At 45.9% G+C, this 144,179-nt stretch overlaps 2 protein-coding genes across 4 annotated transcripts; one reads left to right on the top strand and one right to left on the bottom strand.

Moving 5' to 3' along the window:
- Positions 1-45,322: 45,322 nt before the first annotated feature.
- Positions 45,323-109,532, top strand: CXADR (CXADR Ig-like cell adhesion molecule). Of its 3 annotated transcripts, none has more exons than XM_069760892.1 (8): positions 45,343-45,529; positions 79,009-79,175; positions 86,362-86,560; positions 88,614-88,769; positions 89,197-89,319; positions 89,645-89,783; positions 90,814-91,012; positions 105,169-109,532. In XM_069760892.1, exons 1-8 carry the CDS (start codon positions 45,487-45,489, stop codon positions 105,190-105,192), a joined length of 1,050 nt encoding a protein of 349 aa, XP_069616993.1. In that variant the 5' UTR covers positions 45,343-45,486; the 3' UTR covers positions 105,193-109,532. The 3 variants fall into 3 exon arrangements, 2 of the variants coding, with proteins under 2 accessions (XP_069616992.1, XP_069616993.1); XR_011319763.1 differs by lacking the exon at positions 105,169-109,532 and adding an exon at positions 93,599-95,482 and having other exon boundaries at positions 45,365-45,529; positions 90,814-93,559; XM_069760891.1 differs by lacking the exon at positions 105,169-109,532 and having other exon boundaries at positions 45,323-45,529; positions 90,814-95,482.
- Positions 109,533-117,192: 7,660 nt separating this feature from the next.
- Positions 117,193-140,113, bottom strand: BTG3 (BTG anti-proliferation factor 3). The gene is made up of 5 exons (XM_069760889.1): positions 139,989-140,113; positions 122,969-123,203; positions 122,101-122,238; positions 118,026-118,269; positions 117,193-117,836 (listed from the first exon to the last, which is right to left on the bottom strand). The coding sequence occupies exons 2-5, from the start codon at positions 123,139-123,141 to the stop codon at positions 117,612-117,614; spliced, it is 780 nt and encodes a 259-aa protein (XP_069616990.1). The 5' UTR covers positions 123,142-123,203; positions 139,989-140,113; the 3' UTR covers positions 117,193-117,611.
- Positions 140,114-144,179: the final 4,066 nt, after the last annotated feature.

Raw genomic sequence — 144,179 nt, 5'->3', positions numbered from 1 at the left:
TCTCCCTGGATGTAGATAGCAGAGAAAAATTGATGTAAGGTTGCAAGGCAAGGCATAGTCCAGATGGTGGTTAAGCAGCTCCAAACAAGTTCCAAAGAAATTCAAGCTGTCCTGCAGGCTCATTGTCAGCTTGAACTAGCCATCAACATTTGAATTAAATTAAACATCATGTCAGGAGATCCAGGAGGGTCCCACTGCTGACACAGAGACTTGAAAAGCTAGACTGCAGTTTGCTAAAATGTACGTGAGTAAGCCAAAATTCTTCTGGGAAAGCATCTTGTGGACAAATGAGACCAAGATAGAGCTTTATGGTAAAGCACATCATTTTACTTTTTACTGAAAATGGATTGAGGCCTACAAAGAAAAGAACACAGTACCTACAGTCAAATATGGTGGAGGTTCAAAGATGGTTTGGCATTGCTTCTCTGACTCTGGCACTGGGTGCCTTTACTGTGTGCCAAGCATCATGAAATCTGAAGACTACCAAAGATTTTGGGTCACAATGTAGTGCCCAGTGTCAGAAAGCTGGGTTTGCATCCTAGGTCATGGGTCTTCCAGTCGGACAATGACCTCAAACATGCTTCAAGAAGCATCCAGAAACAAAGCGCTGGAGAGTTCTGAAGTGGCCAGCAATGAGTCCAGATCCAAATCCCATTGAACACCTGTGGAGAGATCTTAAAGTTGATGTTGAGAAAAGGCGCCTTCAAATATAGGAGACCTGGAGCAGTTTGCAAAAGAGGAGTGATCCAAAATTCCAGTTGAGTGGTATAAGAAGCTTGTGGATGGTTACAGGAGGTGATTGACTGCAGTTATTTATTCCAAAGGGTGTGCAACCAAATATTAAGTTGAAGGTGCCAACAATTTTCTCCGGACCATTTTTGGGGTCGGGTGTAATTGTAATTTTATGGAATACATTCTATACTTTCTGGAACAATTTCAAGGGTGCCAACACTTTCATCCATGACTGTATATAGATGCATTAGACTGTTCTGTATATACTTCATGACTGTTCTGTATCCTGTAGATCTCTCTGGCTGCAGAGACTGGAAGGTCCAAAATAACACAATATACAAGAAAATCCCGCCAACATCAGAAAGCCCCCCAGCCCCCACCTTGTACCAGGGACTTCAAGAGCCCTGTTATCTGAGGAATGCAGACAGATTAGGCAGGGCACAGACCAGCACACAGAGACCACCAGGGACACAAGGATTTCACTCCACATTTAACCCCCACATCCACTTTAACCTGTAACCTGATGGAATGTGTTAATAGAGATGTGATACAAGTATTGGGGCGGGATCACTTCTCTTCTGAGCATAGATTTGGTTTGGATGATTATAGATATTTGGCTTAGCCTTATTCAGCTTTGGTGAACTTGCAAAATGGTATCAATCGTCCTTTATAATGTGGACAAGCAATAAACATGCAAAAATTATAATCAAACAACAACTGCAATAGTAAAAGAAAAGAGAGGAGCCATTGTAAGAGTTTGTAATCTAACCATATATCTGTCATTTCAAGACACTTTCCAGAATTAGCTGTTACGTGTATATGAAGAAGAACACTATTTCTCATTATTATGCGACTTAAGTCCTGCGATTCTCACTAGTTCTGCCCTCTGGAGGTTCTAACTCTAATTTTCAGGTGGGTGATGACTAGCTGCTATGATATCTCCCATAAACAGCACATGCAGACATGAGGGATTCCTGCTCTTCCACCTCTATGTTGAATGTATTTACAAGCAGGATATTGTACAGTAGTACTGAGCAGTGAAGCTGTGAATCCAGCTCTAAAGTGAGATAAACACTTACTAGGAAGAAGCACCATGATCTTTATCTCTCTCACTCCCTTCTATCCTCTCTTTCTCTCTCCTTTATATATTCTTTACATGATATGTTATAAAGGGTCTCATAATAATCGAACACTGCTGGAGAGAAGATATGAATGGCGGCTTCAGCACCACGTGGGGGGGACAGCGCTTACAGTAGCGCTGTCTCCTGCACGGCACACGGACTGCACACGGACAGCGTCCGTGTGCGGTATGTGTTTTACACGGACCCATTGACTTTAATGGGTCCGTGTAATCCGTGCGCTCCCACGAACACTGACATGTCTCCGTGTTTTGCACACGGACACACGGTCCGTGAAAACACGCTGACATGTGCAGAGACACTTTGATTTCAATGTGTCTACGTGAGTCAGTGTCTCCGGTACGTGAGTAAACTGTCACCTCACGTACCGGAGCCACTGACGTGTGAAACCGGTCTAATAGAATTAATTTGATGAGCAGGCCTTGATACGCCCCCATTCTGCCCAGCTGCGCCCACTATGTTGGAGTTTGGCAGAAATGATGCAGGGATGCCATAAGTCTCAAAATTTTAGCACAGCCTCAGTTTGCTCACAAACGTTGTGACTTTTCAAAGCTTTTTACCCTAAAGTTCTGGTGTAAAAGTTTTGATGATTCAGGCCCTATATATGTAAATAATTTTTTTGTGCAAGAAAGACAAATGCTTTCTATGAGTGATACCTTTATTTGCTAACCAGAATTATTATGTTTGCAAGCTGTCGGAACTCTGAGGCCCCTTCATCGGGCAATTTTACAAATGAATGACTAGCTGAAGAGCAAAACATTTTAAAAGATGTTACAACATGACATTCATCTATGGGAGGATGGGGTGCGGCACCTTAAAGGTAAGCCCAGGTAATAAATCAGATTATTTTGTTACAGATTGAAAGGTAATAGGGGTTGTTAATACTCGGGAGTTTAGGGATCTCCAGTTTTGGTCGGCTAAGAAGGGCCGTCCTGAGGCATTAGACGATCATGATCAGTTGTTTTTTGCCTAAAGGTACCGTCACACTTAGCGACGCTGCAGCGATACCGACAACGATCCAGATCGCTGCAGCGTCGCTGTTTGGTCGCTGGAGAGCTGTCACACAGACAGCTCTCCAGCGACCAACGATCCCGAGGTCCCCGGTAACCAGGGTAAACATCGGGTAACTAAGCGCAGGGCCGCGCTTAGTAACCCGATGTTTACCCTGGTTACCAGCGTAAAAAAACAAACAGTACATACTTACATTCAGCTGTCTGTCCCTTGCCGTCTGGTTCCTGCACTGACTGCTGGCCGTAAAGTGAAAGTGAAAGCACAGCACAGCGGTGAGTCACACAGCGGTGACTCACCGCTGTGGCTGTGCTCTGCTTTCACTTTACGGCCAGCAGTCAGTGCAGGAACCAGACGGCAAGGGACAGACAGCTGAATGTAAGTATGTACTGTTTGTTTTTTTACGCTGGTAACCAGGGTAAACATCGGGTTACTAAGCGCGGCCCTGCGCTTAGTTACCCGATGTTTACCCTGGTTACCAGTGAAGACATCGCTGAATCGGTGTCACACACGCCGATTCAGCGATGTCTACGGGGAGTCCAGCGACGAAATAAAGTTCTGGACTTTCTTCCCCGACCAGCGATCTCCCAGCAGGGGCCTGATCGCTGCTGCCTGTCACACTGGACGATATCGCTAGCGAGGACGCTGCAACGTCACGGATCGCTAGCGATATCGTCTAGTGTGACAGTACCTTTATTGTCAGTAACCTGTTTACACAGGTCGACTCAGCTTCAAATGCGCATTGAATGATTGGTAATAGATTGTTCATACACATGGGCTCCATTGTTCTCAGCAGCACAGGCCCTGTTTTCAGACAGCGCGCTGCCAAGAAGGATGATCATTTGGGCAGCTCAACACATAATTTCACCTTACGAACGTGCGTCTTCTTAGAAACACTCATTCATGATAATCTTATGGTGTAACTGGCTAGTAAATGACTTCCGATCAGTAAATATTTAGAGATCAGTGGTAGTGTAAAGGCACAAATTAGTCAATCTAACCCATCTTATGGCTGTGGGCTAAACGATGCTTTGGCCAAACGTTCATCTGACCGCCATCTCGGTTGTCTCTCCCATTCACACTAGCGCTCGTTCTGCCCAGTGCTACTGTATAGAGATGGGCGAACCCGAACTGTAAAGCTCAGGGTCCGTACCGAACGCCTACTGTTCGGGCACAGACCCTTAACACAGACTTCACCAGGAAGTCCATGTTACTGTTCGGGTTCTGCACCCCGAACACCGGGTGTTTTTTAGGCTGTCAAGTGAGTGATATGGTTGTTTTTTTTATTTTTGCTGTTTTTACAGGAGACAATGGCTTCAGTGGAATGGGCATTATGAGTATAATTGTGTTTGTTATTTTTAAATAAAAAAAGTAAAGTGTGTTTTTTTTATTTCAAATAAAATACTTTATTCTGGCTATGTTTTTATTTACAATATAACTATAGCATTAGTAATTAATAGGTGTCTTATAGACGCTTCTTCATTACTAAGCCCTGGGCTTGATGTCACCGGACAATACAAAGATGACAACGACCCCACTTGCCACTGCCACAAGGCAAATCTATTAGATGCGCCTTTTCTGGGTAGCTGTGTGCTACTATTTGTAGGCTGGGAAGGCCAATATTCATGGCCCTTTACCACTCTGAGAATAACAACCCCCAGCTGTCTGATTTAGATTGGCTAGTTGTTAAAAATGGGTGAGACCCCACAGTTTTTTAAATTATTTAAATAATTTTAATAAATGGTGTGGGGACCCCTCAATTCTTGATAACCAGCCTTGCTAAAGCTGACAGGTGAAGGCTGCAGCCCACAGCTGTCAGTTTTGCCTGGCTGGTTATCAAAAATACAGGGGAACCCACGCCTTTTTTTTCTAATTATTTATTTAGAGCGCAGTCTCCGGCTGATGAATACTCCCAGCAGCCGCTGCGTGCTCTCGCTGTTATTAACGGCAGCAGGTGTAGGCTGATGGAAATAGTAGTCACATCAGCTGACGTCAGTGACTGGAGGTAAACTTTTTACCTCCAATCACAGCTTCGGGCTCAAGCTGTCAGACAGCGTGCGTGGCTCTCTGACCGGTGGTAATGAGTTTACCGCCAATCCCAGGCAGTGATTGACGGGCTGTTATGCATGTGATAACGTGGCAAACACTAGCTGTTCGGGCCCCCCATTCAAGTGAATGTGGTCCGAGTTTGATTACTGTTCTGTTACCTGAAGCAAACTTTTTTTTAGCAGTTCGTCTGAACCCGCCGAACCCGAACATCCAGGGATTCACCCATCACCACTCCTGTGTTCCCAATGAGAATGTTGCCAACACACAGCTATGTTTGCGGTTTATCTTTGGGAAGACAATCCAAACAGATTGGGCAGACATGCCCAATCAACATCTTCAATGACGATCAGTTGACCAGTGCTCCTTTACACATTAGTGTGGCTGCTATTTCCATCAATTTCAGGGGTTTTGGCTGACATTGGTCTAGTTTGTATGGGGGGGCTGTAGTCTGGTGGTGGTGTGAAGTGTATCCATGTCATAAATCCAGAAGTTAGTAGTATTCCTTTTTGTTAAAGACATGAACGTCCTTATTAGCTTTAATTCCCACATTTTTATCTCTTTGTGGTTCTTAAAATGACTAATATTAAAGGTATAAAAACTGACTAACATGGTTTCTACAATATAGTTGCACACCGTACATACAAGCTGGAGTATTTACTTTGGCATATAAATAAGCATTTAAGATAACAAAGTGCCGCGGTTTATTGTGCTTGGTCGAGAGCACCACTTTACCAAACAATCGTTATGCCTGCATATGCACAATATGGATTGCAATAATACCCCACGATTACGGGTCATATAACAGCACAGTGTCATCTGTACAGAATCATTATTAGGGATCCATATTATTGATGGTCTGTCATCTAGACTGGAACTCATACGATTGATTGCGTGTAGAATGGAGAAGTATGAACAGAATGACGTGAAAAAGTCACCGAGACGGTATCTGTGTAATATAGTTGTCTCTACTTCTTTCCGTACGCTGACAAAACCTAAGATAAAAACAAAATAAGCAAATACCTTGCAGAAAGTGAATCATAATAGTACATGTAAATAACATAGAGGACCCAGTTGACATCATTTTAATCAAAAGAGCATAAAAGTCATCCCATCGCAACAAGGTGTACCCCAACCAGGATTGACCCTAAACCTTTAGGGTCACTATGTGTCAGCAGAGCCCAAAACCTTTACGGTCACTATGTGTCAACCTCACTGTGTGTCAGCAGATTCCAAAACCGATGGGGACAGGGCAGGACCCAGACCCGACTGTTTTGCTCCTGTCCATAAAAATCTATATAGACAAGAGGCACAGCTCCAAAATGGAGAGCCATGCAATTGTATGTACAAAGTACAAAAAACTAGAACAAAACAAAAAAAAAGAGCTAGAACACATGTTGGTATAAGTGCAAAGTACACTAGGTGCACATTCACAGCGAGGTCATTTAACACTGATAAATTGCATATTTTAAATCAGGGGAGAAGGAGGAAGCAGAAAAGCTGAATATGCCAATCACTACATTAATATTGTATCCGTCTGAAAAAAGAAAAATGCTCACTCTTCATATGAAAAAAAACCTAAATAGTAATGCATTCACTTCCCATTTTTGCAGTATGCTTGTTTTATGTATGTATGGCATCTCTTTCTAGTGAGGTGAACAAAGGAGGTTTCCGCTAATTAACTCTTATAATACTGTACCCAATTATAAGGGATCCCATTCCTGGTGTTCGGTGGACAGGAGGCCGCTCATGCGTAGTCTCTCCCCATTGAAGTGAATCAAAGTGAAACCTAGGAGTCATAAAAGTTAATCTTTAAAGAAGCCAGGTAGCATGTAGCATTTCCTTTTAGTTTTGTATTCTTTTTTTTTTAACCCTTAAAGCCCCCATACACATCAGACACCAGTCATCCAATATGATCCCGCTGATATCGGCCGGATCACAATCAGTGTAATGTGTATGGGGCCTTTAGACCTTCGCTTACAGACTATTGCCATTATAACTCCAAAGACATAGTGAGAGGGATTATAGATTATGAGCCCCGATGGGGACAGTGATGATAATGTCCGTAAAGCGCTGTGGAATAAATGGCGCTATGTAAGTAAGAAAATTAAATAAGTAGCACAATGGGACAGATTGATCAAGATTTTACAGTAAAACTGCCTTAGTTGTCCAAAACAACCAATTATGGTCTGTGTTCACATGCAATATTTTTTTCTGCAGCCAAAACCTGCTCTCCTGGTTGTAAAAACGTTGTTCTTTAATGTTTTCTTGGGTGCAGATTACTTGTGTCATTTCTCTACTGTACATGTTTAATAAATTCAGTTTTATCCACCATAAACCGGTTTGCGGCATTTTTATACTTTTTCATTACTTTCTAATGGTGGAAATAAAGCTGCAAAAGCACTGAAATAATTCACATGCTGCAGATTTAAACCGCGCCGTAGCGCTCAAATTCAGTGAGTGCACGAGATTTCTCATAGTTTGGCTGGGATTTGATAATGCTGCTTATTATTTGTGTAAAAAAAGCAGCAAAAAAAATGCAGCAAAAATGCAATGTGTGAAGATAGCCATAGGTTCTAGCTTCTATTTTACCAGGCTTGTTTAAAAAAATTAACCTGAGCTCTGATTGGTTGAGAAGAACCATAAGTCTCATAGCAGAAATTGTGTCCTAGGGCCCGCAGCAGCCAATCAGAGATTAGCTTACATTTCTAAACCAAGTCTGCAAAATTTACAACTTACAATTTAGTAATTTTTCTTCTAATAAAATGTGTTTATTACAATGTGTATCCGCTGTGTCCCGGAGCAGGGGTCTGTGTGTTTTCATATACTATAAAAAGAGTGGTTTATAAACAGCCATGAAATGTGCTGCCGAGTACAGGATAATCGCGGCACGTAGATGTAAAATGTGGACTTCATATCATTACGAAATGTGTGGTATGTGCTACTCCTACAAAGCTGGGAATGGAGGCCGGAGAGCGGAGCGCTGCCGGGAAGGGATCGGATTATTGCACATTTAGCTGCTGACAAAATACTGTATATATTAACCGAAATTCAAAGGGTCCAATAAATCACAGGCGAACCCCATCACCTTATGTACAGCAGCCAGCACAGGTATATAGATGGATAGATAGATAGATAGATAGATAGATGGATGGATGGATGGATGGATGGATGGATGGATGGATGGATGGATGGATGGATGGATGGATGGATGGATGGATGGATGGATGGATAGATAGATAGATAGATAGATAGATAGATAGATAGATAGATAGATAGATGGATAGATAATAGATAGAGATAGATAGATAGATGGATGGATGGATGGATGGATGGATGGATGGATGGATGGATGGATGGATGGATGGATGGATGGATGGATGGATAGATAGATAGATAGATAGATAGATAGATAGATAGATAGATAGATAGATAGATAGATAGATGGATAGATAATAGATAGAGATAGATAGATAGATGGATGGATGGATGGATGGATGGATGGATGGATGGATGGATGGATGGATGGATGGATGGATAGATAGATAGATAGATAGATAGATAGAAGGAATGAGATACATAGATAGAGTTAGATAGATAACAGTTAGACGGACAGATAGATAGATAATACTGTAGATAGACGGACAGATCGATAGATAGATAATAGATAGATAGAGAGATAGATAGAGAGATAGATGATAGATAGATAGAGAGATATATAGATAGATAGATAGATAGATAGATAGATAGATAGATAGATAGATAGATAGATAGATAAACAGATAGAAACCCAGAAAAGATGAGGACACTCAGGTGGTTCCCGGACTACATTGGTGAAGAATTTGTTTTTTTGTCTCTACTTTTGCCAGCAAAGCCAATTGGTTGTAGAGTTCTCCTCTCCTGATTGGCATCAGTGCATGGAGTGGAAGCTACAAGCAGCAGAAGCTAGTAGGTCACCCATATGTACAGTGGCACGTGAAACTCTGTGAACCCTTCAAAATTCTCGCTATTTCTGCATAAAGTTAATCTAAAACTACATCGGATTTTCCCACAAGTTCTAAAAGTAGATAAAGAAAAACAAACCAAATGAGTAAAAAATCTTCAGACTTTGCTACTTTTTTTTACTGTAGAAAATGATCCAACCTCACACATCCCTGAGTGGAAAAAGTGTGTGAACCTTTGCTCTCAGTATTTGGTGTGATTCCCTTGTGCAGCAATAACTCCAGTAATTTTTGACTAATTCTGCACATTGTCTTGGGTGAGTTTTAGTCCACTCCTCCCTACAAAACCTTAACTCTGAAGTTGGTGGGTTTTCTCTCATGAGCTGCTCGCTTCAGGTCCTTCCAGGACATTTCTATAGGACTAAGGTCATAACTTTGACTTAACATCCTGTTGAGCACCTGTCCCATATCCAGTCTTTTCTTCCCTCATCCTGATCCGCAAAACTCTACCGTACTCCACGTCGGGCTTTGCAGATGGCCCTGCATGATCCAATGTGATTATCCGCCAAGGCCTGTATATGGTTTACCAAGACACACCCGTGTCTTGGTAGTAAGTCTCCAGCATTCCTAAGATTTTCAGTTTGTCAGTATACTGCTCCCATTTGCCTGCGGCTTCCAGTAACTATTAACTGTCTGCAGTCTTCAGGATGTCTGCTGTCTGCCTGCGGCTTACAGGAACTCTGCTACCTGCCTGTGGTCTCCAGGAAGTTTCCAGTTTGCTTGCGGCTTCCAGTAACTCTACTACCTGTCTGCAGTCTCCAGGATGTCTTCTGTTTGCCTGCGGCTTGCAGGAACTCTGCTACCTGCCTGTGGTCTCCAGGAAGTTTCCAGTTTGCTTGCGGCCTCCGGTAACTCTACTACCTGTCTGCAGTCTCCAGGATGTCTTCTGTTTGCCTGCGGCTTGCAGGAACTCTGCTACCAGTCTGCGGTCTCCAGGAAGTTTTCTGTCTTCCTGCGACTTCCAGTAACTCTGTGACTTGTCTGCAGTCTCAGGGACATCTTCTGTTTCCAGTACCTTGGCTTTCTGGGTCCTGCGTTCCTCATGCATTTACTACAACATTGCCCGCTGCCCATGTGCCCATCCAGACCTTGGGTTTGGAGGATGCACCGCAACATATGAACCTAGCACATTCTTTTATAGAACATCTTCTGTGCTTTGGGTCGTTTTCTTGAAGCAAGTCCACGTTCTTTTGGATTCAGCTCATGGACAGATGTATTGATGGGATTGTAAAAAAGTATATCAAGTAAAGGCTCATTTAGATGGCCTGATAACTGTTTGTTAACAAGCGACAGTAATTTTTTGTTATTTTTTATTTTTAAATAATTTTTTTTCTACGGACATGTTGGTTCTGAACTGTCAGAGTACCGGAAAAATTGCCTTTTACATAGCACAGTCTTTTTAATTACTACGTCTCCTAACAGAGGCTACTTTAGGGGCCATGGACACAGCTGATGCGTCCCATTAAATTACAAGTATTGTTAGGTCATTCATTCTTTCAAGACAACAGGCCTCTATAAATCTACTCACTTTTAATTGTTTTCTCCTATTGATTCTGCTTTAATTGTCCATTAACGACTGGGATCGGAGCAGGAATCTATTATTCACATTGTTAGCCGCAGAATGATGCTGGGACGCTGAGCCACTTGTCTAGAAGAGGTCTATTCATCAAAGTCGTGAAAGTATGTGAGCAAATCTACATGCAAATTCACAGTATCTGGGGTTTTTTATTCCACTCTTTTTATAGAGAAGCCTCATTACATAAGTGAGGACTGAAGAGAAGTCAGAGATTTTTTTTTTGAAGATGTCATCTTCTCTTGGTGCAAATCCTGTTTTCGCCCTGAAGTTTTATTTTTTATCTAAGTGTGTGTGGTCTACAGAAAGACACCAGCAGAGAAGACACAATACCACACCCACGTGGCTATCAGGGAAAATGGGGCCATATTTCAGGAATGGAAGGGTGCAGGAACAAAAGAAAATCAACACCAGATTCAGGGTAAAAGGATACACACTTATGGCAAGTGACAGGTCCTCTTTAGAGAGGTTGTCCACTACTTGGACTACCCCTTCTTAATCCTCATGTTTCTTCCTTGTCAAATAATAACATCTATACTCACCTTCGGGGCCAGCACTGTTCCAGTGGTGTCGCCACTGGCTCTCTCAGGGATTGCGTGACATTGTGTCATGTGATCCCTGTGGCCAATCAGCGCTGGGCTTAATTCTCCATCCTATGGACGTAATTTAGATCCTCTGGAGCTCAGGAAGCTGCTGTTCTCTCTCAGTTCCTCCAGATTTATGTGATATGTCTGAAGGCAGGGAAAGCGATTGACCTCTGGGATAGCGTGACATAACAATGTTATGCAATCCCCAGGAGAGCCAGCGCCAGCACCGGAGGTGAATATAAATGCTGTAATTTTTACTGGGGAAAAGTATGAGGATTGAGAAGGGGTTGTAGTGGATAACTCCTTTAAGATGAGTTGTGGGTGCTACAGTGTTTCCAGAGCCCTACAAGCCATGGTGGCCACTTGTCACTGATATTCCTATCATGGCAATGAACGGCGGGGCAGCCCTTTATGCACCTTTTCTATGATAATGTTTTCACGTCTGACTTTTTTTTGCTTAGAGACATCCATTCTTGTTATCTGCCTGGCTTCTTATCTATGAAATGACATATTATGCTGCAATGTGGCAATGCTGCATTAAGGGCTTGATCACACGTTGCGTTTTTTTCTCGCGTTCTTCAGTACCAGCCAAGTGACTGAGACTTCTGTAATCTCCTGCAAACATTGCTTAGTTTTTCCTTGCAGATTTGAAAAAGTTTCATATCTGCATAACATCAATTTCTTCAGCATTTTTAAAGCGTTTTTGACCCATTGAAAAAAAAAAAAGGCAGAAAAGCTGTCCGTATTTTACAAAGCGGTTTTCCTGCCAAGAGACCAGTTTTAGGTGCAGAAATAATACCTGCAAATACTGTCCGTAACATGTGCACATACCCCAACATTGCACGTCATATGTTTTCTAATCTCTGCAGCCGGTGAAGAATAACATCCGATACATTGATTTATTGGGCATGGAGGTTAGAACGTGGTGGCTATTGCCAGTCCCTTACTTGCTCATAAGTTAATCATATTTGTAGTTCTACAGCTATGGGTTTCCCTAAATAATCAAATGATTCATATTTATCATTTAGCGCACTTATTAAAAAATTAAAAAGTTATAAGCCCCATATAAGACGATGCTTCCAGATCAGTGAAAAGCTTCTCGCAGGGCAATGTCACTTAGGATAGGGTCGCACCATCCTATTCTCCACATCCTAGAAAACGGTCTGATTATTCTGATCAGACTTTTATAAGAGTTTGATCAAAGTGGCATCAATTTTTCTCGAACATGGAGAGAAAAAAAAATTAAAAGTTTTTCCATTGACTCCATTCTGTTAGTCTATGAAAATCGAGCCGCACTCAGAGGTCATTTGATGTTTTGCACGAACCCATAGACTTGAATTGCCGATTTTGCTTCAACACTTGGATCAAAATCGGAAATGTCGCCGATTTTCTTCTGCGGACCAATTGATCAGAGGAAAAAAAAAAATCGGACATGTGCACGGCCCCATAGAGTATCATAGGTACGAGTGCTGTCCGTGCAAACCATGGATCGCTCTCGTCCAATATTCCGGTCGTGTGCACGAGCCCTTATTGTAATTATTTATTAGAGAAGTATTTCCCAATATGTGGCTCCCGCGCCTCCTTTTGGCCACACACAAAAAGGAGGGTCTCATTAGAGAAGGGTTCATCATAAGACACAACCCGATTAATCAGCAGGTAGAGGTGAAAGAGTTAATGGGGTTGTCTACAACTTAAAAGCTAAAGTGGCCAAAATAACAATGAAATGATCATATACTTACCTCGTGGACCAGCGCCGATCCTCCAAAGACGGCGAGGTTTCACGGGATTGCTGCAGACAATTAGCGGCCATTTATCGGCTGCAGCCTTTTAACATGCTGCTGTGATGGAATACTGACGGTTTCCACCAATAAACGGCAGCTGATTGGCTGCAGAAATCAGCTGTTTTACATGGTGGCTGACATCATAACAGCGCCTGTCCAGGAGGTAAAGATAGGATTTTTTATTTTATTATCGACACCGTAGCTGTTAAGAGAGGGCTGTTCACTAGCAGATAATCCATTTGGGGTGGAAAACCCTCTAGGTGACCAGCGGCCATAAATGTCTTAGGTGGGAATTATTATACTTTAAATTTTTAGTTTTGTCTGGAAAGATAAATATCTTGGTACCGTGTTAGCCAGTGGATAGGAAAATGTCTATGCCTATGTCTAGTCTAGGCCTGATGAAGAGACCTGTGTAGTCTCGAAAGCTTGCAATTTGTTACCATCTTTTCAGTTAGCCATTAAAAGGTACCAACCACTGAGGACTCTCAATTCTAAATAGTTTTGTCTGGAGATTTAAAGATAGATAATTATGGATACTTTTGACTTAGGAAAAATATATTTTACATATGTGACTTCCTTTACGTAAAACAAATTGTCAGTTCCAGTCTGTAATCTTCAGTGCTTCATTCCTAGTTGGACTCCCCGATATGGAGTTTCCTGTCTGATCCAACTTTCAGATTTTTCTCCTGTGGGAGTGATTCTCACAGTAATATAGGCTGGATGTGAGGTCAGTGTGTAGGTAGGGTGCTGCTGTCTTCCATTTCATGGTCAGCACAGCTCCAGTAATGTAAATTTCTCTTCATCTGTTTTCTTCCGTGTCAACAGCTTATTTTCCCTCCCCTCCATGCGCTACTTTCTCACCTCTCCACTGAACATATGTTTACAACCCTAATCCCCTCACAAAAGGTACCTTCACACTGAACAATTTAAGAACGATATCGCTAGCGATCCGTGACGTTGCAGCGTCCTGGATAGCGATATCGTTGTGTTTGACATGCAGCAGCGATCAGGATCCTGCTGTGACATCGTTGGTCGGAGCAGAAAGGCCAGAACTTTATTTCGTCGCTGGATCACCCGCAGACATCGCTGAATCGACGTGTGTGACGCCGATTCAGCGATGTCTTCACTGGTAACCAGGGTAAACATCGGGTTACTAAGCGCAGGGCCGCGCTTAGTAACCCGATGTTTACCCTGGTTACCAGTGTAAATGTAAAAAAAACAAACACTACATACTTACATTCCAGTGTCTGTCGCGTCCCTCGGCGCTATGCTTCCCTGCACAGTCAGCGCCGGCCGGCCGTAAAGCAGATTACAGCGGTGACATCACCGCTGTGCTTTACGGGCAGCCGGCGCTCACAGTCAGTGCAGGGAAGCAGAGCGCCGGGGGACAGACACCGGAATGTACCGTAACTATGTACTGTTTTTTTTTTTACATTTACACTGGTAACCAGGGTAAACATCGGGTTACTAAGCGCGGCCCTGCGCTTAGTAACCCGATGTTTACCCTGGTTACCCGGGGACTTCGGGATCGTTGGTTGCTGGAGAGCTGTCTGTGTGACAGCTCTCCAGCGACCACATAGCGACGCTGCAGCGATCGGCATCGTTGTCTAGATCGCTGCAGCGTCGCTAAATGTGACGGTACCCTAAGACTACATTCACACATTTGTGTAAGAGGTACCATCTATGAGAAATGGACTAATTTTTTTCTCATTTGTCATTCGTGTTGCATCTGACCTTTTTTTGTCCACTGACTCTTAGCAATGGATCAGTTAAAAACGGAAGTAAGTTGGATGGAGCTCTGAAGTACAGCCTGTACTCAAAGTGGCATCAGTTTAACATGAATCCCCATAGAACTTTAATGGCCGAGCCTGGTTTGCAAGGATGATAATAGGACGTGGTGTGAGTCTCACGGACTGGAAACACTGATAATAATAATAATAATAATAATTTTTATTTATATAGCGCCAACATATTCCGCAGCGCTTTACAAATTATAGAGGGGACTTGTACATACAATAGACATTACAGCATAACAGAAATACAGTTCAAAACAGATACCAAGAGGAGTGAGGGCCCTGCTCGTAAGCTTACAAACTATGAGGAAAAGGGGAGACACGAGAGGTGGATACACTCCATTTTAAACCTCATGTGTATAGATGAATAAAGCTGTACGGGTCAGGGTGCTGTCCGAGAAAAAAATGGACAAACCCTAGGCCGTGTCACATGGATACGCGAATGGAGCCTAAGGACTTAATGAGATGTTCGAATTTCTCGTATGAGTGCTCTCCATGGTTTTCACAGAGAGTACTCGTACCTGTCTATGAGGCCATTCACACATACGTGACCAAGGGGTCCACAGAAAATTACAGAGATGTCCGATTTTGGTCCATGCATCGGATCAAAATCAGTAATGCAAGTCTCAGGGTCTGTAAGAAAATCGGACATTATTCAGATAATATCCGAGTGCAGTCGATTTTCACAGACTGTCACATAGTAGAAGGTGGGAAACTTTTCTCCTCCACATGCGAGAAAAACTTACATCAGTTTGGACAAAACTGGGAACCAAGTCTGAACAAAATAATGGGTCCATTTCTCTTATACATGAGAAACTGAAATCTAAATGAGGCCTAAGTCAGAGAGTGGGAAGAGACGAAACGAGGCGAGGGCAAGACGAGAAGAGAAGAGACGAGAAGAGACGAGGAGGGACGAGAGGAGACGAGAGGAGAATAGAAGAGACAAGAAGAGAAAAGACAAGAAGAGAAGAGATGAGAAGAGAAAAGACAAGAAGAGACGAGAGGAGAAGAGACGAGAAGAGACAAAAGACAAGACAAGACGAGAAAAGAAACGAGAAGAGAAGCGAAAAGACGAGAAGAGACGAGAAGAGATGAGAAAAGAGACGAGAAGAGATGAGAAAAGAACGAAAAGGGGCGAGAAGAGACGAGAGAAGAGACGAGAAGAGATGAGATGGGAAGAGACGAGAAAAGAGACGAAAGGAGAGGAGAAGAGACGAGAGGAGAGAAGAGAAGAGACTAGACAAGATGAAAAGGAGAAGAGAAGAGACGAGAAAAGAACGAGAAGAGACAAGAAGAGACGAGAAAAGAGATGAAAAGAGACGAGAGGAGAGAAAAGACAAGAAGAGACGAGACTAGATGAGATGAAAAGAGACAAGAAAAGAAGAGACAAGACGAAAAGAGACGAGAAGAGACAAGAGAAGAGACGAGAAAAGAACGAGACGAGAAAAGACAAGACGAGAAGAGACAAGATGAGAAGAGACTAGACAAGATGACAGGAGAAGAGAAGAGACGAGAAAAGAACGAGAAAAGAGACGAGAAAAGAGATGAAAAGAGACGAGAGGAGAGAAAAGACAAGAAGAGACGAGACTAGACGAGGCGAGATGAAAAGAGACAAGAAGAGAAGAGACAAGATGAAAAGTGACGAGAAGAGACGAGAAAAGAACGAGACGAGAAGAGACGAGAAGAGACAAGAAGAGAAGACGGAACCATCACAAGTGTGATCTCTGATGGATTTGTATATTTTTGCAGACCATTTAGAAAAAGGACTTTGACACTGCAGCATCAAAATGGTAGAACACTTTAAAAAAGTTTCTAAAAAGTTGGTTACAATTGCAAAGAAAGTAAGTAAAGAACAAAAGAATTAAAAAAAATCCTCTGGACTGGTGTACTCTGTATAGCCTGTAAAGATCAGAAGCCAGGAGGGAATTTTTTTCACAGTAACCTGGCAGTATTAAGTGATTCATGCACCCAGCAAAACACATAGGAATGTTAATCAAGACTCACACTAATGTCCACTTAGTATGACTCACTGTGACATAATGGAGGAGTTTCAACTAAGGGACATGGTGTCCAGACATGAAAGATTCTGCATAAAAGAAAAAAGGTTCCAAATGGATGGACAGCACAGTTCTTACAAAGGCTCAGAACAAAGCACCTCATCAGAACAGCAGCTCTTAACACCTCGTCTGATCACGTCACATAATGAAGACAAATGTGCAAAATGCATCTCAGAATCGACAGGATCTAATATAAAACGAACATAATCACACATGCCATAACTATAGGCCCTTTGATACGGATCGATACTCAAGAAAGAGTGTTTGAAAGAAAGATCCATGTAGACAAATCACCGGAAGCCGCTGGCTTGTCTCCATTGAGGCTTGCACCAGTAATAAAAGGCCTGTAACCATGCATTGATCAATTTTCTATACTGTATATCGGTTGATCGGTCCTCAAAATCTGTTATTGTAAATGTGACTTAAAGGGGTAATCTTGGTGAAAAAAAGAAAAAAGTCAAAAAGTCAAGGTTGGATATAGAATTCTAAAAAAAAGACTATACTCACTAGTTCTAATCCCCATCGTTCCAACCAAGGTCACTCTGATGTTAACACCAGGACAGGAAGTGATGACGAACCATTCCAGTTACCTAATAGGTGCAGCCAATCGTAGCATGTTATCATTTCCTGTTCCGCCCGAAAAAACCCTGCACTTTCATGTTGGAGGTTAGAACCGAAGAGTTTAGCTTCTTTTATTATTTTATAACTATTACTTCCTTTAGAAAAATTGATTGTACACAGTTAAGTAAAATCAGCGTTATATACAGTTTTAGTTATTTTGTTATGATAAGCAATAAACTTTATAAACTTTTTTTTAACTTTATTATACTCACTTATACAGCGCCATTAATTCCACAGTGTTTTGCAGATATCATCATCACTGTCCCCGATGGGGCTCACAATCTACATTCCCTATCAGTATGTCTTTGAATGTGGGAGGAAACAAGAGGAAACCCACACAAACACGGGGAGAACATACAAACTCCTTGCAGATGTTGTCCTTGGTGGAATTTTATCCAGGTCTTTCTGATATATTGCTTTTTTTTTTTTACAAATTTAATATTCATAAAGATTATTTCTTATTTACAGTGGGTGAAAAAAGTATTGAACACATCACTAATTTTTTAAGTAAAAATATTTCTAAAGGTGCGATTGACATGAAATTCTCACCAGATGTCGGTAACAACCAGTCCAATCCACATAAAGAACTCATCATAGATGTCCATAAAAGCGCACATTTTTCCTCCAAAAATGTGGAGCAAAATGGGGTGTGCGTCTTTTAGTTCAGATGTACCGGCTCTGGCTCTAGTGGGAGAGCGGCATCGGCGGAGCAGCGGGTCACAGAATCAGGAGCTGGATGCTGCAGCTAACTCCGGTGCCTGCTGCTAAAGAGAGATGAATATTCACTACATTCCACGCCCATGGGAGTGAAAAGCGGTGAATATTCCTTCCCTTTAGTAGCGGCACACGTGACCGCCGGCAGCTGCATGAAGATTCTGGCTGACACTGTGCGCGCTGCTAAAGAGCAATGAATACTCACCGCTCTCCGCGCATGCAATACCGGTGTGCAGAGCAGTGAATTTTCCGGCAGCTGCCCTTCGGCTTGCAAGCAGCACATGATGTCCCTGTCATGTGCTGCTTAGAAGCATTAAGCAGCTGCCGGCATCAGAACAAGATGCTGCGAGGGAGCGCTGGGAAGGTAAGTGTAATGTTTTTGTTTTTTTTATGTTTTCTTATGGGCCATGCATACCGGGATGGAGATGGGGGCACTCATACCAGGTTAACCCCTTTCTGACCTCGGACGGGATAGTACGTCCGAGGTCAGAAGCCCCACTTTGATGCAGGGCTCCGGCGGTGAGCCCGCATCAAAGCCGGGACATGTCAGCTGTTTTGAACAGCTGACATGTGCCCGTAATGGGCGCGAGCAGAATCGCGATCTGCCCGCGCCTATTAACTAGTTAAATGCCGCTGTCAAACGCAGACAGCGGCATTTAACTACCGTATCCGGCCGGGCGGCCGGAAATGACGTCATCGCCGACCCCGTCACATGATCGGAGGTCGGCGATGCTTCTCCATTGTAACCATAGAGGTCCTTGAGACCTCTATGGTTACTGATCGCCGGTGGCTGTGAGCGCCACCCTGTGGTCGGCGCTCACAGCACACCTGTAATTCTGCTACATAGCAGCGAACAGCAGATCGCTGCTATGTAGCAGAGGCGATCGCGTTGTGCCTGCTTCTAGCCTCCGATGGAGGCTATTGAAGCATGGCAAAAGTAAAAAAAAAAAGTAAAAAAAAATGTGAAAAAAATAAAAAAAAATATAAAAGTTTAAATCACCCCCCTTTCGCCCCAATCAAAATAAATCAATTTAAAAAAAATCAAATCTACACATATTTGGTATCGCCGCGCTCAGAATCGCCTGATTTATCAATTAAAAAAAAGCATTAACCTGATCGCTAAACAGCGTAGCGAGAAAAAAATTCAAAACGCCAGAATTACAATTTTTTTGGTCGCCGCGACATTGCATTAAAATGCAATAATGGGCGATCAAAAGAATGTATCTGCACCAAAATGCTATCATTAAAAACGTCATCTCGGCTCGCAAAAAATAAGCCCTCAACCAACCCCAGATCATGAAAAATGGAGACACTACGAGTATCAGAAAAAGGCGCAATTTTCTTTTCTTTTTTTTAGCAAAGTTTGGAATTTTTTTTCACCACTTAGGTAAAAAATAACCTAGTCATGTTAGGTGTCTATGAACTCGTAGTGACCTGGAGAATCATAATGGCAGGTCAGTTTTAGCATTTAGTGAACCTAGCAAAAAAGCCAAAAAAAAAAAACAAGTGTGGGATTGCACTTTTTTTTTGCAATTTCACCGCACTTGGAATATTTTTTCCCATTTTCTAGTACACGACATGCTAAAACCAATGATGTCATTCAAAAGTACAACTCGTCCCGCAAAAAATAAGCCCTCAAATGGCCAAATTGACGGAAAAATAAAAAAGTTATGGCTCTGGGAAGGAGGGGAGTGAAAAACGAACACGGAAAAACGAAAAATCCCAAGGTCATGAAGGGGTTAAGGATGGGGCCCTGCATAGCAGGATAGGGATTGGGGCCAATCATACTAGGACGAGATGTGTACTCTGCATATCAGGATAATGATGGGGCTATGCATACCGGAATAGAGATGAGGGGGCAATGCCTACCAGGCTAGAAATAAGGGTGACATGCATACCAGGATGGGGATGAGGGAGATCATTCCTGTCAGGATAGGGATGAGGGGGCCATGCACACCATGATAGGGATGAGAGAGCCATGCATACCGGAATAGGGATGAGGGGGCAATGCCTACCAGGCTAGAAATAAGGGTGACATGCATACCAGGATGGGGATGAGGGAGATCATTCCTGTCAGGATAGGGATGAGGGGGCCATGCACACCATGATAGGGATGAGAGAGCCATGCATACCGGAATAGGGATGAGGGGGCCATGTTTACCTGGATAGGGGATATTAAGTACAGAATTGTAAAAGCCTAGGTGCATCTTATGGTCCAAAAACTACAGTATCTCCTGACAGGGCAACCTACAAAACAGGAAAGGTTTTTTTGTTTCCCATCAGACACCCTTTAAACTACCTAGAGAAATAAATGTGACTTCGTGGACACAGCACAGCCATCGGACACATTTATTTATTTACTATTTGCACTTTGATCTGTTATATTTTGTGCTATAACCTCATGTTCTGTTTGGCTGCAGTAATACAGAATATCACACAGACATCGGGCTTCTCAGTGATCATTTATCATCTGTGACATCACCAAGTTACAGGTTTTTTTTGTGACAAGGGATTGAACTTTTACTGACCACATCAAATTTGCTGTTTTGGATACAAGAAAACAAATATTATGCTAAATCCTCATATATATTCATGAAATTCTACCTTTAGATAACAGCGGTTGATTCACGGTGACAAGGTTGCATTCTGACTTGACCAGACATTATTTTGACGCACAAAAAATTCTGCCCATTCAATCAATGTCAGCGATCGCATGTCAAGGGGGAGCAGGAAGCAGGGAACAAGTGGGATTTGGGACGAGGACGGCAGAGATTGATGGAGGTATCACTAATTTTCATTTTTTATTACAATTGCTTTATAAAGAGAATCTTTCATCGGGTTTATGCTGCCACATCTGTGGAAGGGTCAGATGCCCTGATTCCAGCGATCTTTCACTAAGCTGCTTGCTGAGCTGCTTTACTGAGCTGCTTGCTGCAGTTTTGATAAAATCAGTGTGTACAATGTGCATAGGCAGAAAGCTACCAATAAGTGCTGGGGTTATGCAGGACTCAAGAATATGGAGCAGTACATGGCACCAGGTTTACTAGTTCTCTAGTCATGATCTGCTGCTGATAAAACACTGATTTTATCAAAACTACAGCAAGCAGTCCAGAAAATCACACATCGCTGGAATCAGGGTCTCTGCTTCTACACCATGCTGATATCAGATTAAAAAGCAAAAACCTGCTGACAGATTCCCCTTCAGCGAGTTTCAATGCGTTTCCTTTTATATAGATACAGTCTCCTGTTTGCACCTAATTCAGAGGGGGCATATCATTGTAGAATTCAAGAACCAGTTAGATACGGTAACTCCGAGAACCAGTTAGATAACTCCAAGAACCAGTTTCTTTATATTTTTATAAGCCACACAATAAAGAACTCTGGTAAACATCAACAGAAATAAAACAACAAAAAAAGTTGGGAGCGATCAGGGCCGGAATTTGTTGTGCAGTGAATTACTAGAGTAACTTTCCATGGGACGGTGATCAATTTTTCCATGAGTGAATGATCAATTTTGTCAACAAATTTTTAATTTACACATGTTGCTTTTCTTTTGCACATTAAAGGGAACCTGTTATCGTGATTTATGATGTTAAAATAAAGGTATGGCCACAATGGCGCTTTTATACTGATTTAATAAATACCTGTAGGGAAGAAATCTGCATCCTGCTTCTTATTTAATTCACGCTAGATGTTTTGGTGCAATATCCTCTTCGTGCATTGGGGTGGGACTGTGTACAGGGTATTTGGCTCTACTGCAGCCCCTGTGGTTTAGTTTTTAAAGTCTGCACTAGCGCCGCCCTTGCCACTGGCAGCGCTTGCGCACATTCTTCTCCAAGTGGCCTTCAGCAAAATGGTGCCAGTGGCGGCACATGCGCAGATTGACAATCCATGGCATTCAGCAAAATGGTGCCGGTGGCGGCACATGTGCAGATTGACAATCCATGGCCTTCATAAAAATGGTGGAGGTGACAGCGCATGCGCAGATTGACAATCCATGGCCTTCACAAAAATGGTGCCGGTGGCAGCACATGCACAGATTGACAATCCATGGCCTTCAGAAAAATGGTGCCAGTGGCGGCACATGTGCAGATTGACAATCCATGGCCTTCATAAAAATGGTGCTGGTGGCAGCGCATGTGCAGATTGACAATCCATGGCCTTCATAAAAATGGTGCTGGTGACAGCGCATGCGCAGATTGACAATCCATGGCCTTCAGCAAAATGGTGCCGTTGGCAGCACATGTGCAGATTGACAATCCATGGCCTTCAGCAAAATGGTGATGGTGGCAGCGCATGCACAGTTTGACAATCCATGGCCTTCAGAAAAATGGTGCATGCGCGGACTGAGATCTCACCTTGCAATTGATCTAATGTATGAATCTGCGCCACCAGCACCATTTTTCTGAAGACCAGTAGGAGATGAGTGTGAGCAAGCACCGCCAATGGCAAAGGTGGCGCCAGCGCGAATTTTAAAAATTTGATGACAGGTTCATGTTAAATCGTGATGAGCAACACAGCAAGAATCAGACACTGGATGCGTGATTACAACCGGGTATATTTCACTCTGAAATCCTGCAGTTTAAAGAAAATATACTTTGAAAAAGACAGCCAAGGATTACGGATGTTATTTTATAAAGCTTCTATGCCAGAAAACTGTTGCAAAACATTTTGAAAAGTCATATATTTTGCACATTGCAGAATTATGCAAAAATTGTGCCCCTTTTGACACTTTCACGCCAGTTTGTAGTAGCTCTGCCAATGGGGGTAAGGTTATGAAGACATGGGACATTACTACACCCACCACTCAAATTTATCAAAAGTGCCAGCGTTACTCTAGTCTTTAACAGGAGTAGCACTTCTGGTGAGGTGCATGGGGGTACATAGCAAAGAAATAGTCCAGCTTCATGACTAGATTCTCATCATTGATGCGAGTGTTATACTAACGTGAATTCACCTGTTATCATGACTTTTCATGTCCTGTGTATGGATTTTATTAACATAAAGAAGAATCTCTTGATGAAGCTGGACTATGTCTTCGCTTATCGCTCATTTGGGCTGCTGCAGAGCCACTGTCCGAGCTCTGAGTGGATGGGGTTAACATCAATGAGGAGCTGGAATCCACATTATTGCAGGGGGAGCATGCAATTGAAAGGATGACGTGTTAAGAAGATGCGCCGTGTTGAGAAGATGCACCGTGTTGAGAAGATGCACCGTGTTGAGAAGATGCACCGTGTTAAGAAGATGCGCTGTGTTGAGAAGATGCACCGTGTTGAAAAGATGTGCCGTATTGAGAAGATGCGCCATGTTGAGAAGATGTGCCGTATTGAGATGTGCCGTGTTGAGAAGATGTGCCGTATTGAGAAGATGCGCTGTGTTGAGAAGATGAGCTGTATTGAGATGTGCCGTGTTGAGAAGATGCACCCTGTTGAGAAGATGCGTCGTGTTGAGAAGATGCACCTTGTTGAGAAGATGTGCCGTGTTGAGAAGGTGCACCGTGTTGAGAAGACGCGCTGTGTTGAGAAGATGTGCCGTGTTGAGAAGATGCACTGTGTTGAGATGTGCCGTGTTGAGAAGATGCACCATGTTGAGAAGATGTGCTGTGTTGAGAATATGTGTCGTGTTGAGAAGATGCGCTGTGTTGAAATGTGCGGTGTTGAGAAGATGCACCGTGTTGAGATGTGCCGTGTTGAGAAGATGCACCATGTTGAGAAGATGTGCTGTGTTGAGAGTATGTGTCCTCTTGAGAAGATGCGCTGAGTTGAGAATATGCGTCGTGTTGAGATGTGCCATGTTGAGAAGATACACCATGTTGAGAAGATGTGCTGTGTTGAGAGTATGTGTCCTCTTGAGAAGATGCGCTGTGTTGAGAATATGCGTCGTGTTGAGATGTGCCATGTTGAGAAGATACACCATGTTGAGAAGATGTGCTGTGTTGAGAGTATGTGTCCTCTTGAGAAGATGCGCTGTGTTGAGAAGATGTGCCGTGTTGAGAAGATGTGCCGTGTTGAGAATATGCACCGTGTTGAGATGTGCCATGTTGAGATGATGCACCATGTTGAGAAGATGTGCTGTGTTGAGAGTATGTGTCCTCTTGAGAAGATGCGCTGTGTTGAAAAGATGTGCCGTGTTGAGATGTGCCGTGTTGAGAATATGCACTGTGTTGAGATGTGCCATGTTGAGACGATGCACCGTGTTGAGAAGATGTGCTGTGTTGAGAATATGTGTCGAGAAGATGCACTATATTGAGAAGATTCGCTGTGTTGAGAAGACGCGCTGTGTTGAGAAGATGTGCTGTGTTGAGAATATGTGTCGTGTTGAGAATATGTGTCGTGTTGAGAAGATGCACTATGTTGAGAAGATGTGCTGTGTTGAGAAGATGTGCTGTGTTGAGATGTTCTGTGTTGAGAAGATGTGCTGTGTTGAGAAGTGTCGTGTTGAGAAGATGTGTCGTTTTGAGAAGATGCACTATGTTGAGAAGATTCGCTGTGTTGAGAAGATGTGCTGTGTTGAGAAGATGTGCCGTTTTGAGAAGATGCACTATGTTGAGAAGATGTGCTGTGTTGAGAATATGTCGTGTTGAGAAGATGCACTATGTTGAGAAGATGTGCTGTGTTGGGAAGATGTGCTGTGTTGGGAAGATGCTGTGTTGGGAAGATGTGTCATGTTGAGAAGATGCACTATGTTGAGAATATTCGCTGTGTTGGGAAGATGTGCTGTGTTGAGAAGATGTTCTGTGTTGAGAAGATGTGTCGTGTTGAGAAGATGTGTCGTTTTGAGATGTGTCGTGTTGAGAAGATGTGTCGTGTTGAGAAGATGTGTCGTGTTGAGAAGATGTGTCGTGTTGAGAAGATGTGTCGTGTTGAGAAGATGTGCTGTATTGAGATGTTCTGTGTTGAGAAGATGTGTTGTGTTGAGAATATGTGTAAATAAACCCGGCACTCAACTTGATGCTAGTAGCTTGGGATTTTATTGTGTAGAACCAACAAAAAACGTTTCAGTCTCACATGACCTTCTTCAGTTACGTGTTTTGAGTAGATAGCCTGTCACTTAGTGAGCATAGTAGGTAGGTCAACTTGGAGTCACTGGTGTGCCAGTGCCCTGCTAGTGGAATAGGCTTAGAGCTTATTGTATCCGGAGCTGGACGCGGTGTCCACCGCTAGTCTGTGTGTGCATGTCGGAGTGTTGAGAGGATGTGTCGTGTTCAGAAGATGCACTATGTTGAGAAGATTCGCTGTGTTGGGAAGATGCGCAGTGTTGAGAAGATGTGCTGTGTTGAGAAGATGCGCTGTGTTGAGAAGATGCGCTGTGTTGAGAAAATGTGCTGTCATCCATTTAATAGGGTTATCCAGGACTATATGATTTTTTTCCTAAGGGCCTAAGAACTTATAGACAGATAGTAGCTAACTACCTGCCTTTTCTTCCCAGTGCAGATCTCTGCTGTCTCAGAGTGGTCACAGATGGCTCCTGCCACCACCTCTACGCCTTCTGCTGACATCACCTCAATAGAGTAGCACAGGGGTCCCCAACTCCAGTCCTCAAGGCCCACCAACATGTCATGTTTTCAGGATTTCCTTAGTCTTGCCCAGGTAATAATTGCATCACCTGTGCAATGCAAAGGAAATCCTGAAAACATGACCCGTTGGTGGGCCTTGAGGACTGGAGTTGGGGACCCCTGGAGTAGCAGATTCTCTTCCGCTCTGCTGTTTTGACGTGGTGTGACTGCGGATGTCATGCTGATTGACTGACTAGTTCCCTGCTAACTGGAGGCAATCAAGCCCCATCAACAGAGCAGAAGAAGAACTGCTCTGTTCATAAGGAAGCAGCTAAATCACCGGCAGGAGCAGTCGGTGACCGCTCTGAGCCGCTGCCAGATAGCAACTGCCTGCCTGATAGCCTTGTTGACTCATTGTAAAAAAAATAATACAGTCCTGGATAACCCCTTTTAAGAACTCGAGACAATCCCTTCAATGTTATCTTTGTGCAAGAGAAACAAATTAAATATTTACCCTGCGGAAAGCTTGATTACTGAAAACATTATAGAAACCATCAATACTTCCTAGCTCTGTACAACCCACGTGAGGCGAGAACGGCAATCTCTACTTTTATTTACAAGTATTTCCGATCCGATGCTACAATGTAATGTATTTCACGTTTCTTTCCCGGGAATCCGTGACCATTTGACCTGTAAACAATGAAATGTATCAGTCCCTCAATTAGATATGTCTTATCCAATTACAGGATATTATCCTGACAGACAGGAGGGAAGACTTCAGCCGTCCTGTAACAAGGGAGCATTATTTCCCATTACAATCGTCCAGCTGAATAAGGGGTTTGAAGCAACAAAGATTTGCTCTTAGCGCTAATCCGTCGCAGCTCATCATTGTGTTAGCCGAAAATACATGACTACGCAATCTGTCACAGAACATGAACACTCATGGCCAAAGTTCAGAGATCTACTGGCCGGAGAGAACGTCCAGAGTTTAGAAAGTTACAAAATACGAGATGTGAAGCGCTGAGATCACCGCGAGCGCCGATCATTAACCAAATCTAATTAGGAAGCAATCAAACTCTAAGATTTGTACAAAGATTGGTGGAAACTTAATAGAAAAAGGCAAACATTGGCTGTCTACAGAAAATAGGTAATGATAGGCACTGCATCAGCAAGGCGCGTTTCACACCACATCTTTGTGATGTACGTGACGCATTCGTTTGTACGATAAAAAAACAGTATTTAAGAGATACCGGTACGTACGTAATTATGGGAAAAACCTATGTGAAATTGGCATCGCGCTTGTATTTTTACTAAGGAAAAACGCAATCTGCTGCGCTTTTCTAATCCTTTAAAAAATCAAATGAAAAACAGACCAATTTTCTTTTAGAACACTGCACCCTATAGAAGATGGATACAAATGTGTTTTTAAGTTTGAATTTTTTTTTTTTTTTTTCAATGCATCCGTTTACATCGGTTAGCGTACGTTCACACGTTGCATTTTTGCAACTTTTTTTTTTTTTTAAATGCAAATTAAAAGCTGCTTTTTACAGTACCAGCAAAACCTACTAAATTTCAGAAATCTGGTGCACACAATTGTTTTTTTTCTTTAATAGAAAGCAATGATAAAGTGCAAAAAAAAAAGCCACCGTGTATTTTTGGTGAATTAAACATGTCCTGTAGACAAATGATACATGTAATTTGTACCCAAAAAAATGCAACAAAACCTGTTTTTTTTGTAAGCAAATTTTTTAAAGCCAAGAGAGCAGAAAAAAAAACACAGCAAAAAGCAATTTGTGAACAGAGCTTTTTACGTCAGATGTGGTTCTTTTTTAACGATAAAAAGACATCGAGGTATTAAAGATTACAAAAACGTGATGTGAAATAATGATTCAGAAAAATTATCAGCAGGTGGTTTTTATTAAAAATATATAGGGTTAATCGTGCAGCCTCAGAAATAAACAAGACTAGCTAATAAGAGGCGCGGGGACATGAGGTAGTGGCCTATTGCCAGTGGTAGCAGGCCGTGTGACTGCTGTGGGGCCCATGGGGTGGTGACGGGCCCCAGGCCAAATAGCCTCGCCCCTGCCTCACCGCTCCTGAGATCTGCCCAATATGTATGGCACAAGTCGGGATGATTTGTATTTTGGACCTGGCTCTGATTGTAGCAGTTTAACCCCTAAGACGCTGAGGTGAGTAGCTATCATGATCGTTCAGCGGGAAGGACGTTAGGCAAGTACAGGGCCCCGATGAGTTGTTTAATGGCAGCCAAGGGATTCTTAGCTGAACCCAATTCCAAACTTCGCTATGGGGCGCCTGGATTTCGATGTACGCCCCTGCCATGAAGGCTTCCTACAGCTGCTGACACCTTGCTCTAGTGACTGGAATAATTAGACCAAGGTTCAGTATGTGAGAAGCAATGTGCTGCACAATACTAGCCTATCCTTATAGAAAATCAAAGCGTCAGAGCCCTTACGGCGGGTGCCCACAATGCTACAGAAGCAGCACATGTTCACTGAGTCCAAAGCGCTGCCGGCTATGGAACGCCAGTAAATCCGCATGTGTTCACTGAACCGTGCGGATTCACTGCGTCCAAAACATTTCTATTGATGTAATTTCCCTTGCGGAAACTCGCGTCTCCACAATAGACATTGGCATGCTGCGGTCTGGAGAGATGCACCGTATGTCAGTGTCCGTGAGTGAGCCGCATATATACGCAGCGTCTAACCCACAGCAGTTCCCGATCGTGGGCCCATTCCCTAATAAAGAGTTGCTGACTAATTACTTTCGTCCATGGTACAAAAAGAACCGTGCCATCCGTAGCAAAATCATCTTCATGCTGACAATGCAACATCTCATTCTGCACAGGATACCTCTGAGCAGTAGTGTAGATACCAGTGGGGGATGGGGCAGAGGGGACGGTCAGAAGGGCCCACCCGGACCTACTGCCACTCATCTGCGCTTGCCGATACAGTTAATGCAGGGAGAGATTATTTCCGGGCACTACCGCTTTCCACAGACCTCGCCGAGGCGCCGGCACAAGTACGGGATGTCAGAATCCCGGGGCAGTGACATAATTGTGCCATGGCGGGACTCACATCCTGTATGTGTGCCAGCACTGTGACATCAGAGCGTTGGTCCACCCACGCTTTGCCAAGGGACTCGTCAGGATGGTGGATTAGGTGAGTATAGGATGTTTTTTATTTTGATCAAAACTTGTGGTATAACTGTAGGGCATCATAAGGCTTGGGGGACTACTGTGGGGGCCCCTCATAAATTGTGGTGGTCATTATACAGAATGGGAGCTAATATGGGGACAATTATACAGTGTGAGAACTAATATGGGGGCATTATACAGTATGGGAACTAACATGGGGGCATTATACAGTATGGGAACTAATATGGGGGCCATTATACAGTATGGGAACTAATATGGGGGCCATTATACAGTATGGGAACTAATATGGGGGCCATTATACAGAGTGGGAGCTTATATGGGGACCATTATATAGTGTGAGAACTAATATGGGGGCCATTATACAGTATGGGAACAAATATGGGGGCCATTTTGCAGAGTGGGAGCTAATATGGGGGCCATTATACAGAGTGGGAGCTAATATGGGAGTCATTATATAGTGTAGGAGCTAATGCCTGGGCCATTCTGCAGTGTGGGAGCTAATGTGGGGTCGTTATACAATGTGGGAACTAATATGAGGGCCATTATACAGTGTGAGAACTAATAAGAGGGCCATTATACAGTATGGAAACTAATGTGGGGGCCATTATACAGTATGGGAACTAATGTGGGGGCCATTATACAGTATGGGAACTAATGTGGGGGCCATTATACAGTATGGGAACTAATGTGGGGGCCATTATACAGTATGGGAACTAATGTGGGGGCCACTATACAGAGTAAGAGCTAATATGGGGGTCATTATATAGTGTAGGAGCTAATGTTGGGGCCATTCTGCAGTGTGGGAGCTAATGTCACTTCCAAGCAGCATACTAGTCTGAACAGGTGCAAACTAAGAGTAGCCATCTCCATGTATCACTAATAAAGTTGCACTCTGTAGCACTATAGCATGAAAACATGAAAACTGAATTGCATTACTGCACTAGAAAATATGAAGATACTTACAGTATCACATAATTTCTAGAATTCATGTGTGCCAGGCAGCCTAAAGGTGGAAAAGAGCCTTCACGAATGTGGAGCTGGTAAAAAACCAATATTTTCTGACTGTAGTCATGCTGTAAAATTGCTGAAATTCATTCATTAATTTTTATCTGTGAGACTCAAACTAATAGATCCAAACACATGAAAACCTTAATCAGTGACCACGGCCTCGTCCACAAATCCTTTTATCCTTGTATACGAGAGAAAAACAGCATTTTTCCTCTGTTCCAGCGCAATATTTGATGAGTTGGTACAAATTTAAAGATGCTTTTTTTAAACTCTTTTTTTTAGGCTATTTTGCACCTTTTTAGTTAAAAATCGCACCATCCTATCAATATACTCCATTGTCTCCAGCTGAACGCTGTACTTGTCCTTCTCCGGCAGTCCTATAGACAGTGAGGGCATGCACACTCACCATTTCATTGCAAAAAGGTCATTTCTGAACCCTAATTTTTGGATCTATGAGCGTCCCAGTAGTCAAACCCCCACTAATTGGTCAAGTTGGGATTAAGAACGCCTCCTCTTGCAGCACCTGCCCAGAGGTTTCACCATCGACAACAGCTTGTTGTATGGGTGAGAGGGTGATCACCAGCAGGTCCCTAATATAGGACAATCCCATTGTTGAAATACCTTGCGGGTCTCAGTGCCACGTCATTCACAAGCACTATACTGCTATGTAGCAGCAGCATACAGCCATCTTTCCCCGCTTGATATGTCACACCCAAAGTCGCCATTTAGAACTTTACACTGATTACTGCACTTGTAGTTGGATGGCAACTTCTACGGTGTACAGTATGTAATAGTGGGCATCGTAGTGGTCAGCATTATTTAGGCTATTGGAAGACCTGACTGGCTTTATTCACACGTCAGTATTTTCACGCAAAAAAGTGTTTTTCACATAGGGATAACGAAATAAATAACTGATCTTCTATCCTTTGCATTGTTAAATACAAGCGTCACATAGATGGGACACAGACACCACCTGTGCGCTGTCCGTGTTTTCCGCAGACCCATAAATTTATATTGGCACTTTCCATCCGTGCTGCCTAAAATCATGGACAAGTGAACAGCCCCATAGACCGTACTGGGTCCGTGTTCTATCCATGACCTTCACAGATGTGTGAATGAGGCCAAACAGGGACTGATATTTACACGTACAAGAAAAATGGACCAATCATTCTGATCAGAGTTTGGTCCGAGTGTCATCCAATTTTCTCGTATGTGGTGAAATAAAATAAAAAATAAAAAGATCTCCACCTTCTCTTTTCTGACGTGGTTTTTTCACTGACCCATTGACTTACATTACCAATTTTGATCCAACTCTTTGATCAAAATCGGACATGTCTGAACGAAAAATCAAGGACAAGTAAATGGCACCATAGACTATCACGGGTACGAGTGCTAGCTGTGAAAATCATGGAGAGCACTCGTACACAAAAATCAGACATCTTAATGGGCCCATGCTCAGACTGCTGTTTTTCACGTACGGTATGTGTACTGCCAGTGTTTTTATAGTCTATGAGGTTGTTCACATGTTCAGGGACGACGATAGGGTGGAGAAAACTGGGAAATTGCCCAAAGCCTTCCACTCACACAGGGGCCAGTGGCAGACCACATTGCCACTATAGGCCCCATGAGTCGAGGCGGTGACCCGGTGCCAATGTCGGCTCCAGATTCTCCCCCGCCCGGCATCACACATTCACCTGTACCGACATCAAGTGGTCCGCGACAAATCAAAGAGACATGATCAACTTTCATCCGAATCACTGATCAAATCGCCAGTGCAAGTCTATGGGTCTACGGAAAATTCAGACAACCCTGGGATGTCTTCCATGGGCCTTCCGATTTTCGTGTTTGATAACTTGTGCTGAGTTTTTGTGCAGCGCCCCAGAGTCCTGGTCGTTGCAGTAATGTTATTCTTCCACCAGGGAGAGTGATGTTACGTCTGAAGGCAATGAAGGAGATCTTCTGTCCAGGTATCACAACCACAAAACACACTTCACACTCCAGTCCCCCAGGTGGAGCCATGCTCCTATCTATTAGGGCACTCCTCACACTTAGGTAAAACTGGTGGGTTGGTTAGGAAGTCAGACAGAAGCTGACTGGAGGGAGTAGGAGATAGTCAGTGAGTCCCGACCGAGTTTGGCAGAGGCTGGTTGGAGTAGGTTCCAGCCAGCTCCAGACTGCGGCTGTGGAAGGCGAGGGTACTCAGAGCTGTGCCTGTATCCCATGCGGCAGCATCCCAAGAAAGAGACAAGGAAAGGAATTGTGTTGCAGTGAGTGAGAAACGAAGTTATAGCAAAAGGAGAGGAACGTCAGCAGGAGACCAGCTAGAAGCAGGCTGCCTCCTTCTGAAGCGCAGTACCAGTAGCCAGAACACCGAAGGAGTAAGGATCTCTATGCCGTTACTTCAGAGACTGGCAGGACAGTTGATTCCACATTGGCTGCCCGACCATATACCCAGGAGGCAGGGTTGCTGTTGTGAATTCTGTTGTCGGGCTCCCTCCTGTGGTCATGAATGGTACTTCGGCTGGTTCTGTCCATGGACTTCCTCCGGTGGGTGTTTCTGAGTTTCCTTCCACAGGTGACGAGATTATTATTATTATTTATTTATATAGCACCATTGATTCCATGGTGCTGTACATGAGAAGGGGTTACATACAAGTTACAAATATCACATACAGTAAACAAACTAACAATGACGGACTGATACAGAGGGGCGAGGACCCTGCCCTTGCGGGCTTACATTCTACAGGGGTTAATTCGTTAGCTGCTGCTCTATTTAACTCCACTTAGATCTTTGCTCCATGCTACCTGTCAATGTTCCAGTATTGGTTTAGTTCACTCCTGGATCGTTCTTGTGACCTGTCTTCCCGGCAGAAGCTAAGTTCCAGCTTGTATTTCTTTGGTTTGCTATTTTTCTGTCCAGCTTGCTATTATTATTGTTGTCTTGCTTGCTGGAAGCTCTGGGACACAGAGGGAGCACCTCCGCACCGTGAGTCGGTGCGGAGGGTCTTTTTGCGCCCTCTGCGTGGTCTTTTTGTAGGTTTTTGTGCTGATCGCAAAGTAACCTTTCTATCCTCGGTCTGTTCAGTAAGTCGGGCCTCACTTTGCTAAATCTATTTCATCTCTGTGTTTGTATTTTTATCTTACTCACAGTCATTATATGTGGGGGGCTGCCTTTCCTTTGGGGAATTTCTCTGAGGCAAGGTAGGCTTATTTTTCTATCTTCAGGGCTAGCTAGTTTCTTAGGCTGTGCCGAGTTGCATAGGGAGCGTTAGGCGCAATCCACGGCTATTTCTAGTGTGTTTGATAGGATTAGGGATTGCGGTCAGCAGAGTTCCCACGTCCCAGAGCTCGTCCTTTATTATCAGTAACTATCAGGTCATTCCGTGTGCTCTTAACCACCAGGTCCATTATTGTCCTGACCACCAGGGCATAACAGGTTGCAACTTGTGGGGGCCGGGGCGTCTCTAGGGTCCCTATAAAAAGCCTCAGGCCACCAGTCACATGGATTTGTCCTATCCGTCAGGGGGACAGAGAGAAAGAGACTTAACATCTACAATAGTTGTGAGGACCTTACCGAGTTGCTCAGCAGGGAGGGACTACAACGCCCAGGCGCTAGAGGAAGGCTATTAAATTCCACCTGGATAAGGGGACTCTGGATTTGCCTTCAGACCGGCCGGACTCTGCCTGCCCTGTGGTCCCAACCCTGGACTGTGGATGCTGAAGCCTTCAGTAAAGGTAAAGAGACTGCAACCTTGTGTCCTCGTTATTCACCGCGCCTTACATCATCCACCATTCACCATCTACACACTGGGAAGCCCTGGGGATACACTTCACCTGTGGGAAGGTATACCATCTAGCTGCCATAACATCACACCAGCGGACCCCTAAGCAGCGTCGGTCACCCTGACCGAATACCACAGGTGGCGTCATGAACATTATCCCTTTAAAGACCTTTCCCCCAATTTACAGCGGACGTTCCCTAGAGCCACGGACCGGGTCACCCACCGTGACATCCCCACTGAGTACAGAAGAAGGGCCCAGATCCGAGTACCCCACAGCCCCTGTGGGCGCTGCATTTGCGTACCAGTAAAATCTCTTGACGTCCGCATGATGACTGATGGTGACTATTTCTTATTTGGGGCCGGGCTCGTTAAATATTACGGCGTTGCTTTTCTATTATGCTTGCATAGGTCGATGACACGAGTGATCTCTGCCATGTTTGCACATTTTAGCTCCAGATCAGTAATGATCCGGCTTCACCTTGGTGTCGACTGCTCCCTGCACGGGATGGAGAAGTAACACCACGCGAGCAGCTATTTATTAGGAAAGTTTACAGATACAGCCGCTGCCTAAATCATGGTTTCTATTCTGCAGCCTCCAGCTATTCTGTTTTGATTCTTGTTTTGTGCTATAATTTATACAGCAGGAAACAGGCGGCGTGCTGCGCACCAGCTAATTACTCCGCACATCCAGGGTAATGTGCGTATGTGCGCTGACAGCAAACAGGGAACTCAGATGTGCTTAGATTCAAACTGGAATAAAAAGAAATTAGATTATTTATCCCCTATAATTCTGTACATCAGGATTATTTTCAAAACTGAAAAAACTCAAAATGCACCAAATTATTATGTACAGCAGAGTTTCCAAACATTTTATAGGTCGTAAAGAACTGAAAATGGTCATTTGTTGAATTTGTAGCATTAAGAGGTCACTCTTATCGAAATCAGGAGCTTTTTCAATCAAAAACTTCTTAAAAGGAACCTGTCATGTAAAATAACGCTATTAGCCTGCACTGACTGACAGCTGGCTCTCATGCTGATCCTGCTGTCAGTCAGTGCCAGGAGTGCGGTTACAGCCGGCGCTCTCAATGCACATGATAATTACTATCAGCTTCAGACTGGGGTGGTGAAGGTCCACCAGTAACCACCTCCAGGGCCCCACTTTTCACCTACATGCAAATGTGACCTTATCCTCAATCACAAAGTTATATAACAATGAACTGGGCAGATTGTTAATGAATAAGATGCCGCCTCTGTCTGTGCGTAATGATTCAGGTATATAGTGCCAAGGCCCACCGGAGGATTCTCGTGTTCTCCGCTGGGCCAGTCCAAGCCTAATTACAACTGTGGTGGTGCACCCTAATTGAGGGTATATGGGAACTTCAGCAGAAGACCAGGCTGTTACTGGAAATAACTCACTAAGACCAACACTGATATTACCGCCATATGGTGACAATATAGTGGTAGAACATACAAGTGATCACAGTACATGGAGTCACATTATGGAGTCAATCACTTTTCCATCTGGTCCCATATCGGTTTTGACCAGACAACCACTTTAGGGATTTTTGGTCATTTCCTGAGCACTTTTTTTTACTTTGTTTTAGGCTGGAGTCACACTAGCGAGTTTTACGGACGTAAGAGCGCAGAAAATACGTCCGTAAAACTCGCCAAACAAACGGCACAATTATTCTCTATGCCCCTGCTCCTATCTGCCGTATTTTACTGATCCGTATTATACTGGCTACTACGGCCGTAGAAAATCGCAGCATGCTGCGTTTGTCACCGTACTGCGCAAAAAATACGCCAATGAAAGTCTATGGAAGCCAGAAAAATACGGATCACACACGGACCAGCAGTGTGACTTGCGAGAAATACGCAGCGGTGTTAGAGAGAAAAGCCGGCAATTCAGTGCGGTGTACAGTAAAATCACACTGACAGCTTACAGTAGAATAGGTAGAATAAATGTGTGCACATAGAATAGGTATATATATATATATATATATGTCAGTGAGACACATATATGTATATATATTAATATTTCATCCAGCGCTAGATAGCTTTAAAGCCGGTAATTCAATTGCCGGCTTTTGCTATCTCCTTCCTAAACCCGACATGATATGAGACATGATTACATACAGTAAACCATCTCATATCCCCATTTTTTTTGCATATTCCACACTACTAATGTTAGTAGTGTGTATATGCAAAATTTGGCCGTTCTATCTACTAAATTAAAGGGTTAAATGGCGGAAAAAATTGGCGTGGGCTCCCGCGCAATTTTCTCCGCCAGAGTAGTAAAGCCAGTGATTGAGGACAGATATTAATAGCCTGGAGAGGGTCCATGGTTATTGCCCCCCGCCCCCCCCCCCCCCGGCTAAAAACATCTGCCCCCAGCCACCCCAGAAAAGGCACATCTGGAAGATGCACCTATTCTGGCACTTGGCCACTCTCTTCCCATTCCCGTGTAGCGGTGGGATATGGGGTAATGAAGGGTTAATGCCACCTTGCTATTGTAAGGTGACATTAAGCCAACTTAATAATGGAGAGGCGTCAATTATGACACCTATCCATTATTAATCCAATAGTAGTAATGGGTTAAAAAAACACAAACACATTATTAAAAATTATTTTAATGAAATAAACACAAAGGTTGTTGTAATATTTTATTCAACGCCCAATCCAGTCACTGAAGACCCTCGTTCTGTAACAAAAAAAAAATAATAAACCAACAATATCCTTACCTTCCGAAGATCTGTAATGTCCAACGATGTAAATCCATCTGAAGGGGTTAAAATATTTTGCAGCCACGAGCTTTGCTAATGCAACGTTGTTCGTGGCTGCAAAACCCCGGGGAATGAAGGTAAAGTAGGTCAATGACCTATATTTACCTTAATTTGTGGTGAGGCGCCCTCTGCTGGTTGTCCCTAGATCGTGGGAACTTTCCTAGAAAGCTCCCAGGCTCCAGTTCATAAGAGGGCGCCCTCTGCTGGTTGTCCTCGTATGAACTCGAGCCTGGGAGCTTTCTAGGAAAGTTTCCACGATCTAGGAACAACCAGCAGAGGGCGCCTCACCGCAAATGAAGGTAAATAGGACATTGCTCTCTCCTGGTTCTCCTCCTATCTTTCTGACCGCTCCTTCAGTGTTCTGTTCTCTTGCTCCTCTCCTCTTCCTCTCACTTGGCCCCCTTCTCTTCTCCCTCTACACGGCCCCAATTGGACAGACCATCAGCAGATTTGGCTTTCAGTACCATCTTTATGCCGATGACACATCACTATACACGTCATCCCCTGACCTTACCCCCGCTGTACTACAGAACGCCACTGACTGTCTGTCCGCAGTCTCCAACATCATGTCTGCTCTCTATCTGAAACTCAACCTCTCCAAAACTGAACTTCTTTTGCTCCCGCCTTCTACTAACCTCCCTAAATCTGACATTTCCCTCTCCGTGGGTGGCACCATGATAACACCCCAGCAGCAGGCGTGCTGTCTGGGTGTTATGTTTGACTCTGATTTCTCCTTCACCTCCCATATACAATCTCTTGCCCGCTCGTGCCGCTTACACCTAAAGAACATCTCTAGAATCCGCCCTTTTCTCACCATGGACACAACAAAAACCCTTACTGTCACCCTGATCCACTCCCGCCTGGACTACTGCAATGCTCTATTAATTGGCCTCCCCCTCACTCGACTTTCCCCTCTCCAGTCCATCCTTAATGCGGCAGCCAGGGTCGTCCATCTGGCTAATCGTTACTCGGACGCGTCTGCTCTTCGCCAGTCATTACACTGGCTGCCCATTCATTATAGGATACAATTCAAAGTACTTGTTCTCACCCACAAAGCTCGCCACAGTGCGGCACCCCCTTACATCTCCTCCCTCATTTCGGTCTATCGGCCTAACCGACCGCTGCGCTCTGCAAACGACTAACCTCTGCACTAATCCGTACCTCCCACTCCCGACTCCAAGACTTCTCCCGTGCTGCACCAATCCTCTGGAATGCTCTACCCCAAGATATTAGGACCATCCACAACTTGCATAGTTTTAGACGCTCGCTCAAAACTCATTTGTTCAGAGCGGCCTATCATGTTCCCTACTCAAACTCATTTTGTTTGTGTGTGTGGAGCCCATTCAGTATCTCCCTCTACCCCCACCCCCTGAAGATGGCTGGACCATCATTGTAAATACATCATTGTAAATACACACCTGTGCTTTGTACCTCCCCACCTCATTGTAAATTGTAAGCTCTCACGAGCAGGGTCGTCTTATTTTGCTTTATTACTGTATTGTTAACATTGTTACCTATGACTGTTGTGTTTGAAACTGTTAAACTGTAAAGCGCTGCGGAATATGTTGGCGCTATATAAATAAAGATTATTATTATTATTATCTGTCTGAGGACTTGAGAAACCAAATTGTGAGGAAGCATGAGCAATCTCAAGGCTACAAGTCCATCTCCAAAGACCTGGATGTTCCTGTGTCTACCGTGCGCAGTGTCCTCAAGAAGTTTAACCCCTTAGCGACCGCCGATACGCCTTTTAACGGCGGCCGCTAAGGGTACTTAAACCACAGCGCCGTTAATTAACGGCGCTGTGGAAAAAGTCCATAGCGCCCCCCAGAGGCCGATTTTCTCCGGGGTCTCGGCTGCCGAGGGTAGCCGAGACCCCAGAGAACATGATTCGGGGGGTTTTTAACCCACCCCGCATTTGCGATCGCCGGTAATTAACCGTTTACCGGCGATCGCAAGAAAAAAAAAAAAGCGATCTCTTTTTAATTTCTCTGTCCTCCGATGTGATCGCACATCGGAGGACAGAGAAAAGGGGTCCCAGGTGGCCCCCCAATACTCACCTAGCTCCCCCGATGCTCCTCGTGTCTCCCGGTGGGCGCCGCCATCTTCAAAATGGCGGGCGCATGGGCAGTGCGCCCGCCGGCCGGCACCGGGAGAATCTTTGGGGTCTCGGCTGCCGGGGGTAGCCGAGACCCCAAAGAGCATGATCGGGGTCGGTATAACCGACCCCTGTTTTGCGATCGCCGGTAATTAACTGTTTACCGGCGACCGCAAAAAAAAAAAAAAAAAAAAAAGTAAAGTGTAATTCTCTGTCCTCTGATGTGATCGCACATCAGAGGACAGAGAAATAGGGGGATTCGGGGACCCTAGCATACTCACCTAGGTCCCTGGATCCTCTTGCTGCTCCTCCTGGCCGCCGGCAGCAGAACATGGCGGACGCATGCCCAGTGCGCCCGCCATCTGTCTCCATCTGCCGGCCGGCAGGAGAACAGCAGTTGGGGCTAAAATTAGGGTTAGGGGTAGGGTTAGGTTAGGGGTAGGGTTAGGGGTAGGGTTAGGGTTAGGTTAGGGGTAGGGTTAGGGGTAGGGTTAGGTTAGGGGTAGGGTTAGGGGTAGGGTTAGGGGTAGGGTTAGGGGTAGGGCTAGGGTTAGGGCTAGGGTTAGGGCTAGGGTTGGGGCTAAATTTAGGGTTAGGGTTGGGGCTAAATTTAGGGTTAGGGTTGGGGCTAAACTTAGGGTTAGGCTTCTTTCACACTTACGTCGGTACGGGGCCGTCGCAATGCGTCGGCCCGACATACCGACGCACGTTGTGAAAATTGTGCACAACGTGGGCAGCAGCTGTAGTTTTTCAACACATCCGCTGCCCAATCTATGTCCTGGGGAGGAGGGGGCGGAGTTACGGCCACGCATGCGCGGTCAGAAATGGCGGATGCGACGTACAAAAAAACGTTTCATTGAACGTTTTTTTGTGCCGACGCTCCGCCAAAACACAACTGATCCAGTGCACGACGGACGCGACGTGTGGCCATCCGTCACGATCCGTCGGCAATACAAGTCTATGGGCAAAAAACGCATCCTGCGGGCACATTTGCAGGATCCGTTTCTTGTCCAAAACGACGGATTGCGACGGAATGCCAAACGACGCAAGTGTGAAAGTAGCCCTAGGGCTAGGGTTAGGGTTGGGGCTAAAGTTAGGGCTAGGGTTGGGGCTAAAGTTAGGGTTAGAGCTGGGATTAGGGTTAGGGTTTGGATTAGGGTTGGTATTAGGGTTAGGGTTGGCATTAGGGTTACGCTTGGGATTAGGGTTAGGTTTGGGATTAGGGTTAAGGTTAGGGTTGTGATTAGGGGTGTATTGGGATTAGGGTTAGGTTTGAGGTTAGGGTTGAGATTAGGATTAGGGGTGTGTTGGATTTAGGGTTTTGATTAGGGTTATGGTTAGGGTTGACATTAGGGTTGTTTTGGGGTAAGGGTTGTGATTATGGTTAGGGTTAGTGATTAGGATTATGGATGAGGTTGGGATTAGGGTTAGGAGTGTGTTGGGGTTAGGGTTGGAGCTAGAATTGGGGGGTTTCCACTGTTTAGGTACATCAGGGGGTCTCCAAACACGACAGCCAATTTTGCGCTCAAAAAGTCAAATGGTGCTCCCTCCCTTCTGAGCTCTGCCGTGCGCCCAAACAGTGGGTTACCCCCACATATGGGGCATCAGCGTACTCGGGATAAATTGGACAACAACTTCTGGGGTCCAATTTCTCTTGTTACCCTTGTGAAAATAAAAACTTGGGGGCTACAAAATCTTTTTTGTGAAAAAAAATATTTTTTATTTTCACGACTCTGCATTCTAAACTTCTGTGAAGCACTTGGGCATTCAAAGTTCTCACCACACATCTAGATAAGTTCCTTAGGGGGTCTAGTTTCCAAAATGGGGTCACTTGTGGGGGGTTACTACAGTTTAGGTACATCAGGGGCTCTGCAATCGCAACATAATGCCCACAGACCATTCTATCAAAGTCTGCATTCCAAAAAGGCGCTCCTTCCCTTCCGAGCTCTGCCGTGCGCCCAAACAGTGGTTTACCCCCACATATGGCGCATCAGCGTACTCAGGACAAATTGGACAACAACTTTTGGGGTCCAATTTCTCTTGTTACCCTTGTGAAAATAAAAATTTGGTGGCTAAAAAATCTTTTTTGTGGAAAAAAAAATATTTTTTATTTTCACGGCTCTGCATTATAAACTTCTGTGAAGCACTTGGGCATTTAAGGTTCTCACCACACATCTAGATAAGTTCCATGGGGGGTCTAGTTTCCAAAATGGGGTCACTTGTGGGGGATTTCTACTGTTTAGGCACATCAGGGGCTCTTCAAACGCGACATGGCGTCCGATCTCAATTCCAGCCAATTCTACATTGAAAAAGTAAAACGGCACTCTTTCTCTTCCAAGCTCTGCGGTGCGCCCAAACAGTGGTTTACCCCCACATATTGGGTATCAACGTACTCAGGAGAAATTGCACAACAACTTTAGTGGTCTAATTTCTCCTGTTACCCTTGTGAAAATAAAAATTTGTGGGCAAAAAGATCATTTTTGTAGAAAAAATGCAATTTTTTTTTTTCACGGCTCTACGTTATAAACTTCTGTGAAGCACATGGGGGTTCAAAGTGCTTGCCACACATCTAGATAAGTTCCTTAAGGGGTCTAGTTTCCAAAATGGTGTCACTTGTGGGGGGTTTCCACTGTTTAGGCACATCAGGGGCTCTCCAAACGCGACATAGCGTCCAATCTCAATTCCAGCCAATTCTACATTGAAAAAGTAAAACGGCACTCCTTCTCTTCCAAGCTCTGCGGTGCGCCCTAACAGTTGTTTACCCCCACATATTGGGTATCAGCGTACTCAGGAGAAATTGCACAACAACTTTTGTGGTCTAATTTCTCCTGTTACCCTTGTGAAAATAAGAATTTGTGGGCGAAGAGATCATTTTTGTGTAAACAAAAGCGATTTTTTATTTTCACGGCTCTACGTTATAAACTTCTGTGAAGCACATGGGGGTTCAAAGTGCTCACCACACATCTAGATAAGTTCCTTGAGGGGTCTAGTTTCCAAAATGGTGTCACTTGTGGGGAGTTTCCACTGTTTAGGTACATCAGGGGCTCTCTAAATGTGACATGGTGTCCGATCTCAATTCCAGCCAATTCTGCATTGAAAAAGTCAAACGGTGCTCCTTCACTTCTAAGTTCTGCGGTGCGCCCTAACAGTGGTTTACCCCCACATATGGGGTATTGGCGTATTCAGGAGAAATTGCATAACAAAATTTATGGTTACATTTCTGTTTTTACACTTGTGAAAATAAAAAAAATGGTTCTGAATTAAGATGTTTGCAAAAAAAAGTTAAATGTTCATTTTTTCCTTCCACATTGTTTCAGTTCCTGTGAAGCACGTAAAGGGTTAATAAACTTCTTGAATGTGGTTTTGAGAACCTTGAGGGGTGTAGTTATTAGAATGGTGTCACACTTCATTATTTTCTATCATATAGACCCCTCAAAATGACTTCAAATGTGATGTGGTCCCTAAAAAAAAATGGTGTTGTAAAAATGAGAAATTGCTGGTCAACTTTTAACCCTTATAACTCCCTAACAAAAAAAAATGTTGTTTCCAAAATTGTGCTGATGTAAAGTAGACATGTGGGAAATGTTATTTATTAACTATTTTTCATGACATATCTCTCTGATTTAAGGGCATAAAAATACAAAGTTTGAAAATTGCAAAATTTTAAAAATTTTCGCCATATTTCCGTTTTTTTCATAAATAATCGCAAGTAATATCGAAGAAATGTTACCACTAACATGAAGTACAATATGTCACGAAAAAACAATCTCAGAATCAGCGGGATCCGTTGAAGCGTTCCAGAGTTATAACCTCATAAAGTGACAGTGGTCAGAATTGCAAAAATTGGCCTGGTCATTAAGTACCAAATTGGCTCTGTCACTAAGGGGTTAAAGCCCATGGCACTGTGGCTAACCTCCCTAGATGTGGCCGGAAAAGAAAAACTGGCAAGAGATTTCAACGCAAGATTGTGCGGATGTTGGATAAAGAACCTCGACTAACATTCAAACAAGTTCAAGCTGCCCTGCAGTCCGAGGGTACAACAGTGTCAACCCGTACTATCCGTCGGTGTCTGAATGAAAAGGGACTGTATGGTAGGAGACCCAGGAAGACCCCACTTCTTACCCCGGGACATAAAAAAGCCAGGCTGCAGTTTGCCAAAACTTACCTGAAAAAGCCTAAAACGTTTTGGAAGAATGTTCTCTGGTCAGATGAGTCAAAAGTACAGCTTTTTGGGCAAAGGCATCAACATAGAGTTTACAGGAGAAAAAAGAGGCATTCAAAGAAAAGAACACGGCCCCTACAGTCAAACATGGCGGAGGTTCCGTGATGTTTTGGGGTTGCTTTGCTGCCTCTGGCACTGGACTGCTTGACTGTGTGCATGGCATTATGAAATCTGAAGACTACCAACAAATTTTGCAGCATAATGTAGGGCCCAGTGTGAGAAAGCTGGGTCTCCCTCACAGGTCATGGGTCTTCCAGCAGGACAATGACGCACAACACACTTCAAAAAGCACTAGAAAATGGTTTGAGAGAAAGCAGTGGAGACTTCTAAGGTGGCCAGCAATGAGTCCAGACCTGAATCCCATAGAACACCTGTGGAGAGATCTAAAAATGGCAGTTTGGAGAAGACACCCTTCAAATATCAGGGACCTGGAGCAGTTTGCCAAAGAAGAATGGTCTAAAATTCCAGCAGAGCATTGTAAGAAACTCATTGATGGTTACCGGAAGTGGTTGGTCGCAGTTATTTTGGCTAAAGGTGGTGCAACCAAGTATTAGGCTGAGGGTGCCAATACTTTTGTCTGGCCCATTTTTGGAATTTTGTGTGAAATGATCAATGTTTTGCTTTTTGCTTCATTTTCTTTTGTATTTTTTCATTTAAGACAAATTAAATGAAGATAATAATACCAAAGAATTGGTGTTTGCAATCATTTTCAGGAAGAAACTGAGTGTTATCTGACAGAATTGCAGGGGTGTCAATACTTTTGGCCATGACTGTAGGACCCACCTCACCAGTATATAGGACCCACCTCACCGGTATATAGGACCCACCTCACCGGTATATAGGACCCACCTCACCGGTATATAGGACCCACCTCACCGGTATATAGGACCCACCTCACCGGTATACAGGACCCACCTCACCGGTATATAGGACCCACCTCACCAGCATATAGGACCCACCTCACCGGTATATAGGACCCACCTCACCGGTATACAGGACCCACCTCACCGGTATACAGGACCCACCTCACCAGCATATAGGACCCACCTCACCGGTATATAGGACCCACCTCACCAGTATATAGGACCCACCTCACCGGTATACAGGACCCACCTCACCGGTATATAGGACCCACCTCACCAGCATATAGGACCCACCTCACCGGTATACAGGACCCACCTCACCGGTATACAGGACCCACCTTACCCGCATATAGGACCCACCTCACCAGCATATAGGACCCACCTCACCGGTATACAGGACCCACCTTACCAGTATACAGGACCCACCTCACCAGTATATAGGACCCACCTCACCGGTATACAGGACCCACCTCACCGGTATATAGGACCCACCTCACCGGTATATAGGACCCACCTCACCAGCATATAGGACCCACCTCACCGGTATACAGGACCCACCTCACCGGTATACAGGACCCACCTCACCGGTATATAGGACCCACCTCACCGGTATACAGGACCCACCTCACCGGTATACAGGACCCACCTCACCGGTATACAGGACCCACCTCACCGGTATACAGGACCCACCTCACCGGTATACAGGACCCACCTCACCGGTATATAGGACCCACCTCACCGGTATACAGGACCCACCTCACCGGTATACAGGACCCACCTCACCGGTATACAGGACCCACCTCACCGGTATACAGGACCCACCTCACCGGTATACAGGACCCACCTCACCGGTATACAGGACCCACCTCACCGGTATACAGGACCCACCTCACCGGTATACAGGACCCACCTCACCGGTATACAGGACCCACCTCACCGGTATACAGGACCCACCTCACCGGTATACAGGACCCACCTCACCGGTATACAGGACCCACCTCACCGGTATACAGGACCCACCTCACCAGTATATAGGACCCACCTCACCAGCATATAGGACCCACCTCACCGGTATACAGGACCCACCTCACCGGTATACAGGACCCACCTCACCGGTATACAGGACCCACCTCACCGGTATATAGGACCCACCTCACCAGTATATAGGACCCACCTCACCGGTATATAGGACCCACCTCACCGGTATATAGGACCCACCTCACCGGTATACAGGACCCACCTCACCGGTATACAGGACCCACCTCACCGGTATACAGGACCCACCTCACCGGTATATAGGACCCACCTCACCGGTATACAGGACCCACCACTAGCGCTGATAACCCGCTGTCCCCCTCTATGTATCTGTCCTTGCACCTTGTTACCTGCTCTCATCAGTGTTTTCTATACAATGTCTGCTCTCCCTGTATTCCCGGTAGCCCAGTCTCCCGTTACAGGCTGCGCCGCTATTCCTGGCACCATCCTCGCAGTTTTGCTCTTATCAATATTGGGAGTCGTAGTCTCCTCATGATCGGGTGATAGTACAGTCACCATCATGGCCACTCTCTTCCAGTACTCCTCCCTCCAGGAGAGACTACTCAGCTCTATAATAATAAAGCCAGGTGACTCCATGAACTACAAGTCCCAGCGTTCCCTGCCAGTCACAGAGCTTCTCCTGAGACACCTGTTGCTGCTCCGTTATATGCAGCATCTCCCTCTTTCCTCCTGAGCGAGCAGAAGGGATGCTGGGGCTTGTAGTTCAGCAGGACAGGTGCTCAGCCCAGAGGTCACGTGCCGGCTGCATCTCCCTGTAGTACGGCGGAGGGGGGGCAGGGAGTGTCCGGCCGGAAGTGACGTCACCGTTCACCTGCTGCTGGCTGGGCAGAGCCGGGAGGCAGCGCTGAGAGCGGAGGAGACGGCGCTGCTGCTGCTGCTGCACACGGCGTCCTGCACCTCTCACCTCACCGCGGATATTACTACGGGCTCACCTGCTGGACTAGGCGGCGGGATGGCGATACTCGTGCGGCTGGTTCTCATCTCTCTGAGCTGCGGTAAGTGCGCGCCGGCTCCATCCTGCGTCCTCCTCAGGCGCCGCTCACACTGTTATCCAGTCCGGCAGCAGTCTGCGACTTTTTCCAGTTTAAAATGTCTCGCAGCTCGTGATGCAAATCGTGCAGACAGTCCTGAGCTCGGCGCCGGTCGGAGCTGCCGCTGCTGTGCGCGACCGATAAACCGGGTCCCCGGATGGCAGATTGTGCGAAGAACTTGGCGCAGCCGCCTGCGAGTGTTCTCCGGGGCTTTCTGGTTATAGGGAGCGAGCAATAAATCTCCAGTTACCTTTACTTAAAGGATGTTGTGTCTGTCAGGGGCTCAGATATAGGAAATGTGCTGTAGGGTCATCATCAGGTATAGGAAATGGGCTGTAGGGTCATCATCAGATATAGGAAATGGGCTGTAGGGTCATCATCAGGTATGGGAAATGTGCTGTAGGGTCATCATCAGATATAGGGGAAATGTGCTGTAGGGTCATCATCAGGTATATGAAATGGGCTGTAGGGTCATCATCAGATATAGGGGAAATGTGCTGTAGGGTCATCATCAGATATAGGAAATGTGCTGTAGGGTCATCATCAGGTATAGGAAATGGGCTGTAGGGTCATCATCAGGTATAGGAAATGGGCTGTAGGGTCATCATCAGGTATATGAAATGTGCTGTAGGGTCATCATCAGATATAGGGGAAATGTGCTGTAGGGTCATCATCAGATATAGGAAATGTGCTGTAGGGTCATCATCAGATATAGGGGAAATGTGCTGTAGGGTCATCATCAGATATAGGAAATGTGCTGTAGGGTCATCATCAGATATAGGGGAAATGGGCTGTAGGGTCATCATCAGGTATGGGAAATGTGCTGTAGGGTCATCATCAGATATAGGGGAAATGTGCTGTAGGGTCATCATCAGATATAGGAAATGTGCTGTAGGGTCATCATCAGATATAGGAAATGTGCTGTAGGGTCATCATCAGATATAGGAAATGGGCTGTAGGGTCATCATCAGGTATATGAAATGTGCTGTAGGGTCATCATCAGGTATGGGAAATGTGCTGTAGGGTCATCATCAGGTATGGGAAATGTGCTGTAGGGTCATCATCAGGTATGGGAAATGTGCTGTAGGGTCATCATCAGGTATATGAAATGGGCTGTAGGGTCATCATCAGATATAGGAAATGGGCTGTAGGGTCATCATCAGATATAGGGGAAATGTGCTGTAGGGTCATCATCAGATATAGGAAATGTGCTGTAGGGTCATCATCCGATATAGGAAATGTGCTGTAGGGTCATCATCAGATATAGGAAATGTGCTGTAGGGTCATCATCCGATATAGGAAATGGGCTGTAGGGTCATCATCAGATATAGGGGAAATGTGCTGTAGGGTCATCATCAGGTATAGGAAATGGGCTGTAGGGTCATCATCAGATATAGGGGAAATGTGCTGTAGGGTCATCATCAGATATAGGGGAAATGGGCTGTAGGGTCATCATCAGATATAGGGGAAATGTGCTGTAGGGTCATCATCAGATATAGGAAATGTGCTGTAGGGTCATCATCAGATATAGGAAATGTGCTGTAGGGTCATCATCAGATATAGGAAATGTGCTGTAGGGTCATCATCAGGTATGGGAAATGTGCTGTAGGGTCATCATCAGGTATAGGAAATGGGCTGTAGGGTCATCATCAGATATAGGAAATGTGCTGTAGGGTCATCATCAGATATGGGAAATGGGCTGTAGGGTCATCATCAGATATGGGAAATGTGCTGTAGGGTCATCATCAGATATGGGAAATGTGCTGTAGGGTCATCATCAGATGTAGGGGAAATGTGCTGTAGGGTCACCATCAGATGTAGGGGAAATGGCTGCTCTGGGGTCACCATCAGATGTAGGGGAAATGGCTGCTCTGGGGTCACCATCAGATGTAGGGGAAATGGCTGCTGTGGGGTCACCATCAGATGTAGGGGAAATGGCTGCTCTGGGGTCACCATCAGATGTAGGGGAAATGGGCACTGCGGGGTCACCATCAGATGTAGGGGAAATGGCTGCTCTGGGGTCACCATCAGATGTAGGGGAAATGGGCACTGCGGGGTCACCATCAGATGTAGGGGAAATGGCTGCTCTGGGGTCACCATCAGATGTAGGGGAAATGGGCGCTGCGGGGTCACCATCAGATGTAGGGGAAATGGGCGCTGCGGGGTCACCATCAGATGTAGGGGAAATGGGCGCTGCGGGGTCACCATCAGATGTAGGGGAAATGGCTGCTCTGGGGTCACCATCAGATGTAGGGGAAATGGGCGCTGCGGGGTCACCATCAGATGTAGGGGAAATGGCTGCTCTGGGGTCACCATCAGATGTAGGGGAAATGGCTGCTGTGGGGTCATCATCAGATGTAGGGGAAATGGGCTGCTGCGGGGTCACCATCAGATGTAGCGGAAATGGCTGCTGTGGGGTCACCATTCTGTCTGTTCTCTCCTATCCTATTACTTGCAGTGCTGGTAATGGAGGTGGCAGGCCGGGCTGTGGAGTCAGTGTCCATTTCTGTATTAAATGGACCAACAAAATATATAATAAGTTGGGTGCAGTAGTACAATGCAGGATGTGCTGTCAATGTTTTCATAAGAACTTGTGAAAGTTGTGAGATGTCCTATAGATGTCTGTTCTGTTCCGGATCTAAGGATCTCGGCTCATAATTGAGATGAATCTGTGCTGCACTTTATGCACGTGCTCAGTAGTGACCAGTGCTGTGGAGTCAGGGAAATTGCGGAGTGGGATGTTTGGCTGACTGGTAATGGGGGTGGAGGTGGGTGGCTGCGGTGCTGGTTATGGCGGTGGAGGCGGGTGGCTGCGGTGCTATAAAGGTGGGGTATGCTGATATAATACATCCGTATGACTGGCCATGGCGCTGTCGCATTATATCCTTATTATATCACTACAGCTGACTTATATTCGTTTTTGCATTGGATTTGGGGCAGGTGATATCTGCAAAAGTTTTGTGATCACCAACAGTATAGTACAGTGAGTCTCTGTAATCTGAGGAGGGGGATGGAGTTTTTGTTGCATTACTACATTAATAGGTTAATAATGAGAATTCCAGCTTGTGCTGCCCCCCTGGCGGTACGCCCCATGTGCTTGTGATCTGATTATATGGCTGTGTGGGTACACATGTGTGTAGACACATAGCCGTGATGACCTCCTCTTGAGATGTCGGTGGGGTCGGTCTGCCTCCTGAGCACTGTTTCGATCAGCAGCCACAAATATCACAAGAAACGTGGGAATATGTTGTGCTCATGTGCCACTTAGATGAGCGCAAAAGACCAGGTAGCCCCTCGCCCCCCCACTCTCAAATTGAAGTGGACACCCCCTCTGTCTGTGGTTCCTGGTGATCCTTAGCAGTGTTAGTTGCAGCTATTGCACCAACACCTCTCCTCTGCGGTGACGGGCACCATGCCCTATATTACTTGTGTACAGCAGATTGCAGCACATGTGCGCTGTACACAGGGGGGTCTGATCCTGCTCTTCTATCTGTATATCTGCCCTGTGGTCCTGTTTGTTTTTTTTAGATGAAAGTTACCAGCTTCCCCCTTCTTCCCTCCTCCACTGCTTTCTTCTTCCCATCATGGTCATTGGGGGGTTTACATTGGGGGATGGTGACCTGATCCTATTAAACAATAAATAAGAGGGGTCTTCACAGGAGGTGAGAGGAGGGGCTGCCTCACAAAGGGTTTGCTCTGCAGTCTGAGGGTACCGTCACACAGTGCAATTTTCATCGCTACGACGGCACGATTCGTGACGTTCGAGCGATATAGTTACGATCTCGCAGTGTCTGACACGCTCCTGCGATCAGGGACCCCGCTGAGAATCGTACGTCGTAGCAGATCGTTTGAAACTTTCTTTCGTCGTCTAGTGTCCCGCTGTGGCGGCATGATTGAATGGTGTAACATATATCGTATACGATGTGCGCATAGTAACCAACGGCTTCTACATCGCACATACGTCATGAAATTATCGCTCCAGCGTCGTACATTGCAAAGTGTGACAGCAGTCTACGACGCTGGAGCGATATTGTTACGATGCTGGAGCGTCACGAATCGTGCCGTCGTAGCGATGAAAATTGCACTGTGTGACGGTACCCTGAGGCTTCTCATTTCCTTTGATGAAACATTCATTAGGTGTCAGATTGTATCTATTATTTACCTATTTGTAGCAACATTGACCCAACTGTAAATAGAGGAGGAAGGAGTGAGAATGTGGACTGGAAACGGAGGGTCTGAGCCTCGTGATACCAGTACCAGCTCCGATACATGCCTCCCAGTATACCGGACTGGGATCCGACAGGTGGTACTGGTATATGTGGAGGGCATTGTATCCATATATCATATCTCTATCAATCAGCAAATGGGAGAGAAGGGGGAAGGAAATGGAGTGTGCGATGATCCAAATTCAGCCGTAAGGCAGTGTGTGTCGTCATATAGTATCCTGTAATATGGCATGGAATAGAAAAATGTGAGCCAGAGAGAAGAAAGCTATAGGCCCATATCATTGGAGAAGAGGGGGACTTTATAGTACTACCTAGATTACCTCCTGATTGTTTTGCTCAATTTTGCATGAATCCCTAAACTTGGATCCTATACATATAGACATATTTATGGGATTCATGCAGAACTGAGCAAAACGATTCCCAGAACCCTGGTCCAGTGGCGGCCACCTTGGGTAGCATGTGGTTGATAGATCAGAGCCCTGTGAACCTCTTCATCCCCAGCTCCTCTTCTGATTAGGAGACCAAGCTCTTGGTCACTCGTAATGACATCCGAGTCTAGTAGTCAGAAGATCCCCAGGGAGTTCGGCGTATGGTAAGTGGTTTGCAGGACCCTGGACTACCAATGTGGCTGCTGGACCAGGGGCCTGTAAACTTTTTGCTTTTGCTCAACTATATAACTTATTGTCAATGTCTGGAATTTCAAGCAGAAAAAAATAACTTCTCAGAAAACCGTGTGACTGTTGGATTTTCTTCAGTGGTTGCAAGGTTAAAGGAAAGTGATATGTCGTTCCATTCAGGACTCCAGGAAAGATGGATCTGTTCAGGGCTGACGTGTGTCTGCTGCCGCCACTTGTGAACCTTCTGTAAGAGGTGTAACGATCCGTTACCAACGTGACCGATCCCTGTGTGTGATCTCTTGCTGCGTATATATGTTTATATCCTCCGCTTGCTGACCCGCACAGGGTGGATCCTCGCAGCTGGCACAGTGAATTATTTATTCAGCTCAGGCGATGGCGTTTATCTCCCTTGTACACGTCTAATTATTCCCAGTGCTCATCTCTGTTTATCTCGTCCTTTCAGCCTCCATTGTGCACAGAACAGAATTATTTCAGTTTATCATCCACCTGTAGCCATGTTATCTGCATCCTGCGCCTCCACCTACACTATAACTCCTAGCAGCCTTGACTGCATGCTTTGCATCAGCTGAAGTCACCAAATAGAGACCACTGACCTTAAAGGGAACCTGTCACCCCGTTTTTTGAGATTGAGCTATAAATTCTGTTAAATAGGGCCTGCGCTGTGTGTTCCTATAGTGTATGTAGTGTACCCCGATTCCCCACCTATGCTGAGAAATAACTTACCAAAGTCGCCGTTTTCGCCTGTCAATCAGGCTGGTCAGGTCGGGAGGGCGTGGTGACATCGCTGGTTCTTCCTCAGCTTTACGTTGGTGGCGTAGTGGTGAACAAGCAGCGCGCGATCTGCGCTGTCATCCCTTGATGCAAACTCGGCTTTGGGAAAATGGCCGCCGCGATCTCTAATGCGCACGCGCGGCATCCCGCGGCCATTTTCCTGAAGCCCCGTGCAGCAGAGCACTCGATCTGCGCACGCGCGGCCCCAGGAAGATGGCCGCCCCCACCGACGAAAGGGATGACAGCGCAGATCGCGCGCTGCTTGTTCACCACTACGCCACTACGCCACCAACGTAAAGCTTAGGAAGAACCAGCGATGTCACCACGCCCTCCCGACCTGACCAGCCTGATTGACAGGCGAAAACGGCGACTTTGGTAAGTTATTTCTCAGCATAGGTGGGGAATCGGGGTACACTACATACACTATAGGAACACACAGCGCAGGCCCTATTTAACAGTATTTATAGCTCAATCTCAAAAAACGGGGTGACAGGTTCCCTTTAAGGCTGCCGTCACACTATCAGTATTTTACATCAGTATTTGTAAGCCAAAACGAGGAGTGGGTGATAAATACAGAAGTGGTGCATATGTTTCTATTACAGTTGTGGCCAAAAGTATTGACACCCCTGCAATTCTGTCAGATAATACTCAGTTTCTTCCTGAAAATGATTGCAAACACAAATTCTTTTGTATTATCTTCATTTAATTTGTCTTAAATGAAAAAACACAAAAGAGAATGAAGCAAAAAGCATAACATTGATCATTTCACACAAAACTCCAAAAATGGGCCAGACAAAAGTATTGGCACCCTCAGCCTAATACTTGGTTGCACAACCTTTAGCCAAAATAACTGCGACCAACCGCTTCCGGTAACCATCAATGAGTTTCTTACAATGCTCTGCTGGAATTTTAGACCATTCTTTGGCAAACTGCTCCAGGTCCCTGATATTTGAAGGGTGCCTTCTCCCAACTGCCATTTTTAGATCTCTCCACAGGTGATCTATGGGATTCAGGTCTGGACTCATTGCTGGCCACCTTAGAAGTCTCCAGTGCCTTCTCTCAAACCATTTTCTAGTGCTTTTTGAAGTGTGTTGTGCGTCATTGTCCTGCTGGAAGACCCATGACCTCTGAGGGAGACCCAGCTTTCTCACACTAGGCCCTACATTATGCTGCAAAATTTGTTGGTAGTCTTCAGACTTCATAATGCCATGCACACAGTCAAGCAGTCCAGTGCTAGAGGCAGCAAAGCAACCCCAAAACATCAGGGAACCTCCGCCATGTTTGACTGTAGGGACCGTGTTCTTTTCTTTGAATGCCTCTTTTTTTGTTTTTCTCCTGTAAATTCTATGTTGATGCCTTTGCCCAAAAAGCTCTACTTTTGTCTCATCTGACCAGAGAACATTCTTCCAAAATGTTTTAGGCCTTTTCGGGTAAGTTTTGGCAAACTCCAGCCTGGCTTTTTTATGTCCCGGGGTAAGAAGTGAGGTCTTCCTGGGTCTCCTACCATACAGTCCCTTTTCATTCAGACGCCGACGGATAGTACGGGTTGACACTGTTGTACCCTTGGACTGCAGGGCAGCTTGAACTTGTTTGGATGTTAGTCGATGTTCTTTATCCAGCATCCGCACAATCTTGCGTTGAAATCTCTTGTCAATTTTTCTTTTCCGTCCACATTTAGGGAGGTTAGCCACAGTGCCATGGGCTTTAAACTTCTTGATGACACTGTGCACGGTAGACACAGGAACATTCAGGTCTTTGGAGATGGACTTGTAGCCTTGAGATTGCTCATGCTTCCTCACAATTTGGTTTCTCAAGTCCTCAGACAGTTCTTTGGTCTTCTTTCTTTTCTCCATGCTCAATGTGGTACACACAAGGACACAGGACAGAGGTTGAGTCAACTTTAATCCATGTCAACTGTTTGCAAGTGTGATTTAGTTATTGCCAACACCTGTTAGGTGTCACAGGTAAAGGTACCGTCACATTTAGCGACGCTGCAGCGATCTAGACAACGATCCCGATGGCTGCAGCGTCGCTGAAGAGCTGTCACACAGACAGCTCTCCAGCGACCAACTATGCGAAGTCCCCTGGTAACCAGGGTAAACATCGGGTTACTAAGCGCGGCCCTGCGCTTAGTAACCCGATGTTTACCCTGGTTGCCAGTGCTAATGTAAAAAAAAACAAACACTACTTACTAACATTCCGGTGTCTATCCCCTGTCGCTGTGCTTTCCTGCACTGACTGTGAGCGCCGGCTGGCCGTAAAGCACAGCGGTGACGTCACCGCTGTAATCTGCTTTACGGCTGGCTGGCGCTGACAGTGCAGGGAAGCAGAACGCCGAGGGACGCGACAGACACCGGAATATAAGTATGAAGTGTTTGTTTTTTTTACATTTACACTGGTAACCAGGGTAAACATCGGGTTTCTAAGCGCGGCCCTTAGTAACCCGATGTTTACCCTGGTTACCAGTGAAGACATCGCTGAATCGGCGTCACACACGCCGATTCAGCAATGTCTGCTGGAAATCCAGCGACGAAATAAAGTTCTGGCCTTCTAGCTCCGACCAGCGATGTCACAGGAGGATCCAGATCGCTGCTGCGCGTCAAACACAACGATATTGCTAGCCAGGACGCTGCAACGTCACGGATCGCTAGCGATATCGTTGTGAAGTTGGTCAGTGTGAAGGTACCTTTAGTTACAGGTGCCGTTAATTACACAAATTAGAGAAGCATCACATGATTTTTCGAACAGTGCCAATACTTTTGTCCACACCCTTTTTTATGTTTGGTGTGGAATTATATCCAATTTGGCTTTAGGACAATTCTTTTTGTTTTTGTTTTTTTCATTTAAGACAAATTAAATGAAGATAATACCAAAGAACTTGTGTTTGCAATCATTTTCAGGAAGAAACTGAGTATTATCTGACAGACTTGCAGGGGTGTCAATACTTTTGGCCACAACTGTATACATTTCCTCTATTTGTTCCACTCCTGGTTTTGGCTTACAAATACTGATGTAAAATACTGACCAAATACTGCTAGTGTGACAGCAGCCTAAGTGTATTTATACCAGCAGTTCCAGGCATTTTTAGCATATGTTATCTATCCAGCAGTTATTGGGGCAGCCGGTGCCCCCTCTACTGTACCCAGGGGTTTGGTGGAGAAAGTCTGGTTGGCTGATTCACTCCTTTCCTCCTGGATAATTAAGCTTCTTCTATAGCTATTAAAGGCATATTTCCATCATTAACCTATTAGGGTATGTGCACACGATGCGGATTTGCTGCGGTTCCGCAGCGGATTTTTCCACGCAGAAAGCTGCAGATCCGCACTGTGATGTACAGTACAGTGTTATTCAATGGGATTAAAAAACAAGCTGTGCGGAATTGCTGCGGATTTCAAAGAAGTGCATGTCACTTCTTTTGTGCGGATCTGCAGCGTTTCTGCACCCCTCCATGTTAAAAATCTGCAGTTGCAAAAACCGCAGAAAATCCGCACAAAATCCGCATAAAAACCATACAAAATCCGCATAAAAACTGCGGCAAATCCGCAGCTGTGGATTCTGCCAGGAGATGCAGAAAATTCTGCAGCTCTTTTCCTACGTGTGCACATAGCCTTAGACTCAGGACCCCCAGAGATGAGATGGCCGCTGCATCCATGCAAGATATTAATGGTCCATGATTCGGCTGACGGTCGTCTTAAGTAGATTGGTGAAGTGCCAATGAAAGGGGAAACCCGTATGCCTATAAATCCACATCTGGTTTCCTCCTCGTGCCTGGCATGGCTGCTAATCTTATTTTCCCTTTGGAGATGATTTTTTTTTTCCCCAGAAGTGTCCCTTTAAGTATAACGGTCTGTCTCCCGTGTGTGTAGTGTAGAGCTTCCATACTGCAATGTGCACGCATCCTGGCCCCCGGGGGCGTATGTCAGGGCATGTATTTTGCTTTTCTTTACCTTGTTCTTTACCAGGTTCCTGTTTACTGCAGGCAATGGCTGGAGTATACGAGTCATGTACAGCAGGGATATAGCGTACAGGTGGCTGTAAACCGGCTTTTGTACTGGTGTCTTGTTTCTGGGGTAAAGGAGACCTCCGCTCTAAATGTGAAACATAGATTTGGTGCGTACAAGGCAAAAAGCTAGGGTATGTCCTGGTTCTGATAGGAGTCTGTCCTCTGACCCATCATAGCGGCTCAATGCGCGAGATGGTTTTCTGGGAAGATTTGGTGTTTATCTCAATTACTGATTACAAATTTCTCCACCAGTTTACCAAAGGTTGGTATTTAACCCACGGGGGTGCCATCCTCTGTTCATGTAGTTTGTAGATTGTGAGCCCTCGCGGGCAGAGTCCTCTCTCCTCCTGTACCAGCTATGACTTGTATTGTTTAAGATTATTGTACCTGTTTTTATTATGTATACCCCTCTTCACATGTAAAGCGCCATGGAATAAATTATTATTATTATTATTTATTGTTATAGCGCCATTTGTTCCATGGCGCTTTACATGTGAGGAGGGGTATACATAATGAAAACAAGTAAAATAATCTTAAACAAAACAAGTCATAACTGGTACAGGAGGAATGAGGACCCTGCCCGCGAGGGCTCACAATCTACAAGGGATGGGTGAGAATACAGTAGGTGAGGATATAGCTGGTCGTGCAGCGGTTTGGTCGATCGGTGGTAACTGCAGGTTGTAGGCTTGTCTGAAGAGGTGGGTCTTCAGGTTCTTTTTGAAGGTTTCGATGGTAGGCGAGAGTCTGATGTGTTGTGGTAGAGGGTTCCAGAGTAGGGGTGATACGCGAGAGAAATCTTGTATACGATTGTGGGAAGAGGAGATAAGAGGGGAGTAGAGTAGGAGATCTTGTGAGGATCGGAGGTTGCGGGTAGGTAAGTACCGGGAGACGAGGTCACAGATGTATGGAGGAGACAGGTTGTGGATGGCTTTGTACGTCATGGTTAGGGTTTTGTAGTGGAGTCTCTGGGCAATGGGGAGCCAGTGAAGGGATTGACAGAGGGGAGAGGCCGGGGAATAGCGGGGGGACAGGTGGATTAGTCGGGCAGCAGAGTTTAGAATAGATTGGAGGGGTGCGAGAGTGTTAGAGGGGAGGCCACAGAGCAGGAGGTTGCAGTAGTCAAGGCGAGAGATGATGAGGGCATGGACTAGGGTTTTTGCAGATTCATGGTTGAGGAATGAACGGATTCGTGAAATATTTTTGAGTTGAAGTTGGCAGGAAGTGGAAAGGGCTTGGATATGTGGTTTGAAGGAGAGATCAGCGTCAAAGATTACCCCGAGGCAGCGAGCTTGTGGGACTGGGGAGAGTGGGCAGCCATTTACTGTAATGGATAGGTTCGTTGGGGGGGTCGCGTGAGATGGGGGAAAGATGATGAATTCTGTTTTGTCCATGTTAAGTTTCAGAAATCTAGCGGAGAAGAAGGATGAAATAGTGGACAGACATTGAGGGATTCTGGTTAGAAGGGAGGCGATATCTGGTCCAGAGATGTAGATCTGTGTGTCGTCAGCATAGAGGTGATACTGAAAGCCATGAGATTCTATGAGCTGTCCCAGGCCAAAGGTGTAAATGGAGAAGAGCAGGGTCCTAGGACTGAACCTTGTGGGACTCCGACAGATAGGGGGCGAGGTGAGGAGGTGGTGTGTGAGTGGGAGACGCTGAATGTCCGGTCTGTTAGGTATGATGAGATCCAAGATAGGGCCAAGTCTGCGATGCCAAGGGATGAGAGGGTTTGTAATAATAGGGAATGGTCCACTGTGTCAAAGGCAGCCGACAGGTCGAGGAGGAGGAGGACAGAGTAGTGTCGCTTGCTCTTGGCGGTTAAGAGGTCATTGGTGACTTTAGTTAGGGCAGTTTCGGTGGAATGGTGTGACCGGAAGCCAGATTGTAGGCGGTCAAAGAGGGAGCAAGAAGAGAGATGGGACACGTAGAATGAATAAATGGCGCTATAACAATAAAAAATAATAATAATGTAATAGGAGTTGGGTTCGGTGGAGTAATACTTGTCACACTGTTCGACCCCATGTGTTATTTGTGCGCACCGCATGTTTGTATTGTGGAGGCTGCGCTCCCTCCTCCGTCATACCAGCGAGCGCCCTTTGTCCTCCTGGAGCTCCGCTTATCTTCCACTCAGTGGTCATCTGTGGATTTTCAGTCTCCAGCTCAGTTATGTGCTGACAAACCCCAGCTCACTCTTCTTATCTGTACTTTGCTGATGTTAACCGAAAGACGTATGTGTCTTCTGGAAATTCATATCTACGTGTCCCACTTTGAAAGTACCTGCCAAAAATGTAGACAACGTGTAAGAAATTTCCAACGTCTTGAGATGCAAATGCTGGACTTTTTTCCAGCTTTATTATCCCATCCCACTGCTGAACACTCAGGGTCTTGCTCATTTTATGGCTGCAGACAGTGAAACTATCAGTGAGCAGCCCATACAATGCAAGACCCTACACAATGAGTATCTGTGGAGGCTTTTCTTCTGTGGTGGCTGTGGGCAGTGCATGGCAGCACCCTACAGAGTCCTTTGTCCGGCCGAAGCAGGTGTTAAAATTTACCCCTGACCCTTCCAGTGTTCTGGAGTTTCAGATTCAAAGCTTCTTAAAATTTCCTGGCTAAATTCTGTTAATAGATGACACACAGCCGACCCTTTACGGTTCCATGATTTCACATAGGGGTGAATGGAGGCTTCCTCCATAAAGATTCTGCGGCATAGGCCACCACATCTCCTATTATAGAGCTGTATTCTTCACGTGAAGATGGTGCCACAAGGAAATGCCACCTGCACGAGATGGTGCCCTCTCCCAAATTCCACATATAAAGGGGCGCTTGGCCAAATATTTGTGTTCCGAAGGGTGCAGCCCCGACGGAGGCTCATCTCGCAGAGGACAAAGGTTTTTAATGCTGGCACACGCACATTATTTGGCTGTCAGCTGTACAATGCTCAGCCAACTATCCCATAGATGAGCGCTCGATGGTCTGAGCGCTCCTTCGTTCTGAATGATAGTCACAAGCTGCTGGCTGAAGTGTCAGTCTATCTCAAGGAGGGCAATGCCATTGGCAGTCCGAAATTAGACATTGACATCTCTTCTAACCATCAGTTGGTCGATCAACCGAACGCGTCGATATTGGTGGGTTCAGCCGACATTAGCCTAACGTTTATGGGAGGCTTAAGAGTTTGGACTGCGATACCTTTATCTTCCCTGACGCTATCTGTTGGGAAATAATTGCATGGCCCCATACAGTAATACAACTTTGCAGGGTTTGGCCATCTTCATTCAAAGTGTCTGTGGACCTTCATCTAACCCTAAAGGTACCGTTACACTAAACGACTTACCAACGATCACGACCAGCGATACGACCTGGCCGTGATCGTTGGTAAGTCGTTGTGTGGTCGCTGGGGAGCTGTCACACAGACAGCTCTCTCCAGTGACCAACGATCAGGGGAACGACTTCGGCATCTTTGAAACTGTCTTCAACGATGCCGAAGTCCCCGGGTAACCAGGGTAAACATCGGGTTACTAAGCGCAGGGCCACGCTTAGTAACCCGATATTTACCCTGGTTACCATTGTAAAAGTAAAAAAAAAAAAAAAACTACATACTCACATTCTGCTGTCTGTCACGTCCCCCGCCATCAGCTTCCCTGCACTGACTGTCAGCGGTGCCGGCCGTAAAGCAGAGCACAGCGGTGACGTCACCGCTGTGTTCTGCTTTTCGGTCGGCGCTGACAGTCAGTGCAGGGAAGCTGACGGCGCTTAGTAACCCAATATTTACCCTGGTTACAAGTGAACACATCGCTGGATCGGCGTCACACACGCGATGACAGCGAGTGATCAGCGACCAAAAAAAGGTCCTGATCATTCCCTAATGACCAATGATCTCCCAGCAGGGGCCTAATCGTTGGTCGTTGTCACACATAACGAGATCGTTAGCGGGATCGTTGCTACGTCACAAAAAGCGTGACGTTGCAACGATATCGTTATGTGTGAAGGTACCTTAAGGGTCTGACCTCCAATCAGTAAAACTTGACTGGTGGTCGGATGAGTGCTAGTTTTCACAGGCAGACCAAAATACATGATGCACACTGATCATAGACTATTCTCGGCAGTGCGAGCCCTGTTTACACAGGATGATGTGCTGTCGAGAGCGATCATCTTTTATGCTGCATAAAAGGTCTTTACACCCAATGAAAGTGTTTTGCAGGAAGGCTCCTGGACCATGTGTTCATAGGGGTAAATTGCAAGAGCTTGTTGTTTTGGCTCAGTTGGGCTGATATCCAGCAGTATCAGTAGCCTAGTAGACCTTTTTCCAACAGATTCGGCACCATGAGTTGGCGATCCCTGGCCTATGGCATTTGCCGTTAGATGAATGAGTGTCTGGGTGCTATGCGTTTTCTTCTGTTACCACCATTGTGGACCTGTTAGTCACAGCATTGTCCCTGGTGGACTCTGTCGTTAGTCATCCGCTGTAAGGAAGCGGGCGCAGCTCTGCTGATTTGGTATAGTTCACTGGAACAACAGCGCTGATTAGATCCTATCATGTGAGGCGCTTGCTGCAATTTCATGCTCTGCCTCTTGCCGCTTCCTGCCTTGTTACACGATTGCTGGAAATAATGAGATTTACTTCTGCATAAGGATTGATGTGGCCGGTGCGCCCAGATCAGTGCACGTGATACTGGACTGACTGATACTGCCACAAATGGCCAAGTAGCCATGCGAGAAGCAATATTCTGCGATAAACTGCAGCAAAAAAATTACCAGGGGCGAGGAACAGGACAATGCTGATAAGGTCTAATACCGGCAATCTGCAGCTAAAACTCATAAGGCCTATTACACGAGCTGATGATAATCATTGATTAGTGATCTCGTTCATCACAGCTGTAATACACATTAAAATTATCATTGGTCAAAGAGAATAAGTGGGGGGGGGGGGAGGCAATCCTAAACGATCACCGGTAAGGCTACGTTCAGATTTGCGTTGTTGGGCGCAGCGTTGTCGACGCAACGCATGTCAAACGCATACACAACGCAGCGTTTTTTATACAATTGAAGATCCAAAACGCCCCTCAAAAAATACATTTAGTCAAAAGGCGCATGCGTCAAAAAACGCGGCTCAACGCAGGCACCTGCGCCCTATGCGTTTTTCATAGACACTAATGTGTTTTTTTTTTTTGGCGCATTTACGACGCAGGTGCGTTGCATGCGTTTTTCTTCGGAAATGTGACGCATCAAAACTGCAACCTGTAGCGTCGTCCGCGCCCTGTCTGGTGCGTCAAAAAAACGCATGCGTCATACAACGCATACCGGAGCATGTCCATGCGCCCCCCCCCATGTTAAAGATAGGGGCGCATGACGCATGCGTGGGTATCCGTCGATGATTAGGCTGTTTGCACACATTGAAGATTTCCTGCAGATCTGCAGCTTTTTTTTTTTTTTTTCCCGCGCAGAAACGCTGCAGATCGGCAAGTAATTTACAGTACAATGTAAATCAATGGCTAAAAAAAAAAAAAAAGCTGTGCTAATGGTGCAGAAAAATCTGCACCGAAAACGCAGCAGATTCAAAAAAGGACCATGTCAATCAGTGGCGTAACTACAAAGTTAGGGGCCCCGGTGCGAACTTCCAAATGGGGGCCCCCCCTGCAGCCCTGCCATACAACTCAATGTAACCCCCATAGAATAATGGCCACACATGATGCTCAATACTGTATAACGGCCACCACACATGATGCTCCATACTGTATAATGGCCACACATTATGCTCCATACTGTATAATGGCCACACATCGTGCTCCATACTGTATAATGGCCACACATGATGCTCAATACTGTATAATGGCCACACATGATGCTCCATACTGTATAATGGCCACACATGATGCTGCATACTGTATAATGGCCACACATGATGCTGCATACTGTATAATGGCCACACATGATGCTCCATAGTGTATAATGGCCACACATGATGCTCCATAGTGTATAATGGCCACACATTGCTCCATACTGTATAATGGCCAGACAGTGCTCCATACTGTATAATGACCACCCACACATAGTGCTCCATAGTGTATAACGGCCACACAGTTCTCCATACTGTATAATGATCCCACATAATGCTCAATACTGTATGACCACAAATGATGCTCCATACTGTATAACGGCCACACATGATGCTCAATACTGTATAATGACCCCCCTCCTGTATGCATGGCTCATCTCCCTCCTATCCCATATACATAGCTCATATTACCCCTCCTGTATGCATAGCTCATATTACCCCTCCTGTATGCATGGCTCATATTCCCCCCTGCATGGCTCATATTCCCCCCTGCATGGCTCATATTCCCCCCTGCATGGCTCATATTCCCCCCTGCATGGCTTATATCCCCCCCTGCATGGCTTATATCCCCCCCCTGCATGGCTCATATCCCCCCCTGCATGGCTCATATCCCCCCCTGCATGGCTCATATCCCCCCCTGCATGGCTCATATCCCCCCCTGCATGGCTCATATGCCCCCCTGTATGCAGGCTTATCTCTCCGCTCCTGCTCGGCGCTCCGGCTTATGTCCTCCTTCATCCCCCCCCCCCCCCCCCGTCCCCCCGTCCCTCATACTCACCTGTCTTCCCACTGCACGGCCGTGCCGACATCCCTCGCGCTCAGCCCCGACTCCAGGCGGCGGCGCCGGCGCAGCACCTTCTTCCTGCTTGAGCGGTCATGTGACACCGTTCATTAAGTTCATGAATATGCGCATATTCATGATCTTAATGAGCGGTGTCACGTGACCGCTCAAGCAGGAACGAGCTGCAGTGCAGACGCCGAGACCATCGCTGGAGCAGGGTGAGTATTCAAGGCAGCGGCAGCGGTGGTGGTGGTGGTGGCGGCGGCGGGGAAGGGGGGGGGAGGCCCTGGAGCGGGGGGAGGCACTGCCAGTCCGAGCCTGCCTGCCGGGCCCGGTCGCACTGGCGACCGCTGCGACCGCGGTAGTTACGCCACTGATGTCAATTCTTTTTGCAGATCTGTGTTTCTGCACCCATTCCATAATACAAATCTGCAGGGGGAAAAAACGAAGAAATCTGCACAAAAATGTGCAACGTGTGCACATACCAAAAAAAGGCGCAGATTCTGACTTGCCTTTTCTGCCAAGAAATGCAGAATCTGCACAGAAAATTCCACAGTCAAATCTGCAACGTGTGCACATAGCCTTATACAGTCATCCTTACATGACATTGTATCCGAACACTCATTTCTTATGTCATTGATCAGTATCAGTTACGGGCAGTAATCCGTCCCTCTTAGTATGTTTTCCCCCATGTGCTGGGCTCGCATGGCCTTGCTGCGTGTGTTAACCATTTAAAGGGATTGTTGCACCCTAGACTAGCACCTTTTAAAGAGCGTCTATCACCAGTGCAGTATTACTGTGAAAATCACTCGGTGCCCCGTTGATGAGACCAAATATTTAAGTGCACCACTTGTTTTCTCACTATCTTCTCCCCCACTTCTTTGATGGACGGCTCTGACTTTAGAGTCTGAGGAGGGCAGACAGATTATATACGGTAATTATTTGGCTGCACCAAGGGTGCACCGAGCCCCTGTGCTTGGTTTGTGCTGACAGCCCCCGTAACTTGGATGCCATGTACGTCTACACCTAGAGAAGCCGCTGCCGGCCTGACATTTCCTCCACAGCACCGATGTACTGTAATACTACACCAATGGCATGGGTTACATGGATTCCCCGAGTCCACCGGAGCAAAGGCTGCTGCAGAGCACTGGGCACAGCGCACGGAGAGGCCCAAACCTCATGCATGGTGGAGAACATAAGAGCAGATCCGTGTCAGTGGTCTCAGCAGGAAAGCTGTGATTGTAGTCAGCCGGTTACTGCAGGTTGTGTGTACAGGAGGTTAGGCGGCACCTGGACTCACCGGGGAAATGTTCATCATCGGCTCCGACAGAAGAGGACCCCGCCGGCCTCGGCTTCCTGCACGTGTCCTGGCCGGAGCAGATGTTTACTGGACCCCTGTGTGATTTCATCATTCTGTGTTTTCTGGGCCCTTATTCCTTCTCATTTTCCTGAAATGTGACTATTTATTAGGGAACACAAGTATCCTTGGCTGTGATGTGTCCTGCTTGTTCCAGGGTGTCATGGACTTATGTAACTTTCAATTAAGGCCAGATGTGGCACCAGCGTCCTTCAATATTCAGCATATGTCCAGCAGAGCTCGATCGGTCCAGTAGTGTCATTTCTGTATCGTGTGCAGACTTTTCAAATACCAGAAAAAATGTCCTGCAGCCCTCATACCCCACAAGTTAAAACTGCTTTTGGGGTACGTAGCACATTAAATTGTCCACATTCCCATGTTCTGTATCCATACAGATGAGAGGTAATATGGTATATACCAGTAGACCTCTATAGTTAAGCTTTCCAGCCTATGTATTAACTGAAAAAAAAAAAAAAAAATATATATATATATATATATATATATATATATATATATATATATATATATATATATATATATATATATATATATATACACTAAACTACCACATTGTAGATGTCGCTGAAATATTCCAGATGTTAATCTTTTATTCATTTATATACATACATGAGAACAATAAATCCTACAAATGATCAATGTAAATCAAAATGAATATCTCATGGAGGTCTAGATTTGGAAAGATACTCAAAATGAAAGTTGCAAATCAAATGACAGGCTGATCCATCTTCAGTGGAAATGCCTCAAGACAAGCAAATGATGCTCAGTAGTATGTTTGTGGCCTCCACGTGCCTGTGTGAACAATGCCTGGACATGCTCCTGATGAGGCGGCAGACGTTCTCCTGAGGGATCTTCTCCAAGACCTGGATTAAACAATCAGTCAATTCCTGGACAGTCTGTGGTCCAACATGATGGAGCGAGACATGATGTCCTCGATTGGATTCCGGTCTGGGGAATGGGCAGGCCAGTCCATATTATCAGTTCCTTCATCATGCAGCAACTGCTGACATACTACCTATGGTTACCACATGGAGGGCTGTGCAGCCCTCCAAAGAATTGCCTCCCCACTGCCAAACTGGTCATGCTGGAGGATTTTGCAGGCAGCAGAATGTTCTAGATGTTGTCTCCAGACTCTGTCTCTTCTGTCATGTCCTCAATGTGAGCCTGCTCTCATCCTTGAAGAGCACAGGTTGCCATTGTCGAATCTGCGATTCTTTGTGTTCTCTGGTAAATAGAAGTCCACTTGTGGATGTTGGGCCCTCATGGAGGCTGTTTCTGTCAGTTTGAGCAGACAGATGGATGTTAGTGGCCTGCTGGAGGTAATTTTGCCAGGCACTGGCACTGCTCCTCCGGTTCCTCCTTGCACAAAGGAGGTAGCGGTTCTGCTGCTTGGTTTGTTGCCTCCTACTGCCCCTCCATGTCCTCTGGTGTACTGGCGCGTTGACTGGTATCTTGTTCATGCTCTGGACACTGCTTCAGACACAGCTACCCTCCTTGCCACAGCTCACATTGATGTGCCATCCTGGATGATCTGCACTACCTAAGCAATTCCTGTTGGTTATAGACACCACCTCATGATGCTGTAGTATAGTACCTCTAGGGGTGAGAGCATTGGCAAAATTCAAAAAGTGAGCAAAACAGCCAAAAAGAAGAGAAAAGAGAAATGGTCTGTGACCCTCCGAAGCAGAACCACTCCTTTATAGGAAGGGTCTTGCTAATAGCCTATTATTTTTTACTTGTTTGTGAATAATTTTCTCCTGCTGTTGTACAAATGGAACAATCAGTGTTGCTTCATAACTGGACAGGTTGATTTCACAGAAGTGTGATTGACTTTGTGTTGTTTTAGTGCTCCCTTTTTTTTGAGCAGTGTATATATATTTATGTATGTCAATACCCATTTGTATACTATTGAGTAATAGCCATTAGCACCTGTCGCTGTTTTCTTTTACAGAAGCAAACAAAAATTTCTCTTGAAGCATCATGGACACCTGTGATCTTTAGCCAGTGAGCGATGCCGGGGTATTTGGGCTATAGCCACACAGTGCCCACCTCGACCATGTCGCAGCCACTTGGCATCGCACGTGGTACAGATTATTCTTGTTGATTTAGTGATTCTGCAGTGAATTCTCCTACGGCACATATCCCTCTATAGTTCCAGACTTGTTTTCAGTAAATGGATGATGCATACGCTGCATCTTTGTGTCATTTTATAGAGAAATTCACCTGGAAATGATTTTCTGACACATGACAAGATCTGCGAGCGCTGATCGTTGCAGGGTACTAGATATGTATTTGGCAGTCCCTGTTGCGGAGAACCTTAACAAATAAAATCGTCCATTGGATCTATAGCGAATTGCTTTGGATGTGATGCCGGATTTCCAGTAAATGATAACTGTATTGATGTTCTATTTTTATTTTTTTAATAATGCGGTGCAGAGGCACGGAGTTTGGTGTTTTGCTTACTCGTTCCCCCTTGTGGCGCCCTTATCCTGCAGAAATGGAGGCATTTTAAAGGAGCATGTTCGCTGCCTTGACTTTGAGCTGGTTGTGAGTAGAGATGAGCGAGTATGTTCAAGACATCTGTCGCCAAATCCGATTGGGCCATATTAGTACCAGATTTGTTTGGCGATCATTTTCGAACATATTTGCTCATCTCTGCTCCTATTTACTCCAATGGCATTCGGCAAATATTGTAAATTCGTCGATCATAATCCAAACCGAATATCGAAAAATTCACTCATCTCTAGTCGTGAGCTGTTTCTGTGTGGCCCCATGTTGCTAATCGTGAAATACTTGATAAACTTCACTCCTCAAAAAATAAAGGGAACACTTAAACAGAATATTATACATCCAAGAAAAAAGTAAAGCTGCACAGCCGCTTATACTACCAGTTGCAGTAACCTCGTGGTGGTATAATGGAAAAAACCTGATCCTCCCAACAGCGGTGCTCGCATGCAGATAAATGATAAGTCCAGGACAAATAGAAGAAAAAATGCGGCAGCACTCGCCGAAGGTTGCGTGGTCCGAATCCTTTATTGCAGACACTTACAGTGCAAGTAGCATACTGACGGCACGGGGGAGCAGGAAAGATGAGGTCTCCCGTTGAAGCGCTACCATCGGCGCGAAACGGCCGTTGTCTTTCCCTGCTCACCTCCTCATCTATCCTGCTCCCCCGTGCCGTCAGTATGCTACTTGCACTGTAAGTGTCTGCAATAAAGGATTCGGACCACGCAACCTTCGGTGACTTAAACAGAATATAACTCCAAGTAAATCACGAAAGGAAGCAACATTGTTTGACAATCAATTTCACACGCTGTTGTGCAAATGGAATAGACAACAGATGGAAATTATTGGCAATTATCAAGACACCCTCAATAAAGGAGTGGTTCTGCAGGTGGGGACCACAGACCACATCTTAGTACCAATGCTTTCTGGCTGATGTTTTGGTCACTTTTGAATGTTGGTTGTGCTTTCACACTCGTGGTAGCATGAGACGGACTCTACAACCCACACAAGTGGCTCAGGTAGCGCAGCTCATCCAGGATGGCACATCAATGCGAGCTGTGGCAAGAAGGTTTGCTGTGTCTCAGTGTAGTGTCCAGAACCTGGAGGCACTACCAGGAGACAGGCCAGTACACCAAGAGATGTGGAGGGGGTCATAGGTGGGCAACAACCCAGCAGTAAGACCTCTACCTCAGCCTTTGTGCAAGGAGGAACAGGAGGAGCACTGCCAGAGCCCTGCAAAATGACATCCAGCAGGCCACAAATGTGCATGTGTCTGCACAAACAGTTAGAAACCGACTCCATGAGGATGGTCTGAGTGCCCGATGTCCACAGATCGGGGTTGTGCTCACAGCCCAACACAGTGCAGGACACTTGGCATTTGACACAGAACACCAGGATTGGCAAATTCGCCACTGGCGCCCTGTGCTCTTCACAGATGAAAGCAGGTTCACACTGAGCACATGTGACAGACGTGACAGAGTCTGGAGACGCCGTGGAGAGTGATCTGCTGCCTGCAACATCCTTCAGCATGACCAGTTTGGCAGTGGGTCAGTGATGGTGTGGGGTGGCATTTCTTTGGAGGGCTGCACAGCCTTCCATGTGCTCGTGAGAGGTAGCCTGACTGCCATTAGGTTCCGAGATGAGATCCTCAGACCCCTTGTGAGACCATATGCTGGTGTGGTTGGCCCTGGGTTCTTCCTAATGCAGGACAATGCCAGATCTCATGTGGCTGGAGGGTGTCAGCAATTCCTGCAGATGAAGGCATTGAAGCTATGGACTGGCCCGCTTTTCCCCAGACCTGAATTACAGAACACATCTGGGCATCATGTCTTGCACCATCCACCAGCGTCACGTTGCACCACAGACTGTCCAGGAGTTGGCAGATGCTTTAGTCCAGGTCTGGGAGGAGATCCCTCAGGAGACTATCTGCCGCCTCATCAGGAGCATGCCCAGGCGTTGTAGGGAGATCACACAGGCACGTGGATGCCACAGACACTACTGAGCATCATTTCCTTGTCTTGAGGCATATCCACTGAAGTTGGATCAGCCTGTAACTTTATTTTCCACTTTGAGCATCATTCCTACTCCAGACCTCCATGGGAAATTAGTTATGATTTACGTTGATCATTTATAGGTTTTATTGTTCTTAACACATTCCACTATGCAATTAATAAAGATTTACAACTGGAATATTTCATTCAGTGATATCTGAAGCAGTGTATATTAGGGCTGGTTACTGCTGGCAGTCAGGTAGCTGATGTGCCTAAAAGTCCAGTTGAGTTTACACCAGCGAGCTTGTTTAGTCTCCTTTAGGGTGCCGTCTCACAGTGGCACTTTGGTCGCTACGACGGCACGATCCGTGACGCTCCAGCATCGCACCATTATCGCTCCAGCGTCGTAGACTGCTGTCACACTTTGCAATGTACGACGCTGGAGCGATAACTTCACGACGTATTTGCGACGTAGAAACCGTTGGTTACTATGCTCACATCGTATACAATATCGTGCACACCTTTAATACACGATGCGATCATGCCGCCACAGCGGGACACTTGACGACGAAAGAAAGCTTCAAACGATCTGCTACGACGTACGATTCTCAGCGGGGTCCCTAATCGCAGGAGCGTGTCAGACACAGCGAGATCGTAAGCATATCGCTGGAACGTCACGGATCGTGCCGTCGTAGCGATCAAAATGCCACTGTGTGACGGTACCCTTACACAGGCTGATACAATCAATATGGAGACTGAACGATTGCCCAGAAGACTTTAACTGGGCCGCCTCCTCGCCCGCACTGCTATGCCATTTTCAGGATGCACCCAGCGTTCTTTATTACAGCCGATTTCGGAAAAGATGGATCATTTGCTTTTGAAAACTCTTGATAGGAAATCTTGCATCGTTAGCGCCCATTCAAATGTTGCTTCTTCAAAGACAGGCTTTGTTCCAATTAGTCTTTAGTGCCCTTCACATGTCCATGTTTCTTATAAACACGTGGTCCACACCATAGTATGGACACATGTACTAATTTGAGTCCTAATTTGAATAGAGTTGAGGGTCTCTTAAAAAAAAAAAAAAAAAAACAATCTGGTTGCATAGGTGTTGTCCAATTTTCATTTTTGTTTGCTAAAAGCTTGAGAACCTCTCGTAAGCAAAAGGAAAAACCAATGAAACATCTGATGATTGGTAAAAACTGACTTTAATGAAAGCTTGATCCAAAACCCTGATAAAAATCAATCACGTGTGAATGAGCGCTTGATTTTCAGTGTCGGGCAAAGCCGGGCAGAATGGACTCCGGTGTTTGCACCTGTGGGAGCTCAGGTTACTGCTGCCTGTTTAGGAGCAGAGCTGTAGGAAAAGCCCCCCCACCCACAGCCTGGCCATGCTTGTTATATGGTGGCGTTCACGGGGTGTCACTGTTGGCCTGATAACTGTGTCTAATCATTTGACTTCTGCTTTTTAGCCATTATTATATTTTATTTTAGCAAGGGGCTCATGGTTGTCCTAAAATGGAAAAATAATAAAGCCTATTAGTCTACCGGACCCCTGCTTCTCTTATACCTGGGGCACTGTGTGACTGCTGCAGTTAATCAGTGGCGTGATTGGGGGCAGCGGTAACCTTGTATCTGAGCCAGACGAGACAGTTTGCCAGCTTTCTATGTCACTTGGCTGGAAAATCACAGCCGATTAGTGAAGAGGAACACGGGGGGGATCTGGTGGGGGAGAACCATGGGCCTAATTGTAAGGTGAGATCTAGTATTGGACAACCTCTTTAAGAGCCAAAGGACCTTCTGGACCGACACCGACCAGGAGTAAATGGGGACCTCTGTTACGTTTCCCCAGGCACAGCGTCAAGTCTACATATGGGGCTTTGTAGTTCCCCCATGTTCAGGGTCACTGAGTCTCTTAAAGGGGTTACTCACCTTTTTATAGCCTATTTTTCTTTTGCATATATTTGGGACTAAAAACCTTTTTCATTAAACATTTTGCACAGTTTCCTTTTTGTAGCCTCAGTTGCACAATGAGTTAACTGAGAATCCGTCAGTCAGGCCGCAGTTTGTAACTCTCTTATCTGTCCTCATCTGAGCTTCTCCTCTGACTTATCACTACAGGCCAAATCTCAGTTGAATGTCCAGGGGAACAAAAAGCCAATAAAGGCAAAACTGGAACCTGACCGCTGATCTTTGCTGCCTGATCTGTGGGTAGCATGTATCAGACACCGGATGCATGATTTCAGCCCTATACGTTCAGCTCTGAATCGCTGCGTCCTTTCTCGAAAATGTATAGGTCAATATCTGCCGGGAGACTAGTCGGACAGTGAGGTCCGGCGACTTCTCCCCACTTCTACCCTGGAGTGACCGGTTTCTTCCTATATATGTGCATGGATGGGGTAGACCTGTCACTCCAGGGCAGCGTCACTGGTTTTATACACTGGTTTCCAGTTGGCTTTATATGATATAGCACCGTGCCCAGGTATAGAGCTGCAGGGACTTTATTCGGTGTAGACACACTGCCCCGTATACAGTATCGTCCCTGGGTTTCAGGCTCGCTGTCAGAGCCGCTATTGTACTGGCTGAGTTGTTTGCTGTAATCCCGGAGCTGCGGGGTCATCCCTCCACTTGTTGCTTAGTAACCCGGAGAGCGGCTAAACAGCGGGTGCTGCGTACACAGATCCTGGCTCCTGTGCTGCCCGGCTGACATTACATCACCCCAGACACTAGGACGATCATGGGTCAGTATAGATTTTTTTTTTTTTTTTTTAACCTGCGTGCAATAACCACGAATCAACGTTTGTAAGGACGTGTTAACGCTATGCCGCTCTATTAGTTATGTCGCTCCGTGTTATGTGCTCCATTAGGGCTTGTTCAAAAAGCTTCAAAACCCGCAAAGTGTGAACATTGATTAACACTATCTTCCCTCACGTAATCTTCGATCCTCCCAAGACCTCCTATTCTCCTCCACACTTATTCATTCCTCACACAACCGCCTCCCAAGATTTCTCCCGAATATCCCCCATCCTCTGGAATTCCACGGCTCAACACATCCGATTATGCACCACCCTTGGATCCTTCAGACGGAACCTGAAAACCCATCTCTTCAGGAAAGCCTACAATAACCATGCTGCCGCCTGACCGAGCACCCGAGCTGCCGCCTGACCGAGCACCCGAGCTGCCGCCTGACCGAGCACCCGAGCTGCCGCCTGACCGAGCACCCGAGCTGCCGCCTGACCGAGCAACCGAGCTGCCGCCTGACCGAGCACCCGAGCTGCCGCCTGACCGAGCACCCGAGCTGCCGCCTGACCGAGCACCCGAGCTGCCGCCTGACCGAGCACCCGAGCTGCCGCCTGACCGAGCACCCGAGCTGCCGCCTGACCGAGCACCCGAGCTGCCGCCTGACCGAGCACCCGAGCTGCCGCCTGACCGAGCACCCGAGCTGCCGCCTGACCGAGCACCCGAGCTGCCGCCTGACCGAGCACCCGAGCTGCCGCCTGACCGAGCACCCGAGCTGCCGCCTGACCGAGCACCCGAGCTGCCGCCTGACCGAGCACCCGAGCTGCCGCCTGACCGAGCACCCGAGCTGCCGCCTGACCGAGCACCCGAGCTGCCGCCTGACCGAGCACCCGAGCTGCCGCCTGACCGAGCACCCGAGCTGCCGCCTGACCGAGCACCCGAGCTGCCGCACCCTGACCTCCTGTCTCTTCCCCATTATCCCATAGAATGTAAAGGTACCTTCACACTAAACGACCCTGCAGCGATACCGACAACGATCCGGATCGCTGCAGCGTCGCTGTTTGGTCGCTGGAGAGCTGTCACACAGACAGCTCTCCAGCGACCAACGATCCCGAGGTCCCCGGTAACCAGGGTAAACATCGGGTTACTAAGCGCAGGGCCGCGCTTAGTAACCCGATGTTTACCCTGGTTACCATCCTAAATGTAAAAAAAAAAAAAAATGCTTCATACTTACCTTCCGCTGTCTGTCCTCGGCGCTCTGCTTCTCTGTACTGGCTGTGAGCACAGCGGCCGGAAAGCAGAGCGGTGACGTCACCGCTCTGCTTTCCGGCCGCTGTGCTCACAGTGAGTGCAGGAAAGCTGACGGCGAGGGGACAGACAGCCGAAGGTAAGTATGAAGCGTTTGTTTTTTTTACTTTTAGGATGGTAACCAGGGTAAACATTGGGTTACTAAGCGCGGCCCTGCGCTTAGTAACCCGATGTTTACCCTGGTTACCAGCGAAGACATCGCTGAATCGGTGTCACACACGCCGATTCAGCGATGTCAGCGGGAGATCCAGCGACCAAATAAAGTTCTGGACTTCTAGCCCCGACCAACGACATCACAGCAGGGGCCTGATCGCTGCTGCGTGTCAAACTGAACGATATCGCTAGCGAGGACGCTGCAACGTCACGGATCGCTAGCGATATCGTTTAGTGTGAAGGTACCTTAAGTCCGCAAGGACAGGGTCCTCTCCCGTCTGCGCCAGTCTGTCATTGTAAATTTGTTTACTGTTAACGATATCTCTAGGCCTGTATGTAACCCCTTTTCACATGTCCAGCACCATGGAATTAACAGTGCTATATAAATAAATAAATAGTAATAACATGCGCTTAGTTTGCAGTCATAGACAGAGATCCGCAACAAATCTGCAATAAAATCCGTGACCATAGTAGTAGTATAGACTTTTTTTAAATTTGATCATATGTGAACATACCCTAAAATGCTCCTGTCAAGGCTTGTTCACACAGGCCAGATACATTGTGAATTTTGTGAACAGAAAATCTCATTCATGAAACTTCATTAACGCTATGGAGAAAATCTGCATCATACATTTCCAGCGCTGCAGATTTCACCTTTTTGGGACACCAAGGTGCATTATGGTCATTCAGCAGTGCGAGGAGCTGGCCACCGACTAAAGACTATTGGACCAATGCATGTAGAGTGGAGTCCACGGCTCTACGGGAAGCAGACTTTTCCTACACGGAGCACCGGTTATGTAGATATTGTGGTTTGGTAGAGATTTGCTTGCTCGTCAGTTCAGCCTCAGGAATCAATGTTTCCATTCAGTGACAGCATGCAGAGGAGGACGTGCTGGATGAATCTTTTGCATTCCTAAGGCCAGACAGGAGATTGGGAAAGGTAAAGCAATCCTTCTATTAATCTCATCAGTATCTCTGGGTCTCAAGCCATTGAGCTGCCAGCAACTAGGCCCATTGTGTGGATGGGGATATTGGACTCAGGGGAGCCGTAATTCCAGAGGGTCTCGCATGCAGTCCCAGGTGATGGGTTTCTGGAATATTCTTCATTCTTGGAGCAAAAAGCAAATGTTTTAAAGGGGAGGAAAAGAAGCCACATGTTTAGTGAGGAGGAGCTGGAGTGATGTTGAGGGCAGAGGATCTTCTAGGCTGACGTCCTGGAACCATGGATGGATGGCCTATAGAGTTTTGGGAGAGCGGTTGCCGGCTGGGATGGATCCCCTGCTATGGGTGAGGGATTTGTCGTCTGGATTTCACAAACTTTCTGAAGGATTATTGCTCCTGGATACATGGACGTCGGTTGTGTTTTTTGTGGTCTGGAGGAACCTGGACTTTGACAGCAGACTATACTGGTGGGAGACCAAACGTTGGGAGACAGTCCCACTGCCCCCGTACCAGGCAATACTCGCTATCGGCCCTGGGGAGGGGATCTTGTTGACTGGGGGCAAAGTATTTTGGCCATTTAAATCTGCAGCATTAAATGACGGTCACAGCCTCAGTCAGCTTCCACTGTATATTTCCCCCTGATGTGTATCGGAAATCCATAGATTTCTACCCGCTGGGTTTGTTGGATTTCCTTCAAATGAAAATCTGTTCCTTACATCTGAAAGGATTGTGCCTGCAGCCAGTTTTGCCTCTGTCCGGAGGAGAATGAGTTAAGATTTAGCCGTGCTTGTAAAGTTTGAGGCACTGCCTTAATACGGATTAATGTGATTCATTGCTGAAACTATTCCTGCTCCAATTACCTTCAGGGCTGCTCTGATGCTGGGATCGGGGAACGAGCCGCACATTGTGGTTACCACTCGCTTCCGTAATTGCCATGTGGGTGCTGCGGTCTTCGGCGTGCCCGGCTGTTTCTTATGACGGCACTCTAGAGTCTATTTACAGGAGATGATAACATTGTAATTATTTTTATGAATTTAATGCGAATGTGAATCATTATATAAAGCAGTTTTACATACAATAGTCTGTGATTGGTCAGATCCTGCCTTCTGCATGTATTACCGCAAGCATATGGCATGTCCCTTGGTTGTGCCCAGGATTAAACAGTTGTAGGTCTAGTCACCATGACAGATATGTCTGCTTGGAAGTCAAAGTGCCCCCAAGCATGAGATGAAAATCATCTGAGTCTGCTGGTGCTCAACAATCAGCGTGGGACAGGAGCCTCCTGACGTTCCTCCAATGGCAGATCCCCGGGGAACAGAAGGATCGGGCTTGTCATACATAGATAACGGTCACAAACTCTCAATGCAAGTGTACGCGAGACTCCACTCGCAGAGAGTTGTGACTTCTGTACCACTGGAGCAATCCAACAGGTCACAAACCGATGGAGAGCGACAAGAGCAGTGACAAACAGCTGAAGATGGCGGCTGGTAAGTATAAGTCTAGGGGCAGTGAACTTGGATTATTGGCACTACTCGCTGGAGTAGTGCTTTAAAGAGGACCTCTCTCCGGGAATAATTATAAAGTAATAAAATGCCGCAGGGGCAGAATTTTTTTTTTTTCCGTAAATGACCTGATTCAGGACAGATGTTGTCTAAACGTCCAGACAAGGCGTTTGCAGCATGCACGGTTTTCCCTCAAATGTGGTGCCTCAAATGTACTGCCTTGAGATATTGGAGCTCTTGAGCCCCCATACTCGTTGGACCAAAATGGTCCGAAGTTGTGGAAATTGGCGGGATCAGACAAGTGTAAGCAATCGTTTAGCAGACTATTATCAAATGTATATAGGGGTCTTTGGTCTGGCTATATACAAGATGGCTGTAGGCTGAACTTACAACTACCCCCTTGCACCCCATACGAGTCGAGTTCTTAGGCAACGTTCACATTAGCGTTTCCTGACGCTGCGTCGGGAAACGCTGCGGCAACGCATGCGTCATGCGCCCCTATATTTAACATGGGGGGGCGCATGGACATGCGTTGTGCTGCGTTGTGCGACGCATGCGTTTTTTTGGCCGCAAGCGTTGGGCGCAGAAAATGCAACAAGTTGCATTTTTCTTGCGTCCAAATTTCAGCAAAAAAGGACGCATGCGTCGCAAAACGCAGCGTTTTTGCGTGCGTTTTGGTGCGTTTTTATTTGCGTGTTGCGTCGCCGACGCAGCGGCGCACAACGCAAATCTGAACGTAGCCTTATTTGCTTCCTGGATAGGGGAGAAATCTCCCAGAATCCTGGCGGCAACTTTTCTCTGTTCTCTCCTGAAAACAAAATGATCGGCCTTTGAAATTCCAGCTTACTCAATCCTTCTCTCGCAACATCGGTCTGGAATCTACGTACTGATTTTGGCTCCTGTCAAAATCTGTGGGATCAGATGACTTTATTCTATGTAAGGGGTCCTTAACGGCAAAGCCCCATCTAATCCTTTTATTTAGGAATGAATATCTGTCTACAGGACATTTGTATAAAGTCCTTGATTCTTGTCTGGTATTATTTTCCTATAGTTTTCTAAATGCAACTCTTTGAAAATGATCTTTGTTTCATTAAGAAGAGACTATCCTGATAAGAGATTACTCACAATAAGATCCCAAACTTTAATCTTTGAAAAGCTGGAGTGTTGTGGGAAATGCTATGACCCACAGGTCTTCAATATCTGGATTTATCTGGTGACTCGCACATTGAAAAAATAAAAAATCTTTGGTGTTTTTCTTGTTGTTCAGATCCAAGTCTTCCTCATGCTCTGACTCCTGCCTCTTCTGCAGTCTCTTGTACTTTGCCTTGGGTGTATTGTGTATTTTACAGGTTATCTGTTCTCATTCACCACCACTGTGTACATAACCTGGAACCCTGTCATTTCGGCTTTGAAGTTTTTCTCTTTTTGCGATCTTATCTATTTTGTGTGGGTAAAAGCTAGGTGACAATCAATATGGCCTCTGCTACAAGACTCCACATGTGTTGTCAGCCAGAATGACAGGCCTGGTATACATATAAGATGATGGGATAGATCACTGCACTAAGGGTACCGTCTCACAGTGGCACTTTTGTCGCTACGACGGTACGATCCGTGACGTTCCAGCGATATCCATACGATATCGCAGTGTCTGACACGCAGCAGCGATCAGGGATCCTGCTGTGCCATCGTACGTCGTAGCAGATCGTTTGGAACTTTCTTTCGTCACTGGATCTCCCGCTGTCATCGCTGGATCGGTGTGTGTGACACCGATCCAGCGATGCGTTCGCTTGTAACCAGGGTAAACATCTGGTTACTAAGCGCAGGGCTGCGCTTAGTAACCCGATGTTTATCCTGGTTACCATCGTAAATGTAAAAAAAAAACAAACACTACATACTTACATTCCGGTGTCCGTCAGGTCCCTTGCCGTCTGCTTTCCCGCACTGACTGACTGCCGGCCGTAAAGTGAAAGAGCACAGTGGTGACGTCACCGCTGTGCTGTGCTTTCACTTTACGGCCGGCAGTCAGTCAGTGCGGGAAGTAGACGGCAAGGTACAGACACCGGAATGTAAGTATGTAGTGTTTGTTTTTTTTTACGCTGGTAACCAGGGTAAACATTGGGTTAATAAGCGCGGTCCTGCACTTAGTAACCCGATGTTTACCCTGGTTACCCGGGGACCTCGTATCGCTGGTCGTGATCGTTGGTAAATCGTATAGTGTAACGGTACCCTAATATAGTCGAGATTGCTTGGGTCTCAAGATTCCAAGATTTCTTTAGTTGTCGCGATAATCGGTCTGGATGGTCATTTATTGTTCTTCAGAACCCTGTTGTCCTGTCCTAGCTCTAAAGGTACCGTCACACTCAGCGACGCTGCAGCGATATAGACAACGAGCCGATCGCTGCAGCGTCGCTGTTTAGGTCGCTAGGAGACATCCGACATCGGCAACAGCTGAACGATGCAGGAGCGATCCAGTGACGTACTTATCATTCTCGCTGGTTGTTAGCTCCATGAAAAAACATTGCAGGCATTGTTGCTTTTGCTGTCAAACATGACGAATCACGCCGACCTGATGACCAAATAAAGTTCTGGCCTTCTAGCTACGACCAGCGATGTCACAGCGGGATCCTGATCGCTGCTGCGTGTCAAACACAGCGAGATCGCTATCCAGGACGCTGCAACGTCACGGATCGCTATTGTTCTCGTTGGAAAGTTGCTCAGTGTGAAGGTACCTTTAGATACTTTAAAAAAAAAAAAACTTAAGCCATTTGGTTTTTAAGCACTATACTAAACTGAGCTCAGCAACAAGACACAAGGTAGTTATACTGCATTAGCAGGGTCTCTGCCAGTGAAAGATTTCAAAGCAGACTTGCTTTTCGAGATGTGATATTCAAGCTCTTTTGAAGAAGTGCCAAGAAACAGGCGAAGTTGAAGACCGTAGATGCAGTGTTTGGTCCAAGGAAATCTTATATCTACAAGAAACCAAAACAGTGGGCTTTACTGCTCGCTCTCTGAACTGGAACTCCTGAGCTTAGACATCGAAGACCCAAATAAACCCCCCCCAAAATCTCTCTCTATATATTATATTTTGTTAAAAGCCCATATAGCTGGCCTGTGCGTTCCAGACTGACATGTCCTTAGTCATGACCTGATTTGGCCAGTAAATGCAGGAGATGACAGATGCATCATGTTTCCCTTTGAAATTGGAAGATATACAGTAGTGACATCAACTCAAAACCCGGCAGTAACTAGTGGGTTCCAGGAACATCCATCAACTGTTCGGACAAGTTTTGAGAGAATTGGTTTTCATGGAAAAATTTTGACCCCAAAACCATACCTTCAACGTGGTAACAAGGCCAAGTGAACCCACTAAGCACAAAAACATAGGAACATGGATTTAAAAAAAACAAACCAGCAGGTTCTCCGGACTGATGAATCATAAAATATTTGGCTGTAAGAGAAGGCAATTTGGCCACTGAAGTGCTTCAGGGCAGGACAATATAGAGTGTCTGCAGACAACCGTGAAGAATGGGAGAGGTTTTGTGCGAGTCAGGGGCTGCATTTCAACAAATAGATTTAGGGTTTTACGATGTCCCCAATGCTGAGAAATCTAGGCAGATACGGTAATTATCCATCATACAGTGCCATCAAAGGGGGGTGTCTGACGTCAAATTTATTCTGCAGCAGGCCAGCGACCCCATACATTAAGCCAATGTCATTAAGAACTATCTCCAGCATGAAGAAGAACAAGAAGTCCTCAAAGTGATGATATGGCCCCCAATGAGGCACGTTGCTGACTGTGGATAACCAATCTCTGTGCTATATACTACATCTTTGTGCTGTGTACTATGTGGGCTGTGCTCTATATTAGGTGGCTGGGCTCTGTACTAGGTGGCTGGGCTCTGTACTAGGTGGCTGGGCTCTGTACTAGGTGGCTGGGCTCTGTACTAGGTGGCTGGGCTCTGTACTAGGTGGCTGGGCTCTGTACTAGGTGGCTGGGCTCTGTACTAGGTGGCTGGGCTCTGTACTAGGTGGCTGGGCAATATAATACATACTCGGCCGCGAACAATCAGCGACAGGCGCAGTCTGGCCGCGAATTGGTGCGGAATTTGAACCACGCTTCACTAATTGGTCGCGGCCGGCCGAATCCTGTGTATAAATTGCATTATTCTGAAAACTTCATAAATAAACTACATATTCTAGAATACCCGATGTGTTAGAATCGGGCCACCATCTAGTATATCATACTTGTGTAACGTATGCTAAGCACTGTAAGGCGAAACAAAATCAAAGCTTGAGAATTAAGGTTGTTTTTTTATTGCCTTTTATGGAAAAAAAAATCAATAAAAAGATCAAAACCTCATATGTACCACAAATTGGTATCTATAAAAAAAAGGCCGCTTGGCACGTGAAAAACAAGCCCTCATACAGGTCCATTAACAGAAAAATCAGTGTTAAATTGTTGCTTGGGAAAATGGTGACATAAACTAAATTAAATCATTTTTTTACCGGGTATGGAAAAATAATTTATGGCTCTTGGACGAAAGGCAAGAATAAATGAAAGTGCAGAAATTAAGCAAATATTGGGCATTAGTGGGAATGGGTACATGAAAGATCAAAAGTTCACCTGTGTTGTCTTTAGTGTTCCATCTAAGGTCTCTTTTGTGTCTTGTTTTCAGCCTTGTTAAAAGCTCTGGAGCTGCTACCGTCAGAGAAGAGATATGAAGGGATTCAAGGGGAGAAAATGGTTCTGGACTGCAAGTTCACATTGGCACTAGAAGACACAGGAACATTGGATATTGAATGGTCCTTGGTGGCTCCTGATGCCCAACAATCCGATCAAATGGTACGTATATGAAGCCCTGGCTGTTTTCTGCACGTCGTGGTCACCCCACAGTAATTGCCATCCATGGAGGAGTTGATACCATCTTTCACAAAAGTGTCCTGGTACCGTTTATCCTCCAATCCAACCATGTTAAGCCATATTGCGTGTACAGTACATACCAAAAGTTTGGACACACCTTATTTAAAGATTTTTCTGTATTTTCATGACTATGAAAATTGTAAATTCACACTGAATGCATCAAAATTCTGAATTAACACATGTGGAATTATATACTTAACAAAAAAAGTGTGAAACAACTGAAATTGTCTTATATTCTAGGTTCTTCAAAGTAGCCACCTTTTGCTTTGATGACTGCTTTGCACACTCTTGGCATTCTCTTGATGAGCTTCAAGAGGTAGTCACCGGGAATGGTTTTCACTTCACAGGTGTGCCCTGTCAGGTTTAATAAGTGGGATTTCTTGCCTTATAAATGGGGTTAGGACCATCAGTTGTGTTGTTCAGAAGCCTGGTGGATACACAGCTGATAGTCCTACTGAATAGACTGTTAGAATTTGTATTATGGCAAGAAAAAAGCAGCTAAGTAAAGAAAAATGAGTGGCCATCATTACTTTAAGAAATGAAGGTCAGTCAGTCCGAAAAATTGGGAAAACTTTGAAAGTGTCCCCAAGTGCAGTTGCAAAAATCATCAAGCGCTACAAAGAAACTGTCTCACATGAGGACCGCCCCAGGAAAGGAAGACCAAGAGTCACCTCTGCTTCTGAGGATAAGTTTATCCGAGTCACCAGCCTCAGAAATCGCAGGTTAACATCAGCTCAGATTAGAGACCAGGTCAATGCCACACAGAGTTCTAGCAGCAGACACATCTCTACAACAACTGTTAAGAGGAGACTTTGTGCAGCAGACTTCATGGTAAAATAGCTGCTAAGAAACCACTGCTAAGGACAGGCAACAAGCAGAAGAGACTTGTTTGGGCTAAAGAACACAAGGAATGGACATTAGACCAGTGGAAATCTGTGCTTTGGTCTGATGAGTCCAAATTTGAGATCTTTGGTTCCAACCACCGTGTCTTTGTGCGACGCAGAAAAGGTGAACGGATGGACTCTACATGCCTGGTTCCCACCGTGAAGCATGGAGGAGGAGGTGTGATGGTGTGGGGGTGCTTTGCTGGTGACACTGTTGGGGATTTATTCAAAATTAAAGGCATACTGAACCAGCATGGCTACCACAGCATCTTGCAGCAACATGCTATTCCATCCGGTTTGCGTTTAGTTGGACCATCATTTATTTTTCAACAGAACAATGACCCCCAAACACACCTCCAGGCTGTGTAAGGGTTATTTGACCAAGAAGGAGAGTGATGGGGTGCTACGCCAGATGACCTGGCCTCCACAGTCACCAGACCTGAACCCAATCGAGATGGTTTGGGGTGAGCTGGACCGCAGAGTGAAGGCAAAAGAGCCAACAAGTGCTAAGCATCTCTGGGAACTCCTTCAAGATTGTTGGAAGACCATTCCCGGTGACTACCTCTTGAAGCTCATCAAGAGAATGCCAAGAGTGTGCAAAGCAGTCATCAAAGCAAAAGCTGGCTCCTTTGAAGAACCTAGAATATAAGACATAATTTCAGTTGTTTCACACTTTTTTGTTACGTATATAATTCTACATGTGTTAATTCATAGTTTTGATGCCTTCAGTGTGAATGTACAATTTTCATAGTCATGAAAAAACATAAAAATGTTTAAATGAGGTGTGTCTAAACTTATGGTCTGTACTGTATGTGGCATCCTTATAATTTACATTATGTACAAATAATGTGTTCATGTTACAGTATGAAGAAGTACATATTAGGCTGGAGTGATGACACCCATTATTTCCATCATGTGGAGGTTTATTTTGTGCTTACAGTCTGATGTAGTGCGCACTTTGAATCTCGGTACCTTGGAGACGCCCACGAACAGTTGGTTTTGCTGGTGGATTATTAGTCTCGCTGCCGATCTCCCCTCTTCAGCGGGGGCTCCTGGTGACATACAGTAGTACATAGACCGCATATACAGTGGGTATGGAAAGTATTCAGACCCCTTTAAATTTTACTCTTTGTTTCATTGCAGCCATTTTGTAAATTCAAAAAAAATAATTTTTTTATCATTAATGTACACTCTGCACCCCATCTTGACTGGAAAAAAGGGAAATGTAGAAATATTTTACAAATTTAATAAAGAAAAAAACTGAAATCACATGGTCATAAGTATTCAGACCCTTTGCTCAGACACTCATATTTGTCACATTCTGTCCATTTCCTTGTGATCCTCCTTGAGATGGTTCTACTCCTTCATTGGAGTCCAGCTGTGTTTAATTAAACTGATAGGACTTGATTTGGAAAGGCACACACCTGTCTATATAAGACCTCACAGCTCACAGTGCATGTCAGACCAAATGAGAATCATGAGGTCAAAGGAGCTGGCCAAGGAGCTCAGAGACAGAATTGTGGCAACGCACAAATCAGGCCAAGGTTACAACAGAATTTCTGCAGTACTCAAGATTTCTAAGCGCACAGTGGCCTCCATAATCCTTAAATGGAAGAAGTTTGGGACCATCAGAAGTCTTCCTAGACCTGGCCGTCCAGCCAAACTGAGCAATCGTGGGAGAAGAACCTTGGTGAGAGAGGTAAAGAAGAACCTCAAGATTACTGTGGCTGAGCTCCAGAGATGCAGTAGAGAGATGGGAGAAAGTTCCACAAAGTCAGCTATCACTGCAGCCCTCCACCAGTCGGGTCTTTATGGCAGAGTGGCCTGACGGAAGCCTCTCCTCACTGCAAGACATATGAAAGCCCGCATAGAGTTTGCTAAAAAACACATGAAGGACTCCCAGACTATGATAAATAAGATTCTCTGGTCTGATGAGACGAAGATAGACCTTTTTGGTGATGATTCTAATCAGTATGTCTGGAGAAAACCAGGCACTGCTCATCACCTGCCCAATACAATCCCAACAGTGAAACATGGTGGTGGCAGCATCATGCTTTGGGGGTGTTTTTCAACTGCAGGAACAGGACGACTGGTTGTAATTGAAGGACACATGAATGCACCAAGTACAGAGATATCCTGGATGAAAACCTCTTCCAGAGTGCTCTGGATCTCAGACTTGGCCGAAGGTTCACCTTCCAACAAGACAATGACCCTAAGCACACAGCTAAAATAACAAAGAAGCGGCTTCAGAACAACTCTGTGACCATTCTTTACGACCCAGCCAGAGCCCTGACCTAAACCCAATTGAGCATCTCTGGAGACCCCTGAAAATGGCTGTCCACCAACGTTCACCATCCAACCTGGAGAGGATCTACAAGGAAGAATGGCAGAGGATCCCCAAATCCAGATGTGAAAAACTTGTTGCATCATTCCCAAGAAGACTCATGGCTGTACTAGCTCAAAAGGTGCTTCTACTCAATACTGAGCAAAGGGTCTGAATACTTATGACCATGTGATATTTCAGTTTTTCTTTTTTAATAAATTTGCAAAAATTTCTTTTTTTGTGTCAAGATGGGGTGCAGAGTGTACATTAATGAGAAAAACTGAATATTTGAATTTACCAAATGGCTGCAATGAAAGAGCGAAAAATTGAAAGGGTCTGAAAATTTTCCGTACCCACTGTAGATAAAAAGCAGAGGGTGAGCTCTGTGGGCAATATGAGGGTCTGTTACACAGTATGCTTAAGATGCTTCTTCACTACTTTTTATATGAATGCATTATCCTTGTGATAAGTCATAAATAAGATTCGTAGAGGTGCTGAACCCAAACCCATCAGCTGGTTCAGCTCTAGTGGCAGCTGAATGTTCACAATGTACAGAGAGGAGCACTACTGCTCCCAGGTACTATAGATTAGCTGGGATTGAAGAGGGCTTGACTGTAGAACTTGGCAGCATCCTTGGAAGCTGCGCTCTTCCTTCGCTCATCCAAGTACCACCATAGCCGAAAATAGCTGAAGTACGTGTATATTATGCAGAAGACAGAATAAATCTTGCTTATTTGTCCACATAGACCGTCCTAGCTTCATTCACCTACCGACATACTGGTGGTTTATTGGCCCCAAGCTTAGGCTTCTACCAAGGATCTCCAAAGTTAAAAACATTGCACATGAGTGTTGTGATCCTTTATACTAGGCTCCTGCCTGTTGGATTCCAGCACCTGATCCCTTTTCTTTTTTTTTTCCCTCCTTCTTGGAGACAACCTTGCCATGCGTCTGGATTCGACCCCTTGATCCTGCATTCTGTGGTCGGCGTCTGTCTGCTGAGCAACAGTAGATACACCTTTTCTTTGGCTGTTCTAGTTGTTACCTTTTGTTTGTCGGTTTTGGGTGACAGGTGTGTTTCATTTACTCTCGATCCCGTCACCTTTGGGGTGCAGCTTTATGTACCCTTTCCTTCCGGTGATACTTTGTTGCATTCATTCATTTTGCTGTAGTTTGTTGGTTGCAGCTGGCTCGTGTGTGATTCCTTTTTTTCTTACGGAATTTCTTCTCTAGAAGCTGCTAAGGACATTCAGGATAAGCCTCCATCGAGAGGGAGTTACATTGCGTTATTTTAGGGTTTGAACCTCCGTAGTCAGGCAGTGACAGATAATGGTCATAGGAGGGCTTTTCCTAGTCTGATCAGAGGTCTGTCAGGTTTAGGCATTTGCTCCCCGTGTGACTGTGCTTTAGCAGTCATAACAAAGCTGCTGCAGGTAATGTCTGACAGCAGCTTTCCATAGTGAACAAAGGAGTGATCGGCTGGACTGAAGCTTCCTGTACTTTGGGGTGTCTGGTTTTGGCTTTTCGCCTTACAATTGTTTGGTAGAATGCTATCTAATGCATATGTCTTTAACCACTTTTAGTAAGTAAAACTGGCCACATCATGGAATAGTGGCTGCAAAGCTGAATAAAACCTATTTTTTAATTTATGCAAACACCAAAGGTTTGTTAGCAGAGATTTGTCTGAGGGCCAATACTTTTTCCCCGGGATGATGTTGATTAATCATAAGCAAAGGGCCTCATGCATTGGGAAAACAAAACCACATGCCTCCAGAGAAGGTCAGGTCCGGCTTTATTTTTGTGTGAGAGATGTAAGGACACACAGCCCTGCTCTCCTCTGCTGTGTGTGGAGCAAAGTTGTGTCATTACAAACACTGTGCAGCTTTCATCTCCCTACAGTCAGTGTGGGGGGAGTGTGGACAGTGGCCAGAGATGAAAGCCTCAAGGTGTTTGTAATGACGCAGAGATCTAGGATTAAAGCAGCCCTCATTACATGTCTTAAGGTACCGTCACATTTAGCGACGCTGCAGCGATATAGACAACGAGCCGATCGCTGCAGCGTTGCTGTTTAAGTCGCTAGGAGACGTCAAAAACCGGCAACAGCTGAGCGATGCAGGAGCGATCCAGTGACGTACTTATCGTTCTCGCTGGTCGTTAGCTCCATGTAAAACATTGCAGGCATCATTGCTTTTGCTGTCAAACATGACGAATCACGCCGACCTGACGGCCAAATAAAGTTCTGGACTTTCAGCGATGACCAGCGATGTCACATCGGGATCCAGATCGCTGCTGCGTGTCAAACACAACGAGATCGCTATCCAGGACGCTGCAACGTCACGGATCGTTGTCGTTCTTGTTGGAAAGTTGCTCAGTGTGAAGGTACCTTTAGGCTACTTTCACACATCAGTTTTTTTCCGTCAGGTGCAATCCATCGAATTTTGAAGAAAAAAAAAAAACCAGATCCGGCAAAAGTTGCTGCCTGATCCGTTTTTTCTCAGACTTGTATTCTTGCCGGATTGTGACAGATGGCCTCACGTTTCATCCGTTGTTTGCCGGATCCGTCTAAAATTCGTTTTCCGGCGGCAGGAGAAACTGTACATAGAAACATTTTTTTTTCTGTCCAGTGAAAAAACAGCCAGCGAAGGATCCGGCGAAAAACGTATGAAACGTGAGGTGAAATGATCGAATCCGGTCTTTTAAAACAAATCTCTCTCCTCTCCTCTTCCCCAGAGCAGGATGTAAAAATTCTATTCCTGGGTTAAAAAAAAAAAAATCCAGCACAAAAAATGGATCCGTCGCATCAGTTTTTCACAATTTGCGCCGGATCCATGTTTTGCAAAATTCAACGGATTGTGCTTGATGGCAAAAAAAAACTGATGTGTGAAAGTAGCGGGTTATTTTATATATTTTTTTTTAAGTGACGCTTCCTGCTTATTTGTCAAGCAGAAGAAAAAGTAACCGCCTCAGACACGAATCTCTATTGCACCCTTGGTTTTGGCGCAAATTAAAATCTAAACATAAAGGGGTAACCCCATCTCAAAGATCCTACCCTAATATGTATTAGGTATAATGGTAAATTCCTCCAATTAGAAATGTTGTATAGTTCTTCTGATAAGCCATGTTGCTTTTCCCATGTGCAGGGCATTGCAGTAGCTTAGATATGCATGGTTGCGACCACTGAAAGTGACAGTTATTAGTGGTTGTAACCATGGATATCTAGGCTACTGTTATGCTCTGCCTATGGGACAAGCAACATGGCTTATCAGAAGAACTATATACATTCCTAATTAGAGGTATTGGCTAATATAATATTAATACCTTAAATTAGAAATGTAGTATAGTTCTTCTGATAAGCCATGTTGCTTATCCCATGTGCAGAGTATTGCACTAGCTTAGATATCCATGGTTGTGACCACTAACAACTGTCACTTTGGTCGTAACCATGGATACCTAAGCTACGGCAATGCCCTGCACATGGGGTAAGCGACATGGTAAATCAGAAGGACTATACTACATTTCTAATTGAAGGTATTTGCAAATATTTATTATTGCACCTACTACATATTAGGATAGGATCTTGGAGATGGGAATAAGTTAATATCTGACTCTGCAACGGAGATGAGAAATAAAGGCGAAGCTTTCCTTGGCTCTGCAGCCAGTATTCCTTGGTGTGGCTAATTTAATGTGCGAAAACTGGTAAGTAGTCATGTTTACCAATGGGCCTCTGTGATTGAAATCGCCCAACCTGTTGGCCCTCGCCCCGCACTCTGGCCCTCGCTAGAATTTGCTAAAAATGAAGGGTAAAGATGAGAATGTCCTAGCAGGGTCTGACCAGGCCCCATAACGAATGGTCACTTGTCTGGGCGAATCCTTGCAATTCTCAATTTATTTTCTTAACCTGCAGATAATCGGTTTTAATGGAATACCGTATCCTCAGGACGGGCCGCTGAAGGGCCGGGTGGATTTTGTGTCTCCCACTCCTGGAGATGGCGATGCCTCCATAATCATCTCTAACCTACAGGAATCGGACAGTGGGACTTATCAGTGCAAGGTGAAGAAGATGCCGGGCTCCCAGAACAAGAAAGTGACGCTGAACGTCTACAGTAAGTCCTCGCCGTGTCTGCTAATCAGAATGGAAACACCGAGAAGTCGTGCGCTCGGCAAAGGGGCGTCCATCAGCGCTATGCTGCAGCATTGATGGTAGCGGGAAGGATACGGGAGGTCCTCGGCGTATCGCAGTACCAGCGGTGGCCATGATCTGCGCTTCTTGCAGCATGTCAGTTTAGGCTGCAGACGGCGCCCCTTCCAACATGTATGGGGGTACGTCTCCATGTGCAGTGGGTTTTTTTTTTTTTTTCTAAAGGGAAGTTTTCTGCAGCGAAACTTTGGAATGACTCTTTAAAGGGAGCCTGTATGTAAAATAACGTGATCAACCTTCAGATATGGGGCTAATCTGCAGGTCCATAGCGTTCTGACACCGTGTGGCGCCTTCACGGAGAGCCCCGCTGCCAGGAGGAAGGGAGATTACCGTACTTTACAGGAAAGTGGTGTGAATGACTGCAGATGTGTATTCTAGTCCATGGTTGGAGTACATTTTCTGACTGCTACACCAGATTCACTGAGGGGTTGTTCAGGACTTCCATATTGGTGCCGTATCCAGATCAGTAGGCTATGGCTCTGCCGATTGTTGATGTAAGCAGTGTACGGGGCGGATCAGGACGTCCCCTTATATTGCTATATCGCCCCCCATCTTCTTTCACTTTAATAAGAGATAAGGTGTCGTCCTCCCCAGCCGGGCCTACAGATTGGCTATCGCTACGTCATAGGACCAGATGAATTACCCCATGAAATGCAGATTCCTTCTTTTTTTGCCATTTTTCTTTCCAGTTCACTGTTAGCTTCTCCTTCAAAAGCTGCATAAACAAAACTGAACACAGAAACCCAGCTGGAAAGTGACCATCAATGAGATGTGGGTGATGAGGGTTAAATAGTAGTGATGAGCGAGCGTGCTTTGATAAGGTGTTATGTGAGCATGCTTGTGTGCCAATAGTGACTTCGGCGTGCTCGAATAGTATAGACTCCCCGCGGCTGCATGTCTCGCGGCTGTGCGATCGTCCCTGCATGTGTTGCAGCTGTCGAACAGCCATGAGACATGCCGGCGCGGGGAGTCTGTACTATTCGAGCACGCGGAAGTCACTATTGGCACACCAGCATGCTCACATAACACCTTCTCCGAGCACATGACTATTAAATAGGAAGGGTTTTGCTCATTTCTGCGTCAGAAGGTGCGCGGGGCCGGTGAGGTCACTACAGATATGTACATGATAGGACAGGCGTGCGGTCACCTGCCGCTCACACACAGCCGGTATCTGTAGGTGTGAGGTCACCGGCCCCGCGCACCTCTCAGTGCGGGAGCCCGATTACCCTTTATGCACTGAGCCGACTGGACCAACCTCTCCAGGTAAGTTCAGGAAAGGAAAAAGAAGTTGTGGCATTACCGCAATTTACGATTAGCTGCAAGAAAATTCTTAATTGAAATCATTATTAATAAAAACAAGAATGTGGTTTCCAGTGCATATAATTTGGCAATACGTAGTGCTGTACAGAGCAAGTCAGCATCATGTGGGAAGTGACAGAATGGCAGCAGCGACCTGCCCACCGGATTTATAATCCACAGGATCCACCGGATTCTCTTAAGCCCCCTTCACATTGCGTTCTTCGCCACGTTCAGTATGTTGCCATCGGGCTTATGTTCAGACCCGAGCATATACGCCGATCGGGGGCCATTGACCACAATGGTGCAGATGGAGTCACCGTGTTCTGCCGTGCATCGTTTTTGGACATATACGCCTGCTGGAGGAGGACATAGTAGACTGTCAGTGCATACGCCCAAAACTTTTTTTGCTGGGGTGGTCCAAAAAAAGCCTTGACGGGATCACAGAGCGTGGTGAAGAACGTCAGATCAGTCTTGATGAAACTTGCTGTCGGCAGCAGTAAGCGAGACCTTCCCGTCAGTCTGCAGGACTGGGCTACATATCTGTGGGTGTAACCTTCAGATTTGGTACATTTTTATGGTCTGAATATTTACTTGTAAGAGGTGATAGATCATCAGGTCTCGGATTTAATGGTGTCATTATCCATATTTTATTTTCACAGTCAGACCTGCAAAGACGCGGTGCCAAATTGATGGGAAGCAGGAGATCGGGAAGGACCTTGCCCTAAAGTGTAATGCCGTCGAAGGGTCCTCACCGCTCACGTACACATGGCAGAAAATCAGCGGTCAAGAGAAGCTGCCGGCAACGGCGACATTCGGTAAGTCCCATTAAGAACCTTTTATTTTATCATCAATGTTTCCATTTGGCAAATTTCCTAGCTCTTACTATCACTTTAGTTCCGTTTTTCATACTTTTTCATTCCATTTGTAACCGATCCCTTTTTTTCCCTAGACGTATCTGTTATGTGCCGCTAGCGTTCTGGACATGTGCAATGCTTAAAAAAGGGGAGAAAAAAATCTAGGTTTTTTTGGGGGGGATATTGCACTCATTTTTATATTTTTTTTTTTGCTCTGACGAAGGCAAATAGAACATATTTTATTACTCTTCTTGTTTCAATTCAAAATGAGGTCTTGTACGGCGCCATTTTTATTTCAGGTTTTATGATTCCCAATACCGAAATGACTACTGGACGGAGCGTTGTATAGAAAGACGTTCCTGACTTTATTCGTTTTTGCTTCATTTAGATGTTACCGGAGGTGTTCTCCATATAAAAAATGCTTCTCAGGAGTATAGCGGAACATACCGATGCATATCCAAAAACAGAGTTGGCTCCGACGAATGCCTCGTAATGCTGAAGGTTGTGCCACGTGAGTAATAAGCTTTTCTATTGGCTTTGTGATACCCTTATAATGTAGCTGTTCCCCATCCACCAGAATTAGGTGCTGGGATGGGACTGCATTCGTTATTTCACTTTATGTCGACCAAATGTGTCGCCTCTCTGCAGCTTTGTCTCCGATATTAAGTGGATTTGGCTGAGGACCACCATATGTTGACATGAAATGCATCTATTCCTCCCCCCTTCCCTGGAAAGAGGTTTACCCCTATAGCGTGTGACTGGAGGATTACACGGGTGGGAGACACGAGGTGATAAACCGTACGTTTCATGGTCTGTCTGCTCTGCTTTTCCACCAGCCTCCAATACGGCAGGGATCATCGCCGGAGCCATCATCGGGACGTTGTTGTTCCTCATTGTGTTAGGAGTTTTGATCTTTTTCTGCTGCAGAAAACAAAAGGAGAAAAAGTATGAGAAAGAAATACAGCATGAAATCAGGTAACTGCGAGATGTGACCTGGGAGGTCCCATATCTGAGGGCAACAAATCAATTGTCTTGACCAGAAATTGAAGGAAAATGAATAATGAGGTCCCTGCGGAGGGTTAATCCCTAGTTTGTCTACCTCTTTAGACCCTCTTCAGACATGGGTGCAGATGTGCTTCACTGTCCATTAGTGATGAGCCAACGTGTCGACCAGTCACAAGACATGCAGCTGTAGGGACTTGAACATATTTTTCCAGCACCCCGAAGACACTCGGCACACGAGTATGCTCACATACCACCTCGCTCATCACTACTGTACACATAATACATTGCTTCTTCTTGAGGCAGGACTTCTCCGTCCTGGCTAATAGAGGAGAGCACTGAACTTTTAATGGGGTGTTTGAGTAGGGTTTCTAAATCCAAAAACCCGTTTAACCTATATCCTGTTTATTATTATTATTTATTTATATAGCACCATTAATTCCATGGTGCTGTACATGAGAAGGGGTTACATACAGAATTAGGGATATTGTTTACAGTAAACAAATTTACGATGACAGACTGGTACAGAGGGGAGAGGACCATGTCCTTGTGGACTTACATTCTACAGGATAATGGGGAAGAGACAGAAGCTCTGGTGGTGGTGAGGCGGCAGCTCTGGTGGTGGTGAGGCGGCAGCTCTGGTGGTGGTGAGGCGGCAGCTCTGGTGGTGGTGAGGCGGCAGAATGGTCTTTGCGGGCTTTGGGCTTTCCTGAAGAGATGGGTTTTCCAGTTCCGTCTGAAGGATCCGAGGGTGGTGGATAGTCGGACGTGTTGAGGCGTGGAATTCCAGAGGATGGGTGATATTCGTGAGAAATCTTGGAGGTGGTTGTGTGAGGAACGAATAAGTGTGGAGGAGAGTTGGAGGTCTTGTGAGGATCGAAGATTACGTGACAGAAGATATTGTATATCCTATATATGGGAAAGCTCTAAAGAATGAACGAGCTGCTTATGTAAAAATAAATTACACCACAGATTGTAATTTGGAAATAACTTGTTCTTACAGAGAAGACGTGGCGCCCCCCAAGAGTCGCACTTCAACAGCACGTAGCTACATAGGAAGCAACATAGGAAGCAACCACTCATCGCTTGGTTCTTTGTCCCCATCGAATATGGACGGTTACTCCAAGGCTCGGTACAACCACGTCCCCAGCGAAGAGATGGAGAAGCCACCAAGCCAATCGCCAAACTACGTCCCGCCCAAGGTAGCTGGTCCTAATCTTAGTAGAATGGGAGCCATCCCTGTCATGATCCCAGCACAAAGCAAGGATGGCTCGATAGTCTAAGTCTCTCGATCTCGTGAATAAATGGTTGTCAGGGCGTCCCTCAGACTTTTTGGCGGTCGCGTTCCTTCCCCTACATTCCAGATGGACGCCTCTCACTGGGCTGTTATGGAGAGACATGTCTGCTCTTCCTCTGCAGTCACACGGATGGTTCTGCACATATATTATTCCCTTTTATGTCACATGGAGTTAGTCTTTTTTTTTTTTTTAAGTTTTTTTTGCAGTTATTCACGGAATTATTTTCAGGTCTAATGAGAGTCGGGGGGTAGAGTTGAGAAGCCAGCCAGTTTTGTCCTAGATTTCTGATTTCTCTGATGGGAGTTACCAGTCGAGTATTAGCATTTTTATGTATAGTGTGTATAATTTTTGCCTTTGTAGTGTATAAAACACAATTTTTTTTTTTCTAGAAAAGCCTTTGTTTATAGCATGAAATGTATCTGAGTCGGGTGCAGGGACGATGCTTGTTGCGTTCTTATTTATTTTGCTTCGTTGCTGACACTTGGTAAGTGGTCAGTAAGGTCCTCTGTGGTGTCTTAAGATGTCATGTCATGAAACTTGTTCTTTCTGGGCCTTTCTTAGGCCGGCATCACACGCGTGTCTCATGGTGTGGCCTGAACTTGACTGTCTATATAAGCCCAGGTTAGGAGTCACCCTACTAGTCCTTTCATCGTGGTCTGTTCTCAGACTCCGAGCGATGACGGTATGAATCTGAGCGTAGTTGGACATAAAAGTTTTTGGTCATTTCTGCCTGTGGTTCATCTAGATTGTACCAGGCATGTAGCCTGGTAATTTTGTATATGTTGATGGGGGGAGGGGAAGCCCTGTTGGCGTTGGCTTGGAGACCACCAATAATGTTGTACTGTAGATATGTTGTCTTTGTTGGCCATGTTTAGGCAGATTTACAGTTTATCAATGGTGGTCTCTTCTTCCATTAGTGCCAGTCATGGTCTTTGAATGGACCATTTTCCTTGTGATTACATTTACCCCAAGTTTTGCGTTCATTCTGCTAATTAGTGAAAGCTGGTTAGATCCCATTACTCTCACCTAAACTTGTACATGGATATGTAAATAGTGCAGTCAGTCGGGGTTGTCCCACTCCCACCACACATCTTTTAGGAAGCTCCACTACAAATGTTGGGATAGGTGTACATATACCCGGTCACACGTCGGCTCCAGATCTGCTTCTTAAGATGGTGCCTTTCTCATTATAACCCTTATGCAGGAATGTAACTCTTGACCACACTCGTGCCTACATTTGACTTTTCTAAAGGTGCTTTATATGAAGTGAAGGCACGGTCTTCAAGATGAAGCCCACCTCTCTGATTACTTGTCTCTATTTTTTAAAGCCGTTTTCATACCAAGAAATTGCTGTTAATGTCTGCACAAGGCAGTTTGTATATTAGGACCTTAATTGGCTGGGTATGACGACGGCTTGAGTTTATTTTCCTGCTCTTTTTGGCACAGTTCATCATTTCAATTACAAAATCTCCTAACACCGGTTGTGGCGGCCATTCTAAGATCGTAACACTTACAAATACGTGTGACAACCATCTGCGATTAGAAAAGGGTTCTTTGTTTTTTTTGCGAGGAGTGGCAAGATTTCTGAAAATTGGGCTATTTCTGACACAGAAGAGGTCATGTAAACTTGGACATGACCCATGGACGAGAGTGGGATTGTTTTTTGCAAAGAAAAGACTTAAAGGGGTGGTACTCAACTGAAATAGCATGGGGTAAAATAATAAAAAAAAATTGGTAAAAAAAAGAGAAAGTGCACACCAACAAATTTTTTTTTTTTGCCAAGCCCAGCTGCTCCAGTTTTTAACTCTGCCAGGGTAACCCCACCAGTCTCTGTTCTTCCTCTGCCAGCTGGGATGGACCAGTGATCACTGACCACCATGGTGACCAACATGTCACATATACTCCTGTCTCTACATCTGGTTTTGGCTCTACAGGAATGACTACTGCGACCAGTGATTAGCTGCAGCTAAGGAATGGAGGAAGCACGGAGACTAGCTGCATACAAGGGGAAATGTGACGGATCAATAAGGGGAATTGTTTTTACTTTACTCCATGCTATATGGCTCATTTTTTGGAGGTGGACCACTCCCTTATTAGCACAATTACAGGCATGGCCTCTGTCCCTGACATGGTGAGTGTAGGTACCCTCTGTCCCTGCCCCTGACATGGAAGGTTCTAGGTGACCTCTGTCCATGCCCCTGACTTGGAGGGGACTAGGTGGCCTCTGTTCCCCCGCTCAAGACTTGGAGGGGACTAGGTGGCCTCTGTTCCCCCACCCCTGACTTGGAGGCGACTAGGTGGCCTCTGTCCATGCCCCAGACTTGGAGGGGACTAGGTGGCCTCTGTTCCCCCACCCCTGACTTGGAGGGGATAAGGTGACCTCTGTCCATGCCCCTGACTTGGAGGGGACAAGGTGACCTCTGTCCATGCCCATGACTTGCAGGGGACTAGGTGGCCTCTGTCCATGCCCATGACTTGCAGGGGGACTAGGTGGCCTCTGTCCATGCCCATGACTTGCAGGGGACTAGGTGACCTCTGTTCCCCCACCCCTGACTTGGAGGGGACAAGGTGACCTCTGTCCATGCCCCTGACTTGGAGGGGACAAGGTGGCCTCTGTCCATGCCCCTGACTTGGAGGGGACTAGGTGGCCTCGGTCCCCACCAGACAATTCCCCATTGCAGTAGGATTTTTCGGTTGCCCTCCCCTTTGAAGCCATATGTTGTCAGATCACTGGTTATCGTACAGTCCACATAATGGCGCCACTATAAGTACCGGTTGGATCCGCTGTACAATGAATTGGTTCTGTACATCCAGTCTGATGGGCTGTGCCAAACCCCTTCTGAAGTGTAATCGGGGTAAATGTTTTCTGATTCCGCTGTTTTTCAGTTCTAACAATTTTCTGTTACAAATATTTCTCTACTTGTAAATTTGTTCTGATATATAAAAGAAAAAAAAATGAATTGAAATTGCAGCTTGTCTGATTTTTATTGTTAAGACCTGATCGCTAAATTCCCAAAGTAAATGTGTAAATATGAACTGATCATATCGCGAGCAGCCGCTCTAATAATCGGCTTATTATTTCTGCCATGACGGCCGGGTCCGCACATCGCAGCGGGGTCACAGATTCTTATATCCTTTTTTTTTTTTTTTTTGACATATGGGAAAACCTCATATTTCTCCTTTTAAGGGGCTCTGTATCCCAGTTTTATCTTTAAAACAAAGTGAAAAATGTGACCCCTGATGCCATTTGCAGACCTCTCCTTAAAGGGAATGTCCACCGTTAAAAAGCAAATCCTTGTCTGATACATAGTGCCAAATCCCCTGCACAGAAACAGTTAATGATAACTTTGCTTGTAGATGTGACGAGAGGGAGATTAGTAACTTACTGCATATTATTATTATTATATAGTTGGAGTAGCTTCCACAGTCACCCCTAGTAGTCGCTCCAGGTTAACACAATTTTATCAATTAAAGGGGTGTTCCAGGACTTGCCGTATGACGGGTCAACAAAATCCGATTAGATGGGGTTTTAGTCCCAGCACCTTCACCGTTCAGCTGCTTGAAAAGGCTGTGTGGGTTGTAGCAGAAATTGGGCCTCTCTGTATGTTGTGGCCTGGACCGTACTGCTGCTGCTCTACTTTTACTTTACTAGGAGAGCGGTGCAGTACCGTTCATGGCCACTAGACAGTCCGCGGCACTGTCACTTCTGGCGCACCACAGCCCTTTAATCATTTGATTGGTCGGATCCCTACTGATTTCATATTGGTAAATAATATGAATGCTGTGGACAGCTTGTGAATATTAAAGTTCCTGTGTCAAGGGGTTGCTCTGTGCAAAATTTTAAGATGGTGCCGTTTCGGGCTTCTGACCACTGCAGCCAGTTACAGGCCTCTGTAGTTAGGGGACCGAAGTACGATCATTGCTTCCTGTCCTGGCACAGACCGCCGGCACAGCTAGTGCTGGGTCCATAGGGGTTAGAGCTGAGGTGTGCATTTACTATATTAACACCATCAATGCCGAGTGTAAATGTATAGAGGCCAGAAGACTCCTTTAAGGTTTAGGTCTGTGCAGGGGTTTTGGAGCTTTGTATCAGAAATGTTGGCTCTGTAAAGATGTCTGCAGACTGTCCCGAACACTAAAAACCAGATGATGGTACAAGGTGGAGGTTCCCTTTAAGGCCCGTTTCCGGTTCCTGACGATTTTGTCTTTTTTTTTTATACAGCTTTCCTAATGAATTTGAGTAACACCTTTTGTGTTGCTTTTTATTTTCTTTTATGTACACTAAGGGCTTTCAAACGTGTAAAGTTTTTTTTTTTTTTCATAGTTTTTGTGAAATTATTGTCCTTTTTAAAATAAAAATTGGTATAATCTGGATGTGTCTCTTCAGCCTTGTCTGTGATTTCACACTTTCTGGGGGGGCTGAGAACACTAACCAGGGTCTTCATTTCTGTCTTGTGTTTTACCTGTCTATAAATCATGGTTCTTCCTGTGGGGTCATATTGGTCGGCATGATGGTACATGAGGCTTGTAAGCCATCGCACCAGTCGTGTCCTGCAAGGCTTTGTGCTTATTACGCTTCTGGTCTCAGTCATGGAGACCGCTCGCCGCGGTGGAGGAGGAGGCTCAGAAGGGAGTTTGATTTCTGATTTTTAGTATAGTAGTTCTACTGAAGGAGGGGTTGCATCATTTTTTATATATTCATATATTTTAGAGCCTGTCCATTTACTTTTTCTCTGATGACCTATCCTTAGAATAAGCCATCAATTTCTGATTCAGTGGGGGTATGATACTTGGCACCCCACCTATCGGCTGTTATCGGTGCTGCCGGCTGGAAGTACTCACTTGCGGAGCTGTCTTCTGGTGGTGGCCGCCGCCGGATACTGCACATCCACCTCCTATTGATTTGATTAGGAGGCAAATGTGTGGTTTCGAGCCTCCGCCACTACCAGAAGATGCCCAGCTCCGCAAGCGAGTACCTCCGTCTGGCGGCTGCTGCTGACACCGATAACAGCTGATCTGTGGGGGTGTTGAGTGTCGGACCCTGACTGATCAGACATTGTTGAGCTATAAGTCATCAATGAAAAAGTGGTGGACAACCTCTTTAAATGTATTCAGTAAATATGAAAGAAAAAATTTCTCTTACCTGAGAATTCCTCTATCTCCATCTATGAGCCACTTCTCCGCCTCCTGTTTCCTAAACACGTTCACTTTGATGGGAAAATAGCTAAAATCCATCTTAAAATTAAGATGCAGGGTCGGCTTACTGATCACATTACAGCGGTCTATTGAAGTAGAGAGAAAAATGTGAGGAAGAGCAGAGTGAAAACTAGAGGCCAAGTCAAGGGCAAATTGTTCTGCAGCTTTCTAGTGTTTTATCTCGTAGAGCTGGAATTACAGCTAGACTGCTCGATACAGCTGTATAATGTCCGCCATGATGCAGCTCCTGAACATTTGCTACAAAAAAGACTGGAGGGTGGCGTGTGGCTGGGGGGGATGACATAGCAGCTGGTTTCCACCCACTAGCTCTGAGACAACTGAAAATTAGAGATGGAGCCTGAAGAGGCGGCAACAAATGCAGAAGCCAAGCTATATAATGACCAGGAATAGTGTTATTCATGTACACGACTTCTTCTGAACATGTATCTGAAATGCTGAGTACACTTTAAGTGCCTATCCCCCAGCAATTAGCTGCAATCTGTGAACTTTGCAGCATGTTCAGTTCTCCTGCAGCGCCTCTAGAGGAAGATTTAAGCATTACATGGATTACCTTGAATAGCCAGGCTGTCCTTTTAAACCAGTTGAGGAACTAGATTTGTTCTGCCGGAGCTTATAACAATGACCTGACCTGAGGATAAATCAATATCTGGAACCTGTTCAAGCCCCTTTAACTTATAACCTGTCTCCCAAAATGCGAATGCTCTGTGGTAATCCACAGCAATCTGACACTGTTTTAAACTGGACCGTTAAAAATGGAGCATCCCTTTAACTGAACTAGTCCTTTTGGTACAATGTTCTTACTTGAGCCAATGTTCTGTCTTTACGAGTGCAGGCACTTCCTTCATCATCCTTTACAGGGATCATAAACGTCTGACATTGACGAATATTTAATGGGCCCCGTCCTGTGATGTCATCTCCGGTGCTATGAAGCCTCAGCTGTGGACACGTTCCCCTCTGCACGAGTCAGGCCTCATTAATGGATTACCAGCACCATCATTTGTTTCCCAGCAATATGATATTTACAGGATGATGTAACAATCAATCAACCAATCTGTCAATATATAAACATAAAAAAACCCAACCTACTATGGTATAGAGTGTGAGTGACAGAACCGGACAATGTAGAAATAATATTGTCAAAAAGACGGCAAATAACTGCCATACAATGCCGAGCCCTTGTGCCATAATGCTATACACCAGATAGTCGGCATACGTCAGTGTAATAGCCCCATAGTATATGCAAATAAAGCCCCGGGCCAGATAGTCTGGTACTGTGATGTGGTTTCTCTTTGTGACAGGCGTGAACAGAGCCTTATTGTACCTTCCCAGGATCTGTGTGATGCACCACAGTCCATCTGCTTTTTGGGAATGGCAACTCTGTATGTATGTGACTATCTTGTAGCTCCAGTTTATGCAATCAACCATCTCATGTGTATGGGGGCAAAAGCAATCAAGCATTTCGATTTCATTGCCTTATTATTTGGTTCTTCCAGGAGCGAAGTCACTGACAGGCGTCTGATCGTGTCTGACCCGCTCTCCCCATAGAGAACACATATAGGCAGAGCCCAGTAGCCATGCATCTGGGGGAGTTCAGGAGAGAATTGTTTATTATTGGTGATCTAGGGTGCATGAACACTGTAAAGGGGATCTTCAGAGATTAAATAAATGTCAGTGTGAGCAGCCTCTTCTTACCTCAGCACCCCTGGTATCTTTAGTATTAGATCAGGGTGGACAGCAGTGTGAGCAGCCTCTTCTTACCTCAGCATCATACAATCTCCAGTATTAGATCATATAGACTGGGTGGATAGTGGTGCGCACAGCCTCTTCTTATCTCAGCACCCCTGATATCTCCAGTCTTAGATCAGGGAGGATAGCAGCGTGAGCAGCCTCTTCTTACCTCAGCACCCCTGGTATCTCCAGTATTAGATCAGGGAGGATAGCAGCGTGAGCAGCCTCTTCTTACCTCAGCACTCCTGGTATCTCCAGTATTAGATCAGATAGACCAGAGGTCCCCAACTCCAGTCCTCAAGGCCCACCAACAGGTCATGTTTTCAGGATTTCCTTTGCATTGCACAGGTGATGCAATTATTACCTGGGCAAAACTAAGGAAATCCTGAAAACATGACATGTTGGTGGGCCTTGAGGACTGGAGTTGGGGACCTCTGCGATAGACAGGGTGGATAGCGGTGCGCGCAGCCTCTTCTTACCTCAGCACCCCTGGTATCTCCAGTATTAGATCAGATAGACAGAGTGGATAGCGGTGCGCGCAGCCTCTTCTTACCTCAGCACCTCTGGTATCTCCAGAATTAGATCAGGGAGGATAGCAGTGTGAGCAGCCTCTTCTTACCTCAGCATCATGGAATCTCCAGTATTAGATCAGGGAGGATAGCAGTGTGAGCAGCCTCTTCGTACCTCAGCACCTCTGGTATCTCCAGTATTAGATCAGGGAGGATAGCAGTGTGGGCAGCCTCTTCTTACCTCAGCCCCCTGGTATCTCCAGTATTAGATCAGGGAGGATAGCAGTGTGGGCAGCCTCTTCTTACCTCAGCACTCCTGGTATCTCCAGTATTAGATCAGATAGACAGGGTGGATAGCGGTGCGCGCAGCCTCTTCTTACCTCAGCACCTCTGGTATCTCCAGAATTAGATCAGGGAGGATAGCAGTGTGAGCAGCCTCTTCTTACCTCAGCATCATGGAATCTCCAGTATTAGATCAGGGAGGATAGCAGTGTGAGCAGCCTCTTCGTACCTCAGCACCTCTGGTATCTCCAGTATTAGATCAGGGAGGATAGCAGTGTGGGCAGCCTCTTCTTACCTCAGCCCCCTGGTATCTCCAGTATTAGATCAGGGAGGATAGCAGTGTGGGCAGCCTCTTCTTACCTCAGCCCCCTGGTATCTCCAGTATTAGATCAGGGAGGATAGCAGTGTGGGCAGCCTCTTCTTACCTCAGCACCTCTGGTATCTCCAGTATTAGATCAGGGAGGATAGCAGTGTGAGCAGCCTCTTCTTACCTCAGCACCTCTGGTATCTCCAGTATTAGATCAGGGAGGCTAGCAGTGTGAGCAGCCTCTTCTTACCTCAGCACCTCTGGTATCTCCAGTATTAGATCAGATAGACGGGGTGGATAACAGTGTGCGCAGCCTCTTCTTGCCTCCGCACCCCTGGTATCTCCTGTGTTAGATCAGATAGACATGGTCTGCTGGGAGCACATCCTCCTGTACACTCTGTGAGGGCAGGTGTGGAGCTTCGTGCTTCACATGCTCATGTGCACCTTTCCTATTAGAAGCGATTTCCCAGTATCATTATCCTCCATCTGCAGGATATATATTGGGATAACCTGCTATTCCTTGGGGGTCTGACCAGTGGGACTCAGGTGATCCTGAAAACGTGTCTGAAGCACCATATGATTGGGCTTTGTCTTGAATGGAGTGGGTCCATTTTTTGAGACTGCAGACACAGCTGATCTGTAATTTCTCAGGGGGGTCCACTTAGTCCAGGTCATGAGACACAGGCTCAGAGCCATTGGCCTAGGGAATGTGTATTCTGAAGTTTATTAATTATACTATAAATGAAGATTTTTTTTTTTTAAATTGAATGTACAGTGGGCACGGAAAGTATTCAGACCCTTATACATTTTTCACTCCTTATTTCATTGCAGCCATTTGGTAAATTCAAAAAAAGTTCATTTTTTCTCATTAATGTACACTCTGCACCTCATCTGGACTGAAAAAAAGCAAATGTAGAAATGTTTGCATATTTATTAAAAAAAAAAAGTAAAATTGAACTATCACATGGCCATAAGCATTCAGTCCCTTTGCTCAGTATTGAATAGAAGCAAACTTTTGAGCTGGTACAGCCATGAGTCTTCTTGAAAATGATGCAACAAGTTTTTCACCCCTGGATTTGAGCATCCTCTGCCATTCTTCCTTGTAGATCCTCTCCAGTTCCGTCAGGTTGGATGGTGAACGTTGGTGGACAGCCATTTTCAATTGGGTGTAGGTGAGGGCTCTGGCTGGGCCAGTCAAGAATGGTCACAGACTTGTTCTGAAGCCACTCCTTTGTTATTTTAGCTGTGTGCTTAGGGTCATTGTCTTGTTGGAAGGTGAACCTTCAGCCAAGTCTGAGGTCCAGAGCACTCTAGAAGAGGTTTTCATCCAGGATATCTCTGTACTTGGCCACATTCATGTTTCTGTCAATGGCAATCCTGTCCCTGCAGCTGAAATACACCCCCATAGCATGATGCTACCACCACCATGTTTCACTGTTGGCATTGTATTGGGAGGTGATGAGCAGTGCCTGGTTTTCTCCACACATACCGCTTAGAATTATCACCAAAAAGGTCTATCTTCGTCTCATCAGACCAGAGAATCTTATTTCTCATAGTCTGGGAGTCCTTCATGTGTTATTTAGCAAACTCTATGCTGGCTTTCATATGTCTGGCACTGAGGAGAGGCTTCCGTCAGGCCACTCTGCCATAAAGGCCCGACTGGTGGAGGGCTGCAGTGATAGTTGACTTTATGGAACTTTCACCCATCTCCCCACTGAATCTCTGGAGCTCAGCCACAGTGATCTTGGGGTTCTTCTTTACCTCTCTCACCAAGGCTCTTCTCCCATAATTGCTCAGTTTGACTGGATGACCAGGTCTAGGAAGACTTCTGGTGGTCCCAAACTTCTTCCATTTAAGGATTATGGAGGCCACTGTGCTCTTGGGAATCTTGAGTACTGCAGAAATTCTGCCGTAACCTTGGCCAGATCTGTGCCTTGCCACAATGCAGTCTCTGAGCTCCTTGGCCAGTTGCTTTGACCTCATGATTCTCATTTGGTCTGACATTCACTGTGAGCTGAGGTCTTAGGCTACTTTCACACTTGCGTTGTGCACCGCACGTCGCTATGCGATGTTGCGGCGCACCGGCGCAAGCAGCGAAAGCGCCGCACAACGGGGGCAGCGGATGCATTTTTACAGCGCATCCGCTGCCCCATTGTGAGGTGCGGGGAGGTGGGGGCAGAGCTCCGGCCACGCATGCGCGGTCGGAAAAAGCGGTCTGTCGGCAGCAAAAACGTTACATGTAACGTTTTTTGCTCCCAGCAGACCGCCACAACACGGCGCAACCGTCGCACGACGGTTGTGACGTGTGTCAATGCGTCGCCAATGTTAGTCTATGGGGCAAAAACGCATCCTGCAGACAACTTTGCAGGATGCGTTTTTTCCCCTAAACGACGCATTGCGACGTATTGAAAAAAAACGCCAGTGTGAAAGTAGCCTTATATAGACAGGTGTGCGCCTTTCCAAATCAAGTGCTATCCGTTTAATTAAACACAGCTGGACTCCAATGAAGGAGTAGAACCATCTCAAGGAGGATCACAAGGAAATGGACAGCATGTGACTTAAATATGAGTGTCTGAGCAAAGGGTCTGAAGACTTATGACCATGTGGAATTTCAGTTTTTCTTTTTTAATAAATATGCAAAAATGTCTACATTTGTTTTTTTCAGTGAAGATGGGGTGCAGAGTGTACATTAATGAGAAAAAAATTAACTTTTTTGAATTTACCAAATGGCTGCAATGAAAGAGTGAAAAAATGAAAGGGGTCTGAATACTTTCTGTATTCACTGTATGATTATATCACAGGTCACAATAGGAGATCTATAGACGCCTCTTAAGGTACCTTCACACTGAGCAACTTTAGAACGATATCGCTAGCGATCCGTGACGTTGCAGCGTCCTGGATAGCGATATCGTTGTTTGACACGCAGCAGCGATCAGGATCCTGCTGTGACATCGCTGGTCGGAGCTAGAAGGCCAGAACTTTATTTCGTCGCTGAATCGGCGTGTGACGCCGATCCAGCAATGTCTTCACTTATAACCAGGGTAACATCGGGTTACTAAGCGCAGGGCCGCGCTTAGTAACCCGATATTTACCCTGGTTACCATTGTAAATGTAAAAAAAAAAAAACACTACATACTTACATTCCGGTGTCTGTCGCGTCCCCCGGCGTCGGCTTCCCTGCACTGTCAGCGCCAGCCAGCCGTAAAGCAGAGCACAGCGGTGACGTCACCGCTCTGCTTTACGGCCGGCGCTTACACAGTGCAGGGAAGCAGAACGCCGGGGGATGCGACAGACACCGGAATGTAAGTATGTAGTGTTTTTGTTTTTTTTTTTTACATTTACAATGGTAACCAGGGTAAATATCGGGTTACTAAGCGTGACCCTGCGCTTAGTAACCCGATGTTTACCCTGGTTACCCGGGGACTTCGGCATCGTTGGTCGCTGGAGAGCTGTCTGTGTGACAGCTCTCCAGCGACCACACAACGACTAAACAGCGATCGGCATCGTTGTCTATATCGCTGCAGCGTCGCTTAACGTGACGGTACCTTTAGTTTCAGGTTATTATGGGAGTAAACAGCTGATAGGTTATCGTCCTAGATTAGTTTATATTTGTGATCTCTGCGTTTGTTTAGTTAGTGACTGGTAAGAAGTAACCTGCGCTGACATCCGGGCGGCAGCAGATCAGCACTGTATACAGTGTAGAAGTAATGGTAGCTGAATGGGAAGGTTTTTATACATCTGCTGAGCGTAGTATATGGATACAATAGTCCGTATATGGTTCCATATAAATTCTTTCCTTGAAAACCGCTCCTATTGGGACTGGAGTTTTCGGATGCAGGTTTGGGTCAAGGACTTTACCATGAATCATTTGCAAACTTTGGACGTTCCTTTATGTGACATGAGAACGTTACCGCCATCTAGTGGAAATAAAGGGGTACTCCCAGTAAGCACAATTCTGATAATTGAACATCTTTGTGGCCAGCATCCTGCTGGATCATCAGCATTAACAGGTACATTAAAGGGGTAATCCAGCGCAGCTCGCATCTGGAGGTAAGCGGGGGGCCGGTGACATCCAGTCTACTGATGGTTCCCGACCTGCCTGCGCTAGTCTGAAGCTAGTCCGATCCCGCTCACCTCCGAATGTGGGAATGGACCCTGATTACTCCTTTTAAAGGGACACTGTCACCTGAATTTGGAGGGAACAATCTTCAGCCATGGAGGCGGGGTTTTTGATTCACCCTTTCCTTACCCGCTGGCTGCAATATTGGATTGAAGTTCATTCTCTGTCCTCCATAGTACACGCCTGCGCAAGGCAAGATTGCACTGTGCAGGCATCTACTACGGAGGACAGAGAATGAACTTCAATCCAATATTGCAGCCAGCATGCAGCCAGCGGGTAAGGAAAGGATGAATCAAAAACCCCGCCTCCATGGCTGAAGATTGTTCCCTCCAAATTCAGGTGACAGTGTCCCTTTAACTGGGGGGGGGGGGTTTCAGAAAAGATACCTGATGATAAAACAAAAGTGTTTGTGGACAGATTGGCAGCAATTGTCTTGGATATGCCACATTCCCAGACATGACACATCTACGTGCGTTGTGTTCTTATCAGAAGAATATTAATGGGGTTTTGCAAGATGTTACCAACCACAGGCCAAATGTATGATCGAAACCGAAGATATGAGCATATACCCTGCTGTAAGTAAAAGCAATAGTGCATATAAATAACATGGGGCACTGGGTAAACACTGTTGTTGATCAAAAACGTAAAAGCCATCCCACCAGCGGCAAGGTAATACCCACATCGGATGGTCTTATTCATATTTACGTCACTTTGATACATGGAAAGGTTTTAATATTAGAGGTTAGGACCTGATGGTGAGAACACCTTGGCGCTGGTGGGATGGCTTTTACATTTTTGATCAATAAAAGTGTTTACCAAGTCCCCTATGTTATTTATATGCACTATTGCATTTACTTATATACTTACAGCAGGGGTATATGCTCATTTTTTTATTTCTCTTAGGTTTTGTCTGTTATATGCCCAGTGTGAACAGGCTCCTATGTTTTACATTCATACTAAGTTGTGCAATCGGCGGGGCTCTGGCTGCATGTACCCCCTACCATCTGTGAATGGTGCAATAGTGACAATGCTGGACCACATCCACGTTACTCACTTACGTGGCTTATGGCAGCGAGCGTGCACGTGTTCGATCACCACTTCCTTAGTGAACACTCCGGTCACATTGGCCCCACGATTCTCATGACTGATGGGGGTCCTAGTGGTCAGGCCCCTTCTGCCCATACATTTAATCATATCCTGTGGATAGGCCATAAATGTTATTGGAAGGAAAACTCATTTGAGGGAACTCTTTAATAATATGATCCCTCGAAATTACCAGCCGAAGCCTGAGGCTGCACTACTGAGATTCCGAAGACCATTTCCTGTCGATTCTGTGTCCTCATAGAGACCGCGTGTAGATTCAGGTTTGCCATATAGAATAATAACTACCACTACTTGGCTTAAATAAGATCAAATATGTGTAAAAATGGGAGAGCAATTCAGGTGTTCGGTGATATTAATCCACACACAAAGTCTCACAGATTACCTGACAGAAATCCATAGAGGAAGTGTCATCAGAATCTCAATAATGTGGCCTTAAAGTTAATATTTATCTCTTGGCATGGAAGTAAAGGTTCTGATTTGTCGTATACATCAATGGATTCTCATATTTTATCAAAATGGCTAAAATGTAAATTTGAGGCAGGTCCGAGAGGCAGGCCCCGATATACAAGTTGCGGCCTAACTCTTGGCACATGTCGAATGTGGAGCCACTACAGACGAACTGCGGGTTTATCTGACATTCTCATTTTTGTTAAGAGCCTGTGGATACAAGACTGCGCTGATGGTAAATCCGGCCCTGTTAATCATTCCCTCACATTCATCTACTATATGTGGGGAAAAAATGTGTTTTGCATGCCGCCATCTAATGTCATCCATTTTGTTTCCTTCATTCAAGTATCATGGCTTAACCGTGGTGTAAAGCGGACCTCGCCTCCAGTATGAGCAGCGACTGGGACACGACGCACTTTTATGTACAATAAGGCGTACGCCACACACGGACTTGTCGTCTGGTTTCTGTGGCCTCCTGCCCGCCCTGAGGAGTCCTAAACCATGAGTGAAGGAATGACTGTACCTCGGAGACCTCTCCCAACCTACAGTTTGGGGGGAGCTGCCCCCATCATCGTCTAATAGATATTTCAGAGCTCTGATACATGAAGCTGAACCCTACAGCTGTCCGTTCCCTCTGCCCCATCACACTTCTTTAGGATGCTGAGATCTGGTGTGCGGTTTGCTGTTTGTCGCCTTTTTCCCTCCTTTGAAAAGCTGCGTGTAATTGTCACTGTACCGATGATAGAGAAAACCTGGTGATCGCTGATTGTCCTCATGATATTCTTCAATATAGCGTTATTTTTTTTTTTTACCCTGCATGAAATAATTATATTATTGAGAAGAACACTGAGTACATTCTGCCCTTTTTAAATCTCAAATTAATTTTTTTTAATGCATTTTTTTGTTGCGTATTCTGAAGTGTCATTGTCTCACTCTGCCTTTGGAAGATGAAATGGATCTTAAAAACTTAACCAAAAAAATTCTGTAGCATGAAAAACAAAAATGCACTGCAGGCTAAAAACTCAAGGGAAAAAAATGCAATATGGGGAAAACGTTTAAAAAAAAATCATTTTTTTAATGCTATAAAACACTGCATTTTTTTTTACATACGGAAATGTTGAAAAAATGCATCCAATACGCAATGTGTGAACAAGCTGTTAAACAGGTTCTCTAGTGCTTCCTAATTAGTGAAGACGTCCCTTTAAGAACACCATATTGGGTTCCATAAAATAAGGCCTTTTTTAGATGAGTAACGTGTTTGCATGAATCAAGAGGTATAAAGATTGGAGTTTTGCGGCCAAGTACCAAAAGTACGATCACTTGTGACCCTATGGCCATGTTCAGACGGCACAGACCGCAATGCCTGGACTAAGGCTATGTGCACACATTCAGGATTTCTCGCAGAAAATTCCTGAGAAAAACCGGACATTTTCTGCAAGAAAACCGCATGCGTTTTTGCCGCGGTTTTGATGCGTTTTTTTCCGGACACTTCCCAATGTATTTTGTAGTGGGAAATCCGCAAAAAAAAAACGCAAAATTAATGAACATGCTGCGGTTTTTACCGCGATGCTTTTTTTTTAGCTGAAAAAACAGCATCATGTGCACAAAACATGCGGAATTCATTCTAAATGATGGGATGCTTATTGTATGCGTTTTTTTTGTGGTTTTATAGCGTTTTTATCGGGAAAAACCGCGAAAAAACCGCAACGTGTGCACACAGCCTTACTGTTGAGTCTTCGGACCCGAATTTAGAGCCTCATAATTGCTTATGAATCTGTAACTTGGAGGCAGGAGACTCCCGTCTAGTCTGTGCATTGTGTAATTCCGGCTAAGGACTTGCTCAGACGAGCGTGTGTGCGCTCTCTGTGTGCACCATTATAGCCATTGTGCCCGTACACATGCCACTGGTCTGCATGGAAAAAAAAAATCTGCAATATGCACAGCTTTGCAAGCTCTGTGAAGATTCTGAAGTCACATAGTCACTGCAGACGTTTAAGGGGTATGCCCATCTCCAAGATCTTACCGCAATGTGTAGTAGGTATAATAATAGCAAATAACTTCAATTAGAAATGTAGCATAGTTCTTCTGATTAGCTGTGTCACTCTTCCCATGTGCAGGGCATCGTGGAACTTAGGGGTCCATTAGTGGTTATGACTAGTGATGAGCGAGCGTGCTTAGTGTTATCTGAGCATGCTCAGGTGCTAAACGAGGGTCTTCGGCGAGCTCGAATAATATGTTCATGTACCCGGGTGCTGAATGTCTGTTTCATAGACAATCCCTGCATGTGTTGCGCCTGTCGAACAGCTGTGAGACATGTAACTTCGGGGACTCGGAGTATATTTTTTGAGCACGCCAAAGACATTCGGTTAGCACCCGAGCATGCTCAGATAACACCTGATCCCAGCACCTTTGCTCATCATTAGTTACAACCACTGGCAACCAGGGCTGTGGAGTCGGTAAGCCAAACCTCTGACTCCACAGCCCTGCTGGAAGCTGTCACTTTGTATGTGTGATCGTAACCATGGATGCCTAAATTGCTGCAATGCCCTGCACATGGGGCAAGTGACAAAGAGAATCAGAAGAACTGTACTACATTTCTTTATAGGAGTAATTGGATGCTAAGTTTATTATTACACCTACTACATATTGGGATAGGACCTTGGAGAAGGGAATAACCCTCTAAGGACCAGATTAGTGCATGTAAATGGCAGACAGCTCCCGCTCTTTTCTTCCAGGCAGAAGAGCACACAGAAACCAGTCACATAATCAATTTGTGGATGCAAGTGTCTCAAATTTTCATCTGGTCGCCTAAACACTTCCTTAGGCTACTTTCACACTTGCGTTGGTACGGGCCCGTCGCTATGCGTCGGTCCGACGCACATTGTGAAAGAAATGAACAACGGGGGCAGCGGATACAGTTTTTCAACGCATCCGCTGCCCCATTGTAATGTCCGGGGAGGAGAGGGTGGAGTTTCGGCCGCGCATGTGCAGTCGAAAATGGCGGTCGCAACGCACAAAAAAAAGTTACATGTACAGTAACTTTTTTTGTGCCGACGGTCCGCCAAAACACGACGCATCCGTCGCACGACGGATGCGACGTGTGGCCATACGTCGCAATGCGTCGCTAATGCAAGTCTAATGTTAGTCTATGGAGAAAAAAACGCATCCTGCAGGCAACTTTGCAGGATGCGTTTTTTCTCCAAAACGACGCATTGCAACGTACGTCACACAACGCAAGTGTGAAAGTAGCCCTAGGCTACTTTCACACTAGCGTCGTTTGGGATACGTCGCAATGCGTCGTTTTGGGTAAAAACCGCATCCTGCAAAGTTGTCTGTAGGATGCGTTTTTTTCTCCATAGACTAACATTAGCGACGCCTTGCCACACGTCGCAACCGTCGTGCGATGGTTGCGTCATGTTGTGGCGGACTGTCTGAACAAAAAAACGTTGCTTGCAATGTTTTTTTGAGCGTCGTGTCCGCCATTTCCGACTGCGCATGCGCGGTCGGAACTCTGCCCCCACCTCCCCGCAACTCACAATGGGGCAGCGGATGCGTTGGAAAAATGCATCCGCTGCCCCCATTGTGCGGCGCTTCCACAGTATGCGACGGGCCGAGTACGACGCTAGTGTGAAAGTAGCCTTACTGAAAGCATTTGTAGGACTCTACATACTGGGAGAAATTTCTGAAAACTGCCGAAAACCTATGTTTGTTGCAACAACCAATCACAGCACTGTTTTCATTTTACCAGAGCACTTGAGGAAATGAAAGCTGAGCTCTGATTGGTTGCTATGGGCAACACAACCAGTGTTAATAAATGAGGCCTAGTCTCTTTGCAGCCTTTGGTTGTTTTTGCTAATTAACTACCAGGAGTCTGACTATGTAATACCTGGGAATTGGCCGTTTCTCCCCCTTCTTATAGTTTGTCCTATAAACTGAAGAATAAATTCATAATATATATTTCTTGGGGTGAGGAGTGTTGTCATGAGCCTTTAATCTAAATATGGGGCCTCCTTTTTGTTTTCTTTTAATAAACTGCTCTGGTTTTTGAGGGCAAAAAATACTGTAATTTTTTTTAGGCAATTGTCCCTATTATCTCTCAATAGAAACATGACACTGATATGATTCTAGTTCTGTATTATCAAATGAATAATTCTGAATGATCAGATGGGGCTAGACATTTTTTTAATATATATATTTTAATATTATATCCAGCTGCTTCCCTGCCTATCAGAACACTGAAATGTCTGTTGCTACGGGTTACCAAGGAGGCTCATCGTTGTTTATCTCTGGACTATTAGATGGCGGATTAAAGGCATTTCAGTGTATTATATGAACAATTTTATGTAAAATGTTGGTTTTATTTCTATGATTTTGCCTGTTATGGATGGTGCCTTTTTAGAGAACAAATTTACAATATGTTTATACTGAACAAGGCTGAGGCCTGGATAGACAAGTACTTCCAAAAACGGTGTCGTGAACCGAAGTGACTGTGCCGGTGTCATGGCCGACTCTTTCTGCTGCTTCCATGGACGGAGTTATAACTCTACAACAGAGACATTAGATTGTAAGCTCCTTGGAGCAGGGACTTGGGCCTTTGTCTCTGGACAATATTGGACTCCAATTAGCCGCCATTACTTACAGCCGTATGAACAAGTCTGTATTTGCTGCGTATTCTCAGTTTTTACCTCAAATGACTCAAAGCCCTTATGTAAAGAAATAAAAAAAAAAAAATAAATCCTTTTTGCTATTGTAAATGCATACATGATCTGCATGTGTGTTACCCAGATCATATTCATTGCAACCCCCTATACTTTCCCCCCAAAATAAAAAAAATTGGAGAAGATTAAAAAAAAATTAAATTGTATCTCTGCCTCTATAAACACTTGGCATGTGACATGGCGCTACCCATCTGCAGATCCTTCCTAATAGTGACCTGCTTTTCATTGACAGTTGTGCCCCATCTTATCTTTTCTCTCACCTCAATATTTCCTGTGATAAGTGCCAGGAGACGACCACTTTAGGATTAAAAAATATATATAGAAGTTTTTTTTAAAATATATTAGAAAAGCAGGGGCAGCAACAGGGTCAGGTTCGTGCAGGGTCTCCCTGGCAAAGACCAAACAATCCAGATTATAAAGTAACTAGCTATTGAACCCGTTCTATGCCCGGGTGGCGAGCATTTATACTGGTATATGGTCTCCATCCTGGTATGTGTTGCTTCCATCCTGCGCCCTAATCTTGTCATGTGCTGCTACCATCTTGCGCCCCCATCCTGTCATGTGCTGCTCCCATCCCGCGCCCCCGTTCTGTCATGTGCTGCTCCCATCCCGCGCCCCCGTTCTGTCATGTGCTGCTCCCATCCCGCGCCCCCGTTCTGTCATGTGCTGCTCCCATCCCGCGCCCCCGTTCTGTCATGTGCTGCTCCGCCCCCATAAGATGCTCCATAGTATATGCCCCGTATGCTGCTCCATTATGGTTGATGGCCCCCATAAGATGCTCCATAGTATATGCCCCGTATGCTGCTCCATTATGGTTGATGGCCCCCATAAGATGCTCCATAGTATATGCCTCGTATGCTGCTCCATTATGGTTGATGGCCCCCATAAGATGCTCCATAGTATATGCCCCAGTACACTGCTCCATTATGGTTGATGGCCCCCATAAGATGCTCCATAGTATTATATGCCCCGTATACTGCTGCGATATATAAAAAAAAAATAACATACTCACCTATCGTCGCTGGGCGCTGAGGGCCTGAGCAGGCGGGGACACCGGCGCGCTGTGGGGGTCAGGTGCCGGAGTCGCCGCTAGCTCAGGCCCCCGACACTTGCTATATTCACCTGTCCCTTTCCAGCGCTGCACGCCGCTCCATCTTCCGGGTCCTCTGGCTGTGACTGTTCAGTCAGAGGGTGGCGCGCATTAAGCGCGTCATCGCGCCCTCTGAACGTCACAGCAGAGGACCCGGAAGATGGAGCGGTACGCAGCGCTGGAACGGGACAGGTGAATATAGCATACTCGCCCTCCTGGCGCGTCCCTGCTATCCGTTGGAGATCGCGGTGTGCGTTCAGCGCTTACGCATACCGCTCCTGGGCTGCGTCACTCTGTGGGGTCCAGACTGCGCCGGCGCTTGCTCAGTCTATAAAGGCTTTGGACATAGTGATGCTCCCAGCGTTATATTCTAGATGAATGAAGGCAACACACCAAGCAATATGGCAAAAAACTGCCGTAAATCACGGTGGTTTATTTGCCCATAGTGGCAGTGACAACATTTTGGGTTCTGAGATAGGAACCTTTTGAAATGTTGTTACTTCCACTCTTGGTTAATAAACCACCGCTTTTGGTGCCATTTTGCTTGGTGTTCCGCCTCCATTCGTTACTTGATCTAGATTTTGTGATCGTCTATCAGGAGTTGTTTATGCTGTAGGTGGTCTTCTGGTGGCTGTAATGTGCAGCTTGGTGGATAGCACTAGTATTTTGTGATATTATTTTACATTTTTAGATAGTAAGTCCTGCAAGGGGTCATTTCAAGTTCTTAAATGGGCAAAATTGCAAAGTGCTTGTAAACAAAGTAAGCAACTTCTACCTTTACTAAAAATGCTCTTTGTTCTCAGGAATGAAGGGATTTTTAATATGCTTGTTTACAGCTCGAAGTCTAGGTTACCGGCTACCTTCCAGGAGCAGCCGGACCAGTTTCTGTGGTAAGGCGCACGTGTCACATGCAGGCTCTTATTATTCTTTACAACCTGCGCAGAAGCTCGTTGGCACCAGCTTCCATGTTCCTTCACTTCTCCCACATGGCAGAATTAGGGCGAGCTCTTCTAGCAGCCTCACAGAACAAAGTTTGGACCCTTGGTGGAAAGAGCTGGGAGCTGTACCCTGAAGCTTCAAGGGTTGGGGAGCACACACTCCCCAATTTATGGGTGTTGTGGTCTATCCAAGCTGCATTAGGTGCCCACACAAATCCCCGTACTGATGAAAATCTAGAATATGGGGCAGTCTAGTTAATTACTATAAAGGGCATTATAGAACAAGTTCCTGTAAATATATTGTGAGCGCAGTGATCACAGATGGGCATTTCATGGCCGAGATGACACGTTTAGATCAACTTCTTCCTTCTCAGCAAATACGATGCACTTCTGGAGTCTTTCAGGTCTGACGTCACACCAGCAGGAGACCCCCAAACATTATATTGGACATGTTCTTCTACGTCTTGTATGGCATTACGTTGGACTGTGTATGCAATGTAGATATTAATAAAGGTGTTTTATTTCAGTTTCCACATTTGTTACTAAATAAATCTACAGCAAAACTAATTGTAAAGCTTAAGTCTGGATCTGCAGGTTCTAGGCCACTCTTTATGGTTCATCTTATACTGCCAGATGGTCATAGAATCAGGAGCAAAAAAAAAATCCAATGTAATTAATTATTAAAGGGATTGTCTCACAAACAACTTAAGATAGTGGTTTGAGCTCCTCATAAGAACAGGGTCCTAAAGTCCCATGGGACCAATGTTCCATTAGCTTCGGTGGGAGCATTAATGTGATGGCCACCGCTTTCATATACAATGAATGGATCCCTGTACTACTGCTACAAACACGTGATGGAGCATCCCAAGAGATGTCTTCAGAGGAACCATAAGACCCTTCAACAACCTATGGGCACTGGATTATAGACCCAAGCAAGAACGAGCTGTGGTGTACACATGGGGCCTTAGTTTGGCCCTTGAGGGGGAATATTCACATACAGTAGATTTGTTGCAGAATTTCTATTACTATCACCTGATTAGAGATAGGTGAAGCCTAAATGGAATGGTTCGGCATTCATACCGGACAGTCACTGTTCAGGCCTGAACAAAAAACAGACTATCTGCTGAACTTCCAGGTAAATCCATGTTTTTCTCTTAGCAGTTTGGGTATCCATTATTTTCAGTGGAAGTTCAGGTACCAGAACCAAACTTTCCAAACCGTTTGTCAGCTACCAGAACTTTCACCGGTTGACCAATCCCTACACCTGATCCTTCATATTTCAGAACCATACCTGCTCTTCCCTGTATTAACAGAGCTGAAGACTTCTGACGCTCCCACATTCCCCTGGCCATAAAGACTAACAGTGGAAAAATCTAAGCTGCTACAGCTGTCAAAATAAAAAGAGGCAAAGACCACAACGGGGAGGTGGGGGTTTAAAGACCATTATTATTTGTATGCAAATTGCCTCTTCTGAGAAAAAGAGGACTTAAACTCTATAGCGCCACCTGTTGGGAGTAGCAATCCTACAAGTCATAATCAACCCTCTAACGAGTCGTGCAATGTGACTTAGGATAAAAGCCAAATCAGTATCTCAATTCGCAGACTCGGTGTTTCAGGCTGTTGGCCCTCGTCAGTGCGAAGCATGAGAACAGAAGAGGCAATTTGCATATTATATTTCCCAGAGGAGCATTGCACGGCAAATAAGCCTCCTTACCTGAGATGGTATGTCACTCTCCATTATTATTTGTGACATTCATCATGTGTTTTGGGGTTTCTTAAAACCCACATCCCCCCCCCCATCCAGGAATAAAAAAACTGCAGGGAGCCAGACTACACAACCCCCATGAAACACAATAACATGAAGACAGTCCGATTCCAGATGTCAGATGAATGTGCCAAACCTTATCAGTGTGGGAAAGGTGAATGGTCAGTCGGAATGATATAAAAACAGTATGAGCGGGCTTACTCCTGAGCACATAATCTACTGACGCGCCTGCTGACTCACACATGAGCCTGAACCATCACACAGCGAATCTGATCTGCTCCCCTTTATTAACGGTAAAATGTGACTGTGCCATCAATGCAAATTCTTTCTACTGGGGTATATCCACATGATCGTATCCTGGACCCATATACACTGCTCCAAAAATAAAGGGAACACTAAAATCACACATCCTAGATATCACTGAATGAAATATTCCAGTCGTAAATCTTTATTCAATATATAGTGGAATGCGTTGAAAACAATAAAACCTAAAAATGATCAATGTAAATCACAACTAATATCCCATGGAGGTCTGGAGTTGGAATGATGCTCAAAAACAAAGTGTAAAATCAAATAGGAGGCAGATCCAACTTCAGTGGAAATGCCTCAAGACAAAGAAATGATGCGCAGTTGTTTGTGGCCTCCACGTGCCTGTATGACCTCCCTACAACGCCTGGGCATGCTCCTGATGAGGCAATGGATGGTCTCCTGAGGGATCTCCTCCCAGACCTGGACTAAAGCATCCGCCAACTCCTGGACAGTCTGTGGTGGAACGTGACGTTGGTGGATGGTGCGAGACATGATGTCCCAGATGTGCTCAATCGGATTCAGGTCTGGGGAACGGGTGGGCCAGTCCATAGCTTCAATGCTTTCATCTTGCAGGAACTGCAGACACTCCTGGCGCATGAGGTCTGGCATTGTCCTGCATTAGGAGGAACCCAGAGCCAACCGCACCAGCATATGGCCTCACAAGGGGTCTGAGGATCTCATCTCGGTACCTAATGGCAGTCAGGCTACCTCTGGTGAGCACATGGAGGGCTGTGTGGCCCTCCAAAGAAATGCCACCCCACACTATTACTGACCCATTGCCAAACTGGTCATGCTGAAGGATGTTGCAGGCAGCAGATCGCTCTCCACTGCGTCTCCAGACTCTGTCACATGTGCTCAGTATGAACCTGCTATCATCTGAGAAGAGCACAGGGCGCTAGTGATGAGCGAGTATACTCGTTGCTCGGGTTTTCCTGAGCACGCTCGGGTGACAGTATTTATGACTGCTCGGAGATTTAGTTTTCATCACGGCAGTTGAATGATTAAGGCTACGTGCACACGATGCAGATTTTGCTGCGGATCCACAGCAGTTTCCCATGCGTTTACAGTTCAATGTAAACCTATTGGAAACAAAAAACGCTGTGCACATGGTGTGGAAAAAAACGCGCGGAAACGCAGCGGTTTACATTCTGCAGCATGTCACTTCTTTCTGCGTTTTCAGCAGCGGTTTTACAACTGCCCTTATGGAAAACCGCAGTTGTAAAACCGCAGTGGAAAACACAGAAAAACCGCGGTAAATCTGCAGAAGTTTTCCACTGCGGATTTATCAAATCTGCTGGAATCCGCTGCAGAAAAATCTGCAGTGGACACACATACGTGTGCTTCTAGCCTGATTGATTACATGTGGGGGTTCCCTAGTAACCAGGCAACCCCCACATGTACTCAGGCTGGGTAGTAGCTGTAAATCATTCAGCTGACGCGATGAAAACAATCTCCGAACATTTACTATCCATATAAATAAAAGCAAACCTCAGAGGTGCGGCCGCTGCATTCACTATCCATATAAATAATAGCGGACCTCAGAGGTGCCGCCGCTGCATTCACTATCCATATAAATAATAGCGGACCTCAGAGGTGCGGCCGCTGCATTCACTATCCATATAAATAAAAGCGGACCTCAGAGGTGCGGCCGCTGCATTCACTATCCATATAAATAATAGCAGACCTCAGAGGTGCGGCCGCTGCATTCACTATCCATATAAATAAAAGCAGACCTCAGAGGTGCGGCCGCTGCATTCACTATCCATATAAATAATAGCGGACCTCAGAGGTGCGGCCGCTGCATTCACTATCCATATAAATAATAGCAGACCTCAGAGGTGCGGCCGCTGCATTCACTATCCATATAAATAATAGCGGACCTCAGAGGTGCGGCCGCTGCATTCACTATCCATATAAATAATAGCGGACCTCAGAGGTGCGGCCGCTGCATTCACTATCCATATAAATAAGAGCGGACCTCAGAGGTGCGGCCGCTGCATTCACTATCCATATAAATAATAGCGGACCTCAGAGGTGCGGCCGCTGCATTCACTATCCATATAAATAAAAGCGGACCTCAGAGGTGCGGCCGCTGCATTCACTATCCATATAAATAATAGCGGACCTCAGAGGTGCGGCCGCTGCATTCACTATCCATATAAATAATAGCGGACCTCAGAGGTGCGGCCGCTGCATTCACTATCCATATAAATAATAGCGGACCTCAGAGGTGCGGCCGCTGCATTCACTATCCATATAAATAAAAGCGGACCTCAGAGGTGCGGCCGCTGCATTCACTATCCATATAAATAATAGCGGACCTCAGAGGTGCGGCCGCTGCATTCACTATCCATATAAATAATAGCGGACCTCAGAGGTGCGGCCGCTGCATTCACTATCCATATAAATAATAGCGGACCTCAGAGGTGCGGCCGCTGCATTCACTATCCATATAAATAATAGCGGACCTCAGAGGTGCGGCCGCTGCATTCACTATCCATATAAATAATAGCGGACCTCAGAGGTGCGGCCGCTGCATTCACTATCCATATAAATAATAGCGGACCTCAGAGGTGCGGCCGCTGCATTCACTATCCATATAAATAAAAGCGGACCTCAGAGGTGCGGCCGCTGCATTCACTATCCATATAAATAATAGCGGACCTCAGAGGTGCGGCCGCTGCATTCACTATCCATATAAATAATAGCAGACCTCAGAGGTGCGGCCGCTGCATTCACTATCCATATAAATAATAGCGGACCTCAGAGGTGCGGCCGCTGCATTCACTATCCATATAAATAATAGCGGACCTCAGAGGTGCGGCCGCTGCATTCACTATCCATATAAATAATAGCAGACCTCAGAGGTGCGGCCGCTGCATTCACTATCCATATAAATAATAGCAGACCTCAGAGGTGCGGCCGCTGCATTCACTATCCATATAAATAAAAGCAGACCTCAGAGGTGCGGCCGCTGCATTCACTATCCATATAAATAATAGCGGACCTCAGAGGTGCGGCCGCTGCATTCACTATCCATATAAATAATAGCGGACCTCAGAGGTGCGGCCGCTGCATTCACTATCCATATAAATAAAAGCGGACCTCAGAGGTGCGGCCGCTGCATTCACTATCCATATAAATAATAGCGGACCTCAGAGGTGCGGCCGCTGCATTCACTATCCATATAAATAATAGCAGACCTCAGAGGTGCGGCCGCTGCATTCACTATCCATATAAATAATAGCGGACCTCAGAGGTGCGGCCGCTGCATTCACTATCCATATAAATAATAGCGGACCTCAGAGGTGCGGCCGCTGCATTCACTATCCATATAAATAATAGCAGACCTCAGAGGTGCGGCCGCTGCATTCACTATCCATATAAATAATAGCAGACCTCAGAGGTGCGGCCGCTGCATTCACTATCCATATAAATAAAAGCAGACCTCAGAGGTGCGGCCGCTGCATTCACTATCCATATAAATAATAGCGGACCTCAGGTGCGGCCGCTGCATTCACTATCCATATAAATAATCAGGACCAGAATGTGCATTATAATTATTATTATTATTTAGTAACATTTCGTAGCATTATTACAAAGTAACCTGCGATAATACATTATTGTTTATTATCATATTAATAAAAGTTAATTTATTAGTCTAATCCATAAAATATCAAATTGAGATTTGCAATAAATACATTTGGTACTGAAACTTCCAGAATAGCAATAGATTAACATGATTCTGTGCGAGTCGGAATATATAAATATTAAAAATTACTTAGGCACTTAACTATTCACCCTATCCACAAAAAGTGTTTCTGAAACAACTAGTAAATGTACAAAAGTGCAACAAAGTTGGAGTTAAATAATATTAAAAAAAAAAAAAAAATGAAATCGAAAAAGCTGCTCCTATGATTTGGTCCAGCATTAGTTTTGCACACAGAAGATTACGGAGATGCTGACGGCTTAGACCAAGCACTGGTGCCCGGCGCCCAGCATGTGCAGACTGTGCTGCCAGTGGTTCTGTTCGCTTTGTAGGACCGGCGGCATCCATCGGACGCGGCCATGAGTCTTGTTTCTTCCCGGCTGGTAACCGGAAGCATAGCGGGGCTGGTACTGGTAATGGGCACCTTGCCTTTTCTTTGGATTCTTGTTCCAGGAAGGAGCTGGCTGAGGTCTGAATTCGGGCACCTGAGATAATAGGAGACAAAGAAGAACCTGTAAGTGTCCCATGATGTAACATGAGTTCCTGCAAATTGGTGTAAGTAATGGCACAGCAGGCAGACGTGGCTCAGCAGCCAGACGTGGCACAGCAGGCAGACGTGGCACAGCCCATTAATGAGGCACACATAGGTAAATCTATACAGGACGGGCAGATACCTGATCACCTAGAGGAGTCATATCCATAGTACTGTAGAATGACGGCCGCGGGGCGAGCATCATGTGAGGAGCGGGCGGCGGAGGGATCTTCTTATTTATATAGACCTCATCATCCGAGGAGGAGCCGGAGTGATAATCTGAAGTCACTTTCTCCATGGCGTTCTTCACTTTCTGAGATATCTCCATCTTCTCATTGTTACTGGCAAAGCTAGCCACCACAAACGAGGGGTTCTTCTCTCCATATCTATAATTGAAAGTAATCAATGAAAAAAAAAAGTGCCGTCTCCCCGCGCCTTTGTGTCCCCCCGCGCCTTTGTGTCCGTTACCATCCATTTTCCTGTATACATTGTGCAGAACACACAATGCCGCAGCAAATTTTCATTCTTACAGCCAACAGCACCACCTGCTGACCAGCAGTCAGCACTACACAACCTATAATTACAATGGTCTCTGCTGGCTAACAATACCATAGATACCATGCAGAATCCTTGGCAACACTTTCTTCACAAAACCAAATTTAGAATAGGATTTTTTTTTTTTTTATGGAAAATTTAGTGGCAGAAAAAAATAAGTTGCCAACCAGTAGTTCATGACTCCTTGCTGTGTGGCCTGCTATATCGCCCTTTGGCAGTAATTGCATTTATATACTAACCCCTAAACTAAATTTGGATGGTATAATATCGGTGTCTTTCAGTTCATATTGAAAAGTCTCCAAATGTTCTCATGGTCATGATTTTTTTTTTTTTATTTCGCCTTATAATTAAAAACATGCCTTTTTTCTCTGACCACTGCTCAAAATGTAAAGGGTTGGGGACCCCTCCACTATGTAGCACTCCACCACCTCACCTCTACTGTTCTGTCTTAAGGTACCTTCACACTCAGCGTCGCTGCAGCGATACCGACAACGATGTCGATCGCTGCAGCGTCGCTGTTTGGTCGCTGGAGAGCGGTCACACAGACAGCTCTCCAGCGATCAACGATCCCGAGGTCCCCGGGTAACCAGGGTAAACATCGGGTTACTAAGCGCAGGGCCGCGCTCAGTAACCCGATGTTTACCCTGGTTACCATCCTAAAAGTAAAAAAAACAAACACTACATACTTACCTACCACTGTCTGTCCCCGGCGCCCAGCTTCTCTGCACTCCTCCTGCACTGGCTGTGAGCGCAGCGGCCGGAAAGCAGAGCGGTGATGTCACCGCTCTGCTTTCCGGCTGACCGACGCTCACAGCCAGTACAGGAGGAGAGCAGAGAAGCTGGGCGCCGGGGACAGACAGCGGTAGGTAAGTATGTAGTGTTTGTTTTTACTTTTACGCTGGTAACCAGGGTAAACATCGGTTTACTAAGCGCGGCCCTGCGCTTAGTAACCCGATGTTTACCCTGGTTATCAGTGAAGACATCGCTGGATCGGCATCACACACGCCGATTCAGCGATGTCAGCAGGAGTCCAGCGACGAAATAAAGTTCTGGACTTTCCCCAGCGACCAACGATCTCCCAGCAGGGGCCTGATCATTGGTCGCTGTCACACAGAACGATTTCCTTAACGATATCGTTGCTACGTCACAAAAAGCAACGATATCGTTAACGATATCGTTATGTGTGAAGGTACCTTTAGTCATTCCTTCATTTTTTATTAATGAACCAGGAGGAACAGGATGAACCCCAGAGAGAAGTTGCAATAGCATATAAACATAAGTAACTGCATAAGATTATTATGGGTTATCAGCACCAACACATGAAAATACACTGAATATATACATTTTGATCTACATGAGTGCTGTATAGACTACACTTTTCAAATTGAGGTACTCCGCTCACAAATTGCCCAATTTGTCTGTTCCCACCGGCCATGTCAAGGTGTACGTACTATTAAAAGGGACTGTCAGCACAGTGTGACTGTTCAAACCAAGTGCAGGCACTTGAACCTTTGCTGTGGCCACTGAAATACTCCTTCCCACCTGCTTGGTTCCATGGTTCTCCGACCCCTTCTGGCTCTATGAGGCTATCAAATGTTACCCTAATAAAATTAGAGCTGGATCCTGCTTGCCCTTAAAGTTTGTAGACCTTTGGCCCGTAAGAGGCAAGTCTCAGAGTAAGTTCCCATCAATAAAACTTGCGCCTTGTCGTGGCTGGTGGGCACACATGAATTGGCCTACTTGTAAATGAGGTACCTCAATTTTGTAATTGGAGTCTATATAGCAGCAATCCGTTCAGAATTCACATATTGGATGCGATGTGCGGCTCCGTGCCTTGTTATGTCTATAATGCAGTCACCACTTCGGACATGCTCCTCAGCACACGTCACCATCATTCTGAATGCAAGACCCAGGTCTAAAGCACACGGTCATTTTACGATGCCAGGTCATTAACTAGTTAACCAGCCGTGGTCATACCCAAGGGTTTACATGACTTTTTGGCCTGTCTGTGTCGGTCTTACATGTTTGCTGCGCTCTATTCCTGCAATGATTAGACTTGGTCATTGGCAGATTACAGAATTTTCCATAAAAGTAGAGAAGCCATGTCGGGGGGGATTACAGAGCGGAGCCTGCGCCATATCTCACAGGGCTACGGATGGCAAGAAAATAATTACCGAAGAAAAAACTTAGATGGCAGGATATTAATGTGATGTGGAAGGTGCACACATGGTGCGTCCGCACTGTCTGCTCCGCTATCAGGGTCTCGTCCCGATGACATTTTCCTAAAGGTTTTGTCTCCGGAGACGTCTTGCTGCTGCCGAGCGGGAGGCGGCTGGAAATCTCCGCTCTCCACATTATCTCCGGATTGCAGGGTCTTCTCCGCGTCTGTGTTGTAAATGTATTTAAATCGCTCTCGGCTATTCATCAGCACCTGGCACCCGAGTGCCCGCCGCTCAATGCCACCCTCCAGATGGAGAGCCCAGTCCTCACAGATGACAGCCAGAGCCAACTCACCGCATCCGTCATTAATAAAGGCCGCCAAGTCGCTCGCACAGCCGCGGCTGCCTCATCTGTACACCAAAGGCCCGGCAGACGGGGACTCTGGAGAGGGGGCGCCATGCCGGCCTCATCTACGGGATTAGCACCGGATTTACAGGAGCCTCAGACATCAGCAGCGAAAAAGATTTATTACACAGAAGAGGCGCTGAAAAATGGAGAAAAAAGACAAGAACCAGCAGAGTTTGCTGCAAATATCAATGTGGCACAGCACAAGTTAGGCCAAGTCCACACTGACAGTGCATGAGAAAAAAAAAAAAAAAAAAAGATAGTGTCTTGCACTTCAGGCAAAATAGATGAAACTTCTAGAAATCTGATGCCCACTGGGGGCGCGTGTCAAATCCACAACATGGCTAGTTCTCTTCTGGGTGCACTGAGTTTTATGTGACATCACCTATTGTGAGCGGTGGATCCTGTGTCATCACCCATTGTGAATGGTGGATCCTGTATTCTCTACTGTATATACAGGCGTTATCAGTAGTGATGAGCGAATATACTCGTTACTCGAGATTTCCAGAGCATGCTCGGGGGTCCTCCGAGTATTTTTTAGTGCTCGGAAATTTAGTTTTTCTTGCCGCAGCTGAATGATTTACATCTGTTACCCACCATAAGTACATGTGGGGGTTGCCTGGTGGCTAGGGAATCCCCACATTTACTTATGCTGGCTAGCAAATGTAAATCATTCTGCGGCGAAGAAAACCATCTCCGAGCACTAAAAAAATACTCGGAGGACCCCCGAGCATGCTCAAGAAATCTCTAGTAACGAGTATATTCGCTAGTTATCAGTCATTGTACTGGCTGTCTGTCTAGGATGATAATGAGACTGCTGAAAAGTCTTCTGTACAAGAAATACAAATACAAGTCTAGCTCAAAGCCTAGCAGTAGTCTGAAAATTGAAACATTTAATATATACATGGACATATGGTCAGTGAGTTACCATGTACTCAACGAGGGGGTGGCACTTTCCCGGTAGTACGTGGATCAAATGGAAGCTTCCTGCCCATTTGTAATAATTAGAAAGTTGAAAACCCCTCCGCCATAGGAGGTGAAGGGGCTGACGGATCTGCGGGTTGCACGTGCGCTTACTGCCGGCGGCAATCACTTACCTACAACACACCTCACAAGGGTCTACCCACAGCGTCATCTCCCATGGCAGTCCTAAATCTTCATACACCAGCCCACTGTTGAAACAAGCCTTCTGGAGGTCGGGATCGACGCCTTGGAATCTGTTTACACGGATACATCTGAAATGAGATCAGACAGTGACGTGTTATAGAGGAGTCCGAGTATTGCTGACTGTTTCCACGGGGGTCTCATGGGACTCTACCCCAGGTCTGGACAAGGTATCCAGGTGAGTCGGTCATAATGTGAAGTTCCATCTGCACATCTACCCTGGGATGTCACAGTCCCCAAAACCAGGCACCATGCGGCATAACTAACGAACAGTAGCAACGAAAAGCTCCTGTTAACTGTTCATTTGGGGAGGATATGCAACCTGGAAACCATCAACAAGCAGGCTAACGTCAGCTGCCAGATTGTATTATGGAAATTTAAAAATGGGGGCATGGTAAAAGGTTTACTCACTTACCATTGCGCAGCACTGCTGCCCATGTCCCCCGCCAGTCTCTGCTCCTGGGATGACCGACCAAGGAGACAGTCTCCTGGCACAAGACAGCAGGGGACCTCTTATGGTCAGCAGTGGACCAGAAGACGGGAAAGGACAGCATTTTTTATCATTTTACAGACCACCACAAGCCCAATTTTAAAACAAACAAGGGGTGGCCCACCTCTAAGACATAAGAAAGCACCACCCGTAGAACCGAGCAGACACATACTAGGGGTAACACGCAGACAGCAGCTTGCTGACAGTTTCCAAGTTGCACCATTTCATTTTCTACAATGCCCGGTGGTCACACGGGTAGGGGGTTGTGTTGAGGCAATAGGCGGTCAGTTTGTACCCTCCGGCCACATTACCTGTACGCTTGTCCCTTTGCTGGGGTTTCGGGGTACCAGTGATTCACATACTTGTCGTGGAGAATCCCGCTCAGTTCTTCAGAAAATATCTCGATCTCCTCCTTCCGTAACTTATTATTATTTCTCAATAGCTTGGAAAGAAATAACACAACTGCGGAAATTTCGTTCTTCATCTTCTACCACATGCAAAAAAAAGATTAAAAAAAAAAAGGAAATCTAGGACTAGGATAAGGATCTGCAAGAAAAGGAGAAGAGGCAAGACATTACTGAGGTGACGAAGAGTAAGAAATCTGAGGGGTAGAGACCCCCATGTCACAGCCAGCCCCCAGCCTCTTTATATGGACATAAAGGCACAGATGCAAAGCAGTTTGCCAGAATTCAGGAGTAAAAAGCTTTCAACGGTTTCAGAAAAATGTTACGGCTTTTGGCGCTACTTTCCCTCCACCACTCCAGCTCTGCCCATTTGTCTGAGGTGAGAGAAAACAGCTCATCTATATAATGACTAGCGGTGCTGGTCTTTATGCCAGAAAACTGTCTCCAGTCCAAGACTGGAGTAAGACTTGTTGTGAGGCGCACCTCACTTGTCACACTCCCAATTCAATAAGGAGCGTGCAGCTCTTGGTGCACGCTCGGAGCGTCTCACCCCAGCACGCCCCCTCATTAAGGGCGTGAAACATCGCCGGTCTTGACGAGTCGGGAATATGGTCTGGACCAGGTTTTGTTCATGGATTCTGACACCTCACTGACACTTATGGGGCTCCCACCTTAATACAGTAGTATCTTCCCCTCATGCATGAATTTTCTATGACCAGGTGCAGGGGCATTGCTAGAAACCGATATCCGGGGCTCCAGCACCAAACTTGATGAGTAATGCCCCGAATCCACAGGATATATATTTTTATTTTTTTTAAACTAAAGCAAACTTTATTATTCAAGCACAACACAAGCAGCCTGGCTATGGCGGACACAGTGTGCATAGTGGGGACCCAAGTGGCTCCTCTTTTCGGCTCCACAGTCCTCCCATCAGGTGCTAGTAACAGTTTTTGGATAAGGAGCAGTAGGGAGGTGTGGAGGCTGGTGAGCCATGGAGGAGGTCATCCCTGTCTGGACGCTCTGCCTCACTTCTGCCCCAAATAGAAGGAAAGCTACAGATGGCAGAGGAGCCCAATCACTGGCGGGCCCAGGACCTGGATGTGCTGAGGTAGGGAGCGGCCTATAGAGGTGACTATAGTGTGTACTTATATACTGTATATACCATATGTGTGTGTACTGTGTATATTGCATAGTGTATGTGGACATATTTTTTCAAGGGCCCCAAAGACACTTTGCACACGAGTGTCCTCAGATAACACCTTATCCGAGCACGTTCGCTCATTACTATTTATTACAAAATTCTGCAGTCACATTAGGATTTGTAGACTTGTCACCCCTCACATTGCGAGCAACACACACCGTGAAGTTCTCCCGTGTCAGCAGTGAAACAAGGGGTCATGTGACTGAAAGTAAAAAATATGCATAATTCCGGCCACATTTCGACTTTACGTGTCCAGCCTCACTCAATAAAAGTGTCACGAGCCATGAAGCAAGCAGGAGGTCCATCTTCTTATGATCGCTGCCGTACCCGGACCTGCTACACCCATCAGACCGGACCTCCCCCAGTTGAGCATTATAGAGTGCTGTAGATAAGCCCTGAAAGGCGATAGCTGTATCTAATGTGGAGCTCGGGCCGGGCTTTCCCCCGTCACCCAGTGCTCGGGCCGGGCTTCCCCCCCGCGTCACCCAGTGCTCGGGCCGGGCTTCCCCCCCCCCCCGTGTCACCCAGTGCTCGGGCCGGGCTTTCTCCCGTCACCCAGTGCTCGGGCCGGGCTTCCCCCCCCCCCCCCGTCACCCAGTGCTCGGGCCGGGCTCCCCCCGTCACTGGGGCCGGGCTCCCTCCCCCTCCATCCATGTCACCCGGTGCTCGGGCCAGGATTTTTCCCCATGTCACCCGGTGCTCGGGCCAGGATTTTTCCCCATGTCACCCGGTGCTCGGGCCAGGATTTTTCCCCATGTCACCCGGTGCTCGGGCCAGGATTTTTCCCCATGTCACCCGGTGCTCGGGCCAGGATTTTTCCCCATGTCACCCGGTGCTCGGGCCAGGATTTTTCCCCATGTCACCTGGTGCTCGGGCCAGGATTTTTCCCCATGTCACCCGGTGCTCGGGCCAGGATTTTTCCCCATGTCACCCGGTGCTCGGGCCAGGATTTTTCCCCGTCACCCGGTGCTCGGGCCAGGATTTTTCCCCGTCACCCGGTGCTCGGGCCAGGATTTTTCCCCGTCACCTTGCACCTGTTCACACTTGTTTTTCGGTTTTGACGTGACTGTCAGTCTTTTCCATTTGTATACGTAGGCTTTCTGACGGAGTCCTCCACCCATCAGCCTATGGCAATTTTAGTCACAGCTTGATCCCACCTCCCCATATATTTCTAGGCAAGCTGCCCAGGAGAGGTTTCACATTAGGTTAGGATCCTAGCAAAGAAATTCGCTATGTCCATGGCTGTTGGGCACAGAAGAACTAGCCAAACTTATGAGCCCAGTATATACATTATAACTTTTTTTTTTTTTTTTTTTTAGAGCTGCAATGTAATTTCACGTTTTCTATGTTTGCATACCATAGCATATAGACAGAGTGCAGCTTTAATTTGTTAGTTACTGAATGATGTACAATAACAAATTGTATTGTGTTACCATGTTAGCCAGAAAAATCGATGTTAATATTTTTCTGCCCAATGATGACAGAAGTATTCTCGGAGTGATACCTTTATTGGCTAACCAGAAAATAATGTTTGCAGCTTTCAGAGCACAGTGGCTCCTTCAGTCAAGATTTTTTTTTGTAATATTGCCTGAAGAAGGAGCCACTGTGCTCTGAAAGCTGCAAACATATTTTCTGGTTAGCCAATAAAGGTATCACTCCTAGAATACTTCTGTCATCATTGGGCACAAAAATATTCCCATTAGTTACTGAATGAAACTTGCAGGCAGGCAAGGGTGGCCACATCTATACTTTTATAAACTTCTAGCTGCAAACTATAGGAGCATAGCTGTATCCAGTGACCACGGTCCATGGTAACAGTAACAGACAAGTCTCGGGACTTTCCTACAGCCTGCCGTCTGCTGCACATTCTGCTGTGACGTCCCAGGATGCGATCACATTACAGTGCGTCGCTGTGAACTCATTCCTGGCCATTTCCCCCCCCTCGCCAAGCCCTTTATTACAGCATGAAGCGTTTAGTGCAGGAACACTAGAATCTCATCTTCCACTAGAACCAAATCTATACACATATTTGCATTATTTTTAGAACATGTTATTGCCATAAAGGCCTTTGTTCTACACATGAAGCCACAGACCTCGCAAAAGTCTTCACTCTGTTAGATGCCATATTTCCATAATAAGGTCATACCCTCTAATACTCCCCATGGAACAAATTTGGCCAGCGATACCAGGCGGGTCCCTCGGGTATATTTGACCCGCGATGCCGGGTGGGTCTCACGCCCGGCATCACACTTTCAGCTATATCGGCATCCTGGATGCCAATACAGTTGAAGGCATTGATGGAGGAGCGGGCATCAGCTGACGCTGTCTCATCATTCCATCTGTGCGTCTGATGTCTCAGCACGGCGGGCGTGATGACAATACAAGATGCCGGCTGTAACGAGACTTGCAGAGAATCTGAAGACACCATGAATAGACTGGAGCAGCAGGGGAACAGGTAGGGTTTTTTTTTTTTTTTTACAGGTGTGGCGTATCAGTGTTAGGAGCACTATGTGAGGCCCATTATACTGTATGGAGCACTATTTGGGGGCACTTTTGTTTGCATCTGTATTATTCAAGATTTTAATGCTTTTTACATAACAGTATTCCAATATTTTATTGTAAGATCTATGTACTTTGCTTGTGGGACAACCCCTTTAACCCCTTAACGACCACTGATACGCCTTTTAACGGTGGCAGTTAAGGGTACTTAAACCACAGCGCCACTTTTTAACGGCGCTGAGGTTTAAGGGTATAGCGCCCACTAGAGTCGGAATATCTCCAGGGTCTCAGCTACTCACCTACGACCCCACAGCCATACTTCACTACTGAGCATGTACATAAAGTGCAGCACAGATTCATCTCATCTATGACCCCACAGCACGGCCTCACTACTGACCATGTACATAAAATGCAGCACAGATTCATCTCATCTACGACTCCACAGCGCGGCCTCACTACTGACCATGTACATAAAGGGCAGCACAGATTCATCTCATCTACGACTCCACAGCGCGGCCTCACTACTGACCATGTACATAAAGGGCAGCACAGACTCATCTCATCTATGACTCCACAGCACGGCCTCACTACTGAGCATGCACATAAAGTGCAGCACAGATTCATCTCATCTACGACTCCACAGCACGGCCTCACTACTGAGCATGTACATAAAGGGCAGCACAGATTCATCTCATCTACGACTCCACAGCACGGCCTCACTACTGAGCATGTACATAAAGTGCAGCACAGATTCATCTCATCTAGGACTCCACAGCACGGCCTCACTACTGAGCATGTACATAAAGTGCAGCACAGATTCATCTCATCTACGACTCCACAGCACTGCCTCACCACTGAGCATGTACATAAAGTGCAGCACAGATTCATCTCATCTATGACTCCACAGCGTGGCCTCACTACTGAGCATGTACAGAAAGTGCAGCACAGATTCATCTCATCTATGACTCCACAGCGCGGCCTCACTACTGAGCATGTACATAAAGTGCAGCAGAGATTCATCTCATCTACGACTCCACAGCACTGGTCACTACCGAGCATGTACATAAAGTGCAGCACAGATTCATCTCATCTACGACTCCACAGCACGGCCTCACTACTGAGCATGTACATAAAGGGCAGCACAGATTCATCTCATCTATGACTCCACAGCACGGCCTCACTACTGAGCATGTACATAAAATGCAGCACAGATTCATCTCATCTACGACTCCACAGCGCTGCCTCACTACTGAGCATGTACATAAAATGCAGCAGAGATTCATCTCATCTACCACTCCACAGCCCTGCCTCACTACTGAGCATGTACATAAAATGCAGCAGAGATTCATCTCATCTACCATCTCTCATCAACCACCAATCTACTAAAATGCTTGTGCACGCCCTCATCATTTCCCGCCTTGACTACTGCAACATCCTTTTCTGTGGCCTCCCTGCTAACACCCTTGCACCTCTCCAGTCCATCCTTAACTCTGCTGCCCGACTAATCCATCTCTCTCCTCGCTACTCCTCCGCTTCCCCCCTCTGCAAATCTCTTCACTGGCTCCCATTCCCTCAGCGTATCCAGTTCAAATTGCTAATACTGACCTACAAAGCCATCCACAACCTGGCTCCTCCATATATCTCTGAACTAATCTCTCGATATCTTCCCTCACGTGACCTCCGGTCCTCCCAAGACCTCCTTCTCTCCTCCACACTTATTCGCTCCTCATCCAATCGCCTCCAAGACTTCTCCCGAATATCCCCCATCCTCTGGAACTCTCTGCCCCAACACGTCCGACTATCAACCACAGTCGGATCCTTCAGACGGAACCTGAAAACTCATCTCTTCAGGAAAGCCTACAGCCTGCACTGACACCGCTGCTGCCTCATCACTATCGAAGCTACCGCCTCACCAACACCGGAGCTACCGCCTCACCAACACCGGAGCTCCTGCAACCCTCAACCTACTGTCTCCTTCCCCATAATCCTGTAGAATGTAAGCCCGCAAGGGCAGGGTCCTCGCCCCTCTGTATCAGTCCGTCATTGTTAGTTTGTTTACTGTATGTGATATTTGTAACTTGTATGTAACCCCTTCTCATGTACAGCACCATGGAATCAATGGTGCTATATAAATAAATAATAATAATAATCTACGACTCCACAGCACGGCCTCACTACTGAGCATGTACATAAAGTGCAGCAGAGATTCATCTCATCTATGACCCCACAGCACGGCCTCACTACTGAGCATGTACATAAAGGGCAGCACAGACTCATCTCATCTATGACCCCACAGCACGGCCTCACTACTGAGCATGTACATAAAGGGCAGCACAGACTCATCTCATCTATGACCCCACAGCACGGCCTCACTACTGAGCATGTACATAACGTGCAGCACAGATTCATCTCATCTATGACCCCACAGCACTGCCTCACCACTGAGCATGTACATAAAGGGCAGCAGAGATTCATCTCCTCTATGACCCCACAGCACGGCCTCACTACTGAGCATGTACATAAAGTGCAGCACAGATTCATCTCATCTACGACTCCACAGCACGGCCTCACTACTGACCATGTACATAAAGGGCAGCACAGATTCATCTCATCTATGACCCCACAGCACTGTCTCACTACTGAGCATGTACATAAAGTGCAGCACAGATTCATCTCATCTATGACCCCACAGCACGGCCTCACCACTGAGCATGTACATAAAGGGCAGCAGAGATTCATCTCCTCTATGACCCCACAGCACGGCCTCACTACTGAGCATGTACATAAAGTGCAGCACAGATTCATCTCATCTACGACTCCACAGCACTGGTCACTACTGAGCATGTACATAAAGTGCAGCACAGATTCATCTCCACTAAAAGCGGAGATCCTTAGATCCGGAACAGACATTTATAGGACATTTCATAACTTTTCCAAATTATTCTGAAAACATTTACAGAACATCCTGCATTGTACTACTGTACACAATTTATTATATATTTCAGAAGTCGGAATCACTCCATTTTATACTGACTCCACAGCCCTGGTTTCCACAAGAACAGATCACTGTTTTTTTTTGTTTTTTTTAGATAGGCAAGTGTTTGATCCAGCAGTCAAAGCTGGCATCTTGATGCTGTCAGATCACTTTCATAAATGTATGGATAGAAGACTGATCGGCTACATTCTGGCCAATTGAAAAATAAAGCCAAGTGTGTGGCCAGCCTCGGTCATAGCTATTTAGCAGAAAAGTAAAACTTTGTTCCGAATCCTATGCCAAGTCCAAAATGAAGTCCAAGTCCGTCATCGAGATTGCCGTGGGTCGTCACCCAGCGTTCACATAGTCCAGAATGTTTGCTGCACAACTTGACAGATTTGCCAAAGTGGCTGGCTGGGAAGGTATCAGGCATGGAAAAGCAGAGTTACAATAACTCCCCGGGGGATGCAAATTTCATTTCTGTAAAAGATGGATGACATAAGTCCAATTTCAGGAAAGTGTATTACTGATGCATTTATGTCTAAGCCCCCAACCAGACCGCTTCATAAACCAGTTTGGGGGCTTACACCTACATTGCATCTGTAATACGGGGCACAAAGTGTCAGTAATAATACACCTGCCTGAAAAAGGCTTTTTTATTTTTTAATAAACTAAGAGCAAGTTCATGTTGGGATCCTCCATCATCTCCTAGCGATTGCGAAAACGTCAGTGAATGAAGCCGCCTTCTCTTCATCGCTGCATTCTTCTCATGGTTTTCATCACGTACATAATTTAACCTCTGAACATGGAAATTCTCTGACCCCGAGTCAGACGAGTTTGCAGAGATCTTACGCCTGTCGTATGGGACCTGCAGGTGCACATTATTTGTAGATTCAATGTTAACAATCACCCCGATTCTTATATATACAGAAAGCTTAAAGAACAAAAATAAAAAGTTAAGGTCTCGCAGCAAATTTGCTCACAGGATTTGTGTTCTAGAAGCCGCAGATCAGGCCATACAATGGATTCGCCAAGTTTTTGCTTTGTAACAAACTACAGATTAAAAAAATTGAAAACATTACGACTAAGAAGTTTTCCAGTCCAAATCCAGCCATAAAATGGAAAAACCAAGTCATGTCCGACAGTCTGGTTGTTATGGATGATCTGCATAACAACAAATCTGCTTTATTATCTACTATATAATTGTCTAAGGGTCACTTCCGTCTGTCACGGATATTCATTGGTCACGGCCTCTGTGTCATGGAAATCCAAGTCGCTGATTGGTCGTGGGCATTTTGCCACGACCAATCAGCGACGGCCATAGTATGGCAGCGAAATGGCCGCTGCTTTAGGCCATGTTCACACTATGCGGTTTTTACTGCGGAACCGCAGGGGTCCGCAGCCGTTTTCCATGCAGGGTACAGTACAATGTTACCCTATGGAAAACAGGAACCGCAGTGCACATGATGCGGAAAAACCCGAAAACAACCGCGCAGAATTGCTGCGGAAAAAAAAGAGGGACCATGTCACTTCTTTGTGCAGAATCGCAGCGATTCTGCACCCATAGAAATGCATTGATCCGCTTACTTCCCGCATGGGGCTGTGCACACCATGCGGGAAGTAATGCGGATAATGTGCGGGTTATACCCGGGGTGGAGGAGAGGAGACTCTCCTCCAGGCCCTGGGAACCATATTTGTATTAAAAAAAAAAAGAATTAAAATAAAAAATAATGATATACTCACCCTCTGAAGTCTCAGCGCTGCACGCGGCCGTCCGGTCTCAGGTTTGCTATGCGACCAGGACCTTCGGTGACGTCGCGGTCACATGACCGTGACGTCACCGAAGGTCCTGGTCGCACAGCATCTTTGGAACCGGACCGCCGCCTGCAGCGCCGAGGAGATCGGGACGTCAGAGGGTGAGTACACCATGATTTTATTATTTTTAACATTACTATTGATGCTGCATATTGCTGCATATGCAGCATCAATAGTAGGGGTAAATCCCGCAGCGGAACCCGCAGGACAAACTGCGATAAATCTGCAGGGATAACCGCAGCGGGTTTGCCCTGCAGATTTATCAAATCCGCTGCGGGAAAACCCGCGGGACAAAAAGGAACGTGTGAATGTGGCCTTACTGCCCTGCAGTCAGCGCTCACACAGTGTTAATGCCAGCATTAACTGAGCGCGTATGCAGCATCAATAGTAAAAAGAACTAATGTTACAAATAATAAAAAATAGGTTATTCTCACCCTCCGACATGGCACGCTGTCCTTGGCAGTGCAAGCGGCAGGTTCCTGTGCCAAGGATGGTATGCGAGAAGGATCTGCCATGATGTCACGGCCATGTGACCGCGACGTCATCACAGGTCCTGCGCTCATACCAACCCTGGGACCGGAAGCTGCCGCGTGCACCGCACACAGGCGCCAGGACTTCAAGGGGCCTTCGGAAGGTGAGTATATGTTTATTTTTTATTTTAAGTCTTTTTTTAACCACGCATATAGTGCCCACATTGCTATATACTACGTGGGCTGTGTTACATACTGCGTGGGCTCTGTTATATACTACATCTCTGTGCTATACACTATGTAGCTGGGCAATATGCTACGTGGCTGTGCAATATACCACGTGCTCTGTTATATACTATACATAGCTGTGCAATATACTATGTGGCTGTGTCAGTTCTGTTATATACTACGTCAACTGTGCAATATACTGCGTAGCTATGCAATATACTACATCGCTGACCAATATGCTACATAGCTGTGCAATACACTACGTGGCTCTGCTATATACTACGTGGCTCTGCTATATACTACGTGGCTCTGCTATATACTACGTGGCTCTGCTATATACTACGTGGCTCTGCTATATACTACATACCTGTGCAATACACTACGTGGCTATGTTATATACTACGTGGCTGTGTTATATACTACGTGGCTGTGTTATATACTACGTAACTCTGCTATACACTACGTACGCTGTTACATACTACGTAGCTCTGTTATATACTATGTCACTATAGTACGTAGCCTGTGCTATATACTACCTACATATTCTAGAATACCCGATACGTTCGAATCGGGCACCATCTAGTAACCATATAATTACTTATAGTAAAGCTGTCCCCATGACGGCCCCACCGTGGCCACAGTCTGGATGGAGACAGTGGTATCAATCCACCGCAGGCATCCATTGAAGGAACGGGGTTTAGAAGCAATAAATCGGAAGAAAAAGAAAAAAAATCACCTTTCCCCGTTCCAGCGCTGCGTGCGGCTCCGTCTCCCCTGCTGTGACAGTTCAGAGGGCGCGATGACGCGCTTAATGTGCGCCGGCGCCACCCTCTGACTTACCAGTCACAGGCAGAGGAGCCGGAGTGTGTCTTCAAGAAAATGGCGCCGGAAAGCGCGGACTGCGCAGGTGCCGATTCCTGCTGCCGGAATCGGCGCCTGCGCAGTCCGCGCTTTCCAGCGCCATTTTCTTGAAGACACACCTGCAGTGGAGCCGGACGATAGGTGAGTATGGTATTTTTTTTTTTTTTTTTTTTATATGGCAGCAGCATACGGGGGCATACACACTGGAGCGTCTTATGGGGGGCATATAATACAATGGTGGCGCAGGATGGCAGCAGCACATGACAGAACGGGCGCAGGATGGCAGCAGCACATGACAGAACGGGCGCAGGATGGCAGCAGCACATGACAGAACGGGCGCAGGATGGCAGCAGCACATGACAGAACGGGCGCAGGATGGCAGCAGCACATGACAGAACGGGCGCATGATGGGAGCAGCACATGAAAGAACGGGCGCAGGATGGAGCAGCACATGACAGAACGGGCGCAAGATGGGAGCAGCACATAACAGAACAGGGGAGCAGGATGGGAGCAGCACATGACAGAACGGGGGCGCAGGATGGGAGCAGCACATGACAGAACGGGGGCGCAGGATGGAAGCAGCACATGACAGAACGGGGGCGCAGGATGGGAGCAGCACATGACAGAACGGGGGCGCAGGATGGGAGCAGCACATGACAGATCGGGGGCGCAGGATGGGAGCAGCACATGACAGAACGGGGGCGCAGGATGGGAGCAGCACATGACAGAACGGGGGCGCAGGATGGGAGCAGCACATGACAGAACGGGCGCAGGATGGGAGCAGCACATGAAAGAACGGGCGCAGGATGGAGCAGCACATGACAGAACGGGCGCAAGATGGGAGCAGCACATGACAGAACAGGGGAGCAGGATGGGATCAGCACATGACAGAACGGGGGCGCAGGATGGGAGCAGCACATGACAGAACGGGGGCGCAGGATGGGAGCAGCACATGACAGAACGGGGGCACAGGATGGGAGCAGCACATGACAGAACGGGGGCGCAGGATGGGAGCAGCACATGACAGAACGGGGGCGCAGGATGGGAGCAGCACATGACAGAATGGGGGCGCAGGATGGGAGCAGCACATGACAGAACGGGGGCACAGGATGGGAGCAGCACATGACAGAACGGGGGCGCAGGATGGGAGCAGCACATGACAGAACGGGGGCGCAGGATGGGAGCAGCACATGACAGAATGGGGGCGCAGGATGGGAGCAGCACATGACAGAACGGGGGCGCAGGATGGGAGCAGCACATGACAGATCGGGGGCGCAGGATGGGAGCAGCACATGACAGGATGGGGACGCAGGATGGAGCAGCACATACCAGGATGGAGACCATATACCAATATAAATGCTCGCTACCCGGGCGTAGAACGGGTTCAATAGTGTGTATGTATATATATATATATATATATATATATATATATATATATATATATATATATATATATATATATATATATATATATATATATATATATATATATATATATATATATATATATATCCTCCCATATGCATGTAAGCATCCTATACATATAGAAGAAAACCAAACACCTTGCTCCTGTTCACCTGATGCTCAGCCTCTCTGCAGCAGTGTGATGAAGTGACGCCATTGTGTCTGCTGGCTCATGTGCTGCTTGGTGGAAGGATCCGAGCACTCCGTCCTCCACCAATGTAATCACTGCTGCCTGCATCTTGAGGATGCGGGTAGTGGTGACAGTCGGCAGAGGGTGCTGCCCCGTAGGTCACTGTTTTTAGCACCACGGCTGTCTCGGTTTGTGGGTTGGCCTGGAACAGCCAGAGGGCAGGACGTACCGTAGCTCGCGGGTCACACTTATTAGGCAGGCCTCGGCAGAGAATAAAACACTTTAAAATCACTCCCTACCCATTTCCCAAAACAGAAATAGCAATATTTAAAAGAAAATTAAAGGGATTTTACACTTTCAGAAAAGTGGATCTCAAATTATCTAGCATTCAGTGATTAGCTGCAGCGGTGATGCACGCTGTCAACGTGATGTCACCACTACGGAAGGGGGGAGGCAGCGCAGGACCTAAAGAGGGACAGTACCTGCTCCATGTTTTATTTTAGACCATTTGGGGTCCGCTTTCTTGAAATTGTCAACCACCCTTTAACATATTTGGTATCGCCATTTGCTGCATTATATCTTCATATAATAAATATAAATGAATAAATATCTTCATATTTATCCCATACGGTGATCAGAGCTTCATCTCCGGATGACTTATCCCCCAGGAGTACAAAACAGTCACTACAGACATCCGGGAGCTTCTCAGACTGCTGGGCCAAGCAGAGCCTTCACATGTAGGAGGTGGTCACAGATGGTCAACCAAACCAGAAGTTGGAGGACAGTTCACAGGAGTTTGGACTCCATTGTGATTTCCGGGGGTACGGACGTTCCCTCAGCAGAGCCGTAGACTCCATTTGGAGTCTATAATATGCAGTTTTGGACTCCGGGTGAGATATTTTTCGGCGGTATGCGTCTTTGAAGTCAGAAATAACAGTGCAGATTTGTAGGGGTTGACATGTAACCCCCAATAGAGTCACAACCGTGATGCCAACATACCCCGAGTGTCTGAGAATCTTAGGGTATGACCACACGGGCTGGCCCCTGTAGAATTATCCGCCAAGGATAAAACCACAGCTTTTTGTTGCATTATTGATGGCACAGTTCATGTTCTTCATTGCAAAAACGTAAAATCTGCAGTGAAAATGCACATCATAGCGTGACATAAATGTGAAGTCCAGAGCTCTGATCACCGAGGATTCAGCTCAGATTTCTGCGGTCACACGCTGGCTGCACGGAAACAAAGCCTGGGAGGGCGGCCAGCGTCAGTGCTGAATCGGAGGAGGACAGACGGAGAGGGGAGAGTGCTTTTTGTTATTTTGCATAGATCCATGTCTGGTCTTGTCGGTTGAGTACAATGATCTCACGTCAGCCAACGTTGTGTTTGGTTCCAGTAGGCCAGAGACAGGCTGAGGGATTTAAAAGGTCACCGACAGCCCCGATACACGAGCACCGCCTGAGGCCCAATGTCGTCGTCCACCTCAGCGTTTGTTGTCAGGCTCCTTCTCACAAACCTATTGGAAAGGTTAATTTGTGTGCAGGTTCCTTGTTATTCAGGTGTCATCACTGAAACACAGACTTTTCCAAGCAGAAGCCAAACAAGACGTTCCTAGAGATCAGCAGCCTGACGGACGCTTCTCCTCCAAGTTTGTAGACAGCCGACATTTTAATTCAACACATTCATAAGTCCGGGATATTAATCGCTGGAAGAACAGGAAGAAGGGAAACTTTCTAATCAAGTCAGTCCCATCCCAGCGAGTTGATACCTACCACACATTGGTTCAACCCCATCGACTTTGAGATCGAAGTTCTGAAATGCTCCACTGGAATGGGATAATGGCAGCAAATGTATATTGTCCATGAGATTTTAAATAAAAATAAAAAAAGTAAAAAAAATGCACCACGGGCTTTAGGACATGTTTTTATGGCAGCTGCATGCAAGCCTTACATCACCAAGCACAAGGCCAAGCGTCGGATGGAGTGAGGTAAAACCGCCACCACTGGAGGAAATGAGTTCTCTGCAGAGTTCTATCTGGCGTCTGATGGACGAGTCTTGGTTTGGAGAACGTTACCCGCCTGACAACATTGTGCCCTCTGTACAGTTTGGTGAAGGAGGGATAATACTAGGGGAATGTTTTTCAGGAGTCTCGAAGTTCCACTAACCGGAAATCTTAATACTTCAGCATAAAAGATATTTGGACAATTGTATCTTCCAGCTTTGTAGGAACAGTTTGGTGAAGGCCCCTTTTTCTGTTCCCCATGACTGTGACCAGTGCACAAAGCAAGGTCCATAAAGCCATGGTTGGGGGAGTTTGGTGGAAGAACATGACCACATGGACCTGACCTCAACCCCATCTAACAACTTTCGGATGCCCTATATAGGAGATAGTGAGCCCGGCCGCTCCTCCATCAGGGTCTGACCTCATAAATGCTCTTCTGTATTAATGCGGTAAAAATTCCCACAGACGCCTCCCATATCTTGTAGAAAACCTTCCCAGAAGAGTGAGCGCTGTTCCATCTGCACAGTGAGGAGCTGCTCCATATTCATTTCTGGGAGGAGGACTACAATGTAATGTGCTGGGGTCCCGATACTTTGGGGTATAACAGATCTTATGTGGAGATCAAGCGGTTCCCTATTATAGACATTGTTCTACAGGCTGAAATCTTCTTAGTAAAGCAGGAGTGACATGATAATCTGACAGAGGAAAAAGAAAGAGCTGAGGTTTGGGCCCTCCCGTGTAATCTGTACACTGCCACAGCAGACAAAGGAAATACATGCTGTGCACAGGACACAGCCGAGGTCACAAGCGCAGAGCTGCACCCCCTGCAGAGTGATGGCGGCACCCACCCTGGATTGTTGTAGGTGCAGCTGAGCATTCTCAAGTTCCCGGCAGCTGCAGGGCAACAAAGTAATGTACAACAGGTAGAAACAATCAGGGGTCAACCCACAATCAGGTGATAAATGTAGGATGGGTGAGGGCAATCGCTGCAGGTACACCAACCCAACCGCAAGAATGGAGCCGGAGGGCACACACTGCTCCACTGACTATGGGAGCGGAGGTCATAAATAGGTCTGCAATCACACGGGGCTGGCAATGATCATATAAGGGACAATTAAAAGAGTTTGTTTTTTTGCTATGGGGCCCAAGAACTTAATGTCAGGTAGCCTGTTCTGCATGGGGACGGTGTGCTGCAGCTCAGGAAGCGATTCTCCGGCTTCATTTGTACTCAGGTCAATAGAGCAGTTCTTTCTGATCTGCTGTTGACAGGGTGTCACTACCGACTCCACAATGGTTGTCCGCCTGCTCCCCGAGGCTTCTCTGCTGGGAGTAGACGGTCCATCAGAATGATATCAGCAATGACGTCCTGTTGACAGAGCAGAGAGAAAGAAGGGAGCAGATAGCAGGAGAATCGCCGGCAGGAGCGGTCAGTGAACGTTGCAGAGCAGGATATACAGGTAGCTAGGAACTAACTGCAGACAAGTGCTAAGACTTAGAGAAAAACAAAGTCCCAGAAAACCCCTTTAAATTTAGCAAAAAGACTGAGTGGCAGGCCAGGCACGGCCAACAATGGCAGCTGCAGAAGTGAAGACTGCCATCTTGTTAGATCTGTACGTGGAGGCGTTTACAGAATGGGCCGGTCTCACCTGCGTAGCTCCACTATCCATCAGCGCAGTGCTCCGCTATCCTCTCCAGTGCCATAGACAATGGATGGAGCAGCAGAGCGAATACTCGACCGTCCGCGCCACTAAGCTCATACGTAAGTTTCCACGACGCATCCATTACCCTGAATCTTTGGGACATTAACCAGCAGAGAGGACAGTAATGACTGATCCCGGCTTTTGCATCGTTGGTGCCAACACAGCGACCCCCTTCACTACATTTTTTTTTTTTAAACAGTGCAGTTCACTAAAAAGGGTCTGTGGTTGTTTTCTCCACTGCACTGCGGAGATCTCGGCTCCTGAAGTTGATTGCGCGTAATATGCAAATTTCACCTTCAACCAGGGGAGGCAGAAACAGGTTCTTTTCTGAGGGCAATTACTTTTTCCCTATATGACGCTGATTTATCACAGGGCAGTGTCAGAGTTGGAGGAAAGAAAAAAAAAAAATCAAAGTCTCGCTAGATCACACTGCAAAAACCTGTTCTGACCCTCAACAGGAGCTTTTTTTTTCCCCCTGTATGTCATTGCTCCATTATGATTGAGCAGCGACATAGAGGGGAAAAAGGAAACACCCTCAGAAAAAAGAATTTGTTACAAAAAAAAAACAAGTAGCACATTTTGTTTTAAATCCATCCTGAGTTAACTTTCTTTTTCTTAGACTCACTGGTGTGACATAATACACGAGTAAGAAACATTAATACGTTGCATACACACAAATATGGCGCCTTTAATGAAGGACCCTCATCCCATCTTCAGCTGGGTCCCGAGAGGACAGGGATCCGCCGAATACAAGATACACCCATTGGAAAGTTACTGGGGGCTACAAAGGGGTACGACTAATAAAACCAGCAGCTCTGATTGACGTTAACCCTTCCCCTACTGCCCAATGTCCTTTGGCCTAGTTGGAGGAAGGAGCAGGTCAGGTCCCCGGCCGTCAGCGTCACTAGGACAAATGCTTTTCCTATGGAAAACAGCAATACAGGAAAAGTGGAAGATTGTCCGGAGACCTTTTATGACCTCTTGGGGGTGTAACATAATAAGTGAAAAAATAAAATATTGATACATATATTAAGCAGGTGTATAGATAGAGACATATTATATATCTCTATACACCCCCGAAGAATAACAAAAAGACGAATATTTCGTACAAAAACAATTATTCTATATTAATCTTACATAAAAAAAACAAACAAATAAACTACACCCATCAGGTGTCCGTGTCACTAGGAGAGCCTGAAGATGTAATGGGACCGGTAACTAGAGTGAAACAATAGGGAAGAATGTATATGCTGATCACAAGAGAAAAATGACATTAATGTGTGAAAAAAACTTACATGAACCCCTCAAAAAAAAAAAAAAAAAAAAAAAACCCCGAAAATTAATGACATTCCTCTCGCATAAAACTTCACCAGAGGAAATAACTAACCGGACAAATATGGAGGGAAAATGTACATAAAATAAATACATACGTCAGGTGGTCACTAAGGGGTTAATACCCGTGACCCAACAGGACCCCCAGGGTCACAATTATCGGGGTCCCCCTTCCAGGCTTAGAGGACTCGCCCCACACCTGTTACACTACAGACACACAGTCCCCGGAGCACTCGCACACAGCCTCCCTTACCCCCAGCCAGCCTTCATGGAGTCCGGGACTTTTGCCGCCGCGCACCCGGGACAGATGATGCTCACGGGAGAAGCTCCCGCCCGCTCTGCCGCGCTCTGACGTCAGCCGCCATCCGGGCCACATTCCACTGCGGTTTTACTTTCCCACCGCTAGATGCCGCTGTGGCGCCAGAAACTTTCGTCCAATCGGCTTGATGAGGAAGTGAACGTCGCTGCCGCCATGTTTATTGTGGGCAGAGGAGTCAGTCAGATAGATGGAAGTACTGGGCGGCTGCGGAGGCTGCAGGCTGTAGTGTCCTCTATTATGGCGGCTGAGCACTGACTTCTCATATATCTTACATCAGGATAAATAATATAAGGTCACATCCCACGTGTAGGAATTCATGTCATTTTTTTCAATCATGAAAAGCTCGAAAGCTTTGTTGCGTACTCTCCACTGCAATTAGTCACCATGTCACAAGTTTCTGGTGACACGTTATTTCTACACTGTTGTTCATCTGAGAGAAGACATAGCCAAATGGAGCTGTTATTTATATCTATATAAACTTTTGTTTCTCCAGCGATCAGTCCAATGGTAGAGTAAACTATACCTTTTATTTATCCATTAAAAAGTCCCAGCTTTCTTCAGTAACCATATTGCATACATGCAATCCCTTATGGAAGACCTGGTGTCCCGATTGGAGGACTTGGTTGTAGATGACGAGGAAAAAGCTAACATATTAAACACCTTCTTCTCCACGGTATTCACGGTGGAAAATGAAATGCTAGGTGAAATCCCAAGAAACAATGAAAACCCTATATTAAGGGTCACCAATCTAATCCAAGAAGAGGTGCGAAACCGGCTAAATAAGATTAAAATAGATAAATCTCCGGGTCCGGATGGCATACACCCACGAGTACTAAGAGAACTAAGTAATGTAATAGATAAACCATTATTTCTTATTTTTAGGGACTCTATAGCGACAGGGTCTGTTCCGCAGGACTGGCGCATAGCAAATGTGGTGCCAATATTCAAAAAGGGCTCTAAAAGTGAACCTGGAAATTATAGGCCAGTAAGTCTAACCTCTATTGTTGGTAAAATATTTGAAGGGTTTCTGAGGGATGTTATTCTGGATTATCTCAATGAGAATAACTGTTTAACTCCATATCAGCATGGGTTTATGAGAAATCGCTCCTGTCAAACCAATCTAATCAGTTTTTATGAAGAGGTAAGCTATAGGCTGGACCACGGTGAGTCATTGGACGTGGTATATCTCGATTTTTCCAAAGCGTTTGATACCGTGCCGCACAAGAGGTTGGTACACAAAATGAGAATGCTTGGTCTGGGGGAAAATGTGTGTAAATGGGTTAGTAACTGGCTTAGTGATAGAAAGCAGAGGGTGGTTATAAATGGTATAGTCTCTAACTGGGTCGCTGTGACCAGTGGGGTACCGCAGGGGTCAGTATTGGGACCTGTTCTCTTCAACATATTCATTAATGATCTGGTAGAAGGTTTACACAGTAAAATATCGATATTTGCAGATGATACAAAACTATGTAAAGCAGTTAATACAAGAGAAGATAGTATTCTGCTACAGATGGATCTGGATAAGTTGGAAACTTGGGCCGAAAGGTGGCAGATGAGGTTTAACAATGATAAATGTAAGGTTATACACATGGGAAGAAGGAATCAATATCACCATTACACACTGAATGGGAAACCACTGGGTAAATCTGACAGGGAGAAGGACTTGGGGATCCTAGTTAATGATAAACTTACCTGGAGCAGCCAGTGCCAGGCAGCAGCTGCCAAGGCAAACAGGATCATGGGGTGCATTAAAAGAGGTCTGGATACACATGATGAGAGCATTATACTGCCTCTGTACAAATCCCTAGTTAGACCGCACATGGAGTACTGTGTCCAGTTTTGGGCACCGGTGCTCAGGAAGGATATAATGGAACTAGAGAGAGTACAAAGGAGGGCAACAAAATTAATAAAGGGGATGGGAGAACTACAATACCCAGATAGATTAGCGAAATTAGGATTATTTAGTCTAGAAAAAAGACGACTGAGGGGCGATCTAATAACCATGTATAAGTATATAAGGGGACAATACAAATATCTCGCTGAGGATCTGTTTATACCAAGGAAGGTGACGGGCACAAGGAGGCATTCTTTGCGTCTGGAGGAGAGAAGGTTTTTCCACCAACATAGAAGAGGATTCTTTACTGTTAGAGCAGTGAGAATCTGGAATTGCTTGCCTGAGGAGGTGGTGATGGCGAACTCAGTCGAGGGGTTCAAGAGAGGCCTGGATGTCTTCCTGGAGCAGAACAATATTGTATCATACAATTATTAGGTTCCGTAGAAGGACGTAGATCTGGGGATTTATTATGATGGAATATAGGCTGAACTGGATGGACAAATGTCTTTTTTCGGCCTTACTAACTATGTTACTATGTTACTATGACTTGACACCCACTATGGTCCAACCACGTGTCGCACACCTCCCAACCGTCCCGGATCCAGCGGGACCGTCACGATTTTGACAGTCTCCCCCGCTGTCACGGCCGGGACAAGTATGTCCTGCACTGGTTGGGAGTGTGCAATGTATCAGCCCGTCATCCCTGCACCCGCAGAGCCTTACACCACATATCGGCTGCTCTGTGCGCACAGGACCTGTGATGAGGTCACAGGAGAGGAGGAGTCAGGGGTCACATGATCGGGACCTCCATGGATTGCAGGACTCGGCTGTGCTGGTTGCCAACTTGCCATGGTGCTGCTGGATGAGGTAAGTAAGCTGCCTTGTGTGGGGTCAGGTGGTGTACAGTGTGGATGTAGCAGAGCCATGTCTGTGTATGAGGTGTATGGAGCGGAGCCGTCTGTGTATGAGGTGTATGGAGTGGAGCCGTGTGTGTATGAGGTGTATGGAGTGGAGCCGTGTGTGTATGAGGTGTACGGAGCGGAGCCATGTGTGCAAAGTGTACGGAGCGCAGCCGCGTGTGTAGGAGTAGCTATGTGTGGCCATTATACGGTACAAAGTATCATGTGCGGCCAATATACAGTATGGAGCATCATGTGTGGTCATTATACAGTATGGAGCATCATGTGCGGTCATTATACAGTATGGAGCATCATGTGCAATCATTATACAGTATAGAGCATCATGTGGGGCCATTATACAGTATGGAGCATCATGTGGGGCCATTATACAATATGGAGCATCATATGGAGCCATTATACACTATTGAGCATCATGTGTGGCCATTATACAGTATGGAGCATCATGTGTGGCCATTATACAGTATGGAGCACCATGTGTGGCCATTATACAGTATGGAGCATCATGTGTGGCCATTATACAGTATGGAGCACTGTGTGGCCATTATACAGTATGGAGCATCATGTGTGGTCATTATACAGTATGGAGCATCATGTGTGGCCATTATACAGTATGGAGCATCATGTGTGGCCATTATACAGTATGGAGCACTGTGTGGCCATTATACAGTATGGAGCATCATGTGTGGCCATTATACAGTATGGAGCACTGTGTGGCCATTATACAGTATGGAGCATCATGTGGGGCCATTATACAGTATGGAGCACTGTGTGGCCATTATACAGTATGGAGCATCATGTGTGGCCAATATACAGTATGGAGCAAGATGTGCGGTCATTATACAGTATGGAGCATCATGTGTGGTCATTATATAGTATGGAGCATCATGTGTGGCCATTATACAGTATGGAGCATCATGTGTGGCCAATATACAGTATGGAGCAACATGTGCGGTCATTATACAGTATGGAGCATCATGTGTGGTCATTATATAGTATGGAGCATCATGTGTGGCCATTATACAGTATGGAGCATCATGTGGGGCCATTATACAGTATGGAGCACTGTGTGGCCATTATACAGTATGGAGCATCATGTGTGGCCATTATACAGTATGGAGCACTGTGGCCATTATACAGTATGGAGCATCATGTGGGGCCATTATACAGTATGGAGCACTGTGTGGCCATTATACAGTATGGAGCATCATGTGTGGCCAATATACAGTATGGAGCAACATGTGCGGTCATTATACAGTATGGAGCATCATGTGTGGTCATTATATAGTATGGAGCATCATGTGTGGCCATTATACAGTATGGAGCATCATGTGTGGCCAATATACAGTATGGAGCAACATGTGCGGTCATTAT

This window comes from Ranitomeya imitator, chromosome 3, assembly GCF_032444005.1.
Source record: "Ranitomeya imitator isolate aRanImi1 chromosome 3, aRanImi1.pri, whole genome shotgun sequence".
Classification (NCBI taxonomy): Eukaryota; Metazoa; Chordata; class Amphibia; order Anura; family Dendrobatidae; genus Ranitomeya; species Ranitomeya imitator.
This window is presented reverse-complemented; position numbering and strand designations above follow the sequence as displayed.

Excerpts from the sequence above, each read along its gene's own strand:
- CXADR (XM_069760891.1), top strand. The coding sequence starts at position 45,487 with ATGGCGATACTCGTGCGGCTGGTTCTCATCTCTCTGAGCTGCG. Across the intron at positions 86,561-88,613 it reads AGTGACGCTGAACGTCTACA|TCAGACCTGCAAAGACGCGG; the intron begins GTAAGTCCTCGC and ends TTATTTTCACAG. Across the intron at positions 88,770-89,196 it reads GCCGGCAACGGCGACATTCG|ATGTTACCGGAGGTGTTCTC; the intron begins GTAAGTCCCATT and ends TGCTTCATTTAG.
- BTG3 (XM_069760889.1), bottom strand. The coding sequence starts at position 123,141 with ATGAAGAACGAAATTTCCGCAGTTGTGTTATTTCTTTCCAAGCTATTG. Across the intron at positions 122,239-122,968 it reads GCAAAGGGACAAGCGTACAG|ATGTATCCGTGTAAACAGAT; the intron begins GTAATGTGGCCG and ends ATCTCATTTCAG. Across the intron at positions 118,270-122,100 it reads CCTTGTGAGGTGTGTTGTAG|ATATGGAGAGAAGAACCCCT; the intron begins GTAAGTGATTGC and ends TTTCAATTATAG.